General features: G+C 43.8%; 3 protein-coding genes across 3 annotated transcripts; 2 read left to right on the top strand and 1 right to left on the bottom strand.

The window, feature by feature from the left end:
• Nucleotides 1-4320: 4320 nt before the first annotated feature.
• Nucleotides 4321-7617, bottom strand: LIPT1 (lipoyltransferase 1). Its single transcript, XM_069972399.1, has 2 exons — nucleotides 7509-7617; nucleotides 4321-5938 (listed from the first exon to the last, which is right to left on the bottom strand). The coding sequence occupies exon 2, from the start codon at nucleotides 5922-5924 to the stop codon at nucleotides 4800-4802; it is 1125 nt and encodes a 374-aa protein (XP_069828500.1). The 5' UTR covers nucleotides 5925-5938; nucleotides 7509-7617; the 3' UTR covers nucleotides 4321-4799.
• Nucleotides 7618-21326: 13709 nt separating this feature from the next.
• Nucleotides 21327-73326, top strand: TSGA10 (testis specific 10). Its single transcript, XM_069972398.1, has 20 exons — nucleotides 21327-21637; nucleotides 27329-27544; nucleotides 32857-32922; nucleotides 36210-36360; nucleotides 40005-40174; nucleotides 40907-41053; nucleotides 42717-42890; nucleotides 43335-43412; nucleotides 45226-45377; nucleotides 47055-47170; nucleotides 47703-47857; nucleotides 49058-49104; nucleotides 51449-51617; nucleotides 53398-53508; nucleotides 54109-54294; nucleotides 55389-55598; nucleotides 55842-56044; nucleotides 59429-59533; nucleotides 60546-60692; nucleotides 72643-73326. Exons 1-20 carry the CDS (start codon nucleotides 21392-21394, stop codon nucleotides 72665-72667), a joined length of 2874 nt encoding a protein of 957 aa, XP_069828499.1. The 5' UTR covers nucleotides 21327-21391; the 3' UTR covers nucleotides 72668-73326.
• A 4752-nt stretch (nucleotides 73327-78078) lies between these two features.
• On the top strand, nucleotides 78079-143726 carry CRACDL (CRACD like). Its single transcript, XM_069970864.1, has 11 exons — nucleotides 78079-78257; nucleotides 114787-114849; nucleotides 127599-127767; nucleotides 127963-128098; nucleotides 129809-129958; nucleotides 130859-130930; nucleotides 131330-131545; nucleotides 133227-134631; nucleotides 140108-140280; nucleotides 142181-142328; nucleotides 143353-143726. The coding sequence occupies exons 2-11, from the start codon at nucleotides 114801-114803 to the stop codon at nucleotides 143496-143498; spliced, it is 2664 nt and encodes an 887-aa protein (XP_069826965.1). The 5' UTR covers nucleotides 78079-78257; nucleotides 114787-114800; the 3' UTR covers nucleotides 143499-143726.
• Nucleotides 143727-144179: the final 453 nt, after the last annotated feature.

The raw sequence follows: 144179 nt of genomic DNA, 5'->3' as shown, positions 1-144179 counted from the left end.
AATTCAGGTTACACATTGCCCTTTAAAGGGAACCAATTAGTAGTTTAGGACACTATAAAAAGGCACATGGTGCTTTTAAAGGGGAACTCCAGGTAGAGGTTATAAAAAAAAAAAAACTTCTGCAGAAGCATATAGCATTACTTACCTGTCTATCCCAGTTTTGAAACTACCAAAAATCCATTTTTTTTTTATTTTTTTTTTTTTGGGGGGGTCTGTATTGTATTTCTGTCCTTCCTAGTTGAGCAGTTCCCAGAATGCAATGCTTTCCCTCATGTGATCATGACAGTCCCCCACCCATCACAATCAGTAAGATTAGTGCAGCAGCTGCTTCTGTTCGGTCAGAGATAATGAATCAGTCAGGGGATTGGGTTATCCAGCCAAGCCTCCTGTGAGATCACGCCCTGCCCCCTGTCTGCATCATCAGCAAACACACACAATGTGAGACAGAGGCATGGAAGATTTGTCTCCTGGGGGGAGGGGGGGGTAGCAGAAGGAGCAGGAGACAATGTGAATTGGCACAGGGGCAATTTTTTTTCACTTCCTGGATTTCTATCAGCTACCAGTGTGGCAGAACTGTACAGATACAGTAATATATTGTATAGACACATCTGTATAAATTTAATGTACTTTTAATAAAAAACAAGTTTTTCTTATCCGGAGTTCCCCTTTAAAAGGGAACCAAATCACTATTATACGTCATATAACACTGTTAGCAGTTTCCAGTAGAGCTTCTAAAGTATTGTCTAACAGTGCTTTTGTGAGATATTTATATGACAGATTTTTGAAGCCAAAGCCAGGAATGGATTTGAAAAGAGAAATCTCAGTCTTTCCTTAATGACCTGTTCTCTGTTTATAGTCTGTTCCTGGCTCTGGCTTCAAAAATCCGTCAGATAAATCTCTCTGTGTAAAGGCACCCTTACCATACTTGTTGTGCCGTCCTCCTAGGGGATATCAGAGAAAACACTGCTTTATTATGGCACGCGTTGCAGGGCATGAGGCCGTAACTAGTCATCTGGGTGATGGTCAGGCCATGTCTTCTAGGCTTCTAACGGCAGTGGCGGATTAAATGTACCCTGGGCCCCGGGCTGTCCACCCAACCTGCCCCCCCCCAGTCAATTTGCCCACATTATAATCCGCTACTGCCCCCCCCTCCACGCTGTCCCCAATAAACACTGCCTGCCTCCCTCCCCTCCCTGCTGGCCCCAATAAACATAATGTTCGGTCCCTTGCTGCTACCCCCAGTAAGCATTGCCCACCCCACCTCCACTGCCCCCAATAAACATATTCCCACTTGTTCCCCCACTGTTGCCCCCAATAAACATATTGCCATCTCACCTGGTCCCCTGATGTTGCCCCCCCTAAGGGCACAGCAGCACAGAGGATGTCAGGAGAGGAGGGTGCTGATCTATAGGAGAGGTCACAGCAGCACAGAGGATGTCAGGAGAGGAGGGTGATGATCTTATAGGGGAGGTCACAGGTTCCCACAGCACAGAGGATGTCCGGAGAGGAGGGTGCTGATCTATAGGAGAGGTCACAGCAGCACAGAGGATGTCAGGAGAGGAGGGTGCTGATCTATAGGGGAGGTCACAGCAGCACAGAGGATGTCAGGAGAGGAGGGTGCTGATCTATAGGAGAGGTCCGAGCAGCACAGAGGATGTCAGGAGAGGGTGCTGATCTATAGAAGAGGTCACAGCAGCATAGAGGATGTCAGAAGAGGAAGGTGCTGATCTATAGGAGAGGTCCGAGCAGCACAGAGGATGTCAGGAGAAGAGGGTGTCCCTCTTTCCCCCTTTATAGATGGTCCCCCTCTTTCCCCCCTTTATACATGGTCCCCCTCTTTCCCCCTTTATACATGGTCCCCCTCTTTCCCCCTTTATAGATGGTCCCCCTCTTTCCCCCCTTTATAGATGGTCCCCCTCTTTCCCCCTTTATACATGGTCCCCCTCTTCTCCCCTTTATAGATGGTCCCCCTTTCCCCCTTTATACATGGTCCCCCTCTTTCCCCCTTTATACATGGTCCTCCTCTTTCCCCCCTTTATAGATGGTCCCCCTCTTTCCCCCTTTATAGATGGTCTCCCTCTTTCCCCCCTTTATAGATGGTCCCCCCTCTTTCCCCCCTTTATAGATGGTCCCCCCTCTCCCCCCCCCTTTATAGATGGTCCCCCCTCTTTCCCCCCTTTATAGATGCCCCTCCCCTCTTCTCCCCTTTATAGATGCCCCACCCCCCAGTCAGTAAATAACACAAAAATAACAAAATACAACTCACCTACCCTGCCTTCCCCCGTCGATCCTCTCTCCTGCAGTTTCCGGCTGATGTGCAGCTGCCGGGGGTGTCCCATCCTCTCCCCGGCAGCGTGCGCATCACACAGCTCCTAGTGCCGCCTGGGCCCTGACTTCCGGTACACAGAGCGTCTCTTATGTGCACTCCCAGTACCGGAAGTCAGGGCCCCAGGCGTACAGGGAGCTGTGTGATGCGCGCGCTGCCGGGGATAGGACGGGACACCCCCGACAGCCGCACATCAGCCGGAGGCAGCCGGGGACTCTTGTGACCGCAAGCGAAACAATGCTTGTGGTCACAAGAGTGCAGTGGCGAGGGGAAGGGGGCCTCCCGGGCGGCATTATAATGTGGGCGGCGTGGCATGGGCCCCCCCCCGGAGCCTCGGGCGGCCGCCCAAACCGCCCACATTATAATCCGCCACTGTCTAACGGGCCTCTTTGCTTGTTAATCATCCCTGCAGAGTGTGCTGGCATGCAGAGAACAGTGACTAGTCATGGCCTGGACACTGCCCAGATGACTAGTTACGGCCTCACCCTCTGCAGCACATGTCAGTATAAAACATCGTTTTCTCAGATATACTGCCTAGGAGGACGGTACACTAAGTATGGTATGACAACACTTTAGCAGATCTATAAGGAGCTGCTAACAGCATTATATACATTATAATAATGATTGGTTCTCTGTAATAAGGACATTTTTATGAAATAAGCGTTTTAGTAGTATGTGAACGCTGAAGCCTCTTCAATGCCTACATCAGCTGCCAGCCTGCTGTTACTTACATATGCTGTACTATTTTTACTATTTTTTTTATATGTTATTAAGTAAACTAAAATAGTTAGGCTGGCAGTCCTGATTTTGATGTAGCTAATGGTCAGGATGCACAAGGAAGGAATATTCCAGAATATACACTGTTTCTCCTATTTGTGTAAGGATATGTTCCCACAATGTGTAGAGCAAAGAGCAAATAACAGCCATGATGGCAGTTTAAAAAACCTGCCATATGTGAAACCAGCATAATATAAAGCAAGGATGTATACTGCTCCTTACTGCTGGATCAAACACCACACTGACAACTGTGAAACTATCCTAAGGGAATTATACAGATTTCTCTATCAAGAATTCTAGAAGACCTATGAATAGGTTAGACAGTGTATTAGCATCATTAAAGAGACTGTATCACTTACATTGTTCTGTGCAGCTGATTCGGAGATATCCCCCTGAGTAACATGGACAATAAGTGGTCCTCCCCATTATGTGCATGAGCCCAGCAGTCCTGGATATTCATGAGGATTACATAAGTCCACCCACCAGCTGCTGATTGGCAGTTATATATCCATGCTGTATGCTGTGTATAGGCAGTCAACTGTCAATCAGCAGCTGGGGGGAGGGGGAGGGGTGCAGCAAGAATCCTATTTTCCTGTATATTAGGAGAACTGCTGAACAAAATTATGTAATACACCAATCTGTTCAGCATTTCTGTCACTATTTTATTGTCCTCATTTAAGGCAGCATAAACCTAGTAACAGATTCTCTTTAATATATACATATAAGTGTGTCTAGAAGGAACAAAAATGCGGCTAAACTCACCTTCAGTCCCACTACAGCTCTGAAATCATATGGTCCCCACCATTGTCTTGTTTTTCTTGCTTCCAATGGCTCATCAAAATGGATATAATATCTTATGATTTGTGTGGACAGCTAGGGCTAAGTGTAATATTTGGTGTATTCTTTACGCACAACCCCGTTACATAGCGTGTATGCTTTTGGAGCAACCTGGGGCGGGGTGCAATGGTAAACTAATCATTGATCATGATCCCATCATGCATGGACAACTAAACACAAAGTTTTGGCTGTCCAGGCATAAAGGGAATTGTAGTTTTGTAACAGCTGGAGGGCTGCAAGTTTGACTCCTGTGCTATTAAAGTGGACCACATGCATTTACATTATAGCTTCCCAGGGTATTAAAGGCAGGAAGAATAATACACACATCAGGGTCATCTGAAGGTTTAAAGCTGTGCACCATTTAATAAATCTGGTGGCAATCTTATCAACAACTGTCTTAAGGCCAAAAATGTCAAGAATAATCGTTCTGTATTTTCCATTCTAATCTATTTGGAGTCCATCTCTCTCTTTTTTTAATTAAAAAATAATTAAAATATAGAAACAATATATGGTAAAAACGAAGCTGAAAGCATTCTGTGTATTGCAATACCCCACACAACATCAGCAATAATCAAATAAACACATCAGAAAACATTTATTCTCATAAGGGTTGGTATGCAACGTATAGCTTTAAAAAAACCTCTGATATGTCATAGCGAGCTGTGTACAGTCACAGAAAGTCTGTAGTGGTACTGTAGCTCTGTAGACTGTTTGCGCCACTTTCTGAGCAGAAATGAGAGAGAGCACATCGCTGAGTTGAGTGCAGCTGCCCGTTCATTTAAACAATCGATGGGGATCTAGGTGCTGAGATTAAAAGCCTTAAAAACAATTTAAAACATTGTTTTATGATAAATATCGATCACATTATTGACACCAACTTCTCACATAACGTGGTCCACTTTTTGCGAAGTTCACCGTCATCCGGGTAAGTCCTCAGTAAAGTAGTCACCAAGAAAACTATTTCACTTGGACAAAATTTACTTCCTTCCAAACTACTCTGCAGCACATGGCACTGCTGGTCAGTCAGCCAGTGACTGGGCACCGCCACAGAGCACGTCTCTATATAACCATTCTTTATAGACATACTTAAATGAACATCCACTACAATATCTTCATATAAAATCTGAAAGGATTTTTGCACCTGAAATTTTGGGGTCTTTCCATAAATCCAATCCCAAGTGCACAAGTCCTTTTTCTTCTGTGTTATTCCCGGAAAGAGGATCTCATCCCGTGGATCAACTACATGAACATTTGGTTTATCATCATACTGAAAACTATATTCTTTGGCAACAGCATCCATAAGAGCTTTGCATGTTAGGGATGAAGAAGCTTGGGTGAGGTTTTTAACCAGCGAGGGCACACTAGGTGTAGCATTACTCTGTATACCATCATAAGGACTTTGCAGCACTATAGGTAAGAGTGAGCTATCTGCACTACACAATAATGTACAGTGGTGGTATGCAACAGTCCTTCCAAGCTTTGCAGCGGTCCCTGATATCTTGTACTTCCCATCTAACAGGAGATCATATCTCTTTGTGGCTTGTACATCCAAGTATGGTTCTAAGGATTTCAGGGCTCTAATAACCAAATGTAAATTTTCCATTCTATCATATTTTTTTCTAGATGTAAAAAAAGTTAAGTTAATATTTCCCAGATCATGAAATACAGTCCCACCGCCACTTCTTCTCCTGGCCAGGCATATCCCCTTCTCTCTCATTAGCTGTAGGTTGCATTCCTTCCATGGATTCTGGTGCCGCCCGATCACCACGGCTGGAGAATTCCTCCACAGAAAGAGAATATTTTTTTGCTCTAAGTCCATATGGTCATGAATCCAGTCTTCAACGGCCAGATTCTCATACACGTTGCTTGATGCTGACTGTAGAATGAGTCCTTCTTTTGCTAAACTTCCAAATCTTGCGGCTGTTTTGTGACAACAAAAAAAAGAGACACAAATCCTCTTCACTGTTACTGGACTGAGCAGCATTTTTCACTAAATGACTGGAGAAAAAAATAAAGGATGAATTAGTACATGTGGATACAAGCTGGGCAAACTGTAATAACTTATTCACATGGAGCAATTTATGAAGTTTTTTCTGAAGGACTTAAAAACTACAAAAGCTTTGCCATAGGGCCACAGGCACACAATGAACAATACTGCACCTCTACCTGCCCTTCAGGGATTACACGGGGCCAATTCAAACAAAGTATGTACACAGCTCCGTCAAGTCCACTGTACACTCCAGATTTATTGAGAGGCGCACTCTGAGCTGGCATGAGTTACTCGGGATAAGCAATACTGTCGTCAGAGCACCCCCCGATAGGCAATACTGCCGCCAAAGCAACCCCCGATAAGCAATACTGCAGTCAGAGCGCCCCCGATAAGTAATACTGCAGTCAGAGCGCCCTCCGATAATTAATACTGCAGTCAGAGCGCCCCCGATAAGTAATACTGCAGTCAGAGCGCCCTCCGATAATTAATACTGCAGTCAGAGCGCCCTCCGATAATTAATACTGCAGTCAGAGCGCCCCCGATAAGTAATACTGCAGTCAGAGCGCCCCCGATAAGTAATACTGCAGTCAGAGCGCCCCCGATAAGAAATACTGCAGTCAGAGCGCCCCCGATAAGTAATACTGCAGTCAGAGCGCCCCCGATAAGTAATACTGCAGTCAGAGCGCCCCCGATAAGTAATACTGCAGTCAGAGCGCCCCCGATAAGTAATACTGCAGTCAGAGCGCCCCCGATAAGTAATACTGCAGTCAGAGCGCCCCCGATAAGTAATACTGCAGTCAGAGCGCCCCCGATAAGTAATACTGCAGTCAGAGCGCCCCCGATAAGTAATACTGCAGTCAGAGCGCCCCCGATAATACTGCAGTCAGAGCGCCCCCGATAAGTAATACTGCAGTCAGAGCGCCCCTGATAAGCAATACTGATGCCAGAGCACCCCCGATAAGCAATACTACTGCCAGAGTGTACCCAATAAGCAATACTACTGCCACAGCACCCCCGATAAGCAATACTACTGCCAGAGTGTACCCAAAAAGCAATACTACTGCCAGAGTGTACCCAAAAAGCAATACTACTGCCACAGCACCTCCGATAAGCAATACTACTGCCACAGTGCCCCCCAGAAAGCAATAATACTGCCAGGGTGTCCCCGATAAGCAATACTGTCAGCAGAACGGACACATGGCCATACAATTAAATGACTGACAGTTTAACATTTACAGAGGATGTAAGTCATACATGGAACAGACTGCACCCCTGAGGGGGGGGGGGGGGGATCTCACTACATATTGAATTTCAGCTCCACTGTAGTCAGCCACACAGGCAGCTATCGCCCCCTAGCGGCAGAAGTCAGCAGCCAGGTCAGGGAATGCCGGAGAGCTCTGCTATCACAGGAGATTCCCTGAGCGCAGACATAGTAGAGTGCAGTATAGTAAGGCTACATCCTCGTACTAGCAGCACCGTCTCTTACACAGCTGTACCTAGGAGCACACGTGACTGATTCCTCTGCACATTATCACGTGTCCTTACAGCAGATAGTGACACTACAATCCCCATATTTACCTGACCACCTCCGTCACATGCCAGGCTTACCGCGCATGCCTGACACTTCTATAGAGGTGAGAGGGGACAGCAGAGGTTAGAGCCTAGTTTGAGAATGAGGACCTTTCATGATGTCATAGCCATGTGATCAGTCACATGGGTGGGAGGAGTTAGTGTGTGACAGTGAATGACTATGATCAGGCTGCTGAGTGCTGGCTATTTATAAGGCAGAGGGTGGACTGTGTGACAGGAAGCACAGCGCCCCCCTGATGAAGCTGCAGCCTGGTGTCAGTACAGGCAGTGCTCTCAGTATTCTCATTATCACTGTATTTCTCCTCTATGTTAGAGCAGCAGAGTTTTTCTTTATTCCTTCTCACAAACAATCATATACAGCAAATGTTCCCACCTGTCCCAGCCCGTACAATGTGTCAGTCGCTTATCCCCCCTAAAAGCCCCGTTACACAGAGCGATTATCGTTTAAAAATTAATTGTTCGATTATCGTTCAAAAAATTATTGTTCGATTGTTCACATATCTGTTCATGTAATAAGTCGTTGGCAGATAAAACGTGTGGGTCGTCCTGAGAAACGATTGGCAATAACGATCATTCATAACAGTAATCAGCGAGTGTAATAACCTCAAAAACGTTTGCTACAAAATCGCTAGTTTTAGCAAATCTTTAAACGATAATCGCTACGTTTAATGGTTAAGCTACTATACCCTTGGGCTGCACAGTGATATATATACGGCTGTGATATGAGACACGACTATATATCGCTGTGTCGCTCTGCAGGGATCAGGCTCTGGGAGAAGGTAACTGGTCACTTTGTGACCCACAATCATCCAGATGGATTTCTTGCTGTTGTATCGCAGCCACTTGTGGGTTATAAGGAGACTCTGTTCAGTTACCTTAGCGCCAACGCAGCACAGTCCAGAGCTCTAGCCTTACACTCCTACATGGCATCTTGCATCCCTCTCTGCCTCCCTACAGAACCCCCCTGCCACCCTGCATCCCTCTCTGCCTCCCTACAGAACATCCCTGCCACCCTGCATCCCTCTCTGCCTCCCTACAGAACGTCCCTGCCACCATGTATCCCTCTCTGCCTCCCTACAGAACCCCCCTGCCACCCTGCATCCCTCTCTGCCTCCCTACAGAACCTCCCTGCCACCATGTATCCCTCTCTGACCCCCTACAGAACCTTCCTGCCACCCAGCATGCATCCCTCTCTGCCACACTACAGAACCTCCCTGCCACACTCTCTGCCCCCCTACAGAACCTTCCTGTCACCCTCTCTGCCCCCCTACAGAACCTTCCTGCCACCCTATCTGTCCCCCTACAGAACCTCCCTGCCACCCAGCATCCCTCTCTGCCTCCCTACAGAACCTCCCTGCCACCCAGCATCCCTCTCTGCCTCCCTACAGAACATCCCTGCCACCCAGCATCCCTCTCTGCCTCCTTACAGAACATCCCTGCCACCTTGCATCCCTTTCTGTCTCCCTACAGAACCTCCCTGCCACCCTGCATCCCTCTCTGCCTCTCTACAGAACCTTTCTGCATCCCTCTCTGCCACACTGCAGAACCTCCCTGCCACCCAGCCTCCCTACAGAACCTCCCTGCCACCCAGCATCCCTCTCTGCCTCCCTACAGAACCTCCCTGCCACCCTGCATCCCTCTCTGCCTCTCTACAGAACCTTTCTGCATCCCTTTCTGCCACCCTGCAGAACCTCCCTGCCACCCAGCATGCATCCCTCTCTGCCCCACTACAGAACCTCCCTGCCACCCTCTCTGCCCCCCTACACAACCTTCCTGACACCCTGCATCCCTCTCTGCCTCCCTACAAAACCTCCCTGCCACCCAGCATTCCTCTCTGCCTCCCTACAGAACCTCCCTGCCACCCAGCATCCCTCTCTGCCTCCCTACAGAACATCCCTGCCACCCAGCATCCCTCTCGACCTCCTTACAGAACCTCCCTGCCACCCTGCATCCCTCTCTTCCCCCCTACAGTAGTACATAATAACAAAAGTATACTTACCTGTCCCCGTGCCCTCATAGTGCTTCCTTAATGATATCCGACAGACGCCGGCCTCCTTCAGCTGCAACGTCACATACTTGGCTGATGGATCACTTACTCAGCCATTCAAGGGGTAGTGCGGCGCTGAGAAATTATTTACAAAATAACACACATTACAAAATTATACAACTTTGTAATGTACGTTATGTATGTGAATGGCCCCCTTCCCCGTGTTCCCCGCCCATGGACCCGGAAGTGTAGTGTTTTATACATACCTGATTCGTGTCGACCCCCGTCCGCCGTTTTCTGACAGTGATGTAATCTTCGGGAGGCCGGCCGACCCGCTCCTGCCGTCCCTCATGCTGGCCCCCCTCTGCCGCGTCATAACTGTGCTCAGCCGCGATTGGCTGAGCACAGTTATGCTCAGCTAATCGCTGCTGAGCAGCTGATGATGCGGCACACGCCATCAGCTGCTCAGCCGCGATTGGCTGAGCACAGTTATGCTCAGCCAATCGCGGCTGAGCACAGTTATGACGCGGCAGAGGGGGGCCGGCATGAGGGACGGCAGGAGCGAGTATGTATAATGCACTACACTTCTGGGTCCACAGGCGGGGGGCGGGTAACACGGGGAAGGGGGCCATTCACAGACATAACATACATTACAAAGTTGTATAACTTTGTAAAGTGTGTTATTTTGTGAACAATTTCTTAGCGCCGCACTACCCCTTTAAGTGACTGGGACGGGACACCGCTGCAGTCACTGACTGGCTGAGCAGGCAATGCATCAGCTGCTCCGTGACATTGCAGCTGGAGGAGCCAGGGCTGAGATGTACACAGAATTACTTCTGGCAGCTGTAAGAGAGGCCCAAGAGCAGCACTAAGGGGCACGGGGACTGGTAAGCATACTTTCTTTATTATCTTCACACACCCTACTGCCTGCCTGTCATTTATTAGTTTCACAAGACTTCTCCTTTAGGGAATCTGTCAGCTGTAGTTCATGTTCCAAACTGCTGACACTGTTAGATGTTGTTACGTCAAGAAGACACCTGGTACCTTAAATATATTTGTCTGTGCTTCCATAGCATAGAATCTGGTACAAAGAGTCAAAGAGGCCTCTCCCTGCTAAAATGACACTTGGAGGCTGAGTCTCCAGCAGGTTTAGGTATGGGAGGGGAGTTACTAATAAGTGAACATAACGTGTACATACAAATTATATACAAATATGCAGGCCTGTATTAAGAGTTCCTGCTGCCCTAGGCACTTTGCATGCTGAGGCGCCCCCCCCCCCCCATTACATGCATGGTATACACCCTGGCACTTGTGTGCTGCTCTGCTTGATGCCTGCTGTTCTCATCAAACAGACGTGATGGAGAAAGGAAGGAGGCCGGGGACGTCTTAGTTTGGGGACCGCTTCTGTCCAGTGTGGGACTGGGGCCCACCAATATAGAACCAGTGAGACATGACATGCTGACCCGCTCCTTTCCTGGATTCATCTGTATCTGTGACAAATCCCTACATTTATACAGCTCTCAAGGTATGCTGGGAGTTGTAGTCTCTGAGAGGACAACCCTGTAATAAATCACTGTGTGCAGAGTCTCCTGGTGGCTGCAATCTGTGGGTCACAAACATCGTCCCTGAGGGTCCAGCAATACATCTGTCTACAGCGGCAGTTTTCAGAGGATTATACTACTGTACTACAACTCCCAGCATATCCTGAGTGCTGCAGACTGTCAGCACATGCTGGGAGTTGTAGTGCCTGCAGCTGTTGTAGTTGGGTCCAATACATTGGATGCTTTGTGGCATATAAGAATACAGAGATCTGTGGGGGCTCAGTGTATGGAAGTGACCCCAGAACATCACTAATAGGGGATCAGGGTAGATGGTTTTGTTCTATCCCCTGTTAGTGATGTTCTGGGGTCACTTCCCTGCACTGAGCCCCCACAGATCTATGTATTCTTATATGCCACAAAGCATTCAGTGTATAATGCACCTAGGACCCAACTACAACAGCTACAGGCACTACAACTCCCAGTATTTACTGACAGTCTGCAGCCCTCAGGATATGCTGGGAGTTGTAGTGCCTGCAGCTGTTGTAGTTGGGTCCAATACAGTAGTTGGGTCCGATGCTTTGTGGCATATAAGAATACATAGATCTGTGGGGGCTCAGTGTAGGGAAGTGACCCCAGAACATCACTAATAGGGGATAGAATTAAAAAATCTCCCCCTATATCTTATATCTTATTAGTGATGTTCTGGGGTCACTTCCCTGCACTGAGCCCCCACAGATCTATGTATTCTGATCAACCACAAAGCATCCAGTGTATAATGCACTTATACCCAACTACAACAGCTGCAGGCACTACAACTCCCAGCATATCCCGAGGGCTGCAGACTGTCAGTACATGCTGGGAGTTGTAGTGCGTGCAGCTGTTGTAGTTGCATTATACACTGGACGCTTTATGGCATATAAGAATACATAGATCTGTGAGGGCTCAGTGTAGGGAAGTGACCCCAGAACATCACTAATAGGGATAGGGGGAGATATTTTTGTTCTATCCCCTATTAGTGATGTTCTGGGGTCACTTCCCTGCACTGAGCCCCCACAGATCTATGTATTCTCATCTCCCACAAAGCATCCAGTGTATAGGACCCAACTACAACAGCTGCAGGCACTACAACTCCCAGCATGTACTGACAGTCTGCAGCCCTCAGGATATGTTGGGAGTTGTAGTGCCTGCAGCTGTTGTAGTTGGGTCCTAGTTTAAAAGTTTACGCTAGTGTACTGTAGTGACCGCGGGGCTGTGTCAGTACACTACCGCAAACAATACACTGACCCATTTAGACCCCAATGATACACAGGCTCTGCACCCTATAGAAGTGATTACAGGGGAGCAGCTGGGGGGGAGGCAGGGGGAGAAGCTGGGGGGCAGGGGAGAAGCTGGGGGGGCAGGGGGAGCAGCAGCTGGGTGTGGCAGGGGCATCTGAGGAGGCAGGGGTAACAGCTGGGGGGCAAAGGGAGCAGCTGGGGTTGCAGGGGGAGTAGATGTGGGGGGGGCAGGAGGAGCAGCTGGGGTGAAAGGGGCAGGGGGAGCAGCTGGGGGGCAGGGGGAGCAGCAGGGGGGCAGGGGAGAAGCTGGGGGGGCAGGGGAGAAGTTGGGGGCAGGGGAGCAGCTGGGGGCGGGGGAGCAGCTGGGGGCAGGGGGAGCAGCTGGGGGGCAGGGGAGAAGCTGGGGGGCAAGGGGAGCAGCTGGGGGGGGGGCAGGGGAGAAGCTGGGGGGCCAGGGAGAAGCTGGAGGGGCAGGGAGAGCATCTGGGGGCAGGGGAGCAGCTGGGGGGGCAGGGGGAGCAGCTCTGGGGACAGGCAGGGGGAGAATCTGGGGGGAGGAGGGAGCAGCCGGGGGGGGCAGGCTGGGAAGGTCCCCCCAAAGCAGCTTCGGGTAGGGGGTGCCGGGGTTCAGCTTCGGGTCCGGGGTGAGCTTCTTCCTGCAGCCCCGCGGTGCCCGAACTTCTTTCCTGCTCGGCGCAATGACGTCACGTGCGCTGCAGCAGGAGAGAAGTTCGGGGCTGCAGGGGTGATCTTGGCTGTCTGTGCAGGAAGAAGCTCATCCCGGACCCGAAGCTGCAACCCCCCCCCCCCCGGACGGACTAGGCACCCATGGTCCGCCCTAGGCACCGGACCACAGGTACCTAGTGGCATATGTGGCCCTGCAAATATGCACAAAATATACACACATAATACACAGATATAAAGAAATACACATTACCTATGTCCATACATAGTACACACACACACACACGCATGATACGTACATCAAACCCTTAGGGATTTTATAATTTCCCTGCAACATATATATGATATATATATAGTGGTGTCCATGTTGCCATGATTGGTGTGACCTGTCACTTGAAAAAACCTTTTGACAAACCTTGCAGATGTAGGTATAAACCTTACGATGCATATTTTTCCTTCAAGATTTGAGTGTCTCTTTAATCCAGGGATATGCACATACATGCAGGAGTTCTTCTAGCCACTGCTCCGTCCTACTTGCGCTCATTGTGCAGGTGATAGATCTTTGTAGCAGGCAGATGTCCAGCTTTATGACTCTGCAATATGTGATGGACCCCCAACTCCCAAGCAAAATAAGTTATACCAAAGAACGCAAAATAAAGACATAACACATTGTAATCAGATGTCAAAGGCGCCCAATTTTATTTAAAATTACATGACACTGAAAATGGCAGACCCCCGACTCACAAAGAGTCACTCTCCAGCGCTCAGGCAAGGAAAAACCCTCTGTGGGGGAAACCTCAAGGGAGCCATGGCTAGAGAATTGCCCCTCCCCTGGGCTTAGAGGGTAATACCATACTATAAATATAATAAACTGGTGAGTGAAATCTGGCTGCAATATCTGTCACCTTATTGATGGCGGATGTATCTCTTCTCCCTCACAGATCCAGGTCCACTCCTCAAAAAGATGGAGATTTGATGAAGGGGTAGTCTAAAGCAGACCCCCCCTTTTCCCCTGCTAGAACCTCCAAATTCCATCAAGGGTAGGGGGCAGTAAAGTATACAAGCTCAAGGTCCTCTGGCACATCCAAGATGGCACTGATCAGGGCGCGGTCCATTGCTTTATGGAACCTTCTTTATGACATAAGCGCTTGTCATCACAGTGCACAGTTGCCATGGTTACTGCAGGTAAACACATCTGAAGAATTAACCCATTAATGACTGGCAATGCGCTTTACTGCAGAGGTCACTAAACACACTTGTGACCAAGCAAACAGCTTATGGTTAGGCCACACTAAGAACACTAAATAATATGGTTTGATGTGGCCCATAGCAACCAATCACAGCTCAGCTTTCCTTTCTCAAATTACTCAGGTAAAATAAAAGCTGAACTGTTATTGGTTGCCATGCGCAATTTAGACAGTCTAACTTGCCCATAGCAACCAATCAAAGCTCAGCTTTAATTTTATAACGGCTTGTTAACATATGAAAGGTGAGCTGTGATTGGTTGCTATGGGCAAATCAGACCGTCTTTTGTCTCTGGCAGATTGATTAAGCTGCTCCATTGCTGTAAAGTTTATGATGATGATGATGGTGATGATGATGATGAGAGGCAGTAAGTGACCAGGTGAAAGGCATGTGCAGCAGTGTTGGATGATTATATGTCATCCTGGAGCTGCCAGACAGGGAGGCCCACCTCCTGTTTGGGTGCCCACCAAAGGGTAGGGCCCACCGGGGGATTCCCCTGTGAGCCAGTCCGAGCCTGTACACTATTGCTGTTGTCCAATTCATTTCAAACTAACTGAGCACTGTTAATAAACGACCGTTGTTGCCACCTGCAACTACGGCCATTGTTTAACAAACAAATACAGTGTGTGAACTCTGCTTAACCCCTTAAGGACAGAGCCTGAAATGGCCTTAATGACAGAGACAAATTTTATGAATATGACCGGGTCACTTTAGTCATTAATACCTTCGGGATGCTTTTACCTATCCGGCTGATTCTGAGATTGTTTTCTCGTGACATATTGTACTTTACATTTCTGGTAAATTGGAGTCGATACTCATAACAAATCTTTATGAAAAAAACCCAAATAATGTGAAAAAATGTGAAAAAATGCATTTTTCCAAATTTGAAACTTTTTTGCGTATACAGAAAGTGGTTATACCACATAAATTATATATTAAATAGCATTAGCAACATGTCTACTTTATGTTGGCGGCATTTATTAAACTATTTTTCATTTTTTTTACACAATAGGGAGCCTAAAACATTAGCAGCAAATTTCCAAATTTTCAGTCAAATTTCAAAATCAGATATTTTTAGGGACCTGTTCAGGTTTAAAGTGTATTTGAGGGGCCTGTATGTTAGAAAGCCCCACAAAGCACCCCATTTCAGAAACTGCACCCCCCAAACTCTGCAAAAGCACATCCAGAAAGTGTTTTAACCCTTTAGGGGAGTCACAGAAATAAAAGCTAAGTGTGTAAGGAATTAGAAAATTTTAATTTTCTGTGCAGAAATTTTATTGTAATCCAATATTTTTCATAATTATAAACCTATTACCAGAGAAATGCACCCCAATAATTATTGCCCCGTTTCTGCAGTTTATAGAAATACTCCATATGTGGCCCTATTGCGCTATTTGACGCAACCACAAGCCTCAGATATAAGGGAGCGTCTAGTGAATTTCAACGCCTCCGTTATATTTGGTCATTTTTGACTGTACCACTTCAGGTTGGCAGAGGCTCTGGGGTGTCAAAACCTAAAAAACACCCCTAAAGGGACACCATTCAGAAAACTACACCCCTCAAGGAATGTAACAAGGGGTGCGGTGAGCATCTGGACCCCACAGGTGCTTCACAGATTTTCCGAACAATATGGCGTGAAAAAAGAAAAATTTATTTTTTACACTAAAACGTTGTTCTAGCCTTCAATTTTTCATTTTCTTAAAGGGATAAGAGGCAAAAAAAGACAAAAAATGTGTAGCGCAGTTTCTCCCGAGTACAGAAATACCCCACATGTGGCGATAAAGTGCCAAGGGGGCGCAGGACGAGCCTCCAAAGGGAAGGAGCGCCAATTGGCTTTTGGAAGCTGAATTTCACTGAAAAGGATTTCAAGGGCCATGTCGCATTTACAGAGCCCTCGTGCTGCCAAGACACTGGAAACCCCCCACAAGTGATTCCATTCTGGAAACTACACCCCTCAAGGAATCTAACAAGGGGGGCAGTGAGCATATGGACCCCACTGGTGACGGGCACAAATGTGGAACAATGTGACGTGAAAGGGAAAAAATTTCATTTTTTCACTTTCATGGCACAAATGTGCCCGTCATCAAGGGGTCCATATCCTCTTTTCCCCCCCTGTTAGATTCCTTGAGGGGTGCAGTTTCCAGAATGGGGTCACTTGTGGGGGGTTTCCAGAGTTTTGGCACCACGAGGGCTCTGTAAATGCGACATGGCGTTCATCATCCATTCTAGCCAAATCCAACCTCCAAAATCCAAATGGCGCTCCTTCCCTTCGGAGGCTTGCCCTGCGCCCACATGGTGCTTTATGTCCACATGTGGGGTATTTACGGACTCGGGGGAAATTGCTCTACACATATTGTGTGTTTTTTTCTCTTTTAACCCCTTGTGAAAATGATAAATTCAAGGCTAAACCAACATCATAGTGTAAAAAATGTAATATTTCATTTTCACGCCACATTGTTCCACATTTGTGCCCGTCACCAGTGGGGTCCATATGCTCACTACACCCCTTGTTACATTCCTTGAGGGGTGTAGTTTCCATAATGGGGTCACTTGTGGGGGGTTTCAACTGTCTTGGCAACACAGAGGCCTTTTGAATGCAACATGGCCCCTCGAAATCCATTCCATCCAAATCCAGCCTTCAAAAACGAAATGGTGCTCCTTCCCTTCGGAGGCTTACCCTGCACCCGCATGGTGCTTTATGTCCACATGTGGGGTATTTACGGACTCGGGGGAAATTGCGCTACACATTTTGTTTTTTTTCTCCTCTTTTAACCCCTTGTGAAAATGATATATTCAAGGCTAAACCAACATTATAGTGTAAAAAATGTAATATTTCATTTTCACGCCACATTGTTCCACATTTGTGTCCGTCACCAGTGGGGTCCATATGCTCACTACACCCCTTGTTACATTCCTTGAGGGGTGCAGTTTCCATAATGGGGTCACTTGTGGGGGGTTTCAACTGTCTTGGCAACACAGGGGCCTTTTGAATGCAACATGGCCCCTCGAAATCCATTCCATCCAAATCCAGCCTTCAAAAACCAAATGGCGCTTCTTCCCTTCGGAGGCTTACCCTGCACCCGCATGGCGCTTTATGTCCACATGTGGGGTATTTCCGTACTCAGGGGAAATTGCTCTACACATTAAATGTTTTTTTTTATCTTTTAACCCCTTGTGAAAATGAAAAAACATGACAAGATTAATAATTTAGAGTAAAAATTTTACAAAAATTACACTAAATGTTGGTCTAGCCTTGATTTTTTTTCCATTTCCACAAGGGGTTAAAAAAGAAAATGAACACAAAACGTGTAGGGTAGTGTCCCCTGAGTACGAAAATACCCCACATGTGGGCATAATGTGCCATATGGGCACAGGGCAAGTCACCAAAGGGACAGAGCGCCATTTAGAGGCTGGAATGGAGGATGGAGGCCATGTCGCAATTACAAAGCTCCTGTGCTGCCAGGACAGTAGAAACCCCCCACAAGTGACCCCATTCTGGAAACTACACCCCATAAGGAATCTAACAAGGGGTGCAGTGAGCATATGGACCCCCCTGGTGACGGGCACTTACGTAGAACATGTGCCGAGAAAATAAAAAATACAATTTTTTTCACTTTCACGTCCCAAATGTGGCCGTCACCAGGGGGCCATATCCCCGCTGCCCCCCTTATTAGATTCCTTATGGGGTGTAGTTTCCAGAATGGGGTCACTTGTGGGGGGTTTCTACTGTCCTGGCCGCACAGAGGCTTTGTAATTGCATCATGGCATCCTCTAATGGGAATGGCGGCCATACCTACTTAGCTGGGGAAAAGGGACAATTCTAATTTATTTGGGGGTATTAGGCCAATTATTAGTTTATAAGGTTGGAAATGACAGGTGTCCATCAAATTCAACCTGTGTTGATCCAGAGGAAGGCAAAAAATCCTCGTGAGGCAGACGACAGTAGCCTCATCACAGGGGAAAAATTCCTTCCCGACTCCATAATGGCGATCAGAATAATCCCTGGATCAACGTGACCACTGAAATAGGAATAAGGGGAAGAATTTAGATAATGTGGAACCCCAGTGACGTGTGGTGCGCCTTGGAGCGATCCAGTATGTAGAGGCCGGGGTGATCAGGACAGGCGTCACACTGGAAAATGGTGTCCTTCCTGATCCCCCTGTTACCCCACACTCTGCACTTCTTCTGGCGTCTCCTGTTCTCCAGTGTGGGGGACGTCACCTGGAAAATGTTGTCCTGGTGCGATACGGGGTCCTTCATATCCAGAAGCGCTGGGTCCGCTCCATGGCTGCTAAATATTAGGGCGCTATTACTACTTCTGATATGTTCGGATCGTGCCGGAAGCTACAGGGCAGCGAGGGACCGGAAGAGGGGGCGCTGGTATAAAAGTTATCCCCGTACAGGTGGTGACCTTTATCCAGCAGTGGGAAGATCAGTTCCCGGACGATCTTCCCACTAACTCCGAGGATGGGGGGGGAGGGGGCATCTGGGGGCTGGATTCGGGTGTCCCTTCCTACATACACTCTAAGGGTACATGCACACTGCGGAATCGCGACAGATAACCCTTCGTGCATTCCACAGCTGGCACCCGCCGGCGGACTGATGCAGGCGCACGTCTCCGTCCGTGTCATAGACTCCATTCTATGCACGGGCGGATTCCGCTCTCCGTCCAACGTGTTCATTCTTTGGATGGACGACGGATTCCGCCCGTGCATAGATTGGAGTCTATGACACGGGTAGAGACATGCGCCCGCATTAGTCCGCCGGCGGGTGCCAGCTGCGGAATGCACAAAGGGTTATCCTTCGCCATTCCGCAGTTTGCACGTACCCGAAATCTGTAAGTGTACCCTGAGGTACGCTCACAGAGTTTGTAGAATTTCACACCATACTGTGATCTCTTATTGGGACGGTACTGGCGGAAAAGACGTGTCTGGGGGGCAGCGCACACTACGCTACCCCCAGACACGTCACTGGATGATGAGGATGAATGGAGGAAAGAAGGATCCCCCCCATTCATCCTCACTGGCTGTTTCGGTGTCGGAGGTAATAATAACGTATCCCTCTGACGCCGAAAACACCCTGGGGGCCATCTTTATACGGGGATTGGTATATGGGGTATGTAGTGGTGTAGTGTCAAACTTTATTCAATGTAGTGTGGTGTAATGTAGTGTTTTTTACGTGTTTTTTTACAGTAAGTATAAAAAAAAAACCTACGCCAACAAAGGAGTTGCTGATAAATGCCGCACTTATGTGCGGCACTTATAAGCAGACCGTGGCAGTAGGATATAGAAAAAAAACACCCTACGCCAAAAAGGAGGAGTTGCTGATTAGCAGCGCACTTTCGTGCGATGCTGATCAACACTCAGCGGCGATAGGGTGCGGAAAATAGAAAAAAAAAAATTTGGAAAAAAAAACAAAACCTTTTTCTACATTCAGAATATCCCTGTAGCTGCTGATAAGTGTATTACACATATCAGCCGCTAGGGGGCAGCAGAGCGCAAAATCCGGAAAATGACGAGGCTGGAGCCGAAAATAGCCGAGAGAAGACGACGGGGACCGCCGGAAAGACCCGAAGACCGAACGGAATGACGGAGGACGCCGCGAACCCGGAAGACGCCGATCAGGAGCCCGGGACAGGTGAGTAATGTACAAATACCTGCTCTGGACCCCTCGGCTACCTAGCTGAGGGGTCCAGGGCAGGTATTTACTATATTGTGGGACTCTGATCGCCGTGCCACCGGCCCGATCGCCGTGAACGGCCGGCCGGCCGTTCACGGCGATCGGGCCGGTGGCACGGCGATCACCATTACTTTTTACAGTAATGGCGGTCGGTGCCGTCCTCGGACAGCACCGACCGCCATTTTTTTCCGGGTCATCGGGTCACCGATGACCCGGAAAGGTTCCGATCGCCGCTATTGGCTGATCTGAATTGATCAGCCTATAGCGGCGATCGTAAGCACGGGGGGTGTTAACCACCCCCCGTGCCGTGAAGCTATGATGGCCTGCTATGATTTATAGCAGGCCATCTTCCCCGACCGCTGTGTGTGAACACGCAGCGATCGGGGAAACATCGGGCGTACCCATACGCCCGTTTGCGTTAAAGCCCAGGCAACGGGGGCGTATGGGTACGCCCGATGTCGTTAAGGGGTTAATACTGCATACTAACTAAACAATGTTACTATAAACCCCGTTAGGGTAGCTTCACACGTACCGACTCGCAGCGTTAATAACGCTGCGAGTCGGCTAGGTCCTAGCAGATCACTTTCACTACATACACACAACGGTCTGAAGGACCGCTGTGTGTATGTAATTCTGCCGGCCGCTTAATCCCTTCAGCTGCCGCCCGGCTCCCGCTCCGCTTTGTATACATTACCTGGCCTCGCTGCACGGGGTCCCGGCGTACTGCTCTCCCGCCCGGCCAATCAGTGGCTGCGGCAGGGCAACACACTGATTGGCCGGGCGGGAGAGCAGGACGCCGGGACCCCGTGCAGAGAGGACAGGTAATGTATACAGAGCGGAGCAGGAGCCGGGCGGCAGCTGAAGGGGTTAAGCGGCCGGCAGACCGCTGTGTGTATGTAGTGAAAGTGATCTGCCAGGACCTAGCCGACTCGCAGCGTTATTAACAATGCGAGTCGGTACGTGTGAAGCTACCCTTAAGCAGTAAAGTCTGCTCATTTTGGGTTTAGGAGTCTAGTGGGTGGTCCTCATCCATTGATGGTTATTTCCATATGTCAAGTTATATAGGTAAGGACCGCCCACTGGACTCCTAAACCCAGAAGGAGTATGTGGGGGAAATATGGAGAGTGCTGGGAGCTGAGCCCTCTGCATGCATGGCAGGTACTTTTTTATGTTTGTTTGTTTTTTTAAACAAAAACGCTATAAATTGGGTCTGGTAATTGTATTGGCCTGTAGCATAATGGGAACAGGTCAGTAGTCACAGTACGCAAAATAAAAAGTTATAGCAAGAGATTCAAGTCTGAGGGACAACATGACTAGTTATATAGAACTCCCTGTCCATCTGCTGGGTATAACCTGGCAGATCTATGGGGGTCACCATGCGGCTCCGGCAGGTGCCCGTGTACACAGGGCGGCAGTTCCTGGTAACCATGCGGGCTGAGGCTGGAGAGGAGCGCTGTTATGGGTGGGGGGTGCTGTAGATGTGGTTACTGTAGCCAGCACTGCCACAACACAGGAGCCCAGAGGAGGGAAGAGGAGGAAAAGTGCGGGAGAGGGCGCCCAGTGACCGGGAGGCGGGCGGAGGAAGCGGCAGGAGGACGACCGGCGCTGCCACACTACCTGCCGCACACAGCAGCCGCACACAGCCCGGACATGGCAGGAAAGCCGCACGCTGCGTCCAAGAGAATGGCAGAGCTGCAGATAAAGGTATCATCCATACATGTCTCACATAGAGGTATCATCCATACATGTCTCACATAGAGGTATCATCCATACATAGCTCACATAGAGGTATCATCCATACATAGCTCACGTAGAGGTATCATCCATACATAGCTCACATAGAGGTATCATCCATACATAGCTCACGTAGAGGTATCATCCATACATAGCTCACATAGAGGTATCATCCATACATAGCTCACATAGAGGTATCATCCATACATAGCTCACATAGAGGTATCATCCATACATAGCTCACATAGAGGTATCATCCATACATAGCTCACATAGAGGTATCATCCATACATAGCTCACATAGAGGTATCATCCATACATAGCTCACATAGAGGTATCATCCATACATAGCTCACATAGAGGTATCATCCATACATAGCTCACATAGAGGTATCATCCATACATAGCTCACATAGAGGTATCATCCATACATAGCTCACATAGAGGTATCATCCATACAACTCTCACATAGAGGTATCATCCATACATAGCTCACATAGAGGTATCATCCATACATAGCTCACATAGAGGTATCATCCATACATGTCTCACATAGAGGTATCATCCATACATAGCTCACATAGAGGTATCATCCATACATAGCTCACATAGAGGTATCATCCATACATAGCTCACATAGAGGTATCATCCATACATGTCTCACATAGAGGTATCATCCATACATAGCTCACATAGAGGTATCATCCATACATAGCTCACATAGAGGTATCATCCATACATAGCTCACATAGAGGTATCATCCATACATAGCTCACATAGAGGTATCATCCATACATAGCTCACATAGAGGTATCATCCATACATAGCTCACATAGAGGTATCATCCATACATAGCTCACATAGAGGTATCATCATACATGTCTCACATAGAGGTATCATCCATACATGTCTCACATAGAGGTATCATCCATACATGTCTTACATAGAGGTATCATCCATACATGTCTCACATAGAGGTATCATCCATACATATCTCACATAGAGGTATCATCATACATCTCTCACATAGAGATGTTTTCCTTCAGTCTCCAGTTGCTCACACTGACCCCTAGTTGAGCTCCCGCATAGTATGTAGTAATGTATGCTGATACTATAGAGAGCCGGATGGGGTGAGCGTGCTTCCCCGGTCTCCATGGAGACGAGCTCACCAGAGCTGGGGGAGCTGCTGCTGCTGTACTATCCTGCCATGCACTTCCAGGCTAGGTGCCCACAATGTAACAGGGAGCATAGCCTTCTGCTGTGTCTGTCTGCTATGTTGCTGACCAGTACAAGCAGCAGCCCTCACTTTTCTCAGTTACATGTAGTCAACGTTACAGGTGCATGTTCACACTTGGCATGTTTGCTGCAGAGGAAATCAGCCTGAAAAGTGACCTGCGGTAGAGAAATGTGCCGCATGTGGTGGTTGTGTCCCCCGCCCACTGTGGGGGTAAGGGAGAAGCATGCAATAAAATCAGGGCTGTGGATTTTGTTGGGGATAAGGGCAGATTTCCAGCAAATTCCCTAGCTGCAGGTATATGGAGACTGTTTAGGCTCCTATTCAGACATGCCAAGTCCACCATGCATTTCCTGCAGCCGCAGATCCAATCAGTATTCTGATCCCACTGACTTCTATAGTGCCACAGAAAATCCACAACAGTGGCGGACTGGATGATTTTATGTGGATCCCTTGAGGTCTGTGAATAGCAGAATCCTCAGTGCTATGTGTGAACGGACACCAAGGGCCCTATTCCACGGGACAATTATCGTTCAGATAATCGTTAAATCATTCATTCAGAACAAAGCTATAATCATTCGGTTGAATAGCAGTTAACAATTAATCGACAAATGGGAAATCCTTGATTGCTTACAGATTTTTTAAGCCAAAGCCAGGAATGGATTTGAAAAGAGGAAAAATCTCAGTGGTTTCTGAGCTGCCTATGTTTGAGCCATTAAAGTTTATGGAGTGAATGCCCGTCCATGCATGGATCTGCCATGCAGCATAAAGGCAAATCGTGGTGCAATCCTGGGAAAATCTGCAACAAATCCACAACATATTTACAGTTTGAACATAACATAAAACCCTGTTGTTCATAACAACCAATAACTGCACAGCTTTCATTTTATAGGAGTAGAGTACAAAATGAAAGCTGCATTGTGATTGGTTGCTACAGGTGACAGATTTTCTTTTAGACATCCAAGCACCATAACAACCCACAGTGTATATTTACATGATGGTGGGGGGGCTGAGCCTCCTCTATACCTGGTGGCTGATGGCGGCTTTCATTCACATGAACTGGCATCGGACTGAGATCTGATCCAAGTTATTTCACTTTCAGCATTGATCACAACTATTTCTGACTATTGTCCGGGGTCTGACCAGCTTCCCAGCAACACAAACGCAGACAGCCATGATCTACTATTACAGCCTGCAAGAGGCCGACCATACTAGTGGAACACTAATCTGACTGTTCATCGTAAGGCCCTGTTCACACATTCTTTTATGTATTAAAATAAATCGTTGTGTAAACATAGCCTCATACATATGTTTTATAGTAAGTGATAAAGTAGTCACATAAAGTCATCTAGGACCCCCCCCCCCCCCCCCAATAATATTTACATGACCCCTTTTCTGCATTTTTTGGTATTGCGACGTAGTGACACTTTTAAAATAAAAGTTTAAAGATATACTTTTGGAACCAGATGAGACTGCTGGCCCCCTATATTTTTTTTTTGTTCTTGTGCTGCAAATCTTCTCTACATTTATCTGTTAAAATATACAGTTATTGCTCACTTCATTGTGTGTACTGACAGGTCTTTCTGCGGCCGTAATTCACTGAATTGCGAATGCAACAATGGCCGTACTTTTACGCAGTGTGAGCATAGCCTAAGGGTGCGTTCACTTGTACAGGACCCGCAGTAGATTTGAAGGTGCAGATTTGATGCTGTGTTCAGTTATTTAGATCAAATCTGTTGCGGATCAGCAGCAGAAAATCCGCTGCGGATCCGGTACGTGTGAACGCACCCTAAGGGGGGGATTTATGAAGACCTATATTAGGCCCGCCCCCTTTTCCCCAGCAGGATTCACTAAGAGGCGCACACCTCTTAGTGAATCCGGCCCGCCGGGCGCCCCGCGTACTAAATCTACACCTGCTTCCAGATAAATGCGGCGCTTGCAAATAAATGAGACAAAAGACAAAAGGTGCAACAGTAACCAACAGGTGTAAGGGCTTACCGTATATACTCCTCCCAGCGTACACACAGCAAACACCTACTCTGTAGATATTAAAAATTGTCATGGCCCCCCAATATCTATCTGTAGATATTAAAAATTGTCATGGCCCCCCAAGCTTCTCCAGCCTGCCCATAGGTTGAGCTGGGCCTACGAAAGGCGTATGCCAGGGAGAAGGGGTGAATCTGCACCTTCTCTCTGGCGTACGCCTCTGGTGTATGTTTCATAAATGTCCCCCTAAATCTTCAGTGGATCTCCTACATGAACTGGCATGCAGCAGTTTAAAAAAAGACTGCACACTGAGCAAATTCCTTCTGGCTTGTGTTGACAAGATTAATTTAAATGCCCTATCCTGCTACAATAATAAGATTTGATCTGCACCCAGTTTTGCTGCAGAAAACCTGGAAAGTATAATATTGGAATGAGCACATTGTTCTGTATGTATAAACATACCCTTTTAGTAAATAATAATATGGAATGAGCACATATGGTTCTGTATATATAAACATATCCTATGAATAAATACACTGCTAAATCTGAATAAATGAAATATTTTCATTGAATACTTTGTTCTGTACAAAGTTGAATGTGCTGACAACAAAATCACACAAACATTATCAATGGAAATCAAATGTATTAACCAATGGAAGCCTGGATTTGGAGTCACACACAATTTTGAAGTGGAAAAACACACTCCAGGCTGATCCATCTTTGATGTAATGTCCTTTAAATAAGTCAAAATGAGGCTTAGTATTGTGTGTGGCCTCCACGTGCCTGTATGACTTCCCTACAATGCCTGGGCATGCTCCTGATGAGGTGGCGGATGGTCTCCTGAGGGATCTCTTTTCAGATCTGGACTAAAGCATCCGCCAACTCCTGGCCAGTCTGTGGTGCAAGGTGACGTTGGTGGATGGAGCGAGAAATTAGGTCCCAGATGTGCTCAATGGGATTCAGGTCTGGGGAACGGGCGGGCCAGTCCATAGCTTCAATGCCTTCATCTTGCAGAAATTGCTGACACACTCCAGCCACATTGGGTCTAGCATTGTCCTACATTAGGTGGAACCCAGGGCCAACTGCACCATCATATGGTCTCACAAGGGGTCTGAGGATCTCATCTCAGTACCTAACGGCCCTCCAAAGAAATACCACCCAATACCGTTACTGACCCACTGAAACCAGTCATGCTGAAGGATGTTGCAGGCAGTAGGTGGCATCTCCAGACTCTGTCATATCTGTCACATGTGCTCAGTGTGAACCTGCTTTCATCTGTGAAGGGCGCCAGTGACGAATTTGGTAATCCTGGTGTTCTCTGGCAAATGCCAAGCATCCTGCACCGTGTTGGGCCCTGTGCACATTCCCCATCTGCACATTCCTCCACATCTCCTGGTGTACTGGCCTGTCTCCTGGTAGCACCTCCAGCCTCTGGACACTACACTGACTGACACAGCAAACAGCAAACCACAGCAAAGTGGTCTGTGGTCCCCACCTGCAGAACCACTGTGTGGGTTCACACTGAGGAATTCTCGCGGATAAATTGATGTGTCAATTCTTTCGGCGGAATGCGGAATCCGCCCGTGCATAGAATTGTTTCTATGGCACAGGTGGAGAGGCTCGCGGCCGTGCTCGTGTACAGGCGACGGAATTCCGCGGAATTTATCTGCGAGAATTCCTCTGTGTGAACCCACCCTAATTGAGTGTGTCTTGCTAATTGCCAATAATTTCCACTGTCAATCAGTGTTGCTTGCTAAGTGGGCAGCTTGATTTCACAGAAGTTTGATTTAAGGTGCATTTACACAGACAGATTTATCTGACAGATTTTTGAAGCCAAAACCATGAACAGACTATAAACAAGGAGCAGGTCATAAAGGAAAGACTGAGATTTCTTCTCTTTTCTAATCCATTCCTGGCTTTGGCTTCAAAAATCTGTCAGATAAATCTGTCTGTGTAAATGCACCATTACTTGGAGTTATATTGTGTTGTTTAATGGTTCGTTTACACGGAGTGATAAGTTGCCCAATTAATCGTTTAACGATTTTAAAGAAACGATTTGGGTTTTATAACGATCAGCGTTTAGACGAATAAATAGTTAGAAAAATTGTTAGAAAAATCGTTTTTAAAATCGCTTAAGCCCATCTCACACATAGGGTGAATTTTTGAAAAGACTGTGTACACGAAGTGATCAGCGAATTTTTAGCGACCAATGATATTAGAACATGTTAAAAGATCACAATGAACGATTTCTTGCTTGTCGTTTGATCATTCGCTGTGTTTGCATGAGCCGATTATCGCTCAAATGCGATTGTTATTGTGAAAATTCAAACAATAATCGTTCAGTGTAAACCCACCATTAGTGTTCCTTTTTTTTCGAGCAGTGTAATAATCCGGAATTGTGTGATAGAAAGCACCTAATGAGCGATTGCTTTACCCACCAGATTGATGAGCTGCAGGCCACAAATTGCACTCTAGAAAAGCACATTGTACATCTTGCAGAAGACAAAGAAGCTGTGAGCAATGAAGTTGATATCTTGACTCAGAAAAATGAGCAACTCTGCAAAGAACTGACAGAGATAGACAAGCTAGCAGAACAACTAGAAAAAGAGAAGGAACAAGCTCTAAATATTGCTGAAGAGGAACTACGACAAGCAAAGGTATTCATTTCCATTAGTTTCAGGTATTTAATATCCATCAGAAAGTGATACATCTAAAGATGGAATTCACAAACAGAAAACCAGCTTGGATGGTGCAATTTTGGATTCTACTAGAGATGAGCGAACCTGGAGCATGCTCGAGTCCATCCGAACCTGAACTTTGGGCATTTGATTAGCGGTGGCTGCTGACCTTGGATAAAGCCCTAAGGCTATGTGGAAAACATGGATATAGTCATTGGCTGTATCCATGTATTCCAGACAACCTTAGAGCTGTTTTCAAATTTCAGCAGCCACCACTAATCAAATACCAAACGTTCGGGTTCGGATCGACTCGAACCCGAACCCGGTTCGCTCATCTCTAATAGTGATACATAGCTGCATAGGAGACCACTGACTCCAGTTTGACTCTATGGTCCCTGCTGCCACCACTGTCTGTGACAGGAACTGTCCAGAGCAGTAGAAAATCCCTATAGAAAACCTCCTCTGGTCTGGACAGTTCCTGTCAGGTACAGAGGTGGCAATAGGGAGCACCCTGTCAAACTTCCTGCATAACATACAGGAGCTGATAAGTACTGGAAGAACTGAGATTTTGAACAGAATTAATTTACAAATCTGTATAACTTTCTGGCACCAGTTGATTTGAAAACATTTTTTATTTTCTCCATAGTACCGCTTTAATATTTTATAAAGCTTTTTTCAATAAATTTCACAACAGTCAGAAAGAGCAACTGGAAGATGTAAATCACTTTCTATGTAGAAGACTGGGACATTTTTAGGGTCCTGTACAGATCACACAGGGTCCCCAAAAAATAAAATGAAGTTGTCTTCACCTGGTGCCTAAAGGAGCAACTCATCCTGGCACAGGTAAAGAGCAGTACAGGAAATGTAGTACCACACTGTACTGTAGGGAGGAGATATCAGACACACACAGCAGTACAGGACATGTAGTATCACACTACAGTAAGGAGAAGATACTAGACACACAGCAGTACAGGACATGTAGTATCACACTGTACTGTAGGGAGGTGCTACTAGACATCATTGCATGCACTTCACTAATACTTGGGTTCTATCAGTAAAATGGGCACCTTTATTGTTAAAACATCAGACCCTGACTGTCTGTAGAATTGTATGTTGAGTCTGGTCTCAAGTTACAATGGTGCAGAAAGGACCATTGTATGTTGAAAATATTGTAACCTTAGGCCATTGTAAATGAGGGATCACTGTGTAATGGTCCTTTCTGGACCATCGTAACTTGAGACCAGACTCAACGTACACTGCTACAGACAGTCAGGATCTGCAGCACACGTGAATAGCTAAATGATCAACCAATACAATTGGTCAAACCCCAGTATTACCGAAGTACATGAAGTAATTGGTTGTCTAGTAGCGTCTATACACATACAGTGTGATACTACATATTTTGTACTGCTCTTTACCTGTGCTAGGATGAGTTGCCCTTTTGAGCACTAGGGACTTGACAAAACCCTGAAAACTGTCCAGTCCTCTACATAAAAAAGTCGTTTACAGTCTCCAGTAGCTCTTTCTGACTGTTGAATGTAAGGACTTGCTTTATCCCTATTAGGGTCAGTTCACACGTACAGACTCACAGCGTCACAGGTCCTGGCAGTTCCCTGTCACTACGAACGACTGCCTCGAGTATGTAATTCTGCCGGCCCCTTAACCCCTTCGGCTCCCGCTCTGCTGTGTCTGTATATACATTACCTGTCTCCTGCACGGGGTCCCAGCGTCCTGCTCTCCCGCCCAGCCAATCAGTGTGTTGCCCACTGATTGGCCGGGCGGGAGAGCAGGACAGCGGGACCCGTGCAGAGAGGACAGATAACGTATATACAGACACAGCAAGGCGGGATCAGAAGGGGTTAAGGGGCCGGCAGAATAACATACCCGCAGTGGTCGTTCAGACCGCTGCGAGTGTGTAGTAACAGAGAACTGCCAGGACCTGACAGACTTGCAGCAAGATTCATGCTGCGAGTCTTTACGTGTGGACAGACCCTCAGTTAACTGCTTATTTTTCTTTAAATCTCACTTTTTATAATTTTGGGAAGACATTTTGGATGCCCCAGAACCAATCACCATTTTTTTTTTTTTTTAAGAATGTATTTATTCAGTTTTTCACAAATTTTCACAACACATATCAATAAAGCCATTATACAGAGTAAGGTGGTTGACACATACTCTCAAAGCAGGAGTAGAAACATAACCAAAAAAGAAACACAATAACCCAAAATTTGGACCACCCTCCCCTCACCCGTCCCTCCCCTTGCTCGCAGGACCCTCCAATCAGGACCACAAAACTCTAAACTCTAAGTACAGGCCCAAAATTTCACGGAGATTGAGTAAGCCGCAGAGCAGCTATGGCACAGGAGAGCTACCTCTGGGAGCTGGAAGTTTCAGTTTCCCTAGGCTACCAGCAAGGTCCGCCTTCAGATACCATTCCGTGAGTCGAAATGGATATATTACTGACACTATTTCGGCAGGGTTAAGAAAGGCACAAATGAAAGACCTCCACTTAGCAACAAAATGTTTCGCCTTTTTATCTTTTTGCAATTCCGCATCTAGCTGATCCATCCTAAGATAGTACTTCATTTGCCCCACCACCTCTGGGATCGTTGGAATAGAAGGCTGCAGCCATTTATCCAAGAGACACCTTTTCGCTACCAGGATAAATATATGTAAAAGATGAGACATAGGCCGTTCATCCCCCGAAATGTGCAATACCACCGTTCGGGGATCGACAGTTAAGTGTTGGTGCAACCTCCTATCCCACAACTGCGCCAAGGCCCCCCAAAAGGGTAGCACCTTGGGGCACGTCAGTAACCCATGCAGCAGGTCCGATCCAGGGGCATGACATTTCAGGCAAGCTGTCAATCTGTCCGGATGTGACAGGGATTTCGGCAAGGAGAAACCATATGTCGCATGATGGATGATCTTAAAATGAGTTTCTCTCCACCGTTCATTAACAATAGCGTTGCAGACAGTCCCCCACCCTTTCAAGATAGGGTCAGTAAGGTTGGTGTCACCCAGTTTCCTTTCCCAATATGCAAACATAGATGGGAGGATTGGTGACAATGTCTCCCTCTTGAGATCACCATATAGGACGGAAAGAGAGTGACACGCCTCCTCAGTCGTAATATATGTATCTAAAATCCCAGTATCTATTTCCTTTTGCCAACTCCTCAAGCAGGAAAGTAGGAAAGAGGAAACCTGACCATAAGATAGAAAGTGATTAGGTCCCAGTCCCCATTTGGCGCATAACTCTGGGAACGTAAGTAACCTGGGCTTTTTATCATGGAGGATATCTTGTACTATTCGTATCCCCTTAGATTTCCATTCTAGAAACATCTTATTGCTGTTTCCCTCCGGGAAAGCTATGTGACCCCATAATCCCATAAACTTGCTGACTTGAAAAGCCAGGCCCAGAGAGGAGCGGACTGCCTTCCAAGCCGCTATCGTGTCTCTGAAAAGAACACTAGTCTTGATCACGGATGGGAGAGCAGACAGCTTAGTATGAAGGAGAGAGTTCAGGGACCACGGGGAGGCCAACTCCGCCTCCAGAGCCACATTTGAAAAGCCACCCCCGCCCCTAAACCAGTCAATGTAGTGTCTCAATAAGCACGCTAAATTATACAGCCTGATGTCAGGTAGGTTGAGCCCCCCTTTATCCTTGGCAAAAATTAATTTACGATAGGCGATACGAGGCCTTCTGTTCACCCAGATGAACTGCACGAATGCCCTCTGGAGTGTGCTCACATCCTGGTGTCGAAGCAAGAGCGGGATGGTCTGCATTGGATATAAGAGCTTGGCAAACGACATCATCTTCAAGAGATGGCAACGAGCCAATAGTGGTAAGGGGATGTGGGACCAGCGGCAGAGCTCAGCTGTTATCTTAGCAATCAAGGGGGGATAGTTCAAGGAATAAATAGAGTGAGGGGTTTTGCCAATAAGAATTCCTAGATATTTAATGTGAGTAGTGGCTATCCGCACTGGTACCGGTAAAGGTCCCAATCTGCGAGCCGGAGGAGCCGAGATGTCAAGAATCTCACTCTTGCCGATGTTGACCTTATACCCTGAGTATTGCCCAAAGAGCCGTAGAGACTCAAATACTATGGGCAGATCTGCAGACGGGTGGTCAAGAAAGAGCAATAAGTCATCGGCAAAAAGTACTGACTTCACCTCTCGGTTCCCTACCTTGATTCCTCTGATCGCAGGGGAAGCACTCAGATATCTAGACAGGGGTTCAATAATTAGATTAAATAGTAACGGGGAAAGAGGACACCCCTGACGCGTCCCCCTCTGCAAGGGAAAAGTGGGAGATAAGAACCCTGGGGTAGAGATCCTAGCCAGGGGAGAGGAATACATGGCATTGATTAGTCCAGAAAAGCCTCCGGAAAGGCCATTTTGTGCAGTACTGTCCGCAGCCACCCCCAGTGCACATTATCAAAGGCCTTCTCGGCATCTAAGGACAACAGGATGGATGCCTGGCCGGGTGTCGGCGGACCTCGTCCATGACCGCTATAACGGTTCGTAAGTTGGTTACAGCCGCCCTTCCCATAACAAAGCCCACCTGTGTAGGGGAGATTAAACAGGGAAAGATACTCGCAAGGCGGTCTGCCATAATTTTAGATATTATCTTCAAGTCCACATTTATTAGAGAGATCGGCCTGTAGGAGGCAGGGTCAGTGGGATCTCTGCCAGGTTTCGGTAGGACAACTATATGGGCTGTATTGCTTTGCGGCGGGACCACCTGACCAGAGAGGTAAGCATTGTACATAGGTAGTAGGGCCGGGGAAATCTCATCGCATAACAGCTTATAGAATTCCCCCGAAAAACCATCAGGGCCTGGTGATTTCATGGGGGGTAGATGGGAGATAGCAGTCTTCAACTCCTCCAGAGAGACAGGGGAGCTCAGCAGCGAGCTCTCCCCCTCTTCCAAGGAAGGGAGAAGATCCAGCCACTGCAGGGGGTCCTCCGGGGGGGGGGGGGGGGGGGGGGGGAGGGGGCTCAGAGTACCAATCACCATTTTTGTCTAATGATACAATAGTTTCAACATACAATGGTTGTATATTTCAGGAACCATTGGTGGTTAGGATTATTTTTAAACCACTGCCCTAGTCACCAGTGAAGTTTGCCCACTATACAAACTAATACATTGGAGTGGTTCTCTTTTGCAAGCAGTAGCCCATAATGATTATAGGGAGCTGTTATCACTCATGTTTCATTGTCAGCTAGTTCTAATTGTAAAATATTGATTGCTATTAATGTAACAACCATTTCCTTTTTTGTACTTTCAGAATGAAATAAGACAACAGCAGAAAACCATTGACAATTTGGAGGTCACAGTAAAAAATCTTAAATCAGTGAGTAGAAATTAGTCACATTTATATAAGAATGAGAAATTCTCACATTGTAACATGTGCAGTCTTATAGCCATAAGCAACTGGTCCAAGGCTAAGTTCACATATAGCATTTAATGAGTATTAGCCATTTTTTATGATTGCGCAATTCACATCAAAATAGTCTTAATTAACAATAATTAAACTCTATGGGGGACATTTATTAAGTCCGGCGGTTTTTACGCCGGACTTATAAATCTCCCTGCATCTCCGGCGCTACGGGGATTTATGTAGAGGCGGACTGCCTCTACATAAATCCCGTGCGCTCTGGTGCGCACCGCCGAAAACCTACGCCAGCTGAGGACTGGAGTAGGTTTTCGGCGTATCTTTTTGCGGAACGGAAGGTGAACCCTCCGTTCCGCCCCCTTCACACCCCCTCCCCGCTACCCGGCGGAAAGTGCCGATTTACAAATATTTTATTTGCAAATCGGCCATTTGCGAATAAAATATTGCGCAAATCGGCAATTTCCGCCAAAAACCCCCGGAACGCCAGATGATACATGTCCCCCTATGTGTCAACATAGCCTAAGCTGCAAAGACAAATAACAGTAGCTTCTTTGTGCTGCAAAAATCACTAGCCATCAGTAAGATAATTTGGAATATACAATATGTGTATGTTACTTGCTCATAATTGGAAGATAGGCTCCAGTTCCAAAATAGGATAGCATCTATGTAAATACAGTACTTTGCTACTGTTTCTTTGTGTGAGCTAGTACATACTTAGTAATACTAGTGATGGTGCCATTTCACTATAAGGCTATGTTCACACAACGTAAGTTCCGTAGTAATCGCGGCCGTTGTTGCAACGGCCATGATTAGTACTGAACTTACGTTGTGGGGAAGACTGAGGGAATCCCGGGCGGAGTGTATACACATAGGGGGAGATTTATCAAACATGGTGTAAAGTGAAACTGGCTCAGTTGCCCCTAGCAACCAATCAGATTCCACCTTTCATTCCTCACAGACACCTTGGAAAATGAAAGGTGGAGTTGTGTGCAGCGGTCAATTTAAATGCGGGCACGCACAGATGCTCCCGCACCAGAATTCACATAGGCTGAAAAAAAAACTACTATCAAAATGAGTCCTAAAGGAGAAGTCCCGCGAAAATTTTTATTAAAGTATTGTATTGCCCCCTAAAAGTTATACAAATCACCAATATACACTTATTATGGGAAGTGCACATAAAGTGCTTTTTTCCCCTGCACTTACTACTGCATCAAGGCTTCACTTCCTGGATAAATAGTGATGTCACGACTCCCAGAGCTGTGTGGGCTGTGGCTGCTAGAAAGGATGATGGCCGGACTTCTCCTTTAAATTTTAATGAATTTTCTTAGGACAAATTAACTTTAAGGTTCCGGTCCCTGTAAAATAAGAAAAAAATATATACACTTCCAATGGAAAGAAGGAACGTCGCAGCAATCTTAGTCTTTATTCAGCAAACAGGCAGTACAGATGAATGTGAAGACTAAACAGGCAACAGCTGTTTCACACGTCACAGCGTGCTTTCTCACAGCCCTAGCGCCAGTACGTATACTTCCCCTTATATACAACTCACCCATGTGAATATAATGAAGTTAAAAACATAATTATCACATATACAAAGTAGAAATATAATACAAAAACATTTTTACACAATGCAATATACAAAAGTTATGTTACTTTACCGACAGGTACGTTGCAATACATGGTACCTGTTGGTAAAGTAACATAACTTTTGTATATTGCATTGTGTAAAAATGTTTTTGTATTATATTTTTACTTTGTATATGTGATAATTATGTTTTTAACTTCATTATATTCACATGGGTGAGTTGTATATAAGGGGAAGTATACGCACTGTAAGGGGTTAGGTAGCAGGAAAGGGTCTCCTGGGGTAGACAGACACTCTGGCAGGCACACATGCAGGAGTCAGTCCACACCAAGGTTTGGTATAACTGACCGCAGCCAGTTTTATTTCTCAGGTTGTAGTAAAACAAAATAAAACAGCAAAATAAAACCCTATGCCTGTCCGGCTCTAACTAAACATAAATGCTTCTGGCTAACTCAGTGCAGGCCTAGTACCTGGCACCAACAAAACAGAATAGCACAGTCCATACAACCCGATGCAGTTTATGAGCAGGGCTCTCACAGACACTTGGCCTTAGCTCTTTTCCCCAGGGAGAGAGAGAGAGATCTGAGCACCTAGCAGACTTTTGTAAGGCCATCGCACCTGAGTCCTGATTACTCTGCCTCAGAACTCTAAAACCCGGACTGTCTAGCTGTTGCCTGGACATCAGCACCCATTACCAGGCTTTACACCAGACCTACTGCATACATTCTGATAAAACTTGGGGAAATATAGACTCCATCTACAACCTCTCCACATTGTCTGTTACAGTACTGACGTTAGGGCTGTGAGAAAGCAGGCTGTGACGTGTGAAACAGCTGTTGCCTGTTCAGTCTTCACATTCATCTGTGCTGCCTGTTTGCTGAATAAAGACTCAGGGTATAAACCCACACACCGTATACGCAGCGTATTTACTGCTGCGATACGCAGCAAACACGCAGCAAATACGCAGCAAACACGCAGCAAAAACACGGTGTGTGTGTGTTTGTACCCTTAGATTGCTGCGTTTAAAGACGTGCTCCGACTTTCCTTCTTTCCATTGGAAGTGTACTCTACTACTGGCCTTCAGTGTCGTTGAGCACCTTGAGCAGTGTGGATCCTAAGTGGCAGCGCAAGGGTGTACAATTTGCAAGCGGAGAGTGAGCGGTGCGGGGGTCTCCTTTTGGATTGCTAAGAAAAAATATATACTTACCTTGCCCGCTTCTCCACCTCAGCTGTCGTCACAGTGTTGTTCCCACTGTACAGTGCTTTTTTGTATTGGCACAAGGAGCTTGCCTGTTAACCCATTCAGTTACTACAGTGGTGTCCGCCTCATTTGCTGATCGGCTGAGCAGACAAGGACCTTTATCCAACATCAACACAGGGAAGCGATTCATGGCGGGGATCAACACCTTGAAAATGGCAAAGTTTGGGCCATACATATACACAAAAAAAAATAGTCCTTAAACATCCTTTCCTTTTATGGCTGGTAAAATTACAGCTGTAAAATTGGTTGCTATTTGTCCAACACTTAAATGTTTTCGAGGCCAACAGATTGATAAATCCAGGACAGTGAGTTAACATTGCCTCATATTGAATACATGCTGTAACTGTATGACTACTGTGGTAAATGTAGACTATAACAATGCTGTTCCTTTTAAATTAGGATGCCAACACTGCCAAAGAACAACTAGAAAAAGCAGTAACTGAACTAGAGGGAAAAAAACAGGAGACCAAGGCTATAAACCTGCTTTTAGACCAACTGCAAGAAGACAACAACAGACTCGGGAAAAAAATTGAAAAGCTTGAAAAATCCGGTATTTTTGTCATTGCATGCTATTTTGTTCGTTTTCTGAAATGTAAAAATATAATGCTGAGGTCTCAGAGAAGCACAATGATCAGGTTACATTATCCTATAATATTCTCCTGCAGAGGGCGGCATAATGTTCCCCCTGCTGTCATTTTTGTTAAGTTTCACTTAACAAAGATGACAGCAACCCTGCAGCCGCTCACCTGTGCCTCCGCAGCCAGCCCGCCGCCCAAGCTCACCGATGTCCCCACATCCCGCCGGGGTCGGAGCGGGTTGCACTGTGGCGATGGGGTCTCCAGCGCGGGGGGTGGGGTTAGGCTTGCTGCGGGGGGCGGTGTCCGGGCGCTAGTGAGGAGGCGGTCGCCTGAGGTTTGCCTCAGGCTGCAGATACCCCAGAATCGGCCCTGAGTATAGCAATCAGCATGTTGAGTATAATGTATAGTATAAGTACATAAGAATGAAAAAAACAGCAGCAGTTTTTAGATACAGGATGGAATTGCAGATCTACATAATTCAGTAGGGTAGTACAACAGGCTAGAATAGAGAAGCAGGGCTGCTGTCAGAGGTCTGTGTGGTTCAGCATAGACCAGGGAGTGAGAATCACAGAGCTGTGCAGGAGGACAGGGACAGAAACTTTTCTATACAACAGTGTGTATAGCTGAGAATGAGTGCAGGCACGTTATAGCAGTAGTGTGTATAGCTGAGTGTAAGTGCAGGCACATTATAGCAGCAGTGTGTATAGCTGAGTGTAAATGGAGAGGATGGGAAACACAAAAGCTGACAGAGATAGCAGGGAGCATGAAGGAATGAGCAGGGCGTAAATGGGCACATACATGCAGTACTCTCTGTCCGGGGAGAGAGGAGTTACAGCTATGGAGAGATTACCTCCACAGTTTTGTCCCCAGATGTAAGCCCCAGCCTGAAGTGGGTCTTCCATGATTTGGAAGGTGAGGTAGACTTCCAGTGCTGTAGACCCCACTATGCAGACCATGCCCCTCCCCCACTCCCGCTCCCACCCAGTACAGGGTGCTCTTAAACCAAAGCAATACTCTTAAACCAAGTTACAATTTTGAAAAACTGTGAGCTCTTCTTGCAAAACGCTCTTAAACCAAGGTACCACTATATAGTTTTCAATATTAGCATAAAATTAGATTTCAGGTTTTCCGAAATATTAAAATACAGCCTGTCATAATAACATAATAAAATTCACTATACTCACTGTGTTGCACGCAGTGCTTCCGCTTCAGTCCTCCCCTCCGACTTTGTTTACAGAGCTGCAGTGAGGATGTGTCCATGTATACCCAATCATTCCTATAGCCAATCACTGGCCACAATTACTGAGGACACCTTTCTCCTAATAAAAATTTTTGCCAAATCCCTTGTCATAAAACATTCAGGCGAAAGTTACAAATCTTTTCCATATGTGAAGTCCTGTTTTTTTTAACATGTGGATAATAGTGGCTTGGTACTGAGATTTAAAGGGAAACTGTCATTTAAAAAAAAGAAACTTCCAAAATTGCCTACATGGCTTTATAGCTATGTAAGTACAGTGGCTGTGGCGGGACAGTGCACTGATTGGCTGAGGGGGACAGGAGCCTGAGAAGCAAGTGGGAATGCGGCCAGGTAACTTACTAGCCTGGCAGCGGTGGGTTAAGTGGGGCTACATTCTCCCAACGGAATATGTAACCCCCTGCGAGAATGTAAAGCCATAGAAAATGATAGTACCAAGTATCACTGCAGATTTCGCTGCAGAACTTGCATCGTGAAATCCACTGCGACGCAGTAGGTGGGAAGCTATCCTTAAAGGGGTTATCCAGTGTTAAAAAATTGCCACTTTCCTTTAGAGACAGCTCCACTCTTGTTTCCAGCTTGGGTGGGGTTTTGCAACTCAGTTCAGTTCCAATGTGGCTTAATTCCAGATCCTCCCAAAGTGCACTGAAAACAAGAGTCGAGTTTTTTGGAAGAAAGTAGCCATGTTTTTGTAACACTGGATAACACCTCTAAAGAGAATATCCGAAGAGCAGGAAAGGTCCTACCTTTTCTTCTCTCTGGATGCTCCACTTGCCCGTTCTTGGAAGTATCTTCCAAAGACGAGAGGGGGGAGGGAGGATGTTGCAGTTAGTGACCAATAGCCGCACAATGTTACTGATGTCACTGGACATTGCAGGCAGGCATGATTTTGCCCGCACACAATGCCTGCAGCGCCCACAACATGCTTCCCCCCTTGTTTGTCGAAATTACTTGTACAGACAGACAGTGGAGGGAAGTGAAGCGGCCAGAGAGTAGTAAAGGTAGGACCTTTCCCGCTGTCTGGATATTCCCTTTAAAGCTTCCTTCAGACACAACTTATGCAGTCTTTAAAATCACCACAAAAAGTCCAAAAAACAGCTTTTTGTGTTTTTTTTTTCCGGCAGATGTTCTGGTGTTTTCTTGTTTTGTGTGATTCTTTACCATGTGATTCTCGGTTTTCTATTGAAGACTATTGGAAAAACGCCATTATGCATATAAACATAACGTTTTTTTCTGGTGTTTATATCCCCCATAGAAGTCTTTGAGGGAGAAACATTTATGTTAAAAAAAATAACAAATGTAAGCCCTGCTGCAACTTAAGAAATCTGAAAACGCACGAAAAAATGCTAAACTGTCCTGAAGATCACATGAAAACATTTGATCACAGCCCAACAAGCCTACATTCCTTCTTGCAACAAAACATATTGATATCATGGAACATTTTAAAAGTGCTTCAAACACAACATGGAGCGTATTTTTTTTTCATGGTATTAGACAGAACTGCAATGTAGATTCAATATTCCAACACAGTTGCAGCATATGCTTACAGCAGCAATTCTACTGGGGGTTTTTCTCAACTTGCTGTTGTATACACTTGGGCATGTATGCTGATGCATATGCTGAAATACATATGGGCTGTTGCAACACCTTCATTCCTTGGAGACTATACCTTTGCTGATAGTAAAAGTGTAAATGTTTTGATATTGTGGAAAGGAATTGTTCCCATATCCTCAAAGAAGCAGTTCAGAAATTTTTTTTATTGGCCCCCCGCTAGGTGCTGACGCGAATACTCACCACAAATGATCGGTGTCCTGCGGTACGGCTTTGTTCCGGTCCCGCGGCACCGTTCAAATCCGGCACGCGCTCACGTCATGGTTCCACAGGACACCGATCACCTGTGGTGAGTATACGCGCCAGCACCTAGCAAGGGGGGGCCAATAAAATTTTTTGGGGAACTGCTTGTTTAATCTTGTAGGGTCAATCTACAGTAAGGGCCGTATTAGATGGCTAAACCTGTGGGGTAAGCGAACACTGATCTGTTAGATGGGCATGCCTTACAGAGCCTATTGCACAATAATCATGCGGCCAGGGCTGCATGATCATCGTTAGTGATGTTTGTGTAGCCTTTTCCTTTAATCATCCACCGGTACCCCCAATATGAATTTACCTTTTCACCTAATTGCAGTTTTTCAGCAATATTCCACAAACATTTTTTTTTACCACAAAAAACAAATAGGTATATAGGTATACATGTCACCCATGATTAGACAGCATTCATTTCATCAGTATGAATTTATGTTCACTATTTGTTTGACTATTATGTTGATTTATGTTATGAAGCATTTCCTCTTAATTTACTAGAGAAGAAGAGCGTTTTAACAAATGAGAAGAGTAAAGCAGCATCTCCCTCTAAGCTTGATTCATTTGTTAAGAATTTGGAAGAAGAAAGGGATCACTATAAGAGAGAGGCAGAACATCTGAGAAAGATGCTTCGAGGTCGTAGTAGTAGCCCAAGGCGTAGCCCTTCCCGGGTAAGTAGTCATGTTGTGAAGTCAGATACAAAGTGACAATATGTCTTAACAGGACCTGTCTAAAGTTTTTAAAGGGAATTTCCAGATAAAGTAAAACATTTATAAGATTTGTTTTTTCTGGAAGGGGGTCACAGTCTGGCATATTCTATATAGTTTACGGCGGTTAATGGCATAAATTATAGTAGAAATCTATACTAGCTTGCTGCGCACAAGAAGCAGCTGAAGTGTCTGTTTCATTAACAGGGGGGTCTGAATGTAACAGCTGTGATATTTTAATTGAAAAGTGAATCTGTCAGCTGCAATTCACATTCCAAACTGCTGACACTGTTACATAGTTGTTAGGTCAGGTCAATGCTTTTATTCTCCAGGGCAACATGCCAAAGAGGTGTTCCCAAGCCCCTGAAGAGCTGAGGGTTGGAATGGAAAGGTGTTCCAGGCCTCAAAACATAATGGTTTGGGTAAACCTCTATGACACGTTGCACCAGAGAAAAAAAAAACATTTTTGTACATTATAGAAGCACAGACGGATATATGAAAGGTATCGTGTCTCCAGCTAAATGTGTCAGAATTTTGGAATGTGAATTGCAGATGACAGATTGGCTTTAAGACCAGTGCGTATAAACACTGGTCATAGTAACTTTTCCTTATAGTTTTGTGTCACCCTTATCAGTAGTTTTGAGAATGAATGTTTTAGAATGGTTTCTGATGTGATAAATCTTTACAATTTTACAGTTTGACTCTGATATCAAGAAGATCATTCGGGAACGTGATGACATCCAGAACATGCTTACAAAGTATGAGCGTCATATGGCAGAAATCCAGGCCAACGTCAAAGTTCTGACATCAGAGCGAGACAAAACAAATGTGCTTTACGAGAGGGTAAATACTAAGTCTCTTTTATTTTCTACAGAATTAGTTCAAATGGTTATCTAGGATTTACTTCCATAAACAGTGCCACTCTTGTACTCGGTTTGTGTGTTGTATTGCAGCTTGGTTTCATTGAAGTGAATCGAGGTGTAATATCAATTGTAATTGTAATATCAAACACAACGTGAATACAGGTGTGGTGCTGTTTTTAGAAGAAAAGAAGCTGTGTTTTTCTAATCCTGGTTAACTCTTTTTAACAAATTTAGGAAACCTGTTCTCCATATCTACTCTTTGACAATTATGGACAACATTAATGGATTAGAAACCCACAAAAGCATAAATGTTGTCACCTGTAGAAAAAAGTTTCATTCTCTCTTCCAAAGATTTGATGGTCAATGTAGAGCAGGTCTATTCTCCTAAAATATGGTATCCTGTGTAAAGCTACAGAAGGTTGATGTTAGCAGACTGGGGTTGATGCCAATTCCTCTGGAGGATGTCGCTGTGTGCGACAAAAAAACATGTTGAAAAGGCTAATACACAAATAAGTTTTAATTGTACTTGCTAACGGGACATCTTTGTAGATGACCATAGATGTAAATGACATCTTTGTAGTTGGCAGAAGACCCGACAGCCAACTATATGATAGATGTCACTTCAGATCCATCTGATCACTAAGGTAAAACTGGCAATCTACTCTCCAGGGTACAAACACGCTGGGCGGATCCGCAGCGGGTTTCAAGACCTGCTGCGAATCCCTGCCCAGTACACTCATGGCCAAACAAACTCGCAGCGGGATGCACATCCCGCTGTGAATATGTCCGCAACCCGCCCTGTTAAACCGCCGGAGCGTATACTTCACCTGCTCCCCGCTCCGGCTTGCTTCGGGGCTCCCGGTGTCTTCGCATCCGTCCCAGCCAATCAGTGCTCTGCGGCCGGGCCGAGCGGGACATGCTGGGAACCCCCGAAGCAAGCCAGAGCGGGGACCAGGTGATGTATTCGCTCCGGCGGCCAGGGGGTTAACGGGGCGAGCTGTAGACATACTCACAGCGGAATGTGCATCCCGCTGCGAGTTTGTTTGGCCATGAGTGTACAGGGCAGGGATCGTCAGCGGGTCTTGCTGCAAATTCGCAGTGAGAAATCCGCTGCCCAGTGTGTTTGTACCCTTAGTAGGGATCTACTGCTCACGTAGCAATACGTGTTTTTAAATTGGGGACTGCTTTAATGTTAAAGTAACAGAATAAAAGTTACATTTTAGGGTGCCTTCACATACACCGGATCCGCAGCGGATTTCACGCTGCAGATTCACAGCAAAATCCTCTGCGGATCCAGTGTCAGTGCATCCCTATGAGAATACATACTCGCAGCGGCGGGTTAACTTACATACATGCAGCGGGATGTCAATCCCGCTGCAACTATGTATTCTCATAGGGATGCACTGACACTGTATCTGCAGCAGATTTTGCTGCGTGAAATCCGCTGCGGATCCAGTGGGTGAAGGCACCCTTAGGGGTGATATTGATATAAGGGGGTCTTACTCCTGAGAGTTTGGTGATTTATTAGTTATAGTAGGTACCCCTTGCCCACCCAAGAGAGCGTTTTGGTTAGAAGCCACAGAAGATAGATACATACATACATACATATCTCATTTTCTTTTGACTATTGTGTATTTCTTTAGGCACAGCAAGAAATAACCCAGCTTCGAAGAGAGCTTATGCGATCTCCAAAGACCCCCAAAGCCAGTTTAACAGCTCAAACCATTTTGAAGCGTGTAGAGAGTGAGAGAGACAGTGCTGTTTCAGATTTACGCCGCATGACCACAGAGCGAGACAGCTTGAGAGAACGGCTGAAGGTAAAGAAACCATTTTAAAAATCTGAATGCTGAAACAATGCTGAAAAAACTGTTAAGCAACACTTGCTGTTAGTAGGAATACATAGAATTGAATTAACATGTGACTTATGTGAAAATATTTGGGCATGTGACAGATGGATTAATAAGAAAGATGTGCAGTGAGAAAGTTGCATCCTAAGCACTGTGCCACCCTGCCATACCCACAGCTCTCCTCTCAAATGACCTGTCTCCTTTTATTTCCTGGTAACAACAAGAGGAGCTGAAATGATTCTGTTAAATGCATCTATATTCTGAGTGAAAACCACATTAAAGCGGATCTGTTATCATACTACCCTCTTTTGTAATGTGAACAGGTCCCTTCTTCTATTTACCCTATAACCAGAATTTTTGTTCCAAGATTTTTCAACACACTATTTAAAGTCCTTTCTTTCTGTATCAATACAGATTTCACAGGAAACAGCTATAGGAGACAGAGCTCATCTGGAACAGAAAATTGAGGAATTACAATCATCAATTCAAATAGTAAGAACATAGACTGTAATATGAGCTTGTAGATTTTCCATGTAACCATGTTGTACATGAAAAGTAGAACTTGGACCCTTTAAGACAGTATTTTGCATGCTATGTTTTTTGTTGAGAAAAGCATATATTGCAAAAAATGTACAGGAGCACTCAAAGCATTTAGTCATACTATGGTACTGTATGGAGCCATGCTACTGTTCAGGCAGGGGCCTAAAGGTGGCCATATACTTTTAAATCTGTAGGCTACCCCACCTGACCTCCCCATACACATGAATCTTCAGTGCAGCCAAAAATTCCTGGAGGAGTAAGCCGCTCTGGTGGCAGCTTATCTGTCTGAAAACAATAGGGTTGGGCAGTTAAAATCCATCATATTTAACCCTTCTCTTCCCTGACATCATCTTTCAACGGAGAGTTGGGAGGTCCCTATACAATTTAGATTGTCAGCTGAACTTGTCAAAGTTAGTGGGTTCCAGTGACTTTTGTCCATAGTGTAAATGCAACTTAACAAAGACCCTAGGTATATCATGTATGTTAGTCTATAAGGACCTGCCTAAAGCAGGGCTTAGTAGGCTGCCTGACAGTGTAATGCTGACAGGTATAATACACTTTAGTACTGGAGTATAGCATATTCTAGTAATGTACTTGGTGTAAAATTAAAATTATACAGAAAAATAGAAATCTAAATCAAAAAAACCTAAACCATTTTATTCCAAGATAAAATAATATATAAAGCTCATATTATAACACTCCATTTATTTTGCCTGTTAAAAAAAACACAAAGACATCTAAAACTCTGCATTTAGGTGTATCCTTTTACAGTTACTATCCAGTAAGTAGAACGAAAGCTGAGGGAACTCACCCATGTGTTGCAAAACTCTTTATTTCAAAATGCGGTTAAAATCATCGTGATACACATCACTCTTGAGCACACGCCAAACCACTTCACAGCGTAGACATCATCATGATGGCCATTTCACGCACATGCGCGCTTCATCTTACTTACTGGATTGGACAGATATATGTCTTTGTTGTGAGGAGCACCCCCGTTGCTGATTGGCATAAGCCCACATTACATGTCTAATTGACTGCACGTAAGCCAAAATAAAGGGAGTAGTGTCGGTAACTTTGTCATTAAGGGGCCTATTCCACGGAGCAATATTCGGCCCGAATCTGATGATTATCGCTCCATGGAATAGAGATAACGATCAGCCGATGATCGTTGTCATCGGCTGATTGTTCATTTAGGTTTAAACCTAAAATCATCAGTCGCCACCCGCGCATCGCTAAGTGGAATAGTGGTGCGCGGCGGGCGACCGATGATTTGAAAGTGTTATACTTTACCTCACCAGGCTGCAGGTCTTCTCCTGCGCTCCTTCTCCCCGGGTCCCGCGCGGCAGCATCAGCTTCGGAGCGGTCTGTCTAAGCTGACAGAACGCTCAGCCAATCACTGTCCGGGACCGCCGCAGCCAATGATTGGCTGAGCGGTGTGTCAGCTTAGACAGGCCGCTCCGAAGCTGCTGATGCTGCCACGTGGGACCCGGGGAGAAGGAGCGCAGGAGAAGACCTGCAGCCTGGTGAGGTAAAGTATGAAACAAGGGCTGCAAGGATAACGGTAACAATGTCCCTGCAACCCTCGCTAAACGATTGTCGGGCCGTGGAATAGGCCCAGTAAACGAGCACCGATCTAGCAGATCGGCGCTCCTTTACATCGTTGGTCGGGCCCGTGGAATACCACTCTAACTCTATATACTTTTACAGTTACTCCCAGATGTCTCTGATGCATTACTAAGCAGAATTTATTTCTTTCATACAGGTAGAACGTGAACGTTTGGACCAGAAGTCTGAGCTGTCGCTTATGAAGGACACAGTATCATCTCTGGAAAATGAATTAAAAATAAGTAGCAGAAGAGCAGCCGAAGCCGAAAATGAGTTGAGACAGCAGAGATCGGAGTGTGATTCACTGAGGTACAGTTTATGTACAGATATTTTAAGGAGTATTCCCATCTTAACTATTGCAGTTGAACATGTAGGACACATCAAGTCAAAGGGGTTTTCTGGCAAGAAAAAAATATGCTTTTGCATTTCTTTAATAACAACTTTATTAAAAGAAATGTATTATATTCTTTTTACATTTACATTGAGTGGCAGCATTAAAGGGTGACACAGCTCTCGGCTGCCACCAATGGCTCAAGCCCCAGGCCAGAACACTTACATATCACTAGCTCTGATTCACTCCATGGGACTCTTGTCAGTCACTGCTCACTCTAATGGTAACATGCAATGTATGGCTATGTTCACACAACGTATATTTTCATAAAAACACGGCCGTTCTACAACGGCCGTGATTTATAAGAAAATATTCGTTACATTGCTTCCTATGGGATCCCGGCCGGAGCGTATACACAAAGTATACGCTTCGTCCGGGATCCCTAGCGGCGCTGCAAAGAACTGACATTTCAGTGAATAGTGGCTGCAGAAAGCCCTGTCAGTGCACACTATGAAGCGAGCAGCTCTGGCCGCATTCTTTATAGTGTGCTGTGAGGAGTTTTGATGCGGGCGCGCTCTGATGCACCCGCATCAGAACTGTGCAGCGTGAAAGATCATCCGGCCGGTACTTCAGTACTGGCCGGGATGATCTTTTCTAAGACCGGCCTTCCGTGACCCGGCCGGGTCATGGAACGGCCGGTCTCTTACAACGTGTGAACATGGCCTAAAAATGTAAAAAAATATATATATTTAGTAAAGTTATCACAAAATTGTATAACTTTATTAAATAAATAAATGCATTATTATTTAATAAATAAATTAAATAATAAATAATCTTTTTTACATTTCTTCTTTTTTTTCTCCCAAACATAATTTTTATTAAAGATTTTTCAAAAAAAAGGATATAACTGAATCTCATATTAAATATATACATTGAGTTAACAACAAAATTAACAGAACTATCCCCTTCCTCAACCCCCCTCTAACCCTCTCCCCCTCTTTTGCTCGCAGTAGAGGTCTATTCCTTCCCTATTCAAAATTCCTACCTAGGTTGCCTGCTACATCTGCTTCCAGATACCATTTATTATTACGGAAAGATCTGACCACCTTCTGCCAGACCATATAAAAGGGCCTTAAGACTGCTTGATAAAATTCCCCCTTCATTTTTTTAATTAGATAATTTTTTACATGCTACAGAAAAATGTTGCACAGCAAAGTAAGCATGTAATTTAGCATGATTGGACCAGTCCAGTGGAGTAAAGGATCCTTTAGTGTACTCAATAATACAATACAACATGTACATTTAACGTAGGGCCCCCAAAAGAATACTAGCAGAATACAATCTCATTTGAAGCTGACTGTAAAACCAATCATATTTTATTAAACTATTCAGCGATTACTTTAATTTGACCCTCAAAATAATTTCCTCTGGTGGGACAGAGGGACTTCAGTCTGGCATGGAGTTTAGTAAATAGATCTTTAAAAATAAAATTCCAATATATATTAGTATATAGATCTCTGCACTGTGTTTCTCACCCAGGCATGTAAATCCTACAATGTCAAAACTGGACTAAATAACATCAGTGAAAAAGGTAACAACTTGTCATATAAGTGATTGATGATGTAGGTTTATATTTATGATTATTAATATTTCAGATCTCTGAATAACAAAACCGAACACTCCTTAGATGAAGCTCAACGTCGACTTTCAGTGAAGCTGAATGAACTACAGTTGGCTCAGGAGAAAATTACCAGGCTAGAAAATAAAATAGGTAGGTTATATAGTAAATGTCATGTGTCAGGTTGATGTTGCTAACATAAATTATTTCCTTTTGCCTGTGTTGAGTGTCCAGTGTGGTGTCTCAGTGGTTAGGATTCGTGCATTGCAGAAATGGGGTTCAGGGTTGAAATCTAATGGAGGGCAACACCACATGGAATTTGTTTGTGTCTAGGCTCTGTCCCCCTCCCCCCAGCCATTCCAATGGCTGCGGAAGGGGCGAAACCTAGATGACGTTGAGGAGGGGGCAGGGCCTACGGCACCAATGTGGGCAGAGATATGGGCCACCACAGATGTTAAGCCCTGGCGCTGTCCACCAACAATAACATGCATTTTTGAGGGGAGAGACCACTAAGAAATCTTTTGTATGGTAAGATATGAAATGTCCAGAATATAAGCTTAAGAAGGGTGCTGAAAACTCCTGATATGGAAGGGGGGGGGGGGTGTGGCAATCTCACTTTTAATAAAATTTGCAACTGATCATGTTTACTGTTGTTATAATTTATTACTGCTTTTTTTACTTCAAGATGAACAGTCAAACCAAAGCCTTTTCCAGAAGGAGGAAATTACAATACTGCAGAAAACCATTGCAGAGCTGGACAAAGAAAAAGATAATTTAATGTACAGTATGGATCAGAAAAACGAGAAGATTTCCTCTCTTGAGAGCAGCCTGGTTCTTAAAGTGAGTTTAAAGGGTATTTAGAGTTGTAATTTTTTTCTATAAATGTTTAGTACGCTGCAGTTCTTACGGAACCAGCCCCTTCCTGTGTTTGGTATCGGCACATGTATCGCACATTTAGCCAATAGGCAGCTCAATACACTGCTGCAGATGCTGATTGGCTGATCAGGCCTTCCCACATGCTGACCCCATAAAAAAGGAGGACTGTGCAAGGAGACAGGCTCTGTGAGAATAGCAGGGGAGTGAGGAAGGTAAGAATAGGTAGATATTTGTAGATAGAAATTACAACTTACCCCTTTAATTAGTTTTACCATTTTAAATGCTTTTCATATGCACACGACTGGATAAATAGGATCTTTTTGACCAAATCATGATTTTAATCATTGCCATAATCTTTTGTACATCAGTAAATTCCAGGACTTGGACATTGGTCTAAAGCTAGACCCGGTAAAAAAGCGTCTAGGAAATATCCATAACTGATAAGAAATATAGCATAGATCATGTGAGGCAAATTCTGGCACATTTCCGATAGTAAATGAGTTCCCTTATCTTCATCACCAAACCCACAGAACTGATCTTGGTGGCAAAACTTTTAACACAGTCTATAAAAGATCATTTTTATGATATATTGTGCATGATGTGTACATTTTAATCATTTTCTTTAAATGTTAAGTAGAAGCATGCTCTCACTGATTTATTGCTAGAATTGGCTGTCTTCCAATAAAATTATGGGAGACACTGTGGCCCAGATTTATTAATGTGTCTCTAAAAATATGTCTGATTTTGTTCTCAGATAACCAATCACAGGTCATTTTGGAAAACAAAAACTGAGCTATGATTGGTTGATAGATTTTTGTCTCACAGACAAATTGATGAACCTGGGCCTGTGTGTATTACTACCTGAGGTCCTAGTAAGGTAATGCACTGTAAAGAAAGTAATGGTCAAGGTAAAATGTAACTGCTATGACTAATTATTGTCCAGATAATGAGCGTGGTTGCCTAATACATCCGGTTTAGTGCTGGTTTTCATGGGTAACAGTTACCATCATTAAGTTGCTTGCTGGTTACATGGCGAACTAAGCACTATAAATAAACCTTGGGGCTTAAAAGCAAGGATCTAGGTCACAGATGAAAGTCCTTGACTATTACCTAAGTGTATTATAGACAAGTGCACTAAACATGTTTAATTTGTTGGCTTTCTAGGAAAATGCAATACAACGCATGCTGAGGGAGATGGAGGAGTCTGCTCGGTAAGATAATATTTTTATTATTCATAATAATAATTAGTATTTATACAGCAATTATTTCATAACATATTTTGCAGCTCTACTGAGGGTAAATGTTTAGACAATACCAGACAATACAAAAATACATATTTAATAATCTAATCAAACATGATGAGTGAGGGTCCTGCTCAAGAGCTTACAATCTATGAAGAATTTTCATTTAGATACTAAACATTCTATTAGTGGGACCTAATATAGTCACTAGACTTCTAGTCCTTTAGGTGCGGTGACAGCCTGGAACACATAAATAATCCATACTTTGCAGTTTAGATGTGATACATTTTGAAGTATTTTAACTTTTCCCAACATATACAGGTATCGCTCATCCACAATATAGGGAAACATATGTGATCAGTTATGCCTCCAGCCCTGGGGTCCTAAGTGAGGTTTTTGTATTGTGTTCCAGTATTGTTTAACCCCTTCCCATCAGTAATCTGTATATATATGTTCCTACTGCACATACCCCGTGCAGTAGGAATGTATATATACGTTCCTGACTTCAGGGGCTTACTGATGTGTGTGGGACCGCAGCAGTGAGAGCGGTCCCGCACACATCAGTGTGTCAAGGGCCGGAGGTAATGAGAGGTAATGAGAGGCATTAACCCCTTAAAGGTACTCATTAACCCCTATCACTGAGTGATCGGTCCCAATCAGGCGGGGGTAAGTCACTTACCTCTGTCCTGACGGATCAGCGATCCGCGTATAGAGTCTGCTCTCAGGCAGGATCTATGCATAGATTGCTGATAACACTGATCTATGCTATGCTATAGCATAGATCAGTACATGCAATCTAATGATTGCATCTTTTACAGTGAAAAAAAAAGTAAAAAAAAAAGTGCAATTAGAATAGTTTTTAAAAGTATGAAAAACCCCTTATAATCCCCCCTACCAATAAAAGTTTAAATTGAAATTTAAAAAATTTAAATACCCCCTTGCCCATTATAAAAATAAAAATATATAAAATAAATAAACATGTTACATATCGTAGGGTGCGGAATTGTCCGATCTATTAAAATATAACATTATTGTTCTCGCACAGTGAATGGCGTAAACGAAAAAAAAAACACACCAGGATTAATGATTTCATTAAATTATATATAAGAAAAAAATTAATAAAAGCGATAAAAAATTTTCTGTTACAAAATAAATACATTACCTCTCATTGCTGCACAGGGTCCCAGCGTCCTGCTCTCCCAGCAATCAGTGGCTGCGGCTGGGCAACACACTGATTGGCTGGGCGGGAGAGCAGTACGCTGGACCCTGTGCAGCAATGAGAGGTAATGTATACATGCAGCAGAGCGGGAGCCGAAGGGGTTAAGGGAGCGGCAGAATTACATACTCGCAGCGGTCTTTGAGACAGCTGCGAGTATGTAGTAACAGGGAACTGCCAGGACCTGCCAGACTTGCAACGAGATTTATGCTGCGAGTCTGTACGTGTGGACAGACCCTTACAGGAAGTTCATGTTCAGCCATACAACATATGCGCATGGCACTGCACTGTACATAAGACCTAATGGGACTAGGATTTTGTAACATAATAGCAGACGATTACAAATTATAACATTGTATGTAAAGGTGAATTTGGGCATACAGCTACCTAGAAAGTATTTTCTCCTGATATACTCTATATATATATATATATATATATATATATATATATATATATATACACTCACCGGCCACTTTATTAGGTACACCATGCTAGTAACAGGTGGTCTTCTGCTGCTGTAGCCCATCTGCCTCAAAGTTGGACGTACTGTGCGTTCAGAGATGCTCTTCTGCCTACCTTGGTTGTAACGGTTGGCTATTTGAGTCACTGTTGCCTTTCTATCAGCTCAAACCAGTCTGCCCATTCTCCTCTGACCTCTGGCATCAACAAGGCATTTCCGCCCACAGAACTGCCGCTCACTGGATGGTTTTTCTTTTTCGGACCATTCTCTGTAAACCCTAGAGATGGTTGTGCGTGAAAATCCCAGTAGATCAGCAGTTTCTGAAATACTCAGACCAGCCCTTCTGACCGGTTTGAACTGCAGGAGATTGTCTTGACCATGTCTACATGCCTAAATGCACTGAGTTGCCGCCATGTGATTGGCTGATTAGAAATTAAGTGGTAACGTGCAGTTGGACAGGTGTACCTAATAAAGTGGCCGGTGAGTGTGTATATATATATATATATATATATATATATATATATATATATCCTTCCTCCTGATATATAAATTTCCTGATATACAATAACACTTGGCTCCACGTAAAGCAAAAGAAAATCTGATCTTTAAGTTTGGTATTATTTTTGTTGTTTTTTTAGGCAATCTTCTAAGACTATCAGCAGTCATGAACAAGAAGTCAGTCGGCTACGTCGGCAGATGGATGAGATCAGTGAAGAATTGTCTCGAACAGGAAGGGAAAAGGAGTCTGTAGTTCAGGAAAACTTGTCTCTTAATGAACAGTTATCCAAGAATAAGGTTGACATACAGGTAACGTGTATATCGGTCATCAGCAAACCAAAACCTTCTGTTTCAATAATAAGTTATACAGCAAACATTTAGTATTCATCACTGATAACAAATTAAATAGGTATACATAAACTTTCCACGGAATAAATGCTACCAATTATTAGCCAAAATAATCATTTTTGGCTATAGTCAGTAACATGAATTTAGCCATTTAAAGGGGATTCTGCATGGCAAACATTTATGACATTATGCTGTAAATATGTTATCTGTGGGGCTAACTGCTGGGATATCTTCTTATCCTGACAGCGCGCCTTCTCTACTTTTCTGACTTCTAGGCTGCAATCACACATTAGACTATGTTCAGACAATGTAAGAGACCGGCCGTTCCATGACCTGGCCGGGTCAAGGAACGGCTGGTCTCAGAAAAGATCATCCCGGCCGGGATCTTTAGCGCCTCTTGAGTTCTGATGCAGGTGCATCCGGGCGCCCCCGCATGAGAATTCCCCACTGCACACAATAGAGCGTGCAGAGCCGCATGCTCCATTGTGTGAACTGACAGGGTTTTCTGCGGCCGCTATTCAATGAATAGCGGCTGCACAATATTGACATGTCAGTTTCTCGCTGCACCGCTAGGGATCCCCCGCCGGAGTGTATACTATGTGTATACACTCTGGCTGGGATTCCCTCAGCCTGAGCACTATGTAAGCACCACATAAATCACGTCCATTGTAACAACGGCTGTGATTTCTGAGGTACTTACGTAGTGTGTATAACCTAATAAGTAAAAATAGGTATAGTTAGGTAGAGATAAAGGAGTGAACATATATATATATCCCTGTTATTTTACAAACAAAAACCATCTGTTGGAGGGGATTGATGCAGTGGTCACATATGGTTTGTAATGCAATACTACACAGGGTAGGGTTAGGATTTATTCATACAACAGGTAGAGCAGTCTTAGGCTATGTTCACATGCCTTCTTTTTCTTTCTGTTTATTATTTGTTTATTATTTTTAAAAATGACATCTGTCATTTTGAGTTCAACGACGGCTGTTGCTACATTATTCTAGTTCAAGTGGACTAATGACCCTTTTGATGTGTCTTTAATTGAAAAGTCCATTGAATTTAATAGTAAAGACAGTGAAAGTATGGGGGGAAAAAAGAAAAACTGTGTGTGAACAACTAAAAAAATAACATCCGTTGTTTGGAAATGACATCTGTGAATAATTCTCATTACTTTGACGTCCATGCAAACGTTGCTTATAAAATTTAACCTTTATGGAGACATTCCACATGGAAAACTATAGCAATTGGATGGCTACACCTAATCTTTGTGGTCAACACTAAAGGAGGACATTTACGAGGAGAGCATACAAGTCTTATATTAAGCCCTGCCCCTTTTCCCCCAGCTGGATTCACTAAAAGGCGCACGCAGTTGTAGATTTGTATTATGATCTACACTTGTAAATCCTGATAAATCAGGGCCTTGCCAGTGAGCTGGGGATACAGCAGGTATACGCTGGGAGAAGGTGTGAATCCGTGCCTTCTCCCTGGCATACACCAGGGGTGCAAGGTTAATGAATCTCCCCCTGAGAGTGTTCCTGCACCCAGTGAGGGAAAAAAAAGGTCAACATAGTGTATGAAATAATTGCAGCTAGTTATAAAATTATTTACACATGGGCCGCCTATAGATAACTAGCACCTATTGGTTTGTATTAAACCATTGTTGTTCTCGAAACCAGCTGGTGTGTTGAAGCAATTGCAAAGCTTTTGTTAATGATTTTTATGATTTTGTTTTCAGGCATTAACTCATAAGCTCAAAGACTTCCAAAGTGAACTTCAGGATGAGAAGCTAAAACTTCAGGGTGCTAAAACAGATGTTACAAGACTCGAAAATTCATTGGCTTCCAAAGTAAGTTGGAATATGTAGGGCTACCTAATACTGGGAATTTATATAAACATAAGTGCAGTATCCGGGCAATGATAGTAGCCGATGATATGTATGGTCAGTGTCTAATGACAGGTCTGATGATATTTGGTATATACAGAGGATATGTAGTTTACACTTGGATCAGGATCTGTAGGTTATCTATGATGAGATATTCAGTATATAGCATCTAGAGCTACACAGTATGATCTAAGGATATATTCTGTGGGGAAAAAACACAGGGGGGAATTTATTGCACGACTTTGTGCAGACTTTGGTGTAACATTTCTCAAAATTGTGCATCTTTTCTTTCGTTTGGTGCAAAACTTTAAGAGCACTGCACAAAAATTGACAGTGCTGTGCAAAAAAATGTCAACTTTTATACATTCATTTTCAGGTTGAAGGCATTAATAATCCCCCCCCCCCAGTTTTGCCTTCTATCTTGTAACATTATAATATAATTGATCTTCCCCCAGGTAATGGGGCATGTAAGAGTCTCCTATTTTTTTTTTTTTTTACCATAAATCCACATAGAAAGTCTGCTCACAGACTCATTTTAAAAAAAAAAGGTTTCTCCATTGACAGGAAAAAGAAAATCGAGACCTCCTTGAAAATTACCGCAAATCTTCATCTCAATCGGATATTTGGGAAGATAAATTTCACCAACTGGAAAAGGAATTTAACTCTATAAAACTGGACCTTCTTGGTGCAGAGTCAGAACGCCGAAGACTGAAAGACAGAGTTGATACCTTAGAATTAGATTCTGAACAAGTAAGACACCATATACTGTAAAGATGGTTACTATGTGACTGGGAAGGTGATACATGCTTTAGGGGACAGTGCTGGAAAAATGGTATCGAGAAAATGTGGAATTCAGTAGGCACTGTAAGAAAACAGTAGAACAGCTAGCCAAAGTGCCAGTTCCACTTACTGTGCAAGTGCAAGTTTATACAGTAAATTTAAAGTGTCACTGTTCTATTTTTTTTTCCAGAAATCAGTATCACAGGCGATGTTAAGAAACTGTGTATTTAGGTTTATTAGGCAAATATGCCATTATCTGCATTCAAAAAGACTTTTCCCAGGTCCCCCCACCCCCTCCTCTCTTCCATTCACTACTCATTATCAGGAAATCATGTCTTGTTGCATCAGACATGCCCTTGTCTGTTCTATGGAGAGGAAAGGGGGAGGAGGGAGTTTAGTCGGCAGCAGAGAACAAAGGATTATACAGTGGGACCTGTGTGAAAGCCGGTATTCAGAGGTCAGAGAGGTCAGTGCTGACTTAAGAGGAGATAGCCGGTGATGTAGCTTTAAATTAACTCTTTGTTGTCCTGTTTTGGTGCCTCATCTCCCTCCACCCCTCCCCTCTCCACAGAGAGCAATGAAGACAGGGGGGAGAGCTTCAAACTGCTTTCTCATGATAAAAATGCATTTTTTGGCTAATAAAACCAGTTATAAAGTCTCTTAAATTTGCCTGTATTATTGATTTCTGCAAAAAATAAAAAATAAAATAAACCACAGGTACTCTTTAATGCCAGATTCCACACTTGAGAGCCCCTGACTAGTGTATGACTAGAGAGCCCCTAACTAGTGTATGCTGAAGTAATCGGTCTAGCCATGCCCCAGCTTCTAGTTATACGGGATTTTACATATTAATAGCATCCAGTGTACATACTATTACTGCATCTAATTTTTATTTTTCATGGAGCAACAAAGAATTTGCAAAAGACCTGCAGGTTGCTTGCAATTTGATGTGGCCATATAACCATTGCCTTACATTACCAAATCCACAGTATACAATACTTATGGCTCTGCAGATTACTATAGACTTGCATCTCATTCATCTATATTCTTATATTGGATTCCAGCATATTACCTCAGAGCAGTCTTATAAATCTCAGATCAGCACTTTGACCAAATCCCTCACAAGGACAGAAGAAGAGCTGCGACAGGTTAGAGCAGAGAAGTCATCGGCCCTCAGTGACCTGGCTTCCACAAGGGAACTTTGCGTCAAGCTGGATTCTGGTAAAGAGATGATAAACCGTCAACTCTGTGCTAAAGCCCAAGATGCAGAGATGGTATGTTACAGTACACATATTAATCTTCTTTTATCCATCTAGAAATCTTTGTCAACTATCGGTAAACTGTGATTGAACTTTATTTCGATTTCAGTAATTTCTGCTTGGTGCATTATTTTTTGTCATTGACTATATATATAAATTAATGATAATTATGATGATAGCAAATCAAAGTAGAATGGTTGTAAAGTAAAACACAAACGTGTGACCCAATAAGCAATGCCTTTTTTACTGCTTGTTCAGCTGCATCAAGAACTGGAATCATCTCACTCAGAGATAGAACTCCTGAGGAAGCAGCTAGCCAGTGAAAGGATCTCTGTGAAGAACCTGGAAGCCCTTTTAGTATCAAATCAAGATAAAGAATTTCAATCCCAAGTGCGAGTCCAGGAACTTGAGTCAGAACTTAAGCTGCTTGGAGACCGGCTGATGTTAGCAGAGAGCAAACTGTAAGTACTTGTTCTTTGTAGCAGCTAAATCTGCAGCCTAGCTGATACAAGGGTTTGTCTAGGGATCCGAAGACGACTAAAACTCTCTGCTCCCTGGTGCCAAAGGTTTTTCATCCCTCCCACCAGGGCCGGCTCCAGCTTTTTGTGGGCCCTTGGGCGACAGAGCCTCGGCGGGCCCCTTTGAGGAGCAAATCATGGAGAGACAGGCGAGGAAAGATTTGCAGCAGAAGAAACATGCGGCTGCTGCATATCTTTCTCCTCCTGTATCTCCTGATCTCTGCAGTAGTCAGGACTCTAGAGGAGTCAGACACAGTGACAGGAATATATATATATATCATGCTGGTGCTGCTAGTTCTCTAGTATACAGCTCCTTCTGTGTGTGTTTGTGTGTGTGTGTGTATATTTATATACATACACACACACAGAGCAGGAGCTGTATACTAGAGAACTAGCAGCACCAGCATTATATATATATATATATATATATATATATATATATATATATATATATATATATATATATATTTATTTATAATATGAACATGGTGAGACCTCTAGTTCTCCTATATACAGGCCCTGCAGTGATATACAGTGTGTGTGTGTATATATATATATATATATATATATATATATATATACACTGTATATCACTGCAGGGCCTGAATATAGGAGAACTAGAGGTCTCACCATGTTCATATGATAGATAGGAGATAGGGAAATAGATAGATAGACAGATAGATAGATAGTTGTTTTGTGTATAGAGGTCCTGCTGTAATATATATATATATATATATATATATATATATATATATATATATATATATATATATATATCCTGCTGTAATAGATATAGATATATTACAGCAGGACCTCTATACACAAAACAAGTAGAAGAACCAGCACATACAGGACACTTAGTTTGCAGAGCCTACCTGCTGCCCTCTGTCAGGTCATGTGTCCGATCACATGACCCGTGACATCATCAAAGGTCCTTCAGACTCAAAGGTCCTCTTTCCTACTCGGCTGTAGGGAAGATTTGTGATGGAAGACAGGTGCTCGGGGGCCCCAGTATGGATCGGCGGGCCCCTAACTGTCACATGCGGCCTCTAGGGGCCCAGTTCCCTTTGTTACTACACTTTTTTTTCTTTTTTACTAACAAAAAAAATGTAGTAACAAACGGGAGTGGGCCCCTAGAGGAGCTGGGGGCCCCGGCATTTGCCCTACTTAGCCGGGTGCTGACGCCGGCCCTGCCTCCCACCTTCCAATAGCACAGCATCAATAACAGGGTAATTTGCACAATTACCTTTTTTACAACAAATATTTTTTGCCATAATAGTGCTGGAATCCAGTATTTTAACCTCAGTGGTAAATGGTAAAATGTTTTATAGTGAATACTTTTTTTTGCCTGTAATCTATTGGGTTTTTAAAATTTTTATTTTTGCTTGGGGGGGGGGGGGGGGGGGGGTAAATACAGACACAAAATTTTGTTAGTAACTATCTTACATAACTGGACTGATCACTTTATTACTTGTAGATTCTTATGTAAATAGTCATGAGAGTGTAATAGTAATGTGTTATTGCTATCATAGGCTTGTAATTGTAGTGTTTTGCATCTTTATTATTCAGCAAAGCCTTTCTAAATGCAAATGTTAGCACTCTGTGTGTAGCAGAATGGCTATAGTTACATGTTGTAGCTATACTAAAGGGGTTGTCTGGGGAGCAGAAGAAAGCTGAAGCTCCCTGGCGTTTAAGGTGGCCCTACAACTTCAGTGACCGACGGCTGTCATTAATATCTCCCGCCTGCTTTTCCCATGCACAGGAGAATTTGGCATGGCCGAACGCTCCTGTGTTGTCTATAGGGGGAGTAAGCCACAGTCAGAGCCCGCTCGCTGTGGCTTATCTCATTCTGAACAAAGGGGTAAGCCGTAATGAAAAATCTCTTGCACTCGATATATTCATTTTAAACGATACAATAAATTGCTGTATTATTGGTTGAAAACATGTCAAAAGATTTTTTTAAAGTACAGTAACACTTTGAGGCTATGTTCACACTGCGTATGATTCCGTCCGTAGTTCGTACGCCGCCGTACATGTGCGGCTGAAACTACAGGCGTGGGAAAAATCGACATGCGGCCGGATGCGTACGAACCGCGAACATACGCCTGTAGTAGAGTTATGCTTCCCTAGCTTGTTTCGAAGCGATCTGAGGCAGGTCATTTACTTAGAAATCTTCGCCCAGCCCAATAAAACTCACAGAACCTTTTGGATCAAAAAGTCAAGTTCAATTTGGCTGAAATAAGTACTCCGTACGGGACCGCATGGAAATCCACGGCCGTGAGTTTCAACATTTCCGTCCTCAAACAATGGTCTTGTTGATTTTTCACGGCGCCGTATACGATCCGGCCGTAAGCTCATGCGTAGTGTGCACTGTGCGGGCGTATATCGTATACTTTCAAGCGAACGCATCAACCTCAAAACTAAGTGCGTATATTCGCGGTTCGCACTACGGACGGGAACATACGCAGTGTGAACATAGCCTAAAGCGGCACTATCAGAGGTTCGGGCCACTGAACCTGCTGATATGCGTCAGCTACTAATTACCGTAGGACTGCAGTGCCGCTGTTTTTACTGGTACTGGGCAGATATTTGCTATTTTGCGATATGCTAATTAGGGTGTTCAGAGCATTTTGGGTGATCCCCGTCTGCCCGGAGCACCCGCCTAGCCTGCCTCCTCCCAGCCCGCCTACTATGCATATTTAGGCCGCTTGTTACGGTGCACGTGCAGGTAGCAGCCTGTAACAAGCGGCCTATCATATAGGAATATGCATAGAAGGCGGGCCGGGAGGAGGCAGGCTAGGCGGACTGAGAGGGAACTCCGGGCAGACGGGGAACGCCCCAAATGCTCGGAACACCCTAATTAGCATATCACGAATTATCAAATATCTGCCCAGTACCGGACCCCACGGGATAAAGAACAGCGGCACTGATGTCCTACGGTAATTAGCGGCTGGCGCATTTCAGCAGGTTCACTGGCCCGAACCTCTGATAGTGCCGCTTTAAGCTTTATGTTTAGCACCTCACTTTAAATGTATGCTTCTCATATAATGTACAGTAAAACCTTTGAAAAGATTGCATTCAAGATTGCATTGAAAGTGATCTCCTGTTGGGGTAGTCTTCTCTAAGAAAATGGCCACTATGGTTAAATTTGTGTACTGAACATCCATTACACAAAATCTGGTCTGGGTAAATGGGTGCTCCTCTCAAAAAGGTGGTCTGTTGGATAAGTTTTACATTAATTCATTTTATACTTAAAGTAATAAAAATAATAAACCTGTAATTACTTGGTTTTATCTTTATTTGCATTATTCTCTGTGTTTTATGCAGAGGAACTCAGAGCCGAGAAGCAGCACAACTAAGAAATAAGATAGGTCAGCAAGAGGCTGAGCTTGAAATTACAAGAAGGCAACTATCTACAGAACGATTCGAAAGGCAAGTGTGCGTGTGCATGTATACTACTGTATACCAACCACTTCATGACTGCAGTCTTTTTCATCTTAAAAATTATTATTTATTGGTAAAAATATTAAAAAACAAGATTTCTTCTGCCTACTAAGACTGTTAACACATAGTACTGGCAGAAAATATAAACCAACTTTCATCCAGGCACACTTAGGCACTTATTATTCAGCGGTTAGTAGTATATAATAGTAAGGTAGTATGTCATGTCAGTGACAGCGAAGCTAGCATTGCCAGGACTCTCAGAAAAGCAATGGGACCATTATTCATATTAAAATAGATCTGTCACCTGTGTTTCCTTTTCTGAGAGCAGTATAGTATAGAATGGGACGCTAAACTTTATTAGTATACAGATGTATATTATTTGGTGGAGTACTTCAAAGTAAAAATTCCAGATTAGACAAAAAAGTCTGTAAGCCTTATGGCCCTCTTACACTGAACAATTATTGGCCTTACTTAGACAATTACCGACCTTTTAGTCACATAATTGTTCAGCGTATTAACACATATTGAAAGGCAACGATCAGCTGACCTGCACTACATCGGCTGATCGTGGGCTTTCAGCATGTTTGAAAGATCAGCAATGATCTGCAGTGCACCGCACCGAGTAACAGTAGCAGCGATAGCAGATTGCCGCTGACTTTAATGGGCCAACCAAACAATCTTAGGATCTTTCGGGTTGCCCCTTCCGCAGCTCCCCGCTCGCTGTCTGTGTGTGTGTAATAGCACAGTGCACAGGAGAAGCAAGCGCTGAGCTGACAGGTCGGCACTCACTTCCCTGGCGCCTTGGACCATGTATTACAGCCCTTAGGCTTCCTTCACACAGCTGTATATTTCTATCTGCTTACTGTTCGTAATTACAGAAATTTAACGGATAATATAGAACCTATAGGACATGCACTTATATGGCTCGAAAGTTGCTGTGTAGTCCTAGCATTATGGTTTACATTAGTTGCTCTCATTAACTATAATTACTTATCTATAGAGAGTTTGCTGTCAAGGAGCTCAGACGCCAAAATTTTCAGGCAACGTCAACCTTTAGGAGAACGCCAAGTCCTTCCAGACTCTCACCAGAACGTTCTTTTCGTTCTCCTGAGCGCCGTTCCAGATCTCCTGAGAAGTCCATAGAGAGGTAAGTTACAATATATATTTATAGTAAAAAGGAAGTCAAAGAGTAAGAGTGTGTACATCATAAAAATGTTTCTTGAAATATTATCTCTACTTTTAACAAGATATCTCTGTATAAATCTTTGTAAATGTTTATGTAATTTTGCAGTTTCGTTGCATTGCTTTTAGTTGCAGTCATCAGATTATCAGTTCATCCTACCATAGGGCAATAGATTAAGTAACATCAGATCTATTTAACCCCTTCGTGCTGCAGCTAGTTTGGGCCTTAAAGGAGAAGTCTGGCCAAAATAAATTTTTGATATGTTGTTACTTATGAAAAGTTATACAAATTTCTAATGTACATTAATTATGGGAAATGCACATATAGAGCTATTTCCCTTAATTTAGTAGATCAGGAAGTGTTAGAAATATCTCTGAAGAAGTGACGTCACGACCCAGGGTGTAATTCCTATGGAGTGTCCAGCAGGGGGCGCTCTCTATATAGAAGTCTATGGGACTTTATTGTTTCTATGGGTTTCTATGTAATGTAATGTAATGTAGTGTACAGTGCTTTATTGAATGAATACATCTATGGAATACTTTGGGGAGCAAGTGTCCTTGCTCCCCAAAGTATTGCATAAATGTATTCATTCAATACATTCAATACACAGTAAGCCCGCCGATCCGCCGCATTTCCGCCGCATTCCCGCCGATCCGCCACACGCTGATCCGCCGCATTCCCGCCGATCCGGACCATATACATTGAACTACAGCTCCCATCATCTGCTTCTAGTATGAACAGGTGATGGGAGCTGTAGCTGGGTAATGGATATGACATGCCGCCGGGCGCAGGGGGGAGCCGCTCAGTACACAGGAGCGCTCCCCACTCCTCCTCCTTCCGTGATAACTTCCGCCTATAGCACTGCTGAGTCCCTGCCTGGCCGCCGCTCTCCGCTCTCCCCCCCATACATACCGGCTCCCGATGCATCCTGGTGTCCGCGCTGATGCCGGGAGCCGGTATATGTGAGCGGAGAGCGGCGGCCAGGCAGGGAGTCAGCATTGGTATAGGCGGAAGTTATCACGGAAGGAGGAGGAGGAGGGGGGAGCGCTCCTGTGTACTGAGCGGCTCCCCCCTGCGCCCGGCGGCATGTGATATCCATTACCCAACTACAGCTCCCATCACCTGTTCATACTAGAAGCAGATGATGGGAGCTGTAGTTCAATGTATATGGTCCGGATCGGCGGGAATGCGGCGAATCAGCGTGTGGCGGATCGGCGGAAATGCGGCGGATCGGCGGGCTTACTGTGTATTGAATGTATTGAATGAATACATTTATGCAATACTTTGGGGAGCAAGGACACTTGCTCCCCAAAGTATTCCATAGATGTATTCATTCAATAAAGCACTGTACACTACATTACATTACATTACATAGAAACCCATAGAAACAATAAAGTCCCATAGACTTCTATATAGAGAGCGCCCCCTGCTGGACACTCCATAGGAATTACACCCTGGGTCGTGACGTCACTTCTTCAGAGATATTTCTAACACTTCCTGATCTACTAAATTAAGGGAAATAGCAGTATATGTGCATTTCCCATAATTAATGTACATTAGAAATTTGTATAACTTTTCATAAGTAACAACATATCAAAAATTAATTTTGGCCGGACTTCTCCTTTAATGACCAGGCTAATTTTTCAAAATCTGACCTGTCTCACTTTATGCTCTTATAGCTCAGTGATGCTTTAACGTATGCTAGCGATTCTGAGATTGTTTTTTCGTCACATATGGCACTTTATGTTAGTGGCAAAATTTGGTCACTACTTTGTGTGTTTTTTGTGAAAAACATCAAAATATCATGAAAAATGTAAAAAATTAGCATTTTATGAACTTTGAAATTCTCTGCTTCTAAAAAAAGAAAGTCGTAGCACATAAATTAGTTACTAAGTCACATTACCAATATGTCTTCTTTATTCTGGCATAATTTGGTAAACATATTTTACTTTTTTAGGGTGTTACGGGGCTTAGAAATTCATCAGCAAATTATCACATTTTCGTGAAAGTTTCCAAAACTGATTTTTTTAGGGACCAGTTCTTTTTTTAAATGGATTTAGAAGTCTGGTATCCTGAAAACCCCCATAAGTGACCCCATTTTGGAAACTACACACCTTAAAGAATTTATCTAGGGTTATAATGAGCATTTTAACCCTACAGGGGCTGGAGGAAAGTTTTCACAATTTGGCTAGGTTCACACTACGTATATGTCCGGCCGCATATTTTTCGCGGCCGGATATATACGTATGAAACTCCGGCTGGGACTTTGCGCAAGTTGCGGCCGGATACGTACGGACCGCGAACTTACGCCCGTAGCGTACTTACGCTTCCCGAGCGCTCTTTGTAGCGATCTAACAGTGGTCTTTTACTTGGAAATCTTCGCCTAGCCCCGGACACCCCACAGAACCTTTTGGATCGGAACAAAAAGCTGGCAAAATGAAGAAATCACCACTACGTACGGGACCGCATGTTACGCTACGGGCGTAAGTTACGGCATTTCCGTCCCGAAATAATGGTCTGGTTCATTTCTTACGGCGCCGCATACGATCCGGGCGTAAGTTCGTACATAGTGTGAACTGTGCGCCCGTAGATCGTATACTTTACATTGTACGCAAACTACGTAAGTTTCCAGACGCTTATTCACGGAACGCGCTACGGCCGGAAACTTACGTAGTGTGAACGTAGCCTTTGGCAGTAAAAAAAATGGAAAATTAAAATTTTCAAATAATATATACGTTTAGATTAAAGTTTCTCATTTTCAAAAGGAAAATGAGAGAAAGCACCCCAAAATTTGTAATGCAAAATTTGAGTACAACGATACCCCATGTGTGGGCGTAAACCACTGTATGGGCACACAGCAGGGCTCAGAAGGAAGGGAGCGCCAATTAGCTTTTCCAATGCAGATTTTGCTGAAGAAGTTTCTGAGCGCCAGGTGCGTTTGCAGTGCCCCTGTAGCAGAGAGAAAACCCCCCATAAGTCACCCCATTTTGGAAAGTGCACCCCTCAAAGAATTCATCTTGGTGTGAGGTGAGCATTTTGACCCCACAGGTATTACAGGAAAGTATTTAAAAGAAGACAGTAAAAATGAAAAACTCGAATTCTTCCAATAATATGTTCGTTTAGTTTGAAATTTCTCAATTTCACGAGGAACAAGAGAAAAAAGTACCCCAAAATTTGTATTGCAGGTTCTCTTGAGTACAACGGTACCCCATATGTGGGTGTAAACCACTGTATGGGCACACAGCGGGGCTCAGAAGGAAGGGAGCACCAATTAGCTTTTCCAATGCAGATTTTGCTGAAGAAGTTTGAGCGCCAGGTGCGTTTGCAGTGCCCCTGTAGTGTCAGCAGAGAGAAAAACCCCCATAAGTCACCCCATTTTGGAAAGTGCACCCCTCAAAGAATTCATCTAGGTGTGAGGTGAGCATTTTGACCCCACAGGTATTACAGGAAAGTATTTAAAAGAAGACAGTAAAAATGAAAAACTCGAATTTTTCCAATAATATGTTTGTTTAGTTTGAAATTTTTCAATTTCACGGGGAACAAGAGAAAAAAAGTACCCCAAAATTTGTAACGCAGGTTCTCTTGAGTACAACGGTACCCCATATGTGGGCGTAAACCACTGTATGGGCACACAGCGGGGCTCAGAAGGAAAGGAGCGCCAATTAGCTTTTTCAATGCAGATTTTGCTGAAGAAGTTTCTGAGCGTCAGGTCCGTTTGCAGAGCCCCTGTAAAGCCAGCAGAGTAAAATCTCCCAATAAGTCACTCCATTTTGGAAAGTACACCCCTCAGAGAATTCATTTTGGGGTGTGGTGACCATTTTTACCCCACAGGTATTGGAGGAAAGTATTCAAAATAAGACAGTAAAAATGAAAAACTAAAATTTTTCCAATACTATGTTGGTTTAGTTTGAAATTTCTCAATTTGACGAGGAACAGGAGAGAAAACGTACCCCAAAATCTGTAACTCAGGTTCTCCTGAGTAAAACGGTACCCCATATGTGGGCGTAAACCACTGTATGGGCACACAGCGGGGCTCAGAAGGAAAGGAGCGCCAATTTGCTGGAGCAAAACTGCAGCTAGTAATGGTTATTAGAATAGCGCAGTTACTAAAATAAAATAAAAAAAATGAGATTACAGGTAATGTGGGGTGGTTACGGGCAACCTGGGGTGGTTATGGGCAACCTGAGGTAGTTACAGGTAATCTGGGGTAGTTACGGACAACATGGGGTGGTCACGGGCAACCTGCTGTGGTTACGGCAACCTGGGGTGGTTACGGGCAACCTGCAGTGCTTACAGACAATCTGGGGTGGTTACGGGCAACGTGGGGTGGTTACGGGCAATGTGGGGTGGTTAGAGATAAACTGAAGTGCTTATAGGTAATCTCGGGGGGGTACCTGTAATCTGGCATGGTTACCGCAATCTGGAGAGGGTCATTGGCAATTTGGGGTGGTCAGAGGCAACATGCAGTGGTCAGAGGCAACCTGCGGTGGTCGGAGGAAACCTGCGGTGGTCAGAGGCAACCTGCGGTGGTCAGAGGCGACGTGGCGTGATCAGAGGCGACGTGGCGTGGTCAGAGGCGACGTGACGTGGTCAGAGGCAACGTGGGGTGGTTACAGGCAACCTGCTGTAATCTGCGGGTGGTTACGGGCAACGTGGGGTGGTTACGGGCAACCTGCAGTGTTTACAGACAATCTGGGGTGGATACGGGCAACGTGGTGTGGTTACGGATAAACTGAAGTTCTTATAGGCAATCTGGGGTGGATACCTGTAATCTGGCATGGGCACCGCAATCTGGGGGGGGGCAGCGGCAACGTGGCGTGGTCAGAGGCAACGTGGCGTGGTCAGAGGCAACGTGGCGTGGTCAGAGGCAACGTGGCGTGGTCAGAGGCAACGTGCGGTGGTCAGAGGCAACGTGCGGTGGTCAGAGGCAACGTGCGGTGGTCAGATGCAACGTGCGGTGGTCAGAGGCATCGTGGCGTGGTCAGAGGCAACGTGCATTGGTTACGTGCAATCTGGGGGGTTACATGTAATCTGGCGTGATTACAGGAAACCTGGGGGGGTTATGTGCAACCTGGAAGGGTTACAGACAATCTGGGATTGTTACTGCTAAACTGAAGTGCCTATAGGTACTCTGGGGTTGGTAAATGTAATTTGGGGTGGTTACGGGCAATGTGCAGTGGTTACGGGCAATATGCAGTGGTTACGGGCAATGTGCGGGGGTTACGGGCAACGTGCGGTGGTTACGGGCAACGTGCGGTGGTTACGGGCAGCGTGCGGTGGTTACGGGCAGCGTGCGGTGGTAACGGGCAGCGTGCGGTGGTAACGGGCAGCGTGCGGTGGTTACGGGCAGCGTGCGGTGGTTACGGGCAGCGTGCGGTGGTTACGGGCAACGTGCGGTGGTTACGGGCAACGTGCGGTGGTTACGGGTAATCTGGGGTAGGGTTAGGGGTAATTTGGGAGTAAACTGCAATTATTACTATAATAAAAAGTGTGTGTTTTATTGTTTTGTATGTTTGCCACTTTTTGTACTTTACACATTCATTTTCACTGTATTACTATGATTACTGTGATATTTTCTATCACAGTAATCATAGTTCAGTGACAGAGACCAAATTGGTCTCTGTCACTTTAAATTTTCCAGAGTTGGCTGGTTGTGAAGCGCATGCGCACTTCATAACCAGCCAGGACGTCGAGGAGGACGGAGCTCCAGGATCAGGTGAGTATATGGGGAAGGGGGGGGGGACGGGGGTGACAGGGGGGGTGGGGGGCTACTTGGGGGGTGGGGGGACATCACTTTTTATCCCCTGTCACCAATCATTTATGGTGACAGGGGATAAAAAGTGCCGGCGGCACATGGTACAAGCGATCAGCGGTATATAGTATATACCGCTGATCGCTTGTACCGGGACCCCACAGGGGGGTCCCTGATGACTGCCCCATACTCTCCGCTACCTCCGGTGGCGGAGAGCATGGGGCTTTCATTCATTTAAACTTTTCCATCCCTGCGAACAAACATCGTTTGTTCGCAGGGATGGCGGCGGCCATCTTGGAAATGATGGCCGCCGGGGGAGGGGGGTTAGTGATTCCCTACTAGGGGGGGCTGATCTGGGGTCTGAGGGGACACTTATTTCATCTCCCCCCGCCGTGGGGGAGATGAAAAGCAGCGGCGGCACCGGTAATCCCCTTTACCGACGGCCGCCGCTATAACGTTAATAGCGGCGATCGTCGGTAAGGGGGGGGGGTGCCGGGACTGACCCCACACACTGCCCCAACCCCTCAGCTACCTCCGGTAGCTGGGGGGATGGGGTGGGGGCCGTCCCGGCCCCGCAGCCTTATTCTCTGCCATCGCCGTAAAAAGCTGATGGCAGCAGAATAAGGACCCTTAGTGACCGCCGTAAAAAGCCGTATCGGCGGTCACTAAGGGGTTAAGCGATCTGGTAATGTGACTTCAGTTTGTTTCCTAAAGGCCGCCATACACATAAACATACACATCGGAAAAACGTACCAATTTTGGCGGGTATGGCCAACTGTCCAATGTGTAACGCTGTTTCCTGGTCCTCAGGGACCTCCATTTCCAGGTCTTTTTGTTCTTAGTGGGGTACATGACCACTCCTTTTCATTCAGAACACATGAATGCTTAGCTGCACTGAACGTTCATGTGTATCGGGGGAAATGGGACAGGTAGCTGTGACATATTGTTTAAACCAAGTTTTTATGTTAAACATATTTTTTAAGAATTATTGGTGATGTTTTTTCTTCGAATTTCCCATTTAACTATCCATATTATAAAATAACATTTAAAATGTTAATATTGTCTTCCTCATTATTACAGACAGAATTACAGTGTAATATGACACCAGTATATACATAAGATAGGATCCAGTTATTTACAATACCTGATGTCTAGAGCTCAGCCTCCTCTCACTGCATGCTGACCACTGCATAGGTCACACAGCATGCCTACAAAATTCTCCCATAGAAGTCAATAGGGTCAACTCCAGTCTATTGAGCGTATGTCCATGGGGCAGCTTAGGCAAGATGGCAGACCCCATAATAATGTACTTAAAAATTATGTTAAAAAATTACATTCAGAAAACAGATTAGAAAAAAGGACATTTTTAGTTTATGACTCAATTAAGAAAAAGTATAGGTGATATATTCACTTTAAGAGTAAGCGACAACATTTTAAAAGCAACTATGTATATTAAAATAGTTTTTTGATCTGTAAAATCATAGTTTGGCTATGTTCACAGAAAGTTTTTTAAGCTCCGTTTAACCCCTTAGCGACCCATTACGTATCTGATACGTCATGGTGCCGCGGGGGGGTGTTCAGAGCGGCGCTGATCCCGGCTGACATGTGCAGCCGGGCAGTGCCTCTATTAGCCGGCGCGGGTCCCGTTGCTGTGCCGGCTAATTAAGCCTCTAAGTGCAGCTGTCAAACCTGACAGCTGTACTTAGATGCTATGCTCTCCCTGTCCCTGGTGTCTAGTGGGACGGATCGCCCCCCCGCGATGCGATCGCGGAGGGGAGATCCGTTCTTCTGCCTGTGCCGGGCCTCAGCGTCAAAATGACGCTGATCCCGGCTCGGCAATAGATTGCTATGGCCTGCAGCAGGCCATAGCAATCTATGACCGATCTGATGGATCTTTGCTGTGTATATACACAGCATTGATCTCTATGAGAGATTAGTGCTGTCTATATACAAGTCCCCCAAGGGGACTTCTAGTTAAAGTAAAAATAAAAGTAAAAATGTTTTTTTATTAATAAAAAATCCCCTCCCCCATTAAAAGTCCAAAGCTATAAGCCTGGGAACAGAGTGATTTTAAGGAACATATATTTAATAACAATGGTTTGAATTTTTTACAAGCCATCAGATACAAGAAAAGTTATACATGTTACATATCGTTGTAATCGTAACGACTTGAGGAACATGCATAACAAGTCAGTTTTACCATAGGGCGAACGGAGTAAATGCAAAACTCCCCGAAATCAAAACAAATTCCTTTTTTTTTCAATTTGACAGCGCAAATTATTTTTTTCCAGTTTCGCAGCATATGTTATGGAAAAATAATGCCTGTCATTGCAAAGTACAATTGGTTTTGCAAAAAATAAGGGCTCATGTGGGTCTCTAGGTAAAAAAATGCAAGCGGAAAAAGCAAAAGTGCAAAAACGAAAATTGGCTTTGACCTTAAGGGGTTAAAATGACGTTCATTATTTTTGAGTCTAAAATAACAGACGTCATTTAGCTGTCTGGCCTCCCCTTAGTGCAATGACTGGTGTTTGTACATTATTCTACTTTGGGTTACTAATTGCCCTTTGGGTGCGGCTTAATTGAAAAGTCCATTGAATTTAATAGTAAAAACGGAGAGAACGGTGACAAAAGAAAAAACTGTGTGTGAACAACTAATAAAAAATGTCCGCTGTTTGCAAAAGACATCTGAAAATAATGATCATGTTCATTATTTTCACATCCGCGGTAAAAACGTCCGTTATCCAATGCATTGTGTGTATTTGAACGTTTGTCTTTCCATTGACTTCAATGCATTGCCATTGCATTGCGGCAAAAACAAACGTTATTTTAAATATCAAATTCGGACGCCTTTTCTCTGTTTTTGTTGTGTGATCATAGCCAGTAACAGGTTTAAAGAAGCACTAGAAGTTATTATGCTGTTTTTTGCCCATATCATGCTATAATCATAGATGCCTCATCACCCTCTCTCTGCAAAGCCAGATGTATCATGGGAAATTTAGGCAACATTAGAAAATAATGTTGCATACATTAGATCTACATGGCTTAGCTAGATAGATTTACCCTGAGAAAATGGATAACGGGTACCTCTCATTTGGATTGGGTGGCAGAGTTCTCATTTAAAAAGTACCTCTTACATTTGGATGCTGCAGCAGAATACTGGTCTGTAGTCCGCTCCTAAAGCAAACGGTATATGGAACTGCCGGAAGCCCCATAGACTTAAGTGGGTAATCTTAGTGTGTTAAAATGGAAGTCTGTTGTGCTTCCGGCACTTCCATAAAACGTTTGCTTTAGGAGCAGACTACAGACGTGCTGGGAGTTTTAAAGGGTATTTTGCTGTAGGATCCAAATAAAAAGGTACTTTTTAAATGAGAGAACAGGAATGGGAGGGCGATAGATGGAAAGCACACTAGACATATAACACGTATACATACCAACATTCTGAAACAAAGCACAGTGCATTTTAAAGTGGTTTACAGAGCTCTATTCTCACACTGCACAAAAAGCTGAGATTTTATAGCAGGTGCTGTGTAGTTTGAAAACCAAGGTATCTCCTATTCGGCACATAGGACATTCAATGCAAAGGTGGAAATCACAGCCATTTCTTGAGAAGTTCCTCTCTTGCTTTACCCCCAATTTCCATATAAATGAACAAGGTGCTACATTTGGAAAAACATTAGCTCTGTTTTAAATCGGCTTTTGTGGATTGCACTCACTAAGGTAGAGCGCCAGAGATTCCTGTAAGTTCCTTTACTCTTATTTTACAACCTAGCAGGCATGGCTTTTCAGTATCTGTCTTGAGAGAAGTGGTGTCCTGCTGAGAGACTCCCGACACAATGGTTTTTAGAGAGGAAAGTGTCCTTTGGTTGTGAATTCCATAGCTGGTGTATTGGGTGATACTAAGCAACTCATCCTGTCTCCTGCGTGTGACATCAGACTGAAGGCTTCCTGGGTCACTTGCAGGATTTCTTTCTTTGTACACTGAAAGTGTTTATTGTGAATTTACACATCTGTGTGAGAAATCTTTCTTGCCAGAATTTCCATTGAATCTCCTCATACAAAAGCAGGAAGTCTTCCTGCTCTCACCAGAAATCACCCAATCCTGTTCTGGTAAGGCACAAAGTTGCAAGCATAAAGTATTGTATTTTTCAGCGCATAAGACGACCCCCAATTTTTCCAGTTAACATATAGAGTTTGGGATACACTCACAGTATAAGACTACCCCTCTTCCAATGCAAATAAAATAAAATTAATAAAAAACATCAGACAGCAGCGATATCTGAGAGGCAGAGAAGGGGTTACAATTATACCAGAAAGATACAAGGGCGGGCCAGACCGGTGAAAGAGGGGTTATTTTCTGAGCACAGAGCCACTCTACCGTATTGTTTTTTCTATATCTCGGATGCCTGCAGCTTGCTCTGCCCTTCATATGGTCGCCGCATGTGGTGGGGATGCAGCCTTTTTGAGCTCCCCCCACCACCGTATGCGGCAACCGTAGATTCTCCTGTCCAGTTCCCAAGTTTTTCAGCACCCGCCCTATAAGACGACAATCAACTTTTGAGAAGATTTTCCTGGGTTAAAAAGTAGTCTTATACGCAGAAAACACTACAATAAATATATGGTCAGAATTAAAGGAGAAGTCCGGCGAAAATTTTTATTAAAGTATTGTATTGCCCCTCAAAAGTTATACAAATCACCAATATACACTTATTACAGGAAATGCTTATAAAATGCTTTTTTTCCCTGCACTTACTACTACATCAAGGCTTCACTTCCTGGATAAAATGGTGATGTCACGACCCGACTCCCAGAGATGTGCGGACTGTGGCTGCTGGAGAGGATGATGCCAGGGGGACACTGAGGGACTCAGGGCACTGGAGGAACACTGAGCATCCCTCTGCCATCATCCTCTCCAGCAGCCACAGCCCGCACAGCTCTGGGGGCAATACAATACTTTAATAAAAATTTTCACTGGACTTCTCCTTTAAGATATCACCTTTATCAGCTACTGTTAGGAGAGCTGATGTTGGCTTATGACCTGACTTCTTGTATTAACTTTTTCTACTAATATATTGGTTACTGAACATATATTCCTATGCTGTAACTTATGAAGGGTCTTTGACATAAAAAAAACAACAAAAAACAGCTCATCTGGGCTGAATGGTGCATAACCTCCACTCCTAACATTACACAGTAGTTAAGACATCCACGGTCAATAATATTACTAGTAAAAATAAAATACTTTTATTGTACATGTTGTACTTATTAGTTTGTATAATTTGTTTGGATAGTTCATCCCTGACCTGTGGAAGTTTTGCTGTATTCTGATACCAGGCTGATGCGTTTCACAGCACTGTGCTGATGGAGCACCACTTGAGCTCTGCTCTTTGTTAGGGATTTCAGCTGTGAATAGAATAAGAGACAATTGTCCCAAAACAGTTTCCTGTAGTGCAGCCGTATAGAGTGAAACATTACAAGCTGCCACTGCACATTCTAACATTTGTCTGACTCTGTCCTCATTACTAGTTATTATGGATTGTACTGGGATAACAAGACAAGTGCAATGCCATATTCTAGACACACACCTACCAGCAATGCTGTACTGAGCATGACCTCAATTAAATTATGTTACCATCCATCAAGCTGACCTTTATATGTGTTTTGTGGCTTGTACGCATACTAACAGGCCACAGTAAAGGCATTTCAGGGCCTTTCATGATTAACTGCAATTCCTTTTAACTTGTCATGTACATTTATGTTAACAAAGATAGCTCACTTACCCAACATACATTAGTTTGTTAGCAGGATCCAAAGACCATCATGTTGATGGTGGGGAGCCACCTGCCAATGCTAATGTGTCAGACATCTTAAACCAACTCCCAGCTATGTGGCAGTATAGGCATCTGCTGTGTGGTTGTGTATGCATAACCATAGTAATAGCTTTCCTGTTCAGGTTATGTGTTGTGTGCACCTGAAGTACTCAGATACTATTATAATATACTGGAGTACTCAGATACCCATTATAATATAAATCCTATGTATGTGGTGCAATGCGGAGGTAAGCTGGAAGACACTAGACACAAACCTAACCATGTTGTTACATTGATATACTATCCATGATTGCATTCTACTATGTTCTGTCTAACCATACGATTTCTCTTGCAGGAGTCTTCTATTTAGAGACTACTAAACAATGGATTCACAATATGAGATGCTTTTAAGACCCTTCTTCAGTGACATCTACAGTCACACTCCATCTTTTTTGTGATACATCTTGTTGAGAATCACCATTAAATGAGTGGTGGTACACTGGGATCTCATTTCATGTCCCCGACTTTCTCTTTTGGTCATGACAGAGCTGTTACATAATAAATAAGCAGTTACTTCTCAGTGGCTTTGTATGAAGAAAGTGAATACACTAAAACAACCAGAACACCTCTACTTCCTCCAAAGTGTATAGGAGGCACGCATATGTTGAGCATTACCAGGAAGCCTCATTGGTTTGTATTAATGTTCTAAGTAATCTCACTGTCCTTTGTGTCCTATTACATCACGTATATCTTTTTAGAGCTATTTTACAGAATATATTGCTGAATTGTCTCAACAACAATTCTAGTGTTCTTCTATGGTATGACTGGAAGATACATAGGTGCTGTAGGGATGGATCCCATGGCAATCTATAGTCTGCTGTGGAGAAATGTGTGGACAGGAGAACAAGAAAACAGAAATGCTAAAAGAGTGCTGGAAACTTTTACTTATTACTTACTTATTTTTTTATTTTCCCTCTACATTACATACATTAACAATATGTGTTTTGAATCTGTTTTGGATTTTATGTGATTTGTATATTTTTATTAGTTTTTTAAACAATGAAACAAGTTTGTGTTTTTAGTTTGTAAACATTGATTTGAGTAACGATAAATCATTTATTTATTTGGAGACCAATGAGACTGGATTTCTTTCCATAGTATCATGACTCCAACTCCTGTTGCAACCTCAGTTTTTATACATTATTCTAAAAGTTTTTATACAGATTTTTTTTTATCTCAATAAAATATATTTAATTAAAATTTAAGACAATGCAGTATTTTTTTCTGTAAAATATTTGTGACAATATTTTCTTTTTCAATGAGGCTATAATGCAATAGAAACATCTATGTTATAAATTAGATGTATGGCAATATTAGGATTTAAGCTGCCCATTCATTGAGGATTTAAGACAACTGTTTCCTGAATGTTTTGTTTTTTTCACCTTATTTGACCAAAATATTTGCAGATTTTTGACATCTTGCTCCAAGCTCCCTAAGTGGGCAGAATTGGAACAAAGTGGGCATGGTGACACACAAATAAGGGGGTGGCATCATAGGCATGCCTATTTTCTGCAATTTACACCTGCAAACAGGCGTAAAATTATAACTAAAATATATACTTTCTGTTTAGTAACCTCTTGCTGCCTATTTGCCATTTATTGGCCCCTTTAGTTCCTTTCTGTGACAGAGGAGTGGCAAATGACTGAGAAATGGGAAATACCCACCAGGATACTAAATGAAGCTAAAAGGGTTCAGAAGATTGTTAGATGGCAAATATGAATCCCAAAGGTGGTAATAAATTGTATGAAATTCATTACCATATAGCATGCAAGCATAAGTAACAAAGGCCCACGTATATATCTAGAAACAATAGAGTAGGGGCAATTTTTGCATCAAGAAGCCCAAGACTGACCCTGCATTTGTCTTAAAGGGAACCTGTCACCATGCAAATGCTAATCAGTCTGTTGGCTGCAGGTTATAGAGCAGGAAGAGCTGATCAGATATATATATATATATATATATATATATATATTTGGACCTTTCATTGAAATCTCTGCTCATTCCAGGCTTAAAAGTCCAGTGGGTGCATATATATTTACATCCAGCCCCAGCCCTTACTCTACCACCTGTAATGCACGCCCATATACACTGCATATACATTACATCCTGCCCCAGCCCTTACACTACCACCTGTGCAGCATGCCCATAAACTACATATACACTACATCCTGCCCCAGCCCTTACACTACCACCTGTGAAGCACGCCCATACACTACATATACATTACATCCAGCCGCAGCCCTTACACTACCACCTGTAATGCACGCCCATATACACTACATATACATTACATCCTGCCCCAGCCCTTACACTACCACCTGAGAAGCATGCCCATATACACTACATATACATTACATCCAAACCCAGCCCTTACACTACTACCTGTGAAGCACGCCCATATACACTACATATACATTACATCCTGACCCAGCCCTTACACTACTACCTGTGAAGCACGCCCATATACACAACATATACATTACATCCTGCCCCAGCCCTTACACTACCACCTGTGAAGCACGCCCATACACTACATATACATTACATCCAGCCCCAGCCCTTACACTACCACCTGTGAAGCACGCCCATACACTACATATACATTACATCCAGCCCCAGCCCTTACACTACCACCTGTAATGCACGCCCATATACACTACATATACATTACATCCTGCCCCAGCCCTTACACTACCACCTGAGAAGCATGCCCATATACACTACATATACATTACATCCAGACCCAGCCCTTACACTACTACCTGTGAAGCACGCCCATATACACTACATATACATTACATCCTGACCCAGCCCTTACACTACTACCTGTGAAGCACGCCCATATACACAACATATACATTACATCCTGCCCCAGCCCTTACACTACTACCTGTGAAGCACGCCCATATACACTACATATACATTACATCCTGCCCCAGCCCTTACACTACCACCTGAGAAGCATGCCCATATACACTACATATACATTACATCCAGACCCAGCCCTTACACTACTACCTGTGAAGCACGCCCATATACACTACATATACATTACATCCTGACCCAGCCCTTACACTACCACCTGTGAAGCACGCCAATATACACTACATATACATTACATCCAGACCCAGCCCTTACACTACTACCTGTGAAGCACGCCCATATACACTACATATACATTACATCCTGACCCAGCCCTTACACTACTACCTGTGAAGCACGCCCATATACACAACATATACATTACATCCTGCCCCAGCCCTTACACTACCACCTGAGAAGCATGCCCATATACACTACATATACATTACATCCAGACCCAGCCCTTACACTACTACCTGTGAAGCACGCCCATATACACTACATATACATTACATCCTGACCCAGCCCTTACACTACTACCTGTGAAGCACGCCCATATACAACATATACATTACATCCTGCCCCAGCCCTTACACTACTACCTGTGAAGCATGCCCATACACTACATATACATTACATCCTGACCCAGCCCTTACACTACTACCTGTGAAGCACGCCCATATACACTACATATACATTACATCCTGACCCAGCCCTTACACTACCACCTGTGAAGCATGCCCATATACACTGCATATACATTACATCCTGCCCCAGCCCTTACACTACTACCTGTGAAGCACGCCAATATACACTACATATACATTACATCCTGACCCAGCCCTTACACTACCACCTGTGAAGCACGCCCATACACTACATATACATTACATCCAGCCCCAGCTCTTACACTACCACCTGTAACGCACGCCCATATACACTACATATACATTACATCCAGACCCAGCCCTTACACTACTACCTGTGAAGCACGCCCATATACACAACATATACATTACATCCTGACCCAGCCCTTACACTACTACCTGTGAAGCACGCCCATATACACAACATATACATTACATCCTGACCCAGCCCTTACACTACTACCTGTGAAGCACGCCCATATACACAACATATACATTACATCCTGACCCAGCCCTTACACTACTACCTGTGAAGCACGCCCATATACACAACATATACATTACATCCTGACCCAGCCCTTACACTACTACCTGTGAAGCACGCCCATATACACTGCATATACATTACATCCAGACCCAGCCCTTACACTACTACCTGTGAAGCACGCCAATATACACTACATATACATTACATCCTGCCCCAGCCCTTACACTACCACCTGTGAAGCACGCCCATACACTACATATACATTACATCCAGCCCCAGCTCTTACACTACCACCTGTAACGCACGCCCATATACACTACATATACATTACATCCTGGCCCAGCCCTTACACTACTACCTGTGAAGCACGCCCATATACACTACATATACATTACATCCTGACCCAGCCCTTACACTACCACCTGTGAAGCACGCCCATATACACTACATATACATTACATCCTGACCCAGCCCTTACACTACCACCTGTGAAGCACGCCCATATACAACATATACATTACATCCTGCCCCAGCCCTTACACTACCACCTGTGCAGCACGCCCATACACTACATATACATTACATCCAGCCCCAGCCCTTACAATACCACCTGTGCAGCACGCCCATATACACTACATATACATTACATCCTGACCCAGCCCTTACACTACCACCTGTGCAGCACGCCCATATACAACATATACATTACATCCTGCCCCAGCCCTTACACTACTACCTGTGAAGCATGCCCATACACTACATATACATTACATCCTGACCCAGCCCTTACACTACTACCTGTGAAGCACGCCCATATACACTACATATACATTACATCCTGACCCAGCCCTTACACTACCACCTGTGAAGCACGCCCATATACACTACATATACATTACATCCTGACCCAGCCCTTACACTACCACCTGTGAAGCACGCCCATATACACTACATATACATTACATCCTGACCCAGCCCTTACACTACCACCTGTGAAGCACGCCCATATACAACATATACATTACATCCTGCCCCAGCCCTTACACTACCACCTGTGCAGCACGCCCATACACTACATATACATTACATCCAGCCCCAGCCCTTACAATACCACCTGTGCAGCACGCCCATATACACTACATATACATTACATCCAGACCCAGCCCTTACACTACCACCTGTGCAGCACGCCCATATACAACATATACATTACATCCTGCCCCAGCCCTTACACTACTACCTGTGAAGCATGCCCATACACTACATATACATTACATCCTGCCCTTACACTACCACCTGTGCAGCACGCCCATATACACTACATATACATTACATCCAGACCCAGCCCTTACACTACTACCTGTGAAGCACGCCCATATACACTACATATACATTACATCCTGACCCAGCCCTTACACTACCACCTGTGAAGCACGCCCATATACACTACATATACATTACATCCTGACCCAGCCCTTACACTACCACCTGTGAAGCACGCCCATATACACTACATATACATTACATCCTGCCCCAGCCCTTACACTACCACCTGTGAAGCACGCCCATACAGAATACACAGTATACCCTGACCCCAGCGCTCCCATCCACTGATACCTAACAGGTGTCTGCAGTTCCTCTGTTTCACCAGCAGGGGGTCACGTGGCCGCTGCACATAGCCCGGTGTGTGACACAGGGAGCTGCTGGCCCCGCCCGCTCCCGGACTCTGAGCTCTGCTGTATCGTCCTGCAGCGCACACACACAGTCCCTGCCGGACAGGGAAGGTCTCCGCGGGCACGGTGCCCACCCTGCTGCCCGTCATCCTGCCTGTGCTCGTCCTGCTGCTATGTACCTGTGTGCAGTGTGACCCGGAGTCTGCCCCGTACTACTCAGCCTGACACCTCCAGCAGTAAGGTAAGGGAGCTTATACCTGTAGATGCTTCAGCATTGTACACTGCTCTGTCCTGCCCACAGAAATGCCCCAGGAAGGTAGAGGGTATATAGCCGATTATCTCTAAGCAGATAGGGAACAATCACATGGAGCTAAGGCCAGCTGGCAAGGTAGTAAGCAGCTTTTACTTTGTGCCCCTGGTGATGCTGACTAATGCCAGCGAGTGTATGCCAGCTGTCCCCTGGGCTAGTGTATGCCAGCTCTCACCTGGGCTAGTGTATGCCAGCTGTCACCTGGGCTAGTGTATGCCAGCTCTCACCTGGGCTAGTGTATGCCAGCTCTCACCTGGGCTAGTGTATACCAGCTCTCACCTGGGCTACAGTATGCCAGCTCTCACCTGGGCTACAGTATACCAGCTCTCACCTGGGCTAGAGTATGCCAGCTCTCACCTGGGCTAGTGTATGCCAGCTCTCACCTGGGCTAGTGTATGCCAGCTCTCACCTGGGCTAGAGTATGCCAGCTCTCACCTGGGCTAGAGTATGCCAGCTCTCACCTGGGCTAGTGTATACCAGATCTCACCTGGGCTAGAGTATGCCAGCTCTCACCTGGGCTAGTGTATACCAGCTCTCACCTGGGCTAGAGTATGCCAGCTCTCACCTGGGCTAGAGTATACCAGCTCTCACCTGGGCTAGAGTATGCCAGCTCTCACCTGGGCTAGTGTATGCCAGCTCTCACCTGGGGGCCATCGCTGTGTCGCTATGTACTGTACATTGCACTTTCTCTGGTAGCTGTCCCCTCGGCTAGTGTATACCAGATCTCACCTGAGCTAGTGTATACCAGCTCTCACCTAGGTGCCATCGCTGTGTAGCTATGTACATTACACTCTATTTGGTCTAGTGCTTGTGTAGCTGTCCCCTGGGCTAGTGTATACCAGATCTCACCTGGGCTAGTGTATACCAGCTCTCACCTAGGTGCCATTGCTGTGTTGCTATGTACTGTACATTGCACTTTCTCTGGTAGCTGTCCCCTGGGCTAGTGTATACCAGCTCTCACCTAGGTGCCATTGCTGTGTTGCTATGTACTGTACATTGCACTTTCTCTGGTAGCTGTCCCCTGGGCTAGTTATGCCAGCTCTCACCTGGGCTAGTGTATACCAGCTCTCACCTGGGCTAGTGTATACCAGCTCTCACCTGGGCTAGTGTATACCAGCTCTCACCTGGGCTAGTGTATACCAGCTCTCACCTAGGGGCCATCGCTGTGTCGCTATGTACTGTACATTGCACTTTCTCTGGTAGCTGTCCCCTCGGCTAGTGTATACCAGATCTCACCTGGCCTAGTGTATACCAGATCTCACCTGGCCTAGTGTATACCATATCTCACCTAGGTGCCATCCCTGTGTAGCTATGTACATTGCACTTTCTCTGGTAGCTGTCCCCTCGGCTAGTGTATACCAGATCTCACCTGGGCTAGTGTATACCAGATCTCACCTGGGCTAGTGTATACCAGATCTCACCTAGGTGCCATCGCTGTGTAGCTATGTACATTACACTTTCTTTGGTCTAGTGCTTGTGTAGCTGTCCCCTGGGCTAGTGTATACCAGATCTCACCTGGGCTAGTGTATACCAACTCTCACCTAGGGGCCATCGCTGTGTTGCTATGTACTGTACATTGCACTTTCTCTGGTAGCTGTCCCCTCGGCTAGTGTATACCAGATCTCACCTGGCCTAGTGTATACCAGATCTCACCTGGCCTAGTGTATACCATATCTCACCTAGGTGCCATCCCTGTGTAGCTATGTACATTGCACTTTCTCTGGTAGCTGTCCCCTCGGCTAGTGTATACCAGATCTCACCTGGGCTAGTGTATACCAGATCTCACCTGGGCTAGTGTATACCAGATCTCACCTAGGTGCCATCGCTGTGTAGCTATGTACATTACACTTTCTTTGGTCTAGTGCTTGTGTAGCTGTCCCCTGGGCTAGTGTATACCAGATCTCACCTGGGCTAGTGTATACCAACTCTCACCTAGGGGCCATCGCTGTGTTGCTATGTACTGTACATTGCACTTTCTCTGGTAGCTGTCCCCTGGGCTAGTGTATACCAGATCTCACCTGGGCTAGTCTATACCAGATCTCACCTGGGCTAGTGTATACCAACTCTCAACTAGGTGCCATCGCTGTGTTGCTATGTACTGTACATTGCACTTTCTCTGGTAGCTGTCCCCTGGGCTAGTGTATACCAGATCTCACCTGGGCTAGTGTATACCAGATCTCACCTGGGCTAGTGTATACCAGATCTCGCTTCGGTGCCATCCCTGTGTAGCTATGTACATTGCATTTTCTCTGGTAGCTGTCCTTGGGCTAGTGTATACCAGCTCTCACCTGGGCTAGTGTATACCAGCTCTCACCTGGGCTACAGTATGCCAGCTCTCACCTGGGCTAGTGTATACCAGATCTCACCTGGGCTAGTGTATACCAGATCTCGCCTCGGTGCCATCCCTGTGTAGCTATGTACATTGCATTTTCTCTGGTAGCTGTCCCCTGGGCTAGTGTATACCAGCTCTCACCTGGGCTAGTGTATACCAGCTCTCACCTGGGCTAGTGTATACCAGCTCTCACCTGGGCTAGTGTATACCAGCTCTCACCTGGGCTAGTGTATACCAGATCTCACCTCGGCTAGTGTATACCAGATCTCGCCTCGGTGCCATCCCTGTGTAGCTATGTATGTTGCACTTTCTCTGGTCTAGCCATCAGGTGGGCTGTATTCAGCATCTGCCTTCCTGCTGGGTAAATCCTGATACCACCATGGCATGTGTTACAGTACTGGACTACAGATAAAGTTATTTCTGAAGATCCCACTGAATATTAAGCAGCAGGTTGAATCCCTCTTCTTAGTTCTACACTGCCTTTTCCTGGGTCCATTGACTGCTATGGAAATAGTTATGGGGGTTTTAGCAGGTTGCTAACAATAGACTGTGCACCTAATAATTCCCGCAGATATGTATTATGGTAAAAGTATACAGCTATGATTAAACTTCCAGGAAATCTTTAAAGAATGATGAGAAGACCTACCACATCCAGTGTAGTTCAGCAATCGTTTTGTAGAACTTATTGATGGTGTATATTGCAAAGATCCTATAGGGAGACCTCACAATTTCCATGTACTGCTTTTCTGGGCAAAAGTTTTCATCTGTCTGAAACCTCAGCACTGTACAGCACCGTACAGCGCCACTGCCATAAAGAGCGAGTCCCAGTATATATGGAACGCTGTACCTTGGCTGTCTGCTCCTATGGTTGTTTCCTTATAATTACTGTGCAATTTATTTATTATTATTATTATTATTTATTTTATTTATTATTTATTTATTTTATTTTATTTATTTATTTATATATTTTTATTTATTTATTTTTTCAAAAGAACCAGAAAAGAGCGGGTGACTTTAATGAAGAGTATGCAGTTACTTGTAGATGGTGTACAATGGTCATCATTCTGCGTCATCCCTCTGTAGTTGTCTGTACTACATAGGCACACATATACATATAGCCACATGTCATTGCAGGACTCTGCTTTCTTTAGGTGTTGTTCTTGTCGACAGATTTATCATCATTTGTATTGATTTAGGGTTAAGCTGTTTCAGTAACCACGATAATGTATTATGGGATATGGAACGCCAGCCAAGCAGGAAACAATACACCTTTGACGTTCCTCTCAATAGTGTCTGGGTTTCGTTGGAGACTTTGGTCATTGTTTGTAAATCTTTAGCACTTGGTGCAGGCCTTGCATTTTCAAGTGAGCTAAAGTTTCACATTGCTGTGGGTTTCTGGGAATGGTAATAACTACAGTAGTTAAAGGGGTTGTCCAGCAAAAATCTTTTTCTTTCAAATCAACTGGTGTCAGAAAGTTATATAGATTTGTAATTTACTTCTATAAAAAAATCTTAATCTCTTCCCATACTTATTAGCGGCTGTATGTCATGCAGGAAATGTATTATTTTCAGTCTGACACACTGCTCTCTGCTGACATCTCTGGCGGAGACAGGAACTCTGTCTCAGTTTTATATGAATCCCCATAGAAAACTTCTCCTGCTCTGGACAGTTCCTGTCTCGGCCAGAGATGTCAGCAGAGAGCATTGTGTCAGACTGAAAATAAAACAACACTTCCTGCATGACATATAGTAGCTAATAAGTATGGGAAGACTTGATATTTTTTAATAGAAGTAAATTACAAATCTATATAACTTTCTGATATCAGTTGATTTGAAAGAAAAAGATTTTTGCTGGATAACCCCTTTATGGCACCCTTAAATCAGAAATATGTATGGCGGGATTCCCTGGAATAGTACTGAATCTGCATGTAATGCTTCACTATGTAAGGATTTAGGAATCTTAATCAATTTTATGTTTAAAGTTTTTAGCTGTGTATGGAAGGTGTTTGCTGCAGCCTGCAGATGATTGAGAAACAGTAAACTCTATTGGTGGTAGTTTTGTGGTGTTGTGTCCATGAGCTTAAAGGGATAATTCTGGAAAAAAATGTTTTAAAATCAACTGGAGTCAGAAAGTTATATAGATTTGTCATTTACTACTTAAAAATCTGAAGTATTTCATTACTTATCAGCTGCTGTATGCCCTGCAGGAAGTGGTGTATTGTTACCAGTATGACACATGCCACCTCTGTCTGTGAATGGAAATGTCCAAAGCAGTAGCTAATCCCAATAGTAAACCTCTCCTCTACTGCTCTGGACAGTTCCTATTACAGACAGAGTTGGCAGCAGAGAGCACTGGTAAATCAGACTGGTGTCAGACTGGTAACAATACACCACTTCCTGCAGCAGCTGATAAGTATGGGAATTCTTGAGATTTTGACATAGAAGTAAATTACAAATCTGTATAACTTTTTGACCCCAGTTGATCTGAAAGAAAAAAATATTTGCCCAGAGTAATCCTTTAACAGATAACCACAGCTTTTTAAATCACCTTTCATAAGTAGTATGTGCTTTTCATGGAAACAATTTCAAGAACTTTTTATTTCAACTGTTTCTTGTTTTAAATGGTTTCTTGTAAACAGTTTTGCTGTTGTTTTTGCAATGTGGCAATGGGACAGAACTGTTACCCACTCTAACCCGGGTGCGTTTACACAGAGATTTATCCGACAGATTTTTTAAGCCAAAGCCAGGAACAGACTATAAATAGAGAAGAGGTCATAAAGGAAAGTCTGAGATTTCTCCTCTTTTTAAATTCATTCCTGGCTTTGGCTTCAAAAATCTGTCATAGGCCAATATAACACCAATGTAATGCAGCTACATTCCAGCGGCCCGGCCATGGATGTGATGACCTAAACTGAAATCTATGATCATGACATTGGACCAGGATTTGCTGGTGTGAAATTGGGCTATGAACCCTATTTTGCTGAACAACAATCATACATTATGTAACCAATCTACATCTCCATTATGTCTGGACATAACAAGGCCCTGTTATGGAAAAGAACAGTTTAGTTTTTGTAGTTTGAAACAAATGTATTATAAAAATCTAATGAACCAACAGAACTCTGCAAATCCAGTATATGGCTATGTTCACACAACGTCAAAAATAGAGAAAAGGCAGCCGATTTTGATATTTAAAAAGACGTCCGTTATTGCCGCAATTTAACTGACTGCAATGCAGTGCATTGAAGTCAATGAAAAGACGGACGTCCAATGCACACAATGTATTGAATAATGAATGTTTTTTGCCGCGGACATGAAAATAATGAACATGATTGATATTTTTGGACGTCTATTGCAAACAGCGGACGTTTTTTTATTAGTTGTTAACACACAGTTTTTCTTTTGTCTCCGTTCTTTCTCCGTTTTTACAATTAAATTCAATGGACTTTTTAATTAAGCCGCACCCAAAGTCCATTTAGTAACCCAAACTAGAATAATGTACAAACACCAGTCATTGCACTAAGGGAAGGCTAGACAGCTAAATGATGTCCGTTATTTTAGACTCAAAATGACGGACGTCATTTTAAACGGAGCTGAAAAAACGTTGTGTGAACATAGCCTATCTCTGTTATTTACCCACCTTTACCCATTCCTATCTTCTACATAGAAAATTATTTTTCAGGGTGAGTTCAGGTACAGCAGGTGCTTCGATGCAGGCAATGTGGATTTTGCACAGATTTTAACCTTTAAAACAGGTAATCCATCACAAATCTACTCCACAATACGAGGCAAACGTGCAACATAATTGCAGTATCTGGAATTTGAAAACCCCATTTACAAGCATTATACTATACTTTGTTGCAGATAGCCTTAGTCAGCTTTTTCTTAAAAAAAATACATGTTGGCAAAGCACTTTTTGGGAACAGGATACCTTTGAGTCGTCTCTGCTGCTTGTGATGTGCTTTTTCTCTAAAGAGAAAAAGACATATGGTCACACATCCACAGACTAACATTAGGAGTTATAGTATACATTTTTATTAAAGTATATAGGTCCATATACCTGATTAATGTGGGTACCTAACCTAAATGAGATATCACCACAACACCAATATAGATAGTGACCCCCGTGGTCCAGCAAGGAAAAAAAAATAACGAAAACTGTTTTGTCTGAAAAATGAAGCTCCAGAAGTATTTATAACTTATAATAAACTTAGACTGGACTTGAGTCTGGGTTTCAGAGTCCAGAAAGTTAATGACCCCCTGTTTCCTAGCATTCCGCAAGATTCTTGTGTAGAGATTTTCAGTATACCAGAGACATATTATACTGTTCATTGGTTTGTTTATAAACAAGCTGGGATGGTATTAGATAGGCAGACTGCTGCATGATGCCAACCAACAAGGAATTATTTCACCTGTTAGAACAAACAAGCATTTACATTCATTGGCTGGGTCTATTACACAGGGCTGTATTAGCCTAAACAATCGTTGTCTTGGGTATTAGGGCCCTGGTGTGAATTTGTGGCCATCTATGGCCTTTTATTAATATGTGCCATCTGTATGTGCTTCTGGCATGTACAGATTGGCTGTTGTGGTCGATACTTGACTGCATTTTATATTGAAAGGGGGGGGGGGGAGTGGGGGTATATCCCAAAAATTAGATCCCAGTTTATGTAAGAGTTATGGCTGAATAGTTATTCTGCCTATAGTTTTCATATATTTATCTACAGTTTAAGGCCACTTTCACACAACATATTTTTTCAATAAATAACGGCCAATGTTACAGTTTGCAACACCAGCCGCTATTTATTGAAAATGTAAAATGACATTGTGTTCTATGGAATCCCGCCTGGAGTGTATATACACGGAGACCACAGTGAAAACTGACATGTGAATTTTGTGCGGCCGCACAAGACTGAAAGAGCAGACAATGTAAAGAGCGCCCCCAGCTGCATTTTACATTGTCGGCTTTGGTTAATTGGAACACGGGCACACCCGAATGTGTCCACATTCTAATTCAAAAGAAATTAAGTTCATCCGCAGTACTGCAATACTGGCCAGGATGAACTTCACTGACAACGGCCGTGTCACAGAACGGCTGCTGTCTTACAATGTGTGAACGAGGCCTTAGTTGGGAGCTGTAAAGAAAGAAGTATATGGTATGGTAATAACGTTTGGTAATTTGGCAGCAGCCTGGCAATAATGGGAAGTTTGTTTTTAAGAATAATTAAAAGGCAAAAAAGACATGTGGCTTCAGAATAAAGCCATCTAAAGCCAAATAAGTAATTTATATTAAAAGCAATGAACCACTTATATTACAAATGGATCTGGTTTTTTTTGGCATTTTAAGAGAATTGAATGGTTACACTTGCATGGGCAATCTTAATACAAGGATATTTAATGCTTTTCATAAACACACATGCAATCCTTTGAGAAGACTGACTTCACATCGCTTTGATCTATATACCAAGACATACTGCAAATAAAAGGAATTGGGAGAGTCCTGGTTTCCTACAGGTCACTCTCAGGCTACATCCCTGTACACCCCTTTTATACAAGGATTTAAATATTTCCACAGCTGTCCAGTCATTTTATAGCTAATACTTTCTGAATACCCATTCACTTTGTAGACGTGAAATGACTTCAGACATGATTCTAAGGATATTGTTAACCAACATGGAAAAGCTTCAGAATCTAATATTAAATATTTATCTATCTCCATTGTTTCCGTATCATATGAAACTATTGTTTGCTTTCATGGGTTAAAAATAAAGTAGGATTGAGTTTGTGTGGAAAGTGCAGGGTCATACATTGGAAAACGAAGGGCATCCTTATTGCTTTTCCCTCTTTTATGGTTTCCTCAGTTACTACGGGTCACGAACATGTATTTCGCACCTATATTGTTTTGCAATTTTGTTGTAGTTTAGTTACTGTATTATAATTGTGTGATCAGCAAATAAAGGTGTCGTCTAGTCATGTAATATTGGCAGACCTTTGCCTTTTGATAAGTCATTGTCTATAAACGGTCAAATAACGTCCTGTATACACACACCAGCAGTGTAAGCATTAGTCATTGCTGTTATCCGTAGAAACAGTCCATGATAGAGACAGTCTGTCTGAATTTTGCCATCTTAAAGTGCATGATCATTATGTAATTTGTTATTTAGGGATTAAAGTGGTTGTCTTACACTAGAATATTAAATGGCTCAGGCTGGCTTTAAAAAAATATACAGTACTCACATGTTCCCTCTGATCAATGCTTTGTGCATGACATCATATTGACACACAGGAAATACCCACTCAGCTAATTGGTGGCTAAGCAGGGCCACCACTATAGCTATTGACTGTAAAAGTTATTTAGATCAGGAATTCCATTTATTAAGTGTGAATAAGGTCGGGTATATAACCAGACAAGCCAATAGATTTCCCTTCGATAGGTCAAGTGCAGGTGGATATAAGTTGACAAATAATAGTGCTATGGATCACCGCTATGTTAAAAACACTATGTCCTTTAATGCAACGCGTTTCGGCACTCACAGATAAAAACAGGGGCCTTTCTCAAGCATCATTTATTAAGTGTCACTCAACACTACCGGAATTTATTCCTGAGAGAGCGGCAACACATACAAAATTATTTACTCTGGTTCATTACATAAAATATAAAGGGGAACTATCAGCACGTTAGAAGTCCCCATTAGAGCGTTTCGGCTCTATAATAAGGCAGAGCCTTCCTCAGGCTGTTGCCTGAGGAAGGCTCTGCCATATTATAGAGCCGAAACGTGTTGCTTGTAATAAAGCTTAACTGTAATATACCGCCTATGGTTATATACTAAGCGGCATTTGCTACCACTGTGCATGTCACCTGCGCCGGACTCATCCAAGGTCTTCCTGTCCCAGACGGCTACTGCTGGGAAACCCCTACATTATCCTGCATCTCCTGGTTTTACCTCGAGACACCTAGAGCTGGAAGCGGTGAACTTCTCTAAGCCTACAATAGAGTTGTGCCTATGCTTAGCACAACTCGCCCAGGTTAGCATATTGCTGTTCACCTTTTGTAGCCTCTACTAACCTGTGCTTGGATACTACACTAGAAAGCGCCTCGATCTCTCCTTTTGTTTTGTAGTCGCCCCCACAGAGTCATCTATCCCACCCTCTCCATTGATAATCAAGGAGCGGGGGAGGTCTGATGACGCTGTGGGGCCAAGCAGTTCTCCTAACAGCGAAGGCCACGACGCACCCTTGAGGAAGAATTGAGCCCGAAAGCAACCAGCCCAAGACCACGCGCGGAAACCTGTGTCTTATACCCTCGGGCGGAAGGCCGGGTTGTCTAGGATCGGAAACAGCGGGGAGGGGTGTGGAGCCAGAAAGCCGGCGGAGAGATGCTTATGGCAGACCCAAAGTGTCGGGGCAATGGTGGGATGGGAGCCCGCACAGCGGGCAGAGGCCCGCAGCCAGGGTGTGGCCAGCAAAGACAGAGGAGCAATAGGCTTTTCCAGGTCCACCCATAACTTTGTGGAGGAGAGGCGGTGCCAGTCCAGTACTCTGGACAGGTGGGCAACTGCATAATATTGGTAGAAGTTGGGCAGACCAAGGCCTCCTTGTGATTTGGGGCGATACAAAACTGCCTTTGCTAGCCGCGGTTGTTTGTGCGCCCATATGAATTGGGTGAGGAGTGAGGAAAGTTGCCTGCAGTACGACATGGGCACCGCAACTGGGAGGGCCTGAAAGAGATAGAGGAGATGGGGCAGGACATTCATTTTAAAGATAGCACAGTGGCCAAACCAGGAGAAGGTGCCCATGTGCCACCGATGCAGGTCCCTCTCTATAGTCCGAAGAATAGGTGGGAAATTCACCTTGTATATATCAGACGTGGAAGGTGTAAGCTGAACCCCCAGGTACTTGAGGGAGGAGCGGGACCAGCGGAAAGGAAAAGACGCTTCGAGGGAAGAAACCACTTCAGTGGGGAGGGAGATATTGAGTGCCTCAGATTTTTTTAAATTAATTTTGTAGTTAGAGAGGGCTTGGTAACGGGATAGTTAGGAAAAATAAGAGGTCGTCCGCGTAAGCAGCAATTTTGTAGTTAGAGAGGGCTTGGTAACGGGATAGTTAGGAAAAATAAGAGGTCGTCCGCGTAAGCAGCAACTGTGTGTTCCGCTGACCCCACCTGCACCCCCGAGATGTCTGAGTTACGCCTCACATGTCTAAGGAATGGCTCCAAGGTCAGGATAAAGATGAGCGGGGAGAGGGGGCAACCGTGCCGCGTGCCATTAGAGATTGGGAAGGATGCGGAAAGAAGGCCATTAACTGAAACCTGAGCCTAGGGATGGGAAATATAGAGAGCCAATCCACTCCAGCGGGCCAAGTGGGTAATGCTTATGGCTCTAGTGGTATTCCCTTTACCCTTTAAATGTTTTATGCGTATAAGGCATATTTTTATATATTCCTTTAAAACTTTTTAGCCATATTCCACCGCACCTATCTCCAGCCCCCCTAGCCTGTATGCAGGACTGACTGAAACAGCATATCTAACACTGTTAGGCCATGTTCACATTCAGTAAAACACCGGCCGCATCACAGAACGGACGGTGTTTGAGAAGATCATCTTCATTTCTTCTGCATTTGGAATTCTCAGCTGCACACAATGGAGCTTGCGGACGGAACTGACAGGTTCTTTGCGGCTGCTATTCAATGAATAGCGGCTGCAGAAAACTGACATGTCCGTTTTTTTGGGGCCACTATTGATCCCCGCCGGAGTGTATACTATGTGTATACACTCCGGACGGGATTCCCTCAGCCTGCAGCACAATGTAAGTTCTGTATTAATCATTAATCATGTACAACAACATCCGTGATTAATACAGAACTTACGTTGTGTGAACATAGCCTGATACTGTAAGACAGCTACTTTGTTGCAAAATCAGCACCACCCCTGTCCCCAGGTTGTGTGTGGTAGTACAATTCAGCTCTATTCACTTAATTGCAAAACCACACCCAAACTGAAGACAGGGGAGGTGCTATTTTTGGAAGACAGTGGCCATGTGATTGTAAGCCTGGTAACCCCTTTAATTACCTGAATAAAAGGTGAAAGATTTTAAGTTTGTTTGAGACATATAGATAGGAAAATATAAAATATAAATAAAGGTAACAGCACTCTATCATACACTTTTTGCTCCACATGTGTGCTCAGTATGGTGAAGATCTCTCTCATAGATTCCTCTCTGAGTAGATTGAAATGTTCCAAAATGGCCGTACTGGTGTGACTGATGCAGAATGCTCAATTAAGTTTTCTGATGGCATTAAAAAATTCAAATGACTTTGGGAAAAATGCATCGCAAAGGAAGGTGGCTATGTACAAAAGTGGTATAATTAGAAATTCTTAATAAATAGAGTTACAAAAAGGTAAGGAAACTTTGTGAAGACCCCTCATATTTACGCCTGATCTCTGCTCTGCAGGCTTCATCTCTAATGTTCAGTTGACCGTGAGCTACTGTGTGGAGCCTAATGTCTATAGCTCCTATACACAGCACATACAGAAGCGCAGATCCTGCCCTTCCATGTTTTCTAAAAACATCCTAAAAAGCAGAAGCATGGAGCACATAATAGAGGAGTAAAAATGAGATTGGTATACAGATGTTGCTCAGGGAGCAGAAGATGGCTGAAGCCTTCTGCTCTCCAGCGCTTACTTCCAGTCATTTCATGTTGTGGAAGTAAGCCTTCCGAGACGTGGAGGGCGGGTCTAAGGGTCCTATTCCACAGGGCAGCAGCTTCGGAGCAGCCTGTCTGAACTGACAGACCGCTCAGCCAATCACTGGCCGCGGCAGTCCCGGACAGGGATTGGCTGAGCAGTCTGTCAGCTCAGACAGGCTGCTCCGAAGCTGGAGCGCGTGGGACTGGGAGAAGGAGCGCAGAAGACCTGCAGCCTGGATATGTATAGTATTGTGTTCTTAGATCGTTGGTCGCCCGCTGCGCACTGCTATTCCACGTAGCGATGCGAGGGTGGCGACATGATTTTAGGTTTGAACCTAAATGAACGATCAGCCGATGACACGTTCATCGGCTGATCGTTCTCTCTATTTCACGGAGCAATAATTGGCCGAATCAGGCTGTTTCGGCCGATTATAGCTCCGTGGAATAGGCCCCTGAGTCCTGATCATCACGTGAGGGTGAAACTATGCCTGTGTGTAATGTCCAATAGCTGCACAGTGTCTAAGATATTGCAGCAACACCAAGCCCACACACAATAATCAGAACTTAGCCCCATCCCTCCATGTTTCTGAAGGGAGGACTAAAATACTTTTCAGCACCAGGAACCAGAAGGCATTAGATGTCTTCTGCTCCCCGGACAACCCCTTTAAGTTTATAGGTCTAAGGCCACAACCACACATTGTGTTTTTTTTAACAGTTTGATGCCCATTTTTTTGGACAGCCGTCATTTTGTGTCTAAATAATGGCCATTATTTGGCCCTGAAATTACAGCCATCTAAAAGGGCCAAATTAAATATTGTATGGTCGTGGCTGAAAAGTGTCATTTTGACAGATCTCAGGCCAACCATCTGCATACAAGGTAGAGTGTAAGGTGAACATGCCTATGGCATACCACTTGTGTAGGTGCAAACATAGGAAGAATTGTTGGCAAAATATCCTAGGGAAACATTAACAGTCCTATATGGGACCAGATCCTGGTAGGAAAGCACAATGGGGGAAATTCATTGTCTAACGTAGATGGCAGATATTTGCATAATTTATGCAAAACTGCTTGTTTTGCACATATTGGCCCTGCTAGCCCACTGCATGTGCACAGGGAGGCGGTGGTGTGCGTGGGATGAATGTAGAGGAGTGTACTTCTACATAAATCCTGTGAGCCTGCGCACTGGCGGGGGGATTTTTAAAACCAGTGTAGGAGATGTTGGTCTTATTAACCCTCTCCCCTAATGTATACTTAATCCATTGTCATTTTGAGTTGATCACATATGATTGCCTAGCAGGTCAGTGAATTATAGTTTTTATATAGGACTGAGATTATTCTATGCTTATACAGTGATGTGGCCCCCTGGAGGTTCAACTGTACGTTGTTTTTAAACAGGCATGAGATCCAATGTGAAACTTTCTATCTATGCCGTATATTGTGCTATAAAACTAACAATCTGGAATGGCTAGCTGAAACCAGTTGACATCATATATTTATTACATTCATAAACGTGGATACAAATTATTCTCAGTACATTATAAGTGATACACTTATAACGTCACACAGAAATTAATTCTATAAGGTCAACTCTCCAGTCTTCCCAATAGGATTGTGCATTGTATAATATTTCCATGCATGTTCAGGCTTAGTTGCGCTTGTACTCTGTGTTTCGTAGGCTGGTCCTTACTGATTCTGGCTGTAAGTGTGTTTAGTGTAATGTAAGCAAATTACGCTCGGTCAGATTATCCCCTGGAAACTAAATCTGTTGTCAATTTGTGGCAGCTGGTTTTCTGCTGAGTTATCACATCATCCAATTTGGATAAAGTTACTTACCCCTAAAAGACAGGTGTCAAACCTGCAGCCCCCAAGCTGTTGCAAAATTACAATTCCCATTATGCCTGGAGAGCCAGAGCTTTGGTTAGAATGTGGGTTATAAAGAGCAAGACAATATTAGACTGAATGTGGTATCATGATCTAGGTATTCTATTAAAGGGAAACTAACTAGAAGAATCTAACCTGCTGATATGTCCCTATAGTGCATGGGGCGCTAAGGATGAAAGTAAATTTTGCAGCAGTTTATTCATTGCTAACTAAGCGTTTGGCACTTGGTGCAGTTGCTCCGCCCCCAGTGCACCAAAACACCTCATTAGCATATTGAATAAACTGCTACCACCATGAAAATGTTGCAGAGGATCAAGGTAAAACTATTCCATTCATCCTCAGAGCCCTGTGTGCTATAGGGATAGTTTCCCTTTAAGATAGTTCTGGGAGTTCCTAGAGAACTTTACTTTATCTATATCTAGAGTTTAAAAGCTTTGATTTGTCTGTGTGATGTTTTTTTTAAGTGACAGAAACACGTTAAAGTTTTTTGGGCTTTTTTTTTTTATTGATCGCCTATACTGAGTGTCTTTTAAAGAGAACCTAGCATTTAAACAAACTTTTGACATATTATAGCAACATGTCAGAGGTTTTTTATTGGTGAGGGTTCAGGTGCTGAGACCCCACCAATTGCTAAAACAAAAAGGAAAGACACGCTCAGCAGCGCACTCTCTGCCCCTTCATCTCTGCCCTCGCTGCCAAAGTATAGGTGGACAGAATTATAATGGAGCCCTATGGAACTTCTGTTAGACGTAATTGCTGGAAGTTCCATAGACTCCATTATAATAATCCACTGCTACTTTAGCACTGAGAGTTGAGATGAAGGGGCAGAGAGCACGCTACTGAGCACATCTGCCCTCCTGTTTTAGCAATCGTGGGGGTCTCAGCACCCAGACTCCCAAAAAGTACCAACCTCTGACATGTTGCTATGACATATCAGAAGTTTGTTTTAATGATAGGTACCCTTTAAGGGGTATTCCTAGTTCAGTTGTAATTTTTATTTAAAAATCTGCTCAACCGAGGGGGAAATTTTAAAAAAATATATACTTACCTTGCTTCCCCCACCACTGTTGTATTTGTGGAGCTGGTCCCATTGCACAGCACTTCTAGTGTTTGGATCCCTTGCCGATCATTCGGCATGAGAATACATACTTGCAGCTGATTGACATCATGCTGCGATGTATGTAAGTGACAGCCCCCTTAACCCCCTGCTGGCTGGTACATACGTTACCTGCTCCACGCTCTGGCTTACTTCGGGGGCTCCCAGCTGGACCTCCCGCTCAGCCAATCAGTGCCCTGCCCCGCACTGATTGGCTGAGCGGGACGTCCAGATGCTGGGAGCCTCCGAAGCAAGCCACAACGCAGAGCAAGTAATGTATGCTCTGGCCAGCGGGGGTTAAGGGGGCTGTCACTTATGTTCTCCTCGTTACGAGTATGTATTCACTTTGAAAAGGTCAGGCAAGGGATCCGCAGCGGATTTCACTGCAAATTGGCAGCGTAAAATCCGCTGTGGTTCTGGTGTGTGTTTCTACCCTAAGGCTGCGTTCACACTACGTATATTTTAGTCAGTATTGCAACCAAAACCAGGAGTGGATTAAAAACACAGAAAGGATCTGTTCACACAATGTTGAAATTGAGTGGATGACCGCCATATAACAGTAAATAACTGCCATTATTTCAATATAACAGCCGTTGTTCTAAAATAACAGCAAATATTTGCCATTAAATGGCGGCAATCCACTCAATTTCAACATTGTGTGAACAGATCCTTTCTGTGTTTTTAATCCACTCCTGGTTTTGGTTGCAATACTGACTGAAATATACTGACTGAAATATACATATACTGACTGAAATATACGTAGTGTGAACTCAGCTTAATAGAGCATCCACAATAAAACACAATGCTCCCTTGGGATTTTCCTTTGCAGATGTCTATACATGTTTTTTATTCAGTGGTTCTGTGCCAAAAAAATGCCAAATGGACTTGTTTCCCTCTAGGGCCACATCTAACGCCCACACAGAAATGTACATGTTTCATTTGCACATGTTGTCAAATATTTGGTTTCCTGTTCCTCAGAGCGAAGAATTTGCATGACACCTCAGTTCTTTATGTGGATTTAAAAACTCAGTGTGAACATACCCTCAGAGTCCTGGTTGCAGAAACCCCAAATAATGATAGCACTATGTCATAACCTATATTGATGGGGAAAAAACCTTCTCAAGGAACTTTAGAGCTTCACTCTTTATAGCTAAAAACAATTCACTCCAAGCATTGTTGCACAGGCTGAAAACTGCTTAGTGTAGCATCCCGTGTAATACCTCTCATTTCCTCTCCCTTGACTTGATTCAATAAAGGATTGGTAAGGGCAGGTTATGGATTCATAGCATGCAGGTGTTTCGGGCATATTACACGCTGTTTTGTGTTGTTTGAGCTCTAATTACACAATGGGTGTGGATCTCACTGCCTGATGTGTCATAATGTTTCCTCCGTCCTGTTAACACGTCAGTGCCACTGAATACAAAAAATACAAGAACAGTGAGTGACCTGCTTTCTTGCATTGCAGCTGTTATGAGGAATGAAACAGTATCATAAGGAAGGACACCCTGGGCAGATGTATCAGTTTTATTACATTGTACTGCTAGTGTGGAGTAAAAACAATCCTGTCTTATGAAAGGAAATCTGAATCATTGTAGGAAACAAAAGTTATCCACCTTTCTAATGCACTTTAGGGGTTATCCAGCGCTACAAAAACATGGCCACTTTCCCCCTACTGTTGTCTCCAGTTTGGGTGGGGAGACAACAGTAGGGGGAAAAGTGGCCATGTTTTTGTAGCGCAGGATAACCCCTTTAAGGATCACTGCATACAGTGAAATGTGTTGCTGTGTTTGATAGAGCAAGGGGCCATTGGCTCCTGGTCCTGCCAATCACTTTTCTGGCCATTATGGCAGCATTATGTCTCCGGGCACTCTCCCCCGTTCAGTTTTGTGAAGAGCCAGAAGAAAGAAGAAGACGGAGGGGAGCACCTCTGCAGCTGTGCATGGCTATGGCTTTTTTTTCCCTGATCCATTTTTATGGTCAGGAAATACTGATGGTTTCCTGAAGCCTCCTGAAAGTCTTCCTGATCAGTGTTTCCTGAAGGTAAAAAAACGGCAACGGACGTGTGCAGTAGGCCTTAATGTAAGGACATGGAAACGTTCTTATGGACAGTTTAAAGGGGTATTCCCCCCAAGAGCTAAAAAAAAATGAAATGCTCCCAAACCTAGCCGGTCTTACTCAGCAAGTCCCCCTGAGTATTTTGAGCCGTCTCCCATCTTTCTAGCTGCTGCCGTTCTCAAGTTACAAGTTTTTCTAAAAGCCGATCTATATCCAAGATAGGAAACTACATTTCCCATCATGCAATGCTTATGCCTGATGATGGTGAAGTAGCAGAGCTGAGACAATGAAGGAGATGACAGTGTAGCAGAGCTGATTTGGGGATGACGGCGTAGCAGAGCTGAGTTGGCGGTGACCGCGTAGCAGAGCTGAGTTGGCGGTGACGGCGTAGCAGAGCTGAGTTGGCGGTGACGGCGTAGCAGAGCTGAGTTGGCGGTGACGGCGTAGCAGAGCTGAGTTGGCGGTGACGGCGTAGCAGAGCTGAGTTGGCGGTGACGGCGTAGCAGAGCTGAGTTGGCGGTGACGGCGTAGCAGAGCTGAGTTGGCGGTGACGAAGTAGCAGAGCTGAGTTGGGGGTGACGGCGTAGCAGAGCTGAGTTGGGGGTGACGGCGTAGCAGAGCTGAGTTGGCGGTGACGGCGTAGCAGAGCTGAGTTGGCGGTGACGGCGTAGCAGAGCTGAGTTGGGGTTGACGGCGTAGCAGAGCTGAGTTGGGGGTGACGGCGTAGCAGAGCTGAGTTGGCGGTGACGGCGTAGCAGAGCTGAGTTGGCGATGACGGCGGCGATTGCGGGGGGCGGAGCTAGCTGCGGGCGATTGCGGGGGCGGAGCTAGCCGCGGGCGATTGCGGGGGGCGGAGCTAGCCGTGGGCTATTGCGGGGGGCCGGAGCTAGCCGTGGGCTATTGTGGGGGGGGGGGGCGGAGCTAGCCGAGGGCGATTGCGGGGGCGGAGCTAGCCGCAGGCGAATGTGGGGGGCGGAGCTAGCCGTGGGCGATCGCCGGGGGATGGGGGGCGGAGATTGCCGAGGGGGGGGTGCTGCGGGATGCCACGGGTGATGGGGGGGCGGTTGGTTGTGGGCCGGGGGGCTGTGTGCTGCGGGTGAGTGCTGGACGGTGCGCCGGGAGGCTCTGGACACGGGGTGAGCTCTGGGCTGGGGGTGACCGGGTGGCTGCTGTTAGAGAGGGATGCAGTCACAGGCTGCGCTGATCACTGTCTCCCTCTCTAACAGCAGCAACAACATCAGTGTTCTCAGTCACTTCACTGTGCTGGGACTGAGGGTCTCGGAGGGTGGGGGCCAGGAGCAGGGAGTGTGTCGGTGTGGACTGAGGTCTGATGATTCTCTGCAATCCGTAGAGGTGAATGCAGCTGGATAACAGCAAAACTGTGCAGAATCCATAATAACTTTATATTGGAAAGATGGAAAGCTACGGGTGGGCAGCGTATTAATGCAAAAATAATTTTGGGGGGGAATACCCCTTTAAGACAAGCTAGAAAATGTCATAGCATGCTTGTTCACAGGCACCTGAACCAATCTAAAAAAAAAAGACTACAAAGCTCCAACAGGTGTTGTGTTCTTTTTATTTTTTTCCTTTATGATCTCTCATCCTCTTTTTAATTTTTTTTCATTGTTTTGTCATCGCTTTTATCACTGTTGTGCTGACATAGCTTCTCTCTGCCCCTCTGCCCTGTTTGGGTATTGGGAGAAATCTATTAATCAAGGCTGTCAGGGGGGATAGAAGCCACTGGGGGCCGTCCTGATAACTTGTGGTTCAGGCAGCATGAAAGTGAATATAGTTTCTCATTAAGTGGCACACACGTGTAGTGGTTATAATCTGCAGACGAGGCGAGAAGCTTTTCAGTTTTTCTCCTGAACAACAGAACAGAAGTCTTTCTCTAGGCCCTTTCTCAGGTTACCCCTCAGGATGGCTGATAACATTTTCAAAAACCATCCATGTCACTCTGGGTCCAAGGGCGGCCACCGCATTCTATAACATACTTCACCTAGCTATTGATCATATGTTTGTATAGCAGCCACTTATATAGAACACCCTGACTACTCCAAGGAGGAGAGGTGTGTACAGAATACGGCTATGTTCACATTATGTGAATGACCGGCCGTTCCGTGACCCCGGCCGGGGTCAGTTATTTGCGGGTCCCCATGGGATCCCGGCCGGAGCGTATACAATGTGTATACGCTCTGGCCGGGATCCTATAGCAGATAAGGCTATATTCACAAGCGCATAAAGTACGGCCGTTGTTGCCGATACTTTTACGTAGTGTGAACATAGCCTAACACTAACGAAGAGAGCTATCCCTTTTACAAAGTCTACAAGTTGTGCCTCTTTAACTTCAGCAACACAGTTCGGCTGGACAATAATTTAATATTTACAATCCTGATTTCTGTTGCCACTTCCACCATTCCTTCTTAGGGTATGTTCACACTATAAAATCGGCGAGGAATTTCAATTCTTTGGGTGAATGGTGGATTAAGCTTGATAAACCCCATTGAATCAATGGGACAGGCAGAATTTCAAGTGGAGTCTGCGATGCAAACGCCGCTTGAAATTCCTTGCTGATTCCGTAGTGTGAACATACCTTTAGCAGGAAGAGAATTAGTATAGATTTCTATAGACTTGTATCTTTCTCTGGTGCAACCTCTTGTAGACACCTATAGGCTCTGCAGTGCAGAAGTTCTAACTCTGCTGCTTTATCTTTGTAGTCATACAGAATGACAGTCCAGAAACACTTTTCCTAAAGTTGTTAACTACCAGAAAAATGGTGACACCATTGAAACAATAGTTCACCAACTGATACTCTTAAAAGTCAGGGTGTGAGCACAGTGGCGTGAGAATTTTACAAATTTGTACATTCAGCTTCTAAGTGTCATCACAATTAAAGATACACAACATCACATTGCAACCCAGTAATGGTGGTGAAAATACATCTTTGCAGCTCAGGTCAACTTCTGTGGTAAACAAAAAAAACAATGGTGCACCACACTGGGATGAGTGTCACAACGTCCTCATATGCACAGACAATCGCTGAGGATATCTTTATGGCATTTCAGACTATAAGAAGAAATTTTACTTTGTTGGTTGCCACCATTTCAGGTTCTGTAACAAATACCAAGAAAAGTAGCACAGCAGGGTGTTCTATGTATGCTCTATATGTAATGTATCTTTTATGAACATACACCATGCATGGAGCACTGGCATTGACACGACAAAAGTTAAGAGACTCCTCAGTCCTTAACTGTGATTGGTAAACTGCAGTAACAAATATATCACACAGTTCTAGCGCTGTATATGTACAGTAGCATCATATGAGTAAAGAATAAAGTTGTACGTTGCTGGATGTTTGTTTCGTGTTCTAGCCTCCAGTGTGACAAGAAAAAAAATATAATCAGACATTCCATTCTGCTTCACGGAGCCCGAAGATCAAATCCCACAGACTTTACCCTGCAGTGGAGTTGGCTTCAGTCTATCTTCACTTTGCCTCAGCTGACCCAAAGGTTTTTATACCACGACAGGTGTTAACATTTGTGATAACTTTTTACTAGATAAAGATGCCTTCTCACATAGAGTTAGCCAGGAGAAACTCTGACTCCTCAGTCACCAACCTTTTTTCTCCTGATGTCCACAGATGCACCAATAAGCAATAATCTGCATGTTACTTTAGAAAATGATATTCCCGGTGAGCCAGAACATTAAGACTACTTGCTTAATATTGTGTAAGTCTCGCTTGTGCCACCAAAACACTTCTGGCTTCTTGAGACATAGACTTGAAAAAAAAAAAATGTTAAGATGTCCTGTGGTGTCTGGCATTAAGGCATTAGCAGCAGATCCTGTAAATTTCAAAGGGCCTCCTGGTTTGGATTTGTCATTCCAGTAGATCTAATGTTGGATTGAGAAAAGAATTGATTCTGAAGGTTCATTCTCCATCTAAACATCTACGCATCTAGGCCTTATTCACAAGTCCCGTAATCTACGGGTCCGTATTTCCGTGTTCGAGTTAGGACACATTGATGTCCATTGGGCTATTCACACGATCAGTAGATTACAAGGACGCAAGCCAGTCCTGAAAAAAAGACATGTCCTAGTGTGGACCTGGTCTTTTTGTGGATTCTCTCATAGAAAGCAATGGTATCTGCTATTTTCTATGGATGGCTTCCGTGTTTCAGTAAAAAAAATACGGATCAGTCCAAAAAAGCTTTGATCTTGACACTAAGTTACATAGTTAGCAAGGTTGAAAGAAGACAAGAGTCCATCAAGTTCAACCTATAACCCTATGTTGATCCGGGGGGGGGGGGGGGGAACCTTTATGAGGCATATGTCAATTGCCGCATCACAGGGAGAAAATTCCTTCCCGACTCCAAAATGCCAATCAGAATAATCCCTGGAACAACGTTCTATCACATGTAATCTAGTGCCCAAAACATATAATATTATATTTATCGAGAAAAGCATCCAGGCTTCCCTTTAACTTATTTAATCAATCAGCCATGCAGGGCCGGTTTTAGACAAAATGTGGCCCTGGGCAAAGTTGAAGGTGGGGCCCCAAATGCTAAAACATTGTAGCAGCAATTTAAGGTCCCGATACTTTTTTGTCAGCGGTTGGCGCGCTGCTCGAGGTGGGGTGATCTTCTGTGACCTTAAATAAGACCCCTCTGTGCCCTATATAGTAGATAGGTCCCTCTGTGCCTCCATAGTACATATAGTCGGTATCCCTCTGTAGGTAATTCTTCTGGTAGTTACCTCCACCACCCAGTATGTAGTATCCACCAATATAGGAGACATCTCACTGTAGGTTTTACACCTGTTAGCTAGCCCCCTGATAGTTGCCCCCTCAGCAGATAGCAGCTCCCCTGATAGTTACCCCCCCCAGCACATAGCATCTCCCCTGTTCCCCCCCCCCCCCCCCCCAGCACATAGCATAGCATCTCCACTGATAGTTAAATGCCCCCCCCGCCCCCAGCACATAGCATCTCCTAGGGCTGGGGTGATGTGGGCAAAAAATAAAATCTCGTTTTTTCTTTTCTCGATTTTTTTTATTTATTTTTTGATGGGTGTAGTAGTATAGGCATAGTGGATAAGGGGTGTAGCAATAGTAGAAGCATATAAGATGAGGGGTGTAGTAGTAGATAAGGGGAGTAGCAGTTTTGGGAGTAGTAGTAGTATCAGGAGTGGAGGTAATAATAGCAATGGTAGTAGAGCAGTATTGGGGGTAGTAGTAGAGCAGTATTGGGGGTAGTAGTAGAGCAGTATTAGGGGTAGTAGTAGAGTAGTATTGGGAGTAGTAGTAGTAGAGCAGTATTGGGGGTAGTAGTAGAGCAGTATTGGGGTAGTAGTAGAGCAGTATTAGGAGTAGTATTGGGGGTAGTAGTAGGGCAGTATGGGGGTAGTAGTATAGCAGTATTGGGGGTAGTAGTAGAGCAGTATTAGGAGTAGTATTGGGGGTAGTAGTAGGGCAGTATGGGGGTAGTAGTAGAGCAGTATTGGGGGTAGTAGTAGAGCAGTATTAGGAGTAGTAGTAGGGCAGTATTGGGAGTAGTAGTAGAGCAGTATTAGGAGTAGTATTGGGGGTAGTAGTAGGGCAGTATTGGGGGTAGTAGAGCAGTATTTGGAGTAGTATTGGGGGTAATAGTAGGGCACTATTGGGGGTAGTAGTAGAGCAGTATTAGGAGTAGTATGGATGGTGGTAGTAGTAGGGCACTATTGGGGGTAGTAGTAGGGCAGTATTAGGAGTAGTATTGAGGGTAGTAGTAGAGCAGTATTAGGAGTAGTATTGGGGGTAATAGTAGGGCACTATTGGGGGTAGTAGTAGGGCAGTATTAGGAGTAGTATTGGGGGTAATAGTAGGGCACTATTGGGGGTAGTAGTAGAGCAATATTAGGAGTAGTATTGGGGGTAGTAGTAGGGCACTACTGGGGGTAGTAGTAGGGCAGTATTAGGAGTAGTATTGGGGTAGTAGTAAGGCACTATTGGGGGTAGTAGTAGAGCAGTATTAGGAGTAGTATTGGGGGTAGTAGTAGGGCAGTATTAGGAGTAGTATTGGGGTAGTAGTAGGGCACTATTGGGGGTAATAGTAGGGCAGTATTAGGAGTAGTATTGGGGGTAATAGTAGAGCAGTATTAGGAGTAGTATTGGGGGTAGTAGTAGAGCAGAGGAGAGATATGGGGGTACTTTATCATACAGGATACTGTGTGATTCAGCACCCACCTCCATCATGTACTGCTCAGGGCCTGGTGGCCATAGATACAGAGGGAGGAGGGCCCTGAACAGTATATGGTGGAAGGGGGGACTGCATCATACAAGATCCCCTGCCCCCTTCCTGTATACTGTTCGCTAGGCTAGTATATGGGGAGGGGGTTACTGTTTTATAAAGACACCCGAGGCTCCGCCCACCCGCGGCCGTAAGCACCGCCCCCTGGCCGCAAGTCCCGCCCCCAGTCTCCGTGACCCTCTAACCCCCCCTCCCTCTATTTCTTTACCTGGGCTTGCCGTTCCTCCTCTTCTGTAGGGCACAGGCAGCTCTGCAGGAGGGGCGCTCCGTCCTCACAGCTCAGCTCCTTCGTTCATTAGTGGAGCAGGGGAGCTGCTTGTGCTGCTCTGCTTCCTGCTCCACTAATGAAGGAAGGAGCTAGGGGGCCCCTGGGGGATGGGGGCCCTGGGCAAGTGCCTACTTTGCCCCCCCCTAACGCCGGCCCTGCAGCCATGACAACATGATGTGGCAGAGAGTTCCATAGTCTCACTGCTCTTACAGTAAATAATCCGCGTCTGTGCTTGTGGTGATACTTTCTTTCCTCTAGATGTAGAGGATGCCCCCTTATCATGGTTACAGGCCCAGGTGTAAAAAGATCACAAGAAAGATCCTGGTACTGCTTACTCATATATTTGTACATTGTGATCAGATTGCTCCTATGATGTTTTTTTTCTAAACTAAATAGCCCCAAGCTTGATAACCTGTCTTGGTACTGTAACCCACTCATTCCGTTATAGACCTTGGTTGCCCTCCTCTCCACCCGCACCAGTTTACAGGTGCCTAAAACTGTACATAGTATTCCATATCTGGTCTGACCAATGATTTATAAAGAGGCAAAACTATATTCTCATCTTTAGCATCTATGTCTCTTTTGATGCATCCCATTATTTTATTAGCCTTGGCAGCTGCTGCCTGGCACTGATCACTAAAGTTGAGTTTACTGTCCACCAATACCCCAGTTCCTTTAAGAAAGCTGTTTTACCCAGTGTTTTATTTAGCACATAATTGTACTTATTATTTATATAGCCCAAGTGCATAACCTTACATTTATCCACATTAAACTTCATTTGCCATTTATCTGCCCAAGCCTCCAGCTTCTCCAAATCCCTCTGTAATATATTATCCTCCTCTGTTGTGACAACCCAGTTTAGTGTCATCTGTAAAAATGGAGATTCTACTCTGTAGCCCCATTACAAGGTCATTAATAAACATATAAAAAAGAAATGGACCCATCGGAGCTATCAAGATGCCAAGCCCTCTCTAATTTTAACCCAAGCCCTCTCTAAGATTAACTTGCAAAAATCCGAGGCACTCAATCTTTCTTTCCCTTCCCCTGTAGTCACCTCTTTGGAGGCCTCTTTCCCTTTCCACTGGTTGTGTACTCCTTAACGTACCTAGGGCTCCAACTCACTCCCTCCACCTCTGGCATATTTAAGGCGAACTTTCCGCTTATGCTTAAACGCATCGAGACGGATTTGCTCAGATGGCACAAGGGCACCCATACCTGGTTTGGACGCTGCTCTATTTTCAAAAAGAATATTTTACCTTGCTTGTTATACCTTTTCTAATCCTTCCAAGTGGCGGTGCCCTTGTCCTAATTCAGATAACTTTCATTGCTTCCTACCAAATTTATATGGGCACATAACCACATAACCACCAACAACCACGACTACATCGTACTATTACCCCGACATTAAAGGTTTGCCATAAACACCTCTCCTCATGCTTTCTAGCTCCACACCCTTCTCCACTGTTCCCTGTCCTAGGTAATCCTTCTTTCCCAGCCTGCAGTGAAGACCCGGTTTTCAGTACCTTGTTTTGTGCTGGTAATTTTTGCGCCACCTCCTTTCTCAAGGGGAGTGTATGGCTATCTCTTTCTGACCTCAAAAACCTTTCAGACCCAACCACCTTAGGGTTCTGGAGGTCATTGCAGCTCCATCATTTTCTTCTTTCCCTCCCTACCCCTTCCTGCTTCGCCCATACACCTACCCAGTTCAAATCGCTCTGTCTTGGCTCTGGCCCTCTTTGTCATTCTCTCTCTCTTCCGCATGGGAAGAGGACTTAAACACCACCTTTTCTGCGACACAGGTAGAACGTGTGTTTTACTGCACACATTACTACTCGATTTCCTCCCATCTTCAAGAGGCGGGATATAAACTTCTCTCCCATTTCCTGAGGTGTCTCCGCATTGCTGAAGAAATTGTGGTGGATAAGGTTCCCCTTTACATACATTCTGGAGTTGTCCTAAACTGGTCTCCTTCTGGAAAGAAGTATGGCGTATCTCCTCAACCTTTACTGACCACCAGATCCTCTTTCCTCCAACATCCTTTTTCCTACATGTGTCAGACATTCCTCTTAAGAGTTACCATCACTCTGTTCTCAGACACCTGGTTAACGCTGCCAGAGCATGTATTCCCGTTCTCTTGTGTCAACCTCATCCCCCTAGCATCTCTATGTGGATCCGAAAAGTTGAAGATATTGAACGCATGGAAGATCTCACTGCACAGCTGTATGGCCATGCCTCTCGTTTCTTACTTTTATTGAGATCAATTCACCAAAACAGATGAATACAAGTCTCTTCTGACTCAGTGAGTTGCTACCTGGGCCCCTCTCCTCCCCCCCTTTTTCTCCCGCTCTTCTATGCTCACCCTTTTATTCCTTCCTATCTCCTCTTCTTTTTTCTTTGGTTTTAGATTAAGGATTAGCTCACTCCCTGCCTTTCTTTTTGCATGCAACTCCGAATATTTGGGAGCTGTGGGACGCATCAGTTATGTTTTTTGCTGTAGTCCTATGTTGCAATTTATTCTTGTGTATCTTTATCTTTGGGTGTTAAATGTATTGTATACTGACCCCGGCGAACACTCAAAAGGACTATTAACCCTTTCGCAACCATGGGTCATTGATTCCTCTCCCCGACGGCCTCCGTAACCAGGAAACCGGAAGCCTTAAGCTTCTGGTTTCCATGGCTACCATTGGGGCTCTGCGATCACTTCGCAGAGCCCTGATGGACACCAGACAGAGAATTCTCCCTCTGTAGAGGGAGAATTCTCTGTCAGGAGCGCTATAGATGCTGTGATCATGCTGACCGCAGTATCTATGCTGAGAGTTGCGGCGGGTCCCCAGCTATTACTGATAGCCAGGACCCGCAGCGGATGACACAGGCGCAGCTTCTATGCCTGTGTCATCCTTGATCTTAAATTAACATTGTTGCAGCATCAGGGATAGGCTGCAGCAACGTTAATTTACTGCCCAGTGGCATGAGGGGGTTAAAGTAAAAAGGTATTCCTGAAATCCTGATTACTAGCCCTATCTAGCCATTGGCTTACTTACACCCCTGTTTTCTTGCTGACAGGTCATCTTTAAGCTCTGTGCACCACTTTTCTGGCATACAAAAGTTTCAAATCTTTGTTCAAAGTCTAAAAAATGTTTGACTGCTTCCAATTCTGTTCTGTTCATTCCGCTTGTTAAAAAAGTGGCCAGGGTCTAGATAGAGAGGACAGGGGCCTCTTGCATTCTGACAGATTTACTAGAATTTATGCAAGAAATAGGGGGAAAGTACACCTGAAACCTTCTCTAACTGTTGTAGATTTCAATTTGTAGCACACAGACATCCACAGATACGACATTTAATAAATAGTCTGATGACTCTTAGAGGGTTGAGGGTCCTGTTGGTAGTTTTTGGCGCAACCAACATAGAGTACATTTCCTGGCCTAGTGTTTTGTGCCCAACCATTTGAATGGTAAATGGGTGGGGAGGCATTCAATGTATACCTCACTGCTCAGTGTACAGGATCAGGAGTCTCTGTTTCTGTTATAAATTGAGTTTAATATGATGGAAATTTTAAAGAAATCCTCCCAAAACTAATTTCTAGGGGTTGTCTTATATTTAGTGATGATGTTATTGCACCAGTGTCACCATATGGGATAGATTCTGGGATTTAGATACGCCACTTTCACATTGTACCCTGCAGTGAAGCACCGTATCCTGCTTCTACAGAACCCTGGTTGGTAAATGCTGCTGTAATGTATTGAGAGAGTGTCAACAAGGGAATAAGGTAACAGAAGCCTGAGGTAAAAGAGCAGTGTCAGTATACATCAGCTTTCTAGCAGTACGTCCTCTGAGGATAAAGCTAACACAAATACATAGCAGTGTGCTAGTTTGTTCCTGTCTCCATGTGACAAGTAATGACTGTTTCCATGAGGTTTTGTCATATTACAAAATAGGAAAAAAGCAAGGTGTATGAGCAATGGCATTGCCATCCCATTATGTCACTATAGATTGGCCTCTCTGCTGCCTAGTTCCTACAACTCAGACATTTTTCACACAGGGAATATCCTCGTTCATAATATTAGCCGACCAAAGATATAACATTTATAACTCATTCAAATAACAACAACAATTGTTGGAGTCCAGTACTGGAAAGGGCAGAAATACTGTATGCAGTAAATGTTAATCCACAGGGCTATTCATGTCTTAGTAGTTTTAGGCAGCTGTATATCTATATGTATTGTGTTGTACATTTATAACTACGCATCATGTTCTGTTGCTGTTTATACTGATGTTTCCTCTCTGTAAAAATGTGTTTAGTTTTACAGTTTTGAGAGGTAAAATAGACCCTTAGGTTACATTGTATATGTAACTATTTGTATTTGTAGTACTGCAATATGGCTTAGGATGTCAGCAATCAGCTATATTCAAGAACTCTATAAGGCCTAGACTGCTGCTAACAAAGCTATGTTTACTAAGTGTTGATGTCAGGGCAGGCTAGAACAGACAGGACAGAGACAGTGGGCCCTGAATCTGAACCCACCACTGACCCTGCCTAATTGCCTCGGTCGACCCTAAACGGTCGCGGACAACCACGAAGGCGTTCCCTACACTGCGTAAGTGAAACACAGAACAGCACGGACAGACAAAACACAATAAAGAATCGTAGAACAAGCCGGGTCAAACCACACAGGCAACGCAGTACAAAGTCGGTAACACAAGGGATAGTCGGAGGTCAGGCAGAGATCAGAACACGAGTAGTCAGGCAGAAGGAATTAGGATGGGATACGCAGGAAAAGGACAGGGGGAGCTGGGATCAGGTAAACTAATAGCCAGCGACTTGCAACTGGCACTTACAACACTTTATACTGGATCAGGAGCCCGGACCAAAGACTGATTGGTCCGGCCTCCTGAATCCAGCCACATAGCAGCTGGTGCACTGCAGGCTGAGTGGCAGAGAGATCCGTCACTCAGCCTGAGTACAACAGCACTCAGCTGCTCGGCCGGGTGACGCTTACTAACGCAAGACCCGTGGCTCTCTTGGTTACTAGGGACGCCGTCGGGTCTCCGTGACGTCACCCGGCCCGGCCGAGGAGGGCGGCGCTGCGCTCCAGCCCGGCCAGACGACGCTGGAGCGCCGTCAGGTAAGTTGCTGACAGTTGATTTATTGTCTATGTAATATCCCCTTATGATGACCATATGCCCTATTAGGAGATATGGATATAAAAGAAACATTTTTTATTTATGAAAAAAATGATGTCGTGTTTTTACAAGCGTTATGTTCTTTTCTGCTATTCTTCTATTAACATACCTAGAGCATTATTTCATTTGAAACAAGTGCTACTGATACCAAAAATGCAAACCAAAGTGTATTGTACGTAATTCTTTTAGTATTGTACTATATGTCTGGCCCCATAACGAAAATGTTATCAAGTTCAAAAATGCGGCAAAAGGAAATGTGTGATTTTGACCCCGAAGTTTACCTGTTATTTGTAAAAACTTTTGACATGTCATAGAGACATGTCAATAGTTTTGATCGGTCCGGGTCCTACCCATACTTATCAGAAGAACAACCAGATGAAGACCGCACTAAGCGCAATCCTCTCCTGGCTCTGTGTGATGTGATATCAGTCAGGCTCCATAGACTCACATAGGCAAGCCCGACTAATTATGTGACACAGAGACAGGAGAGGATCGTGCTTAGCTTGGTCTTCTCCCAGATCAATCAAAACTTTTGACATGTCTCTTTGACATGTCAAAAGTTTTTACAAATGACAGTGGCACTTTTAAACCCTTTAATAATATGGCAAAAGACCTAATATACATCTGTGCCTAAATATATGATAGTTTTCCCTGGACACTATAGACCAAGTTATTAGGATTCATGCGTCAGCTGAGATTTTGCTTTGCTAAGCCTCTTTTATAATGGTTTGGGAAAACTGGGCCAGGATTAGGGATGAATTGAGGGCCGGCTCATTTTAAATCTTTGAATGTCTAGATTTTGGCTGACATCCCAGAAGCTACTGTACATTCCAATTTCCCTTTATTAGCCAACTGAAAGGGTTTCTGAATTATCCTAGAGAGCTACAAAAGTCATCAGTCCACATGACATACAGGTGTGTCCGGATTTAGGCCTTAATCATTAACACTCTCCAGATTTTACTAAGATTAAGGGGGCATTCACACGTCCGCAAATTTGCGGAAGTTACGCACAGGGAAGGAATGTCATGGATATGTTCTCTGTCCGGCATGACGTGTCAGTATCATGCTGGCAGGGGGGAAACTCTTTGAATCCCCCCACCATTCCTTCCCTGTCCGTAATGTCTGCAAATTTGCAGACATGTGAATGCCCCTGTAGGTACTGATTCTGCTCTGAAATCCATGTAAAATCAGAGGACAATCTGCATTTCATGCATGTGAATGGGATCTCTGCAACCCCATTGCACTCGTAATCCGTTCTATCCCTGCACTGGTAATTTGTTCTATCCCCTATTAGTGCTGTTCTGAGCTCAATTCCACACACTGGGCCCTCACAGAACTGTATTGTGATTTCCAGAAAGCATCCAGTGTACAATACACCTAGGATCCTCCAACTACAACAGCTGCAAACACTACAACTCCCAGCATTTACTGACAGTCTGCAGCTCTCAGGATATGCTGGGAGTAGTAGTACATATAAACAGATAATCCTCTGATAACAGCTGGCGTTGTAGAGATTTAGTGCTGGACCCTTAGGGCTGATGGTTGTAACAGGATGAGAAAACCATAGGGGCGATTTAAATGATAATTTCAGCACTGGTATCAGAGTCACAGTTGCACAGCAAGGTGCCTTATAGGGTATTCCACTCAAACATGCTGCCCATGGTGAGAAAAATTCATTTCATACTTGTCATTATCTATTCAGTCTCCTTCCCCCAGTTCTCAGCTGCTGCTTTCTGATGAAGTCACAAACATCTGTGTATGAGCTATTCTCTCTGTGCCCCCCCTTCTCCGTCCTCCCTTCTGAGACAGCTGATGTAAACAATTCCCTTACTGTCTTTATCTTCAACATTGCCAGTCAGGGACTTGTTTACATCATCTGTCTCATAAGGGAGGGTTAGGGGTAGTGGAATACCCATTTAAGGTACCATGCTGTGCACCTAGGTTGCTTGTGGCATTTACCTTCCCCGCATTGATGTGACGAGGGTAACAATTGGTAAGAGCCAGAGTAGTTCTTGAAGGATGGGCCGCTAGCCTGCTACTCATGGGCCAGTGCTGTGTGCTTGCCCCATAAAATTTGCCATATACTGTACGTACGGACAGGCAATCTAGTATACATTGCTGAGGCCACATAAACAATTAGATACTTGCCAGTTTTAGCATGCCCTCACACACTTTTTGTCTGCCGTTTTCCAGGCCCCAAAAAAATGCGTCAGAAAAAACGCCAACCCCCCCAAAACTCTGCGTGTAAGGCAGATCATAAACTTCTATTGACTTCCAGCTAACATCTGGCCCTGGCGTTTTCCCCAGAGTTTAGGGCAGTGTGAAGCCAGCCTTAGCTATTTAGTAGTTAAGCTGTGTTCACACATTGTGGTACTACTGTGTTTTTCCTGCACACAACCAAATTTGCTGGACAAACTATGCATTTTTAGGCTATGTTAACACTATGTAAAAACAACGGCTGTATTACATAACAATGGCTGTTGGTTCGAAAATAACATCTGTTCGCACAATGGCCATTCTTGTGAAATAATCCGGTTCTTTTTACATAGTGTGAACATAGCCTTACTGCGATTGCAGCAAAAACACCTATTGTTTACTGGGATTTCAGTCATTCAGTACTTACTGAATTTGGCCTACTGTATGCCAGGCATAAGCCCCGCTCGCCTGATGGGGGGGGGGGGGGGGTGCAGCAAGTTGGGGGGGTGGCCTCCTCCTTCCCTCAATTTATCATAGTTTACCGGTGTAAACAAGGCAGAAATGTACACCTGCTCCTTCATTTCATACAAAGCCATACAAAGGGTTTTCTTTATTTTTTTTAATATGGATTCTGACAGAAAAAAATGTGGCATGTTTTGTTAAAGCATTGTGTGTTAGAGTATCCCAGTATGGCACCATCTGGTATCTGTATAGCAGTGCATGGAACTCACATGGCCACACCACCTCAATGGGCGTGAGCCCTAACAAGAGTTCAGTTCGCAATAGACATCATAGTGGACATTTATGAAAAGTCCAGCAGGGGTGTACGCCAGGGAGAAGGCGCAGATTCGCCCCTTCTCTCTGGTGTACTCCTGCCATATTCCCCACTTGCCCAATGGGTGGGCAGGGGGGCATGGTAAGGCGGGGAGGAGGCGTGGCTGGGAAGAAGGGGCCGGCCTAATTTAAGATTTTCAATTAATCGTAGCAAAAAAGTTAAATTTTGACACAGTTTCTCAAAAAGCGCAGCAATCAACATGCCCTAATTTATATAATACATAAATGTCCTGTGATTTAGGTGACCATATGGCAACTGATGTTAATAAAACAGAATAACATAAGCTCCAAGCTGGAAATTGTGTTCTGAGAAATGAGAACAGTCCTTTGTTTCATAGTGTTTGCTCTTTTTATCTTTCTTCTTTTCTCCTCTAATGTCAGGCTGGCAGGGCATATCGATTACCTTCCCATGGCTTATGTTCCTTGGCAGCATTCTTCATGTTTGCCTGTGTGTGTCAGGGTGGGGATATGGGACAGAATTCTTTTGTTCTACTTATAGTGCTTTCTCTTCCTTTAATGTTGTAGGATAGATGACAATTCATGGGGTGGATACTTTATATTCTACATGCCATATCTTGGGGAATATACATTTTGAAATGTTGTATGCTGCACGCCTATAGCTAAATGCAAATATGGATTCCTAAAGAGAAGTCAATGTTGAATTCAATTAAAAAACAGAATTCAAATTTCTTCAGTACAAGAAAAGGTTATGCTGCAAATACCGAAGTCATAATACATTATCACTAAAGGACACAATGACCTCTCACTTAGGTCTTGCTTGTGCCTCAGAGGCTTAGTTGGGGCCTTCATAGTGTAATCCATTCAATTAACAATGCATTTGGTATTTTTTGTCCATTTTTTCCAGTAAAACAACAGACACCAGTGGGAAACCCCATGGACCCCATTAAAGTCAATGGGGTTTATCGAGCTCCATTGGTGTCCACAAGGAGCCCCAATGCAGATGCAACCCTAGTCATTAGAGATGGGCTAAGCAGATTGACTTTGCTTCATACGAAACAAAACTTATCGTCGCTCATCTCCCTCAGGCTGCCGGCTCCGTGCAGAGGGAGGATACCGCCCAGAAAAATTGAATTTTGCACCTTTTGGAAATAAAGTCACTTTATATTTGTGAGTGCACTCCGTTTTCTTTCTATGTTGTATTTCTGTCTTCCTTGACCATTGGCAGGAAACACCACCACTGTGATATTATTTTGAAGACTCCTAAGTGGGCTGCTGAGTGTGTATGAGTTCTAATAAGAAGGTGGTGCCAATTTCATTGTCTGGAGTTTGGAAGACAATTTGAAGGGCTGCACGATTCATGGAATCAGCTGAAGAAATTCCCGACTCCGCTCTTCAGCCAATCAATGCACTGAAGAGGGGAGCTGGGGATTTCGAACACCTGCTACACGGAGCAGGTAAGGTATGCTTGTGGCCGGGAGGGCGGGGGCGACGCAGGGGGCTGCGGTTGACCGTGGGGCCGGGCTGCGGATGAGCAGGGGGCCGGGCTGCGGGCGGGGGGCCGAGCTGCGGGCGGGCCGGACTGCGGGCGCGCGATCTTAAAACGATCGCAAAACGATTTTTCCGTACAATATATCGTACCGTCTAAATGCTGATCGTTAGTTGAAAAAAAATGTTACTCCGACATTGTTAATCGTGCGATCTGGCCAATTATCGTCCCGTGTAAACCCAGCATTAGGTATCCTTATCCTAATGCGAGACAATATGTGAGACGAACAGTAGGAGAATCTATATCCTGACTGCATTGAGACAAATGCAAAGAACCCAACGAGCAATTTGGACATGTATTTTAGCAGATGGCCTCCTTCATGTAATCAGTGGCATGCTTAATACAAGACTTGCATTGATACCATCCTATAAAAAAAATTACTATCTTCCATCAGAAATTTCTTTCCAAACAATGTAGCTTTCCACTTTCAGCAGGATTCAGCTCCCTGTTACATAGCAAAATTATGCACAGTAGTTCCCAGCAAAGGGCATTCAATTGTTGACCTGGCCAGGAAACTGTCCTGACCTGAACCCATTTTTTTTTTTTTTTTGCATCGCTTTAAATATCTTGCACAGATAAGGCACCCATGAAACAAAGCAGTTGTGGGTATAATGGTTTCCTATAGTCTAGATTGATCATGGCTTCAGTAGTCACACCATAACTGGTTTAGTTAGTTAGGTTTTTGTAGTATTGTATTTGAGTATCCACTCCTGTCATGGTGCAAAAAAATGTACAAAAACTGCATGTACGATTCCAACCCAAGAGTATGTTCATACAGAGAAAACGGGGTGGGATTCCACCATATTTGCTCAGTGTGAACATACCCTAATATGTGAATGGGTAGTCAGTGCATGGAGAAGAAAAGAATGATTATAAAGAGGGCATATGGCTAGAGTATGCAATGATCAATGGTTGTCCACCCTCTGGTACCCCTACATATAGTGACAAGGATGTATGGCTGCAGCCTAGGAGTGCACACTGGTGCCCTAATCCATCCAGTTGTCAGCCCCAGTTACCCGAGTGGAAATAAGGCACAGTGAGTGGCCAGGGCTCAAGGAAAGACCTAGGTTTATCCTGCTTGCTACCATTGCTGCTAGTCACAAGGTTATTGTAATCTCTGTGGATCTGCTCCAGGCGTTACTTGGCAGCGTTTACCTACCTGTCTATAAATAACCATGCAGACACTCCTCACAAAGGCAGAATGGCATGACATATTACTAGTCGCAGGTGCATGACTAGTACCAAGCAATAATGGCTGTAAAAAATCAAATCTGTTAATAAAAAGATGCAGCGTCCTGTAAATGATTTCGTAGGATTTATTAGTCAGAAAAAAAAAACAATGGAAACCATTCTGCAGCTGTTTTCTATACTAGTTAGAGCTGGAGGAAAGGCATTGTTGCTGTGTTACTGTGTCAAACTCCAGGTATCATTTTAAGTGCATTGTTGTCTCGTGTCAGATTCCTTTAGAAGGAATTTCTGAAAAACAACATAAGACTGTGGAGCATTGGTTGGCTGCCACTGGGCAAAGCAGGATTGACCGAAACTGGCACTGATGCATATAAAAAGTATTGTTTTTAAAGTATGAATTTTGTTCTGTCATTTTCTTATTATTGGTACTGTATGTATAAAGTAACTTGTCTGGTATTAGGTAGAATACTCTGAACACGACCTCTGTTGTTGCCCCAAACTGACATTTGGAAAAATTATTCCCAAATAACTGGCATACAGGGTACCAGGCAGTGACTATCTTACAGTGTCTTACAGTATGGTGCCAAATAACTGGCGTACAGGGTACAAGTAACTGCAGCAGACAGTGACTTAGAGTGCCTTACAGTATGGTGCCAAATAACTGGCGTACAGGGTAAGAGTAACTGCAGCAGACAGTGACTAACTTACAGTGCCTTGCAGTATGGTGCCAAATAACTGGCATACAAGGTACAAGTAGCTGCACCAGGCAGTGACTAACTTACAGTGCCTTGCAGTATGGTGCCAATAACTGGCATACAAGGTACAAGTAGCTGCACCACGCAGTATCTTACAGTGCTTTGCAGGATGGTGCCAAATAACTGGCATACAAGGTACAAGTAGCTGCACCAGGCAGGCAGTGACTAACTTACAGTGCCTTGCAGTATGGTGCCAATAACTGGCATACAAGGTACAAGTAGCTGCACCACGCAGTATCTTACAGTGCTTTGCAGGATGGTGCCAAATAACTGGCATACAAGGTACAAGTAGCTGCACCAGGCAGTGACTACCTTACAGTGCCTTACAGTATGGTGCAAAATAATTGGTATACAGGGTACACGTAACTGCTGCAGCAGACAGTGACTTAGAGTGCCTTACAGTATGGTGCCCAATAATTGGTATACAGGGTACACGTAACTGCGACAGACAGTGCCTAACTTTCACTGATAGTAATGTTCAAAATTGGGTGCCATGGACATATTAGAGAGACTTTTTGCCAAATTTGAAAAGGGGACATGGCCTCGGGTGTGAGAGTGTACCAAAAAGTGCTTGAATCTGGCTTAAAATTCTGGTGCACTTTATACAAATTACATAGTTGGCCTATACTTAGAGGGCCATTTATTATGTGGTGCAGCGACCATTCTCTGTAAAGAAATGGCCACATTGCGTCTGTACATAAATCTGGCGAACCTCGGTGCTGTAGGGACATTTTTAAGTCCGGCGCAAAAAATGTCAGACTTAATAAATGCCCCCCTTTGAGTAGACTTCAGAGGCAACAGATTTATCAGAAAGCCTGCACCACATTAATGAATGCGTGCTCCGCCTTGGGTCAGTTTTAGATCAAATTTCTAATCACAATATAGGGCAGCATTATGGTACGTTTACACAGACAGATTTATCTGACAGATTTTGGAAACCAAAGCCAGGAACAGACTATAAACAGAGAACAGGTCATAAAGGTAAGACTGAGATTTCTCCCCTTTTCAAATCCATTGCTGGCTTTGGCTTCCAAAATCTGTCAGACCTGTCTCTCTGTGTAAACGCACCCTTATTCTGAGACATTTTATTGGTATGTTTCATTTTCTTTATTCTGTCCAATTGATCAAAATGCTCCAGACAAGGAAAAAGGCAATTTGTCAGCTGATTGTTGTGTTTTTACACTTTTTTCTTTCTTTTTCAGGTCATTTATTTGGGATGGATCCAAAACTGAGAGAAGGTGACACCCTTGTAGATGATAATACAGGTAGGTGGAACCTGTGTAATGCATTGGACTGTAGGCATGCCCTCTATTCCTTGGTATTTTTTATACTACTTTGTAAAGGGATTCATACTCTGCAGATTGAAACAATATCCTTCTATGAACACAAGGTGGCAGTATGCACCTACATGCTGGGTCATAGGGAAACCACTTGACAATACAGTAAGTCAAGTAAAGCTTTTGCTTTAGAAACAGAACTAAATGTTTCTAAATAGCCAAACTGTGGGAACATCTGGTTATTATATATTTACTAATTTAAAAATATATATTTATATAGTATTAATATACTATGGAAGGAACAGCTAGTATCTGCTTTACTTTGTCTACATAACGTGACTTTTCCTCTTTCAAATGCTTTAAATAATATTTTATGTACTTGCATATACTGTAGTCCCCTAATATTCCCTTTTTACTGTATTAAGTTGTGTCCCAACTGGCTTTTTACATTTTATTTTATGTGGATCATGTTAACAATTATTAATGAATAATTGGCAGCTCCCCGCAATTAGAAGCCCCTCTCCCTCTCTGCCTTTTCTGTCCAGAACCCCCTCAGTCCACAGTATCCAGTCCCCTTGGATTCATTTTATTTAGTTTTGATCAACATTCTTTCTTATAATTAATAAACATTCTTTCTTATAAGTAATAAACTCAACATTTACAAGGAGGGTGACAGGCCATTTATTTTAAGACAATAACTTTTTACCATTCATTTATGGAAAACTTTCTTGACTTTTTTTAACCCCTTAAGGACACAATTTTCATTTTTTCTCCTTGCCTTCCAAGAGTCATATCTCTTTTAATTCTGTGTGATGGTTTGTTTTTTGTAATAACAATTGTGCTTTTTAGTGGCAGGATTCATTTTACATAAATTGTACTAAGAAACAAAAGATTATTGTTGGGGTTCATTTTTATGCTGCTTATTTGCACAGGTCAGTATGATTACAAAGATATTCAATTTATATAGGTTTTTTTATGCTTTACTATTTTTTTATTTTTTTAAAGTAGGCCCCTAGTACACTGTGAGTGGGGTGTGATTACACAGGAGGAGGGGGGGGGATAAGAAAATACACCGGAGGGGTGATGACAGAAAAGGGGGGTGATTAGCATTCAACTTGAGACTATAGAGTCAGAAGATATAGTCACGCCCTGGACCGGGACATCAATGTGCCGTTCTGTGTTCACCGACAGTGTAGGCCCGCCCCAGAACAGGGTGTCACTGTGATGGCGCTTGTTCGGGGAGGGCCACCCAGACAGCCGTTTGGAAGGCTCTGAAATCTCATACTTAGATGGAGGCAGGCTGAGTCAGTGATGTCACTGGACCACATAGAGAGTGTAAAAAGTGAAGAAAATTAGAGAAAGAGACAGAATTGGATATAGAAGCCAATGACACATATTAATTATATGGCAAGACAAGTTTATTAGAGGTATGTCAAAATAACTCGGAAAACCCCTTTAATTACCAATTTATTTGTAAACCTTTTTAATGGAGTACTCCAGAAAAAATATTTATTGCTTATACATTGTTTTAATATCTCTAATATCTCTCTAAAATCTCTATCTAAGCCCTGCAGTTCCAGATTCCCTGCTCTGTTTTAGCGCTGTTTCCAGGGGGAAGCTGTCTGACGCGATTGTGGTGTCCCAACAGCTTCTGCACAGTGACCTGTTATTTCTATAAGCAAAGTGAGCAGTACTAGAAGCAGAGAGAGTTGTGTTACTAATCACTGCTCCCTCTACAGAGGCTGTCGGACACTACAATGGTGGCAGGAAGCTTCCACCCCCCACAGATACAGCGCTAGAACATAGCAGGGGATCAGGAACTGCAGGGCTTAGATAGCCCTTTGGTTCCTGGCACAATCGTTTGTGGCAGCACAAGTGGCTGTTGCCCCTTGCTGCTGCCAGTCAACGGAAGTATACAGGGGTCACTCAACTTACAATGGCCTCAGGTTACAATATTGTCAACATACAGTATGCATGCAGTGATCGACCGCCTAGTATCTCCTCTCTACAGTACAGTGTGATACTACATGTCCTGTACTGCTGTGTGTCTATTTTCTACTCCCTACAGTACAGTGTGATACTACATGTCCTGTACTGCTGTGTGTGTCTAGTATCTCCTCCCTACTGTACAGTGTGATACTACATGTCCTGTACTGCTGTGTGTGTCTGATATCTCCTCTCTACAGTATAGTGTGATACTACATGTCCTGTACTGCTGTGTGTGTCTAGTATCTCCTCACTACAGTACAGTGTAATACTACATGTCCTGTACTGCTGTGTGTGTCTGGTATCTTCTCCCTACAGTACAGTGTGATACTACATGTCCTGTACTGCTGTGTGTGTCTAGTATCTCCTCCCTACTGTACAGTGTGATACTACATGTCCTGTACTGCTGTGTGTGTCTAGTATCTCCTCCCTACAATACAGTGTGATACTACATGTCCTGTACTGCTGTGTGTGTCTAGTATCTCCTCACTACAGTACAGTGTAATACTACATGTCCTGTACTGCTGTGTGTGTCTGGTATCTACTCCCTACAGTACAGTGTGATATGTATCCTGTACTGCTGTGTGTGTGTGTGTGTCTAATATCTCCTCTCTACAGTACAGTGTGATACTACATGTCCTGCACTGCTGTTTGTGTCTAGTATCTCCTCCCTACAGTACAGTGTGATACTACATGTCCTGTACTGCTGTGTGTCTGGTATCTTCTCCCTACAGTACAGTGTGATACTACATGTCCTGTACTGCTGTGTGCGTCTAGTATCTCCTCCCTACTGTACAGTGTGATACTACATGTCCTGCACTGCTGTGTGTGTCTAGTATCTCCTCCCTACAGTACAGTGTGATACTACATGTCCTGTACTGCTGTGTGTCTGGTATCTTCTCCCTACAGTACAGTGTGATATTACATGTCCTGTACTGCTGTGTGTGTCTGATATCTCCTCTCTACAGTACAGTGTGATATTACATGTCCTGTACTCAGGGGCGTAGCTAATGTCTCCTGGGCCCTGGTGCGAGAGGCCAACTTGGGCCCCCCATCCTCCTTTCACGACCAAGTGATGCTATTGGTGTGTGTGTATATATATATATATATATATATATATATATATATATATATATATACACCAAGACAGATATTACCAATAACACCAGCATATTGGAAGAGAAAGTATTATCACCGTACATATTACCGCCATACTGTTACTGACCAAATCCTGTATACTGAGACCAATATTACCAGTAATACCAGTATATAGGAAGGAAACATTACTGCCACACCACAACCACTACCATCACCACCATATTGTTACTGACCAAATCCAGTATACTAAATCACCTCATCCAGTCATATAGAGGTGGTCCCAGCTCTACACAGGTTCTATACACCATATACATTACAGTGCAGTTATATCAGGTGACTCACAGGAGACGTCTTCTCTGATCGGAGTTCTTTCCTTTTCATCTTCTCCACCCGTCCTGGGCCGTTATGAGAACTTCTCTGAGCCACGAATCCACAGAATCTGCCAGACAGACATATTAGTCTCCTCACTCTGGCACCATCCTCATCTATATACACACTGCACATCTGTATTGGCCCCTTTACACCCTCATTTAGTGGGTAGCCCTGACTCTATGTGACCCCCTAATAATATATGCCCCCCTCTGTGTATTCCCTCTCCCCCCATGTTGCCCTCCCTATAGATGGCCCCCTCTCCCCCCACCCTCCCTTATAGATGGCCTCCTCTCCCCCCTCCATATAGATGGCCCCCTCTACCCCCTCCCTTATAGATGGCCTCCTCTCCCCCTCCTTATAGTTGGCCCCCTCTACCCCCTCCCTTATAGATGGCCCCCCTCTACCCCCTCCCTTATAGATGGCCCCCTCTCTCCTCACCCTCCCTTATGGATGGCCCCCTCTCTCCTCACCCTCCCTTATGGATGGCCCCCTCTCCCCCCTCCTTTATAGATGGCCCCCTCTCCCCCCACCCTCCCTTATAGATGGCCCCTCTCCCCCCTCCCTTATAGATGGTCCCCTTCCTCCCACCCTCCCTTATAGATGGCCCCCTCTCCCCCCTCCCTTATAGATGGCCCCCTCTCCCCCCTCCCTTATAGATGGTCCCCTTCCCCCCCCCCTCCCTTATAGATGGTCCCCTTCACCCCCCTCCCTTATAGATGGTCCCCTTCACCCCCCCCCCCCCTCCTCCCTTATAGATGGTCCCCTTTCCCCCCACCCTCATAGATGGCCCCCTCTTTCCCCCCCACCCTCATAGATGGCCCCCTCTTTCCCCCCCACCCTCATAGATGGCCCCTCTTTCCCCCCCACCCTCATAGATGGTCCCCTTTCCCCCACCCTCATAGATGGTCCCCTTTCCCCCCACCCTCATAGATTCCCCCCTCTTTCCCCCCCACCCTCATGGATGGCCCCTCTTTCCCTTCACGCTCATAGATGGCCCCCTCTTTCCCCCCACCCTCATAGATGGCCCCCTCTTTCCCCCCACCCTCATAGATGCCCCTCTTTCCCCCCACCCTCATAGATTTCCCCCCCCCTCTTTCCCCCCACTCTGCAGGCTGATAAAAAACAAAACAAAACTTAACTCACCTGACAACGCGCTCCCACGTTGATCCTCACTCCTTCGGTCTGTCCCCGGCTGCTGCGCGGCTGCTGGGGGTGTCGCGTCTTATCCCCGGCAGCGCGCGCATCCCAGAGCTCCCTGCGCGCCGGAACCGGAAGTCAGGGCCCAAGGCGCGCAGGGAGCTCTGGGATGCGCGCGCTGCCGGGGATAAGACGCGACACCCCCGGCAGCAGCCGGGGGAAGACGGAGCCGGTCAAAACAATGCTTGCGGTCACAAGAGTGATTGATCGGGAGGGCCTTGCGGGGCTCTGAGGTGGGCCCGGTCGCGGCGGCGACCGCCGCGACCGCGGTAGCTACGCCACTGCCTGTACTGCTGTTTGTGTCTAGTATCTCCTCCCTACAGTATAGTGTGATACTACATGTCCTGTACTGCTGTGTGTGTCTAGTATCTACTCCCTATAGTACAGTGTGATACTACATGTCCTGTACTGCTGTGTGTGTCTAGTATCTACTCCCTATAGTACAGTGTGATACTACATGTCCTGTACTGCTGTGTGTGTCTAGTATCTACTCCCTATAGCACAGTGTGATACTACATGTCCTGTGCTGCTCTTTACCTGCACTAGGATAAGCTGCACCTTCAGGCCCCAGAAATGGGCGGCTTCATTTTCTTTATCTGAGACGCTGTGTGATCTATGCAGGACCCTGAAAACGCTCCGGGTCTTCTAAATAGAAAGTGATTTACAGTCTCCAGTAGCTATTTCTGACTGCTATATGTAAGATATGCTTTATCCATATTCATTATCTGCTTATTTTCCTTCAAATCCTCATTTTTTTTCCTCACTTTCGGATAACATTTTGGGGGCTTCAGAACCATATACCAGTTTTGGTCTCAAGATACAACATTTTCAACATACAATGGTCGTCCTGGAACCAATTAGTATAATAGCTTATACATATACCACTGTATATGTACGTTAAAAAATAAATATACTTATATTACAGTACTTTGGAATGTATTATAAAAGTTTATTTAAGCAATGTATTAAAAATAAACTTTTAGTCTCTGGAGTATTCCTTAAAGCAAGCAGACATTGCATTTTGATATACTTGATTTATCAGTCAGAACATTCCACAAATATCTGAATTTTTAACTGTGAAGCAAAATAAAAAATAATAATAAAAAAAATCTAAAATTAGGTGTAGCCAGACCACCTAGATGCTTAGGGCTGTATGTTTGCTCAGTTTGCAGTCTGGGATAGTTTGCTTGCCAGGCTAAATCTTTAAACAGACCTTTTATTATCTGGAGAATCTTCTTTGGCACTTATGAATGACAGATTGATAGACCACAAAACAACATAGGAAGAGCAATCATCTAATGCAAACATAGAGATCTTCTCCACCATATCGCCTGTATTTAAACCTAATATTTCTTTATCCATACACACATAAGCTGCAGGTGGCTCTGTTATTAATGCAAATAGGAGCCTCATACAATAATATACTCTGAACGGGTGGGAAATCATTTCAGTAATATATATCCTATCCCAAGGCTCATGATACAACAGCCTATTCCACTTCAGCCAGCTGCTTTAAGACTTCCTATATAAAAGTATACTCTGTAGTATCGGAGGAGCTCCTTACTATATTATTTAAAGTGTCACCAGAAGTAGATCTTCAGTGATTATTTTCCATTGGATTGTAGTGAGTTTATATCATACACCTGCCTGCATCGTGAGGCATAGTACATAGTCAGGCTGGGACTTGCATCAGGGGACAGGACTGTGGAGGTAATCTCTTTATAGCCGTAAACCCTCTCTCCCCAGACAGAGTGCTGCTTGTATGTGCCCGGCCACATCTGTTCTGCTCATTCCTTCATGCTCCCTGCAGTCTTTGTCAGTCCTTGTGTTTCCCATATCCTCTCCATTCCTGCTATAATGTGCCTGCACGTACACTCAGCTATACACACTGCTGTTATAATGTGCTTGCACTTACACTCAGCTATACACACTGCTGCTATAATGTGCCTGCATTCACACTCAGCCATTTACACAGCTGTATAGAGAAGTTACTCATCACTGTCCTCCTGCACAGCTCTGTTATTTTTACTTCCTGATTGGTCCATGCAGAACACACACCCCTTCTCCATTGCTGTCATGTGACCACACAGACTTCTGACAGCAGCCCTGCTTCTCTATTCTAGCCTGTTGTACTAAGCTACTGCATTTTGGGCATCTCCATCCTTTACCTACAAACTGCTGCTGTGTTATCAGGGTTATGCACTTACTACACACTCCACATGCTGATTGCTATACTGTACAGTGACTTATAACATGACATATTCAGCTTTTTCTAAATGTTTGTTTCGTTAGTTTTACATGTTATTTAGAATAAAAAATGATTTTTGGGGTTGGGAACGAATTGTCTGCATTCAATGATTTCTTATGGAAAGATCTCCTTTAGTTTAAGAGCTGATTTGGATTACAAGCATGGTTCCAGAACAAAATATGCTCTTAATCCAAGGCACCACTGTATATATTTCCTGTCTATTTTGCAGCTTGAGTGTTATTTGCTATATAAAAATATACATGCAATACTGCTTTAACCCTTTGAGGACCAGGCCCAAAATGACCCAGTGGGCCGCGCAAATTTTGATCTTTGCGCTTTCGTTTTTTCCTCCTGCCCTTCTAAGAGCTCTAGCACTTTCAGTTTTCTATCTACAAGCCATGTAAGTGCTTGTTTGTTACAGGAATAGTTGTACTGTGTAATGGCGTCTTTCATTTTACCATAACATGTATGACGGAATCCCAAATATATTATTTATCAAGATATAAATAGGTGAAATTGTAAAAAAGAATGCAATATGGTAACGTTTGGGGGGGGTTCCTGTGTCTACGTAATGCACTATATGGTAAAAGCAACATGCTACTATTACTCTATAGGTCAGCCCGAACACAACCATATGCAGGTTTACACAGATTCTCTAATGTTATATATATTTTTTTAATGAAATCCTTTTTTTTTGGTAAATAAATATTATTAAAATGGGCCTATTGTGACGCTTATAACAGTTTTATTTTTTCACCTATGGGGCTGTATGGGGTGTCATTTTTTCCGCCATGATCTCTAGTTTTTATTAATACCATATTGATCGTTTGGATCACTTTTTATTAATTTTTTCATATATATATAATGTAACATAAAATCGGTAATCCGCACACTTTTTTCCCTCTTTTCATCTACGCCGTTCACCGTTCGCAACAACGCTTGTTATATTTTAATAGATCGGACAATTACGCACGCTACGGTACATTATATGTTTATTTATTTTTTTATGTTTTATTTATATAATGGGAAAGGGGGGTGATTTAAACTTTTATTGGGGGAGGGGCTTAGTTAGTGATTTTTAACTTTTTTTTTTACACATTTGAAGTCCCTTTGGGGGACTTGTATATTGACTACTTTTATTTTACACACTGATCACTGCTATGCCATAGGCATAGCATCGATCAGTGTTATCGGAGCTCTGCTGATTGAGCCTGCCTGTGCAGGCTCAGTGACCAGAGCGCCGATCGGTCCACACGGAGGCAGGTGAGAGACCTCCGGCGGTCCGTTTTACCGTTCGGGACCCTCGCAGTCACACTGTGACTCCCCCTGTCACTTACACTTAAACGCCGCGGCCGCTTAAGGAGTTAATGTCACGCTGCAGTGTGTCATTAACAGTGAGGTGCCGGCTGCTGATTGCAGCCGGCCCCCCCCCCCCCCCTGCTATGAAGCGCGCCCCGCTCCGGAGCGCGCTTCATAGCTCAGAACGTACCAGTACGTCCACGGTCGTCTGGGGACAGACTTCCAGGACGTAGCGGTATTTCCTAGGTCACCTAGGGGTTAATGTTAAGACTGAATCACTGTAAACTTTCAGTATACAGAGTCTGCCTGATTATTAGATTGTTCCCATTTTAAAGCGACTCTGTACCCACAATCTGACCCCCCCAAACCGCTTGTACCTTTGGATAGCTGCTTTTAATCCAAAACATGTCCCAGTTCGGCAGGTGGTGCAGTTATTGCCCTAAAAACAACTTTTAAGCTTGCAGCCCTGTGTCAAATTGGCATGGCCTAGAGTACCCTTGCTCTAGGATCTAGAATTGCCACACCCCTCCATTCCTCCTCCCCATCTTCTTCATCATTAGGAATGCCCCTAGAACATGTGGGGGCATTCCTAGTAATGAGGAGGGCAGGGAGGAGGGACAGAGGGGCGTTGCAATCCTAGGGCATGGGTACTCTAGGCCATGTCAATTTCACACAGGGCTGCAAGTTAAAAAGTTGTTTTTTAGGACAATAACTGCATCACCTGCCGAACGGATCCCAGGACAGATCTTGGATTAAAAGCAGCTATCTGCTGATACAAGCAGTTTAAAGGGGGTGGGGGGGTCAGACAGATACTAAAGGGCTGACTGTGTAAGGACCAGACAGTTCTTCGGGGTGAGAAACAACAGCTCTTGTACATATTTTCTATTCAGACCAAACCAATAGTCTATTAAACAGGGTCTGTAGTTGGTAGAAAAAAATTTTTGTACCAAGTTTTTTTAGCGCTGATTTCGGTTTAGTTGCCTAAAGCACTCCGGCCCCATAGATTTGCAATGCGGAAGGAGGAGACATAGCAGCATAATAATAGTAGTATTGGGTCTCATTGGCTCTCATCGGCCATTCAAATATTTTATTATTTTTATAAGATAAGTTAATTTATTGGTTTTTATTAAATGCTTACGTTGTATTCACTGTGTGAAATGCGTTTCTTTATATCACATTGTCTCTCCACTTAATGAGTGCTCACCGTCATTTAATGGTGAGTGGTGTAGTCCACAGCAGCATCTTTTTGTGTTGCTGCAGTAGAGGGGGCGAGCCCTTCGCTGTGTGCTTGTGCTGTAAGAACGAGCTGTTACTAAGAGCTTCTGTTCATAGAGCAGCAGCCTCCTGGATTACACAGGTCCCCACCAGGTATTTATGCTGCAGTGCTGTGAGAAATGGCTAGGGACACAGGCTACAGCAGAACACACTCTTTCCTCTGAATAAATAGCATTTTGGACAGTAGAATTCTTTCCTCATTTCTATTGTGTTTGCACAACCACATTTTATGCACAGTGTGTAAATAAAATAAGGAAAGCCAGCTTTAACACCATTACAAGTAATTTAGAATAATGACACTAGTATGGGACTTTCCCAGTTTATGATCAGACCGAGCAGTTTTCTTTCCATATTGTGCCCTGCTGGTAAAGTCATTTTTTGTTATTGACTCAATAGAAAGCAAATAAACATTATTTATAGCATCCGATACACGGGAAGAACTAATGTATATGGCTCCTTTTTCCACTAATGTAATTTGTATCTTCAGGGGATGGAGCACAGATCTACACTGCAGGGCTAGTTGTGTTTTACAGTCTCTTTCTGATATGATGTCCTATATGCTGTATACAACAATAAGTACTGTATGTCAGGAATAAAGGAAGCCTGCTTAGATTTGCCAATTTTAGATCACTGTTTTTCAAGCCCAGGACAGCTCCACAAACCCAGCATGCTCGCACATCTAGCAGGTCATCATTCTTACCATAAGTGAATAAAATAAAAAGAAATTAAGGTACTCTAGGTCAGCGCTGTCCACACAGAGATGTGGCCGAAAGCTTAAAAGAAAGGAATTTAATATAGTAAAAAAAAAAAACTTAGTATAGCACAAATATGACGCGTTTCGAAGACATACGTCCTCTTCATCAGATAAAACAAAGTGCACTTTGTTTTATCTGATGACGAGGACGTATGTCTTCAAAACGCGTCATATTTGTGCTATACTAAGTATTTTTTTTACTATATTAAATTCATTAATTTAAGCTTTCGGCCACTTCTCTGTGTGGACAGCGCTGACCTAGAGTACCTTAATTTCTTTTTATTTTATTCACTTATTCTCTCCACGGGCCCATTATTTTGGGAGTATCCTGTGTTTTTGGTACAGTCAGCTCAGCAGTCCCTAGAGGTAGTAGGCCAATATACAGTGGACTGTTACCAAACAAGACCCTGGATTCGGATTTGTACCCTGTTGAGGGGTGATATGCACATAGCCCAAGTGGTATCCAGGTGAGCACTTTCTCACATAATCCTTGGTGTATTGAGGTATCACACGAGGCGCTGGTGCCCGCTTTTTCCTTCTTTTTCTCTCCCTTATCATTCTTACCATTTCATGGATGTATCTATCTCTAAAAAAAAAAGAATATAAAAATGTTTGCTGACAATGACAGGACGTTTACAGCTGTTGACCCATTTTTTTTGCATAGCCTGGAAAAGGATATATGCTTTACAGAATAAAGAGAAATTTCATGGTAAAGGGGTCATGACATCCCAGCACCAATTTTTCATTTTACACGGTCAGTGAGGCTGTTATAGATTAGTGAGGAAACTAAATCAATAACAAATAAGACCACGATTAGTCACTAGATGTGCCCAGTGATATCTGTCTTTATGGAATGGTTTAGAAGAAGTCTGTCAGTAGATTTATGCTGCCTAGACCCTAAATAGCTATTACTAATGGCTGTGTGTTATGCTGCAGTGTTGCAAAGAAAAGATAACTTAAAATATTGCCATGGCACCAGGCTAAGTGCCATCTGGGTGGTCCTACCTAGCTCTGATTGATGGGTCTTTACCAATTTGTGTATAGGTATAGACCTATCAATCAACCGTGCCTGTGCTGACTTCCGCGCGTTCCTCGGTTCATGGTTTGCTGCCGAGACGGTGCTGATTGTAAAAGTTTTTTATGTATCTTGCAGTGTTCTGAGCCCAGTCTGAAAACTGGCCTATTTCTGTCTGGGTTTGTTCAGTCACACCAGCTCTGCTTGTTAGGCCTAGTTTACATATACAGTATTAGTTGCATCCGTTTTTTCTGTAGATATTGACCACAACTGATGTCAGTTGTCATCAGGTATTCGATCCTTTTTTCAGAAAAAACTATCAGTTTCTATCAGTTTCTTTCAGTAATATCAGTTAATACGTTTATTTCATCAGTTGTCATCAGTTTTTTCTGTTCGGCATTACAGGGGGCGATCTATATAGGGGGGCAGCAGCACAGGGAGCCCTCTACCTTGGGCAGCAGGACATGGAGACATCTCCCAGTACAGGCATAGGGAACCTTAGCTGTCCAGCTGTTGCAAAACTACCCATCATGCCTGGATATCTCAGACATGATGAGAGTTGTAGTTTTGCAGCAGGTGGAGCGCCAGAGCCAAAAGCCGGAGGATGCATATTGCATACGTTTGTGCATGCCTCCGGCGCTCGATTCACTGTAATGGATGCGGTTCTGGATAGCTGAGCTGGCCGTACGTCAGAACGCTGCATGTAGTGTTCTGACGTGCGGTCTGTCCGTCGGTCCGGCGGCATCAGTTGTGGAACGGATCATCTGAACTGTCCAATTGAAAACAATGGGATCAGTTCAGAGATGCGTTTCCGTCTGGTACTTCTGTACTGCATCGGAGGGAAACTCCGACGGATCGACACACATATGTAAACTAGGCCTTATGCTTCTGGCAACCTCAGAGTTAGAACTGCTGCCACTTATTTAGCTTAGGGACTGTCTCCAAGTTACCTGCTGTTGGTTAGGACAGTCCATGGTAAGTAGGCAGGGACACAGGTCTGGATTCAGCTCAGGGTTCACTTGTCCGTGTCTTCCTGCTTGAATATCAGATGGGTTATTACACTAGGCTTGGTATGGAAAGACCAAATGGCACTAAACCCAGTCCATGGCCCAGATTATAACTATGTTTTCTCTGTTACAGCATTTCAGCCTAGAACATAGGGGGAGAATTATCAAACTGGTGTAAAGTAGAATTGTCTTAGTTGCCCCTAGCAAGCAATGAGATTTCACCTTTCATTTTTCAAAGAATCTGTGAGGAATAAAAAGTGGAATCTGATTGGTTGCAGTTTGATAAATCCCCCGCATAGTGTTTTTTTTTTTATCATGTCAGGATTGCATGCTGTACATGGTTGGGGCAGCATAAATGTCCTGACAAATTCCATTTAAATTGCCTAATGAGTCATAACATCTATGATGTACTGACTATGTCAATAATATACATAGCTTATATTTAGTAAGTGAGCTTAAACATTTTTTTAATCACTTTTTTTTCAGCTAAAAAGAAATTTAAGTTTAAATCTTTCAAAAAATTGTTTGGAAAAAAGAAAAGGAAAGAGACTTTACCGTCATTGGTTGCAAGTGGTCTGAAGCAGAGTCAGTCTGCCAGCGATGTCACCATCCCAGACTCCCTGCGTGCTGATGACGACTCTGAGGATGACCTTGAGTAAGTTATACTGTGTGTTAGGTATATATCTGTCAAGTTGCTCTTTTTTTTTTTTTTTTATTACATTTTGGTAAAGATTGCTAAAATCCAAGATCCTGGAGCAAAGACTTTGGAGGTGGGAGATTTATATGATTGTACAGCAATGTCTCTTGCTAAACATGTATGTAATATGTATAATATGGATTTTTATTTTAGGGCCACAGCTGGCGTGCTAGGAAGCAGAGCTGTGTCACATGACAGTATCTTCATTCCAGAGATTGCACAAGAGACAGCCCGACCAATACGTGTAGTCTCTCAAGAGAACGTGTCTGACCGTATCAAAGCCCTACAGGTATTACACAGAAGATTTTACCATATGTGTCTCAGGGCACATACCTTTATATAACTAGATCATCTACAGCTTATCAGTTTATACAAGTTCCAACTTCTGTCTTCTAACAACAGCAACGCATAATAGATTAAAGCAGTGGGGTTTGGTCTTGGAACCTTAGCTTCTAATGTATATAAAGCAACAATACAATCCCATTGACCTTTTATAATCTCTAGTGCTTGCCACTGGCACCTCTGAGCTGTCACAAGGAACTTATTATCTAAATACATACTACAAAGTACTTAGGTACCAAAGTTAGATGTGCCACTCATTCCTCATGGAATGTCACTACTTCACTGCTTCTGTTTTCTGTTCTGTAACTTTCTCTACTTATAGAAGTACACACCATAAAACTTTATAATGTGGCCTGTGTGTACATAGAGGAGCTAATTGTTTATTATGGAGATTCATTCCTATGGAGGGCACATCAATCCTTTTATAGGAATGAATAGAGAAACTGCCTTTTTATTCACACAGAAGGTTCTGTGAGTTTTAGCTAGTCTCTTTACTGATCACATCGTACATCCAGGGACTAGAACAGAGGGCATATCTCCGTAATAAAAGCATTAGTAAGCTAGCACTTCTAGTTACACAATGTAGTATAGTGACAACCAGACAGTAAATATTTGGGGAGAACTGCTTCTTTAGGGCCCCCTTCCACCTTAGAGGAAAGTGTCTGATAATTTGTTTGTTAGCCACTTTGTGCTTATTATCTTCCCACCCTTATTTCCTGTATACTAATATTTTTCCTCACCTTGCAGCTAAGTTGTGAACCTTTGGAGAATTGCAGATACGACTAATATGTTATCTCTGCATTCTACCATTTGAAGTCATATAACTACAGAAATAGTGCAGGGACAATGCAGTTAAAGTGTCCCTGTCGTTATAACTTTCAAAAACTAAATCAACAACAGATGTGATATAAAGCACGTTTGCAATATACATTCATTTTTTTTGTTGTTATCATGCTGTAACACAAAGCTGAACTTACCAGAAATCCAGGTCCAGTCTCCTGAAGGCAAATTTTTAGACTTGTGCTGGTTGTAAAAAAGAGACTAAACACAGGAATTCCGGCCAGTACAGAGAGTCATGGCTCAAGTTGTCCATCAGTCAAATGACTGCCTTCTCTTTGAGCACTCAGATGGCCTGGGATATACAGGACTTCCTGTTTTCTGTTCTTTTGAGAAAAAAAGTCAGAAAATATGAAGTAGCGTGTTTTTCATGATAACTAAAAAAAGAAAAAAAAATTATGTAAATTGCAAACTTGCTTTATATTACATCTACTGATGATTTAGATTTTGAAAGTTATAACGACAGTGACACTTTAAAGCTTTTGTCTCACATAGACAACTACTTGTCACTAGCGATCGCTAGAGGAAGCACTATCTAAGCTTACGATTCCTTTGCAGTATCGGTGCAGAGGAAATATAGCATTACGTGCCAGCCATTTCAATGGAGGACTACCTAGGTAATACATGTGATGGGTTTGTCATGGTGGAGTGCTTCATGTTAAGGTAGCACCCCGTTATTCAGCTTTCACATTGCTTGCCTATCGGCCCATGATCAGATGCATTGTATTTTACCAAAACCTGCTGCTTTGTAGATAAAATACAAGCTAACCTAAATGGCAGCTTACTTTCAGACCATAACACCTAAATGTTTCAATTTCAGCTAAAACTTCAGTCTAATATCAAAGTTGGACCCCCTCCTTTTGGGCTCCTTAGTAAGCGATCTGATGATGCTGGGACCAGTTCTGAAGATGACGGACTACCACGTAGCCCTCCAGAAATGTCACTTATACATGAAGCGATTAAAACCAGGGCAAGTATATTGTCAGATAGTATATAAATGTCATGGACATTGGCAACAGTTTCTAATGCCTTGAAGTGTATAACTGAGAGCTATTGTGATGCAGTCCCTCTTTGCATGATCTGTTCTGTATCAAGCTGACAGTGCTACAGGCTGTGGAAACAAAGCTGGATATTGTTATTACATTACTGACTGTATGGCATGAGGGACTGGATAGTTACCGTCCTAAAGTCCAGACAGCGAGGGCTCATACTGCCTGCGAGAGTAATCTAATGCACTCCAATTTTAATTTTTTCTATTTATATCCACTAGAAACAATTCCTCTGTTTACCATTTTAATGGAATAGCTGAGCTGTGTGGCTCTAGTACCGCTTGTGAAATGCATAGCATAGGAGTAATGCAGTACATTAGATTTATCCATTAATCATACATGCCTTTATTCCCCAGCCTTGCTATTGTAATGTGGCAGCGCTCAGAAGATAATAGATAATTTATCTGTACAATGTAATGTAGCACCCTTACAGATGAACTGTAAAGAACAGAAAGAATTTGCTCTGATTCTCCTTTGATTAGAATTATTTATAGCGCTCACGCTCCCAATGGCTTTGTTTCACACAAGAATCTTTAATCATTGTTTATCCGTGCTTTAGAATAAAATAAAAAAAGTTTCTGAAGATAAAAAAAATGCATTCCATCTAAGTTGAGATTTAAGTTTTTTGCTCATACAACATTTCATATCACTCGCTCCTTTCCTCATGTCCATGGTGTTTACAGAAAGGGGAAGGGTCGGTTCATCTTTGGAAATGCCGATATTTATATTGTAGTATTGGGAATCACATAGTAAAGGTATTTAATATTGTTAATCTCTAGTTAAGTATTTAATCATATTTTCCCATTTTTATATTGTTTCAGTTTTCTGACGTCTATCGACATCATCACAGCTCACTGAGCTTAGCTGGAACAGGAAGCGAGGAAGATGAACAGGTAATGTATCTCCCATAGGTATATATTACAGAGCTTACACTATTCTGAGGGACTGTGGTGTCTTTATGAATATGGGAACTTTCAACTTGGCTTAATTTTGGAGAGATGCGCGGTGGCGGGGCAACGATGATTTTAGGTCTGGCCCTAAATGAACAATCAGCTGATGGCACGATCATCGGCTGATCGTTCTCTCTATTCCACCGAGCGATAATCGGCCGAATGGGGCCGATTCGGCCGATTATCGCTCCTGTGGAATAGGGCCCTTAGGTAGAAATCCACTGCATAATCCGTGACATCTGAACTCACTGTAACAAAATATTCATCTTTTTAGGATATCACCCAAACTATACCCACTTACCAAAGTATTAGTTCTAAATACATTCTTGTTACCTCATTCAGATCTCCTCAGAAACATCTTCAAGACCACTGTCTCCAGATGACAATGAGTCTCAGAAAAGATCTCCAGACAAAAGAGACAGCGCCATCCTCTCACCATCAGCGGATTTCAGCACTCCTCCTCAGCATTCTACCCTCCTGGACAACTCTGCTGCTAGACATAGGCTTTCAGTGAAGCCAAGAAATCAAAGGTTAAGCAAGAATAGAAGACCATCTACGGTAATTTTCTATGTTATGTCATCAGTGGTTAGTTAATAACATAGGGGGAGATTTATCAAAGGGTGTAAAATTTAGACTGGTGCAAACTGCCACAGCGACCAATCACAGCTCAGCTTTCAGCTCTGGTGAAAGGAAAGCTGAGCTGTGATTGCTTGCTGTGGCAGTTTGCACCAGTCTAAATTTTACACCCTTTGATAAATCTCCCCCATAGTGTTTGTTATCAAGACAACTGGTAAAGAAAGGGGGCCATCATTCACATTACAATATATTGTTAACATTTATCTTCTAGCAGCTGTAAAGGCCTTATTACAAGGAGCTGTTATGTGCTGAATCAGGCAGATATTGCCCTGTTTAATAGAGACATCTGGTCCTTGTCTTTCAACATGTCAAAAAATCATTGGCCGTGGCAACACATTGCTCTGTGTAATAGCTGATGTGCAGCCGATGACTGATTAAAGCGAGAGCTAAAAAGGTTTTGCTGACGTCATCGGTGCAGTCCTGTCCGCACAGTTATTGATTATCTAGCAGATTACCCCGCTTACATCACTTACCCCGCAGGCCGTGCTTTATAGTGAGCTTAGTAGTCTGTTCCTTAAAGGGGTATTCCAGGGGAAATTAACTTTTCCCCTATCCACAGGATAGGGTAAAAGTAGGACATTGCAGGGGGCCCGACCACTGAACCCCCCGGGGATCTTTATATTGGACCCCGGCCGTCTCTGTTATGAATAGAGCCCTGGGTCAGCACATGACCCTTGGCTCTATTTATTCCTATGGAGCGACAGAAAGAGCCAAGTACAGCACTCTTCTGCATGGCATAACAGAGCCAGCAGGGTCCGATATGGAAATTGCCAGGGGGTTCAGGGGATGGACCCCCCCCCCCCCCCCCCCCCCCAATCTCCTACTTTTCCCCTATCGTGTGGATAGGGGAAAAGTAATTTTTTCCCGGAATACTCCTTTAATTATGCATCTAGCTGAGGGAGATGACAGAGGAGGCTGCCCCACTACAATGTGAAAAAGACCTGTTTGCCATGCTCCCTCTCCCTGCGTTTTTATGATTTTTCTATGAACAATAAAGAAGAAAACTGACACGTTGATGGGTGAGTGCCTGATCCTTTTTCTCACTGTATATCTATTGGACTAAGTCTGTTTATCACAGAGCACCATACGGACGTGTACTGAATGTGTCTATATAGTGACTACTAACATAGTAGCTGCAGTGCCGAGTTGCACCTACTAGTCGGACTATTGAAAAAGTTAAGGTCTGTTTGCACTGACCAGCTGTCAGTACAGTCACAAATTTTCATGTGATTGTAATGATAACTGGTGATGGTTCATAATGGATAAAATCAACAATAAAGCTATATATTTATGGATGACCTTGACTAATCATTCCCCCATAAACAGTATTACTGTATGATTGGCACAATGATCAGTAAATGTAGATGTCGCTTTTAGTGTTTTATATATGTGCAAAAGTAATGGTGCTTGGCATATGGATCTCACAAAAGTCCCCGGGCAACAATGACATTCCTCTTCGAGCGTTAGAAGGAATTTTCCTATACTACTATGATCCCCCACCATTAAAGGGGCTATTTATTTATATGACTCCACAGTACAGAGTGGTCTGGTTGTCTTCCCTTTTGGTTGTTTCTAACTAACATTTCATCCTTTGATTTCTTAGACACTACAGGAAGAATCATTCACAAATATGACCTGCATGGAAGAGGAAGATGTTACAACTGCTGGACCAGAACAGGCAACCTATAGTTCTATAGAAGATGACACTCCTAATACTGACAACACTCCTGATGTTAGCGTAGAGGTCAAGGAAGCATCTTCAGAATCAGCAGAGGTTAATGAATCACTGAATCTCCCTGATGTAATGAAAGACACATCTCGTGACCTAGATCCAGTAACAATGTCGCAATCTGAAAATCTCATAAATGCTTCAGGTGTTGACAATATAGAATTGGATGCAAAGATACAAGTTCAAAGTCAATTGGCTAGTGGAAGGCCCAGTGAAAATGCTGCTGTTAGCTGGCCTATGGCAGAAAAACAGGTCACTGCATCTTCAACTAATAATGAAAAGCACAAAGTTAAAGAGCGCAAAGCGCCAGTTGATGTTAACATAAAGACGTCTGTTGCAGAGCAGACAGCTGTCTATTCTTCAAGGACTACTACTCTTGCACATTCCCAGGAATCCTTGCATAGTAGGAGAAGCCTTTTCCAAAATTCGTTGTCTGAAAAACGTCTAAATCACCAAGATCAACCGCTGTCTGATAAAGAAAACCATAAACATCTTGGAAATGGAGATAAAAAAGTAGAAAAGTCACCCACCGATATTGTGACACAAAGAAAGTTTTCTGTATCATCCGCTTGGGAGAGACCTAGGACTGGCAGCTTTTCACTAAAAGCAAGTCTTGAGAATGAGGTTCAAAAAACCACAAAGTTGTCTGTCCTGAAGCCTGGTATGTCTAAAACTGAGGTATTGGTAGAGGAGCCCAAAGTTCCTGCACCTAACCCTGAAAATAAGCCCACTAGTAAGAAGACAGAGTCCTTACCTGACCCGGAGGGTATGGCCGCAGACAAGACAGGCTTTAGTAACATTACCCCTGTGCCAGCTGTCAGTGATTTACCTGTGGTTACGGAATCACAAGTAGATTCTGAAGACAAGAACCCCTTTTCTGTAAAATTAAGATCAACTTCTCAATCCTTAAGATACAGGGAAGGCATAAACCCAGCATCGAGCATGGTAAAGAGGCACAGTGCTGAGTTTAAACTGGCAAAAAATGTTGATCTGTCATTCTCTAAAGAGGAATTAAACACTGAAAAAGCAGAAAACAAAGATCACAATGTTCTAAGCTCAAAAACTGAGAACATAAAATGCAACCCAGAGTCAACAGAAGGGTCTCATGCTAAGCCACCACTGCCCAAAAAGCCCGTTCTACAGAATATTACTGTTGCTGACAATAACACAAATAAAGAAGCCTCAGAAAATAGCTTCAAGCAAGAGAAGATAAAATCTTCAGACACCAAAACTGAAAAGAAATTGCCCGATAGACGGCTAAGCCTCAACAAAATCACCGGTAAGGTCTTTATAACATTTCATGTGTGTCTGATTAGCTTCAATGATTCTGCAATGTTAAAGTTTACCTGAAAAAAACAAACTAAGATATGTCAAAAGAATTAGCATGGAGAGATACATGTAGTCGTACACTTCTCTGCCCATTCGGTGACTGTAGGAGCAAGAGGATTAGGGGTGAGGACAGGATGCAGCAGTGCGGACCTGAATCAGCTGGGCATCGCTGTGTCTCCCACTGAGGTTAAACATGTCTCCTGGGACTACCCAAGCCCTGGAGATGTGTATGACCTCAGTGGGAGACATAAGAAAGGAGTGAAAGTACATACTTACCTCACCCGAGGATCCCGGCCACTGCAGTGATGTCACAGCCCAGCCACTGCTCTTAGAGAGGAGAGCAGTGGCAGTGAGCTGTCAACACTACAGAGAGCGAAATGGGCCAAACTACAGAATAAGGCAAATGTACTAATGCAAGGCATTTGTAAAATTGTTTTCTTTTGCATTCTCTTTCACCTAACAAATGTTTAGGTGATGAGAATACCCCTTTAAAGGGGTATACTTTTCCTAGACATTTATTTCACACCCATTGGGATCCACACCTGGTAAAGGGGAGGGGGCCACATATATGCAGATTTCTCAATATTCTGTTCTGTGAGAGTCATGGAAACAGACAAGCCACATGCTTGACTGTTTCTGATACATACCATCAGTGTCGGACTGGGCCACCAGAGGACCGGAGGGTCCTCGGTGGGCCCCTGCCATTAGAACCTGCACAAACACTGACTGACATTAATTTTTCACAGTTTCTTCATTGGTGGGCCCCCAGGATCAATTCCACTGGTGGGCCCCAGATACCCCAGTCTGAGACTGCATGCCATACATTTGAATAGCAAGCGATACACAGGCATAGGTCCCTAGATCTCCATTTATTCTCTATTTTGATGTGGCTGATAGTGACCACCTTGTCAGGCAAGGTTGGCATCCGGATCAACAATCTCCTAGATGTTTATGGCAAATCCAGTACTATAGCCCTTTAAAACTATGTTTATGAAACAGCCAGGAGACCAATATGGTCACTATCACCTCTCCCATTGGAGTTGTCACTGTTTAGAATGATGAATAGCAAATCTTCCTAGTTCTGCATCTTTATATTTCCAGAGCACTAGGCAATATTATATATTTATGTATACTCTGAGAGAATGTGATGTGAGTGTTTGTCACGCAGTATTCACAAAAGCAACTATAGCTTAGAAAAAGCTTGACAGACTTGTTAACAGTGTAGAAAAAAATATAAAACTATTATTGACAGGTGGTTTATTATTATTATTTTTTTTACTATTTAAAGATTATGTTGCCATATTAGCTTGATGGAGGAAGTACAAGAACTGATAAATCCAGCTGCGGAGAAGTGATAACATATTTATGACCACTCAATAGAACTAGCAATAAATAAATGTGTACAAGCCTCCCTATTGAGGTGGTTGTAGATATACACTGCCATTGAAATTGTAGCCAGCTTTGTGCAGATCAGTCCTAATGTGTCTCCACGTTACCTCGATGTGCTGTTTCCATATCAACAAGCACATTTGTAGCTTATTCGATTACAGGGATATCCGAGTGAAAAAAAAATGCATGAAAATATATTGAGGTCTCTGTGGCTGTAAAGAGAAAAATGCATTACCTGTTATTTTGCTTTCCCTTTGTTGTATATATTCTCCACCTTTTTGTCACGCGTTATAAAAAAGCGGTAATGAGTAAAATGCCATACCATTATAGATATAGGATAACGTCTACTGATGTGCACATTAACTCAGGGGAAGGTGCATGTTATTCTAAGGGTATGTACGCTGACATTGGAGTTTTATTTCATTAACGCAATGAAGGACGGCTATTAAATGATTAATTACGGCAATGGAGTGATGCAGTAATGCAGTGAAATGACGCAGCATTGCAATGAAATGATCAGTTACTGCAATTAAATGATGCAACAAAATGTATAGGAACACTTAGTGCCATAAACTGTGTGTCTGACTAATTGTCTGCTGTGTGCAGACAGTAAGATAATCGGTACAGCAGTATGTGCTACTGCACTTACTCAGGTCCAGAGGCCGGTCTCTCTCTTGGAATGGTGTTGTTCATAATGGCCCTATTCCACGGAACGATTAGCGTTCATAAACTCGCTCAAACGACCGCTCGTTAACGATCAATAAACGACTATTTTTTGCGAACGATTACACATTCAATCTAGTGGTAATGTGAACGATAACGATTATTTTGCGGTCGTTACATGATCGTTAAAACGTTCGCCGGGATGATAATGTAGGCGGGAATAGAAGTTGGAGGTGTGAGAGAGGTGTGACAAAACCTTAAAAAAACCTTGAGAATTTGATACTGTCCAGAACGATTTAACGATTTCTAATTCAACAAAACGATTAGCGAATTATCGTTGGAAGACAAACGATTTTTTTTCGACATGTTGAAAAACTTTTGAGAACGATTCAACAAACATTTTGCTCGAGTCGTTCGATCGTTTTCATCAATTCAACGGAACGATTATCGTTAACGAGCGGTCGTTTGAGCGAGTTTATGAACGATAATCGTTCCGTGGAATAGGGCCATAAGTTATATCATCCAGGTGGTCCTGGGGTAGCAGATTGATCGTAGATTAGTAATACAAATGCTGGGTGCGTGCCCTGGCCTCACTCTGGTGCAACAACGAAAGTCCAGAACGTCCAATCCAACGTGTTTTAATCCATTTGTCTTCGTCAGGGAAATTAATCCCCTTTTTGTCAGTACTGGGCTGACTTTTAACACTTAGCAGCAGACATTTGACTACCAGTTAGTGCCGTGGTTTGAATTTCACCTTTCGGTTTCCACAGGAAGGTGCATTTTCTCTTATTTCCAATTCACATTGCTTTTTCATTGAGTTACTGCATGTGTGAACACAGCCTAATATAAAAGGGTTGATGAACGTGTATTTTATATTGTAGGTGAATCTTGCCAAAATAGCAAGGACCTGTCAACAAAGTTCTAATGTCTATGCAAATTTTTATTGCGTAAAAGAGGAGTCTTGGGAGCTCATATTGGACTACATTTCCAATGTGACATGTTAGTTAGAAAACAGTGTTCAGAAGTTGCATATTTTCAATTAACTTAAGTTTTTATAGCAAAGGATTCTGAGTGATATATCATTACCCATCTCTATCTCCCCTTACATGTTCTACATTCACCCAGTGGTCACTTCTTGAATTTCTATTACAAAAGAATTTGAATTTAGTGACTCTGTAGACCTGAAGAATACGCTGGCCTTGTTGTCCTACACTGGGCAGTCACTGCATATAGGATGGGCTCAGAAACGGAACTCGCTGCCTATGCAACAGTTGCTGATTGTATATTATAGCTGACACTCATCTGCAACTCCTGGGATTGGCCTTCAGTCCTAGCCTGGCAGTGTAATTTCTTTATTGCCGCTATCAATACTGATTGCAGCATTTAAAAGGCTAAATGACAGGTGCCGCTTCTGTCAGTGTTGCAACCAGCACCCATGCAGTGCAATCACAGGGAGCTGATCACCTACCATGGCAGCTGGAGGCCTTCTGAAGGCCTCTGTGACTCTCTTATAGACTCTGCTAATATGGTCTGCATGGCAGACTGTGCTAGCAGAGTGCTGATATCACAGATTAAAACAATACAGTAGTATAGCATTGATGTGTAAGCAGTTGAATGATTGCTCATGAAAGTTTTGTTGCATTTTGTTTTCAATGTCACCCCACAAATGTTTTTTATCAGCATATTTCATGGTAAAATAAAGAATGTAATTTTAAAGTACAATTGGTCCTACAAAAAAACAAGCCCCCCATGGCTCAGCAGATGGAAAAATTATGGCTATGAAGGTGAGAAAGAGAAAATGGAAACACAAAAATTCAGTTTTCTTTAATCTGCACTATAATTTTGCATTAAATACAGGGGTAACTAATAAAGTGGCCTCTAAGCATGCATTAGAAAACTCTAATGTCTATTGGCAGCTTTGGGATTCTGTATTTAATAAGATGTACTTTAAATCGATTGCTTTTTTCGAGCATTACTAAGTGCCTTTTTAAAGAAGGAATTATTAATATACTTTCTAGTGCCAATTTTAAAGCTCTCCGGCATTCTTAATACTTGGTATTTGGGGATCATAGATACCAATCATCCACTCTCAGGTATGCAAATGGTACTATTAGTCACACTTAACAGAAGGTGCACATTTCCATAAAGATTTTTCAGAATGTGAATGTATTTTTAGAATCTAAGAACAATAAGCAAGCCTGCTGGCTATCTCGTACCAGCAACAAATAAAAAAAGATAAGGTTGGCATTTCGGGTCTAGGTAAAGAGGTATTTCTAAGAAATCATTCCAGTCTATGAGAATCACAACTGGAGTACTGCATGTATAAACAAACCATACTCAGTTTTTACATAGAAAACATAAGTAACTAGAGAGTACAGTACTAGATTGAAGAAAGCCCTCTATACATGCTTCAGAACAAAAATAATGTGTGCATATTACAGAGGAGCAAACCTCGAGCACACTCTGGTTCATCCAAACTCAACATCTTCAGCCACCAGTAATCCAATGCAGAGCGTTCGGGTTTGGACGAACCAGTGTGTCTGAGGCTTACGTATCTCTAGTGCAGATAGGCATACCCTTCTTGTCACTGATTTTCTCCGGATTTGCAGACATGCATACATATGGATTTTGTCTCATTAAGGGCCATTTTGTCCCATAGATTTACCAGCTATTTCCCTAGTAAAGAAGAACATGGATGCGGTTTCATATTTACTAATTGTTGGTATCTAAACAATCATACAATGTAACTAATATAGACATTTTTTTGCTATACTCTATTCTCAGTATATCAGTGCACCCATAGCTTTAAAGGGAACCCGTCACACTTGAAATGCAGTCCAACCTGCAGAAATCATGTTATTGAGCAGAAGGAGCTGAGCAGATTGTTATATAGTTTTATAGGAAAAGTTTCAGGATAACTTGTCATTTACCCATAAGTCTCTGCTTATTCTGGGCTAAGTAGTCACATGGGCAGTCCTATTCAGAGATTGACAACTCTCTTTGTGTAAGTGTGTGGGTAGAAAGAGCTGTCAATCAATAGGCCCTTGTCAGTCATTGACCACCTGTACACTTACATACAGATAGTTGTCAGTCTTTGAATAGGACCGCCCACATGACTACTTAGCCCAGAATGAGGAGAGATTTACATGGGTAAATAATCAGTTATCGGAAAAAAAAAGTTTCTACAAAACGATATGTCAATCTGCTCAGCTCCTCTTGTTCTATAACAAGATGCCTACAGATTGGATAGAAATTTTGATGTGACAGGTTCCCTTTAACATCATCATATTATAAAATAATGTATAAAAATACCTGCCTGTACCCACATTTATCTGTGCAGTGTCATTTACTTACATTATATTTTATGTTACCAGATAAAACCAGTCCTGTTGGCACAGCAGAGATTAAGATGAATGAAAGCAAAACTGAGCCTTCTTGGATGTCTATGGCTCGACAGAAACAAAGAAGTCTTAAAGAAGATCGTAGTGTCTCTGAGCACAGCATTATAAACCAGGAATCTGAAAAGCAAAGCAAAGACAGGGCAGAGGTAACTTATCAAAACTGTGTTCAGGTTTCTTTTTTCGCTTGACTCGTGTAAATAGGCCTAAAAAATAATTAAAGAACTGGCTCCTGATAGTATCCGATCCTTGTTGAGTCCATGATCTTGGGTCTGTTTTGTGGGGATCCCCTAAAAATAACTAGGAAGCACACTGACACTCATTGGTACTATCCATGTGTTGGTGATCTAGTGATTAAATGTCTTCAGTCTGAGTAAGGATTCGTCTTTGGTTATTAAAAGGATAGATTTTCAGTCTCAGGCAGTATTAGGCTCCGTTCCGCCACTTTTTCTCTGTGTGCACGGAGCCTTAGATTACGTAGGTAGTTTCCTTCCCTAATGGTGCAAGGGTCCAGTCACTAGTAATTTAATAAATAATGTCAAGGACCTGGCAACCACTGTTCACTTTTCACCACTAGCCAGTTATGGTGTATGAGGTATGTTTCAATTGTGCTTAAGGGAAACGTGGGGGAGATTTATCAAACTGGTGTAGAGCTGGCTCAGTTGCCCCTAGCAACCAATCAGATTCCACTTTTCATTCCTCAAAGATTCTTTGGAAAAGAAAAGGTGGAATCTGATTGGTTGCCCCTAGCAACTAAGGCAATTCTACTTTATAAATCTCCCCCCATGTATCCGCCATGGAAGCGTTCTGCAGTTTTGATAAACCAGTGCAGGGAAGAGAAACAAAAGCAGTGTTTAAAGTACACCCATTTCCCCTTAGGGCCCTATTCCACCGGACGATTATTGTTTGCATAATCGTTAACGATTAACGTTCTCAAACGACCGCTATTGCGAAAGACCTGAAAACGCTTACTCATTTCCATGGAACGATAATCGTTACTTATGATCGTAATTGCGATCCTTTTTACTTCGCTATTTATTCGCTATTGCGTTGGTTTCTATTGCGAACGACCGAACGATACGGTACATAAGACAGCAAATGCGTACAGATATGTCTGTAAAAAGATGGACACCAAGAACCATTTGTATAAAGAAGAACTATAAACAACTTAATTGTTTAGTTTCCCCAAAATAAGGACAAAACTAGAGATGAGTGAATTTACAGTGTTAGCACAGCAAAGATTTGTTAACACTGCAAATTTGCTCATCTCTAGACAAAACCACATATACTATACTAGACGACTGGGTCATAGCATCTCCAAAACTGAAGATTTTGTATGGTGTCCTTAGTATAATGTGCTTAGTTCCTACCAAAAATTGTCCAAGGAAGGACTACCAGTGAACTGTCAACAGGATCATGGGCACCCAAGGCTCTCCAATGTTTAAAGTGAGTGAAAGCTAGGCTGTCTGTTCCAATCTTATAGAAGAGTTAATGTAGCCCAAACTGAAAAAGATTAAGCCGGTTATAATAGAAAGGTGTCAGAACACACAAGGGGACATTTATTAAGACTGGCAGACACTGTGCCTTTTCTGTGGCGTACGTCAGGGGTGCATAATAATAAATGTGCTCCACAATGCATCAAAGCTCGCTGTTCATGGGGAATGAGTCACTACAGACCGCTGAGAGTTCCTATGCCGACCACTGTCCATTGCGTCTACAATGGGGAAATGACCATCAGATCTAGGCCCACACAATATTAGGCATGTAGTGGCAAATTTAAGGAATACAAATTCCTACAAGAATAGAAAAGAAGACTACTAATAGAAAATTATATAATCTATATAGGGGCAACTTACATGTGAAGCAGGTCTGAGTGTCTATAGGATATTGCACTCATCAGGTTGAATAACATCTAATGCTCAGGTTCTTGCAAGCCAATACACACAACTAATATTCGTTTTATACTACAGGTTGTGGGCAAAAATATCTTCAAGTGTAATAGTTCACCTATTGTTTAGGGTAAACTCAACTTTTTTTTCTTTTTTTAAGGTCCATTTGAAGCAGCAAGTTGACCTAATCCTGGACAAAACAAAAAGCACATCGGGTTCAGTTCTTCATGAAACGTATGGGCAAGACACCAAAGCAGAAAAGAGCGAGCAGAGGCAAAGAGCAAACACATTGCCACATCCTGTCCTTGGTGAGAAAAGAGCTTTTCTCTAGATGAGGCTGCTTTTTGTTTAGCTTCAGCACAAGAGCTTTTGAAGAACACATTAATATTCCACACATTGACGTTCTCCATGTAACACATGCATCTCGGACATTGTGTGAAAACTCACTTACCTTCTGCTTTCTAAACTTTTCACAATTCTATCATTTCTAAAAGGGTTAAAAATGCAGTAGTCACAGGCACAAGTATCTCATTCATCTGTATTATCTGTGAAAATAGTCTATTCTGCATATCATTTAAAGGAAAAGTCCAGCGATTTCTAAAAGCCGGCAGCCTGCAGGGGGGAAACTAATTACAAGTAACAACTTATCTCTCCCCTTGCCCGTAGTGAGTGGCGGGAGTGGCTGCAGGACCCCCGCCAAGTTCCAGATTCTCCAGGGGGGGGAAACAACTTCCGGCAGGGGTCCCGCAACCACTCCAGCCACTCACCACGGGCACGGGGAGAGGTAAGTTCCTTCTTTTGAGCAATTTTCCACCTCCCCCTGCAGCTTGACTGCTTTTAGAAATCGAAGGACTTCTCCTTTAAATCTGAAAGCAGGGTTATATATTTCTCTACATTCAGTGCTTAGAGGCGTCTATGCACAAGTCCTGTTACTGTGCCTATGAGGTAATTTTCCAGTAAGGGTGAATGGATTTTTTTGTCAAAATTTTCATTCATTTAAATAAAAAGGCCCTGCTCTGTCCAGTTGGAGTCTCAGAAAGGCAGGATAGATGGGCAGTACTTAGCTGTGTCTCGATGTTGGACACAGTGCTCTTATGAAGGAGTCTGAGGTTGCGTATGTCCCCTGTGGTTCTCGAGGAGTTAATATAAGTACATGCATTAGGCAAAGGTAACCTCTTATGTTCATAATTCTCCAAAAGCGTATTTAGTGACAGACTTACTAATGGCAAAACATAAAGCAATTGGCCATCTTTGAATTACTGACCAATCATATATGACATTTATCAGACAACCACTAGACAAACTTTTCTTATTGTTTCATTTGATTTGCAGCTACACAAATGTCTTTGCTGACAGAGAAGGAAGAAAAAACTCTCCAGAAACGTCAAACGTTTTCAGTCTCACAGGAGCCTTCTTGGATGGAATTGGCCAAGAAGAAATCCCAGGCCTGGAGTGACAAGCCTCACATCATTAAATAAGATGAGGAAATGCCTGTTGACTGTTTTGTTCACACTTGACCGGCTTCAGCGCCTTATTACAAGCACAAAATACAATATGTAGAAACAGAGGAACCTCCAGCAGTCATTTCTATAATCTGTTACTATACGAGTGATTTCTAACGTCCTCACCTGTAGAGGTCCATTTGTGTTGCAGATGTAATATATATGATGTATCATGTTAACAAGTAAAGCTGTTCATGCTTCAAACCAGTCATCTTAGTTTCTTATGCATTGAGTTACATGCTTTTTGTCTTTCTATCACTTTATACATGAACTGATCTCATGCTGAAATCTTGATGGAACTTGATGGGCAACAATTTATTGCTGATGCCGTAGTTCGCACAGGCTGTATGGCTCTTTAGCTCTTTTAGGCTGTACCGCCTTCGTTCACCATACTGTGCTGTCTATGGTGCTTTTCCATTGCATTTCCATAATAAACCACTCACTTTAGGAGCGGACCATGTACCTACCAAACTTTTCAGAAGGTACCCTGCCGCCAGAGCAGAATGGTAGGTACCCTTTAAGCCATATACATATAATAGCCACAGCAACTGTGCCACCTTTTTTATATTCTTCATTGTACCATTCAAATGTAAAGTTTAGAAAATGCCTTGGTATAGGTTCAGAATAGGAAGATAAATAATTTTTTACATCAGTCGC

This window comes from Dendropsophus ebraccatus, chromosome 5, assembly GCF_027789765.1.
Source record: "Dendropsophus ebraccatus isolate aDenEbr1 chromosome 5, aDenEbr1.pat, whole genome shotgun sequence".
Classification (NCBI taxonomy): Eukaryota; Metazoa; Chordata; class Amphibia; order Anura; family Hylidae; genus Dendropsophus; species Dendropsophus ebraccatus.
The sequence above is the reverse complement of the archived record's forward strand: the minus strand, read 5'-3'. Positions and strand labels throughout refer to the sequence as shown.

Bases quoted from the DNA above. Each gene is read 5' to 3' on its own strand.
- LIPT1 (XM_069972399.1), bottom strand. From the start codon at position 5,924: ATGCTGCTCAGTCCAGTAACAGTGAAGAGGATTTGTGTCTCTTTTTTT.
- TSGA10 (XM_069972398.1), top strand. From the start codon at position 21,392: ATGGGTGGGGGGTGCTGTAGATGTGGTTACTGTAGCCAGCACTGCCAC. The intron at 43,413-45,225 runs GTAAGAACATAG...TCTTTCATACAG, and splicing joins TACAATCATCAATTCAAATA to GTAGAACGTGAACGTTTGGA. The intron at 59,534-60,545 runs GCAAGTGTGCGT...ACTTATCTATAG, and splicing joins TCTACAGAACGATTCGAAAG to AGAGTTTGCTGTCAAGGAGC.
- CRACDL (XM_069970864.1), top strand. From the start codon at position 114,801: ATGGATCCAAAACTGAGAGAAGGTGACACCCTTGTAGATGATAATACA. The intron at 130,931-131,329 runs GTAATGTATCTC...TACCTCATTCAG, and splicing joins GAAGCGAGGAAGATGAACAG to ATCTCCTCAGAAACATCTTC. The intron at 131,546-133,226 runs GTAATTTTCTAT...TTGATTTCTTAG, and splicing joins AGAATAGAAGACCATCTACG to ACACTACAGGAAGAATCATT.